Source organism: Aythya fuligula, chromosome 1, assembly GCF_009819795.1.
Source record: "Aythya fuligula isolate bAytFul2 chromosome 1, bAytFul2.pri, whole genome shotgun sequence".
Lineage (NCBI taxonomy): Eukaryota > Metazoa > Chordata > Aves > Anseriformes > Anatidae > Aythya > Aythya fuligula.
Genome location: NC_045559.1, coordinates 115,862,188 through 116,006,366, shown reverse-complemented (window position 1 = coordinate 116,006,366; position 144,179 = coordinate 115,862,188). Strand labels below are relative to the sequence as shown.

At 40.3% G+C, this 144,179-nt stretch overlaps 5 protein-coding genes across 7 annotated transcripts; 2 read left to right on the top strand and 3 right to left on the bottom strand.

Moving 5' to 3' along the window:
* The first annotated feature begins 10,144 nt into the window (after positions 1–10,144).
* ICOSLG (inducible T cell costimulator ligand) lies at positions 10,145–23,853 on the top strand. Its single transcript, XM_032207591.1, has 7 exons — positions 10,145–10,197; positions 13,037–13,077; positions 14,878–15,240; positions 15,775–16,056; positions 17,631–17,807; positions 18,960–18,995; positions 21,296–23,853. The coding sequence occupies exons 1-7, from the start codon at positions 10,184–10,186 to the stop codon at positions 21,304–21,306; spliced, it is 924 nt and encodes a 307-aa protein (XP_032063482.1). The 5' UTR covers positions 10,145–10,183; the 3' UTR covers positions 21,307–23,853.
* Positions 23,854–61,782: 37,929 nt separating this feature from the next.
* LOC116497090 (V-set domain-containing T-cell activation inhibitor 1-like) lies at positions 61,783–72,022 on the top strand. The gene is made up of 4 exons (XM_032200631.1): positions 61,783–61,832; positions 66,375–66,719; positions 67,879–67,914; positions 70,795–72,022. The coding sequence occupies exons 1-4, from the start codon at positions 61,796–61,798 to the stop codon at positions 70,893–70,895; spliced, it is 519 nt and encodes a 172-aa protein (XP_032056522.1). The 5' UTR covers positions 61,783–61,795; the 3' UTR covers positions 70,896–72,022.
* A 5,247-nt stretch (positions 72,023–77,269) lies between these two features.
* On the bottom strand, positions 77,270–83,669 carry GATD3A (glutamine amidotransferase like class 1 domain containing 3A). Of its 2 annotated transcripts, none has more exons than XM_032207463.1 (7): positions 83,459–83,669; positions 82,090–82,142; positions 81,189–81,302; positions 80,304–80,423; positions 79,370–79,462; positions 78,881–79,037; positions 77,270–78,263 (listed from the first exon to the last, which is right to left on the bottom strand). In XM_032207463.1, exons 1-7 carry the CDS (start codon positions 83,570–83,572, stop codon positions 78,135–78,137), a joined length of 780 nt encoding a protein of 259 aa, XP_032063354.1. In that variant the 5' UTR covers positions 83,573–83,669; the 3' UTR covers positions 77,270–78,134. The 2 variants fall into 2 exon arrangements, with proteins under 2 accessions (XP_032063354.1, XP_032063353.1); XM_032207462.1 differs by lacking the exon at positions 83,459–83,669 and adding an exon at positions 83,405–83,423.
* A 1,757-nt stretch (positions 83,670–85,426) lies between these two features.
* Positions 85,427–101,069, bottom strand: PWP2 (PWP2 small subunit processome component). 2 transcript variants are annotated; one of them, XM_032205607.1, is made up of 21 exons: positions 101,052–101,069; positions 100,815–100,927; positions 100,375–100,469; positions 99,950–100,049; positions 98,790–98,933; positions 98,195–98,330; positions 97,465–97,682; positions 96,714–96,857; positions 96,003–96,073; positions 95,318–95,454; positions 94,201–94,349; positions 93,415–93,562; positions 92,236–92,386; positions 91,691–91,871; positions 91,279–91,426; positions 90,058–90,166; positions 89,547–89,612; positions 88,968–89,186; positions 87,599–87,749; positions 86,555–86,629; positions 85,427–86,376 (listed from the first exon to the last, which is right to left on the bottom strand). In XM_032205607.1, exons 1-21 carry the CDS (start codon positions 101,067–101,069, stop codon positions 86,220–86,222), a joined length of 2,730 nt encoding a protein of 909 aa, XP_032061498.1. In that variant the 3' UTR covers positions 85,427–86,219. The 2 variants fall into 2 exon arrangements, with proteins under 2 accessions (XP_032061498.1, XP_032061505.1); XM_032205614.1 differs by lacking the exons at positions 100,375–100,469; positions 100,815–100,927; positions 101,052–101,069 and having other exon boundaries at positions 99,946–100,007.
* Positions 101,070–101,911: 842 nt separating this feature from the next.
* TRAPPC10 (trafficking protein particle complex 10) lies at positions 101,912–140,955 on the bottom strand. The gene is made up of 23 exons (XM_032187978.1): positions 140,673–140,955; positions 132,390–132,471; positions 131,589–131,724; positions 130,100–130,296; positions 128,395–128,590; positions 127,190–127,301; positions 125,951–126,198; positions 124,911–125,057; positions 122,788–122,902; positions 121,545–121,621; positions 118,860–118,951; positions 117,544–117,684; positions 116,725–116,837; positions 115,072–115,586; positions 112,128–112,269; positions 110,862–111,020; positions 109,536–109,765; positions 108,434–108,534; positions 107,841–107,967; positions 106,992–107,162; positions 105,517–105,694; positions 104,312–104,506; positions 101,912–103,492 (listed from the first exon to the last, which is right to left on the bottom strand). The coding sequence occupies exons 1-23, from the start codon at positions 140,764–140,766 to the stop codon at positions 103,254–103,256; spliced, it is 3,807 nt and encodes a 1,268-aa protein (XP_032043869.1). The 5' UTR covers positions 140,767–140,955; the 3' UTR covers positions 101,912–103,253.
* Positions 140,956–144,179: the final 3,224 nt, after the last annotated feature.

The following is a 144,179-nucleotide window of genomic DNA, read 5'->3' as shown; positions in this document are numbered from 1 at the left end:
TCCATTCTGTCACAGAGAAGCTACCACACCATTTTTGTCTGTGTTTGTCACAGCCTCTCTTCTGCTTTTGTGGTTGTGTGGGTGGAAAGGCATGGGCAGTATACGCGAGTCACAGTGAGGAACCTGTACGCATGTGAGCGCAGGCAGAGGAAGTTGCTGTGCATGCATGCTCCACTGAGACCCTTCCAACTGTGATTCCAGGAAAATCTTGCGTGACCCTGGGTGGAAGAACAGGTGTTCAGATGGTAAAGTTAGTGTGGAGAGGAAAGCCGGGCACTCTTACACATATTCTCTTACACTTTATTCCAGAAAATTAAAGTCTGACTGAAAATCTCTGTACAGAATACAGAAAACAATGTAAGAAATAAATTTCTACTGAATTTTATGTTGCCTCAGTGATGCATGTTGTGTGACCATTGTGTTCCTGTGGTTTTCATTTCCACTGCTTTCCTTTCTAACCTCCTATACTCATGTATGGAAGTTCCCATAAAGGAATGGACATGAGAAAGTTAGAGCATTCTAACAAAGTGACAGCTTTCCTTTCTTGTGAAGCCATGCTGGCCTTGTACATGTATGCATATGTGTGTTTCCCTTGCCATAGTCCTGCTATTTCGAAAGCAGAGAACAATTAGATTTGCATCTGCTGTGTAGATATATGAATGACGTGAGGGAGAACTAGGATCCCTTCCTTCCCCTAGAATATAATCAACACGCAACCTGCTACACGTTAAAATGAAAAAATTAGTACAACTTTTAAAAAAGAAAAGCCTCCAACCTTTCTCTGGACAGTCTTATATGCTGTCAGAACAATGTTTCTTCATACCAAGGATGACATATTAAACACCAAGTGGGGGGTGAAAACCACTAGGGAAAGAAAAAGAACCGCAACCTTTCTATTACTTTACAGAATAGTTGCCTTGTAATTCTCCCTGGACCTCCATGAACATCTGCTGTCTTCCCCACAGCCAAAACATGCTAAATCCTAGCAACAAACCTGAAACATATGCAAGGCTGCAGGAAGACATGCAACAGCACAAAACTAAGCTGTCTTACTTTCTGAAACGAAGTAAAACTATATCAGATCAGGGAAATGACCACTGCTGACAGGTGATGTGTCAGTCCCTTAAACAGTCAGTCGGAGAAGATCCAAATATTGCTTTGCTGCTCTTGCCTCCTACAGTTCTGAGAGAAAGGACGGAAGAGGGATGTGGCTGCAAACATATCAGCAGAGCCTTCCTTGTAGTCTTACTGTATGCCAAACACACATGCACACACAGATAGGCATTCATTTACGTTAGGGAGAAACGACTCTTAACAAGTGCTGTAGAAAACTCAATCTGAAATCTCTTACATATTTGGACAATGATCTTAAGTTCTTTCATACAAGTCATGTCATTTAGACAAGTCTCTATGATATGGAAAGTCTCTGTAGTCTGTATGGCCTTTTCCTTAAGTGTTTAATGCAACAATTTCTAAAAATTATCCAGTAAAATAATAGCCCGGCTCTAATTTAATGTGAACATTATGGTCCTGTGCATGTGTACACAAATATGCACATGTTTGTGTCTTCACAAATCAAAAGCTGAATGACTGCACAGTGCTCTCAACATTAAAATAAATATTTGCTTTTCAAAGGCAGTGTTTCCTTGCTTTTACTTGTGCTAACATTAACTATGTTACAAACTAGCACACAACAACAAATTCCTGTACAGCCAAGAATGTTTACAATGTACAAACTTAAGACACTTTTAAAAAAATGACCTACTCACAAAGAGAGCAAATTATCTGTATTTTTAAATAATAAAACCAGGAATATCATAAACACAGCTGTAGTAGGATTTTTTTCTGGGACATGGTACAAATATAAAGATGATGGAAGAGGAAAGGCATGAACTCCAGCCCCTCTTTATTTTCTTCTCAAAAGACAAATTCCTATAAACGTTTAACTTGGAGCTTATTTTTTTGCGAGTCTTAAAACTGGGCTTACCAGGGTTTTGTATGCCTGCCTGCCTTTCTGTTCTTTTTACATCTTCAACCTAACATTTTTGGGAAGATCCAGTCTGTTAACATCAGTGCAATGAAAATAGCATTTTGCATGTCCTGCTAAGAAGAGACAAGAGCATTGTTCACAGCCTTAAAAGCAGGCTGACGAAAAATGAAAGTTAGGTTCCTCTGATGAAAGAGCAGTAAAGGACCTGATTCTGCACCTTTAAAGTGTTTCAGTCTTTTTATTCAACGTAGTAATGTTAAATTGGGCTTCTATTCCACCATTAGGTGTAATGGTGTATAGCTGAGGTACAGTGTGTCATGTTAGTAGTTCATCAAACTGCAGAAGAGTAAGAAATGAAAGGTCAGTGTTCACAAGCAGCTGAAATACACTTCAAAGCAATGCTATGGCAAAAAGTCTAGAACATGGCTGACTAAGGAGGAGGAGTAGAGAGGATATAACCAGTCTAACAAGGCTCTTTAGCACAGAAATGAGAAGGGAAGACAAAGGCTAGAAGCAAATCCAGGCCATGGCCACGGGAGAGTGAGGAAGAAGTTCTTTAAGAATGATGAGCTCAGAGAACAAATCACTCGCTACCATAAAATACCATAAAATGGATCTGCTTCTCTTGAGGGTTGTATTTTAAACCAGGACATCTTTCTGCAGGCAATGCACTGGCCAAGCCTTTGCTGGAGAACCCAGGGCCCTCTGACTCCGGTGACCTACAAGAGTCAATATAATAGCTTTAATGGTCCTTTTGGCCTCTGCAAAGTCACCATATCAAATACAGATCCCTAAAAAGACAGGTGATGAGTGGAATACCCATGAAAGCAAATACAACATATTCTCCCTAGTGGCTGTTGCCTCTGCTACTGCCTTTAGGAATACAGTGACCATATCTAAAGGAGTCTGGGTGGAGGCAGCTGGGAACTATGTGAGCCCTGGAGACCAGCCAGTTTTCTTGTCTTTATGGTGCAGAGCATTCAGAAAGGAAATTCAGGGTGTTTTTTCTTTTTTTTTTTTTTTTTTTTTTTTGTTCTTTCCAGCAAAGGGAGTTTTGTGGCTGGAAGAAACAGCCCTAGGAGCAGTGGTTGGTTCGGGTTCCAGAGGCACTGATGTCTGAAGAAACTGAAGGGCTGGAGCCAAGCCACAGTGCAGGTGCAAATGTAGCCAGCCCTTTCCCGAGCAGAGTCACCTTGATCATCACAAAGTCAGGGATCAACGTTTGCTTTGCAGTCTGGCTGTGCAGCAAAACCAACCAAGTGTTGGTGTGTCGTCTCTTTGGCTCAAGACAGCACCCCACGTTCCTGCATTGCCCCAAACGGTGGGGTCCCGGTCTCCTCTGGAAACAGGCTCTAGTACAGATCAACACCAGGTTTGGATAGAGTCCCCATACTCAGAACTGCTCTGACCAGAAGACTACAGACCCATAAGATTGGGGACCCATTGGCCGCAAGAGCTTTTGGAGCGTGCAGCCCCTGCAAAAGTCCATGCACTCGGTCCCTTCACTGTCCCTGCTCAGCACGTGGTCCTGGGGCAACTGCCCCCCTCTGCTCCCACAAGGTCTGGGCAAATGAGAAAGTTACACTGGGATAAGCTGGCATAGGAACTTATGCACCAGCTGCATAAGAAGAACTACCCAACAGCGTGTTGTCCCATGACAAATCTCTTCTCTCTTTCACTGCTTTCCATGAGACTTCAGGGAAATACCATGAGAATGGGCCATGTCCACAGAGTAGCTGACAGTTCACATCCTGCTTTAGACCAGAGACAACAAATCATCTTCAATATCATCAAGGTATGACAAATCATGATTTCCTTTAGCAGAAAAGAGCAGGGTCTTCTAAATTTCTCCTTTAGAAATGAGTCAGGATGAATTCTCTCTGAGATATGGCTAGACAAAAATCACATTATTGTATTGACCCATCAGGGAAGCTCTTTTACCAGCTCTCTGCAATATAGTTCTTCTCTAAGTCTCTCTCTTTTTATTTCTTTCTCTCTCAATTTTTCCTACTAAACCTCCACTATTAAGCAACACATCATATGAAGCTATACTTGTAGGTCTGTACTCTTGACCTCAAAGGGAAAAATGAAGTTACTATCAATATTCTGCAAGACAAAACTGAGAAGTAAAAAGTCACTTGTCTTGATCCACGCTGCAACAGATATAGTAGCCTACATTGCTCCACCAAAGCTTGCCTGCATTACATCATACCAATACCAGTGCTGGGAAAAGAACAAGGAGACTGTATTGCAATATTAGAGACATATGTAAGGGAAAAAAATAATAATAATAAAAAAAATGGTCAGAAGTGCTGGATTTAAAATCTTACAAAAGATTGAATAAGTAGCGATGCAAGAAATTTCAGTATTTATTGCTGAAAGTTGACACTGGAAAAGCTGATTGTCGGTTGATGAGCCATGCATTATTGCTTCTTTTTTATTTTCTGGGGCGAGCATTGCCCTGCTGCAAATGGAAGAATGAGGACTGCGCTACCATGACTGTGTTTCTTGACAGCACATACAAAAACAGATAGTGTTCCCAGGTAGATCCACCACCTGGGAAACAGATGGCTAATGACGTGCATTTAATTGCAACACTATTCACTGTATTATACCAATTATGGAATCAGTCTTAATATTTTGACTGCTACATCTCCTAAAAGACTGGGCTTTTAGGGGAATTCAGCCAAACTGCTCATCTGTCCTACAAACATATTTTTAAAAGTCTGTATGCCACACTATACTTTCTCTATGCTTTGAATTGCAGGTGACATCCAAGGGAATTTTTTGAGTCACTTAAGCAGAACAACTTTTTACAACAAAATGGAACTACAGTTCTTATCAAACCAGCTTCGAGTAGTGGTAACATTTTTGATCAAATAATTAAATAAACAACATAAGACATATAGATTTCAGTTCCTGTTCTCAGCACTTGGCACTCATATCACATCCTGTTGTGTTACATGGTTTCCTATTTTACTGGGCTATGGGGAGAAATAAGCCTTTTTCTAAATTTTCTAATACTTGATTCTAAAGACAACATTAAAATGTTATTTTAGGAATGTGATGGATATTGTTTTGGTCTGGACAAATTCCTGGATAATACTACTGTACCCAGAATACAGAAATGTTTTTCTTGAAGGAGGAATATTTTCATATCAGTGAATATTTTGCAAAAATTGCTAGATTTTTGCACATAAAGGATACATGATATCCTTTAGATATGTGATGGGCATTGTTTTGGTCTGAACAAGTTTCATAATAATTTCTGGATGCCACTCTAGATGGAACCCAGGAGGTCAGGTTGATGATTGGACTCAGTGATCTTGAAGGTCTTTTCCAACCAATAAGATACTGTGATTATATTAGCATCTATTAGCATAGTTGGAAGACATCTAGCAGAAATGAAACTAACTAAAGGAGCCAGGTCAACTCAGTCAACAAGAGTACTCTTTTGCTTTGGATCACTCACAACACAGGAGGTCTACACAGGACAATGAACACTAAGCAGAAGAGGCTCAAGAGACATTTTAAGCAATTACATACTGTTCTCAATACTGTTTTTTTTCAAAGCACTCATACACAGTGAGTAGGTAAAACTATTCCCAAGTTATTTCCTTGCTTTTATTTAAACAGGAAATCAGCTATCCCATTACACATGACTAATAAAGATGTTAATACTATCACTCCTTTCTAACAACATAATTAGATATATTATGGTCCTTTCCATAAATAAATCAACTGTCATTGCTGCCATGCTGACAGAGTGCATCTTTCTCTGACACCAGTATTTTACAATGCAACCATTTTTGCCCAAGGCAGTGTTGAAATTTAGGGTGTTCAAAGCGATATTTTTGGCCAATGTTTTGAGTGACTAGTGTGACAACAAACTGTCAGACAGAGAACATAAAGAGAGGACAGATAGACTATTATTTTCTCTTAGTCCGTTCACTTTAACCAAATGTATTTCTTGGCAGTTCTTTTCCATAGTATCAGGCCAAGCTTGTCATCTCAATGTGTGTTCTTAGAATCATGCAACATTTTATACGGAATCACATTTTTCTTTCATTTCATCACCAGTCCGTTCTCAGCAGGCAGATTTGCTGTTTTATTCCAGATGTCTCCAGTAGCCAAGGAAACTATTTGCTTTTTTGCAAACTATGTTCACCTTGTCCTTTATCTTTTATGATACAGTGTCTCTCTTCCCCTGGCTACCTCTACTCATTTTTCTTTAGACATGGAAAAGCATTTGTCCTGGTTTGGTCTGTGATAGAGATATTTTTCTTCTTAGTGGCTTGTATGGTGTTATGTTTTGGATTTGTGATGAAAACAGTATTGATCACACACTGATGTTTTACCTGTAGCAGAGCAGTGCTTCACAGAGCCTAGGACTTTTCAGTTTCTCATACCGCCCTGCCAGCAAAGAGACTGGGGGTGCAACAGGAGCTGTGGGGAGACACAGCCAGGACAGGTGACCTAGGCTAGACAGAGGGATGTCCCATACCACATGGCATCCTGCTGAACAATAAAAGCTGGAGGAAAGAAGGAGGCTGGGGGGACATTCAAAGCTAGGTATCTGTCTTCCCAAGAAATCGTTATGTGTGATGAGCCCTGCTTTCCTGGAAGTGGCCGAGCACCTGCCTGCCAATGGCAAGCAGTGAATGAACTCCTTGCTGTTTTGCTTGCTTGTATGGCTTTTGCTTTACCCAGTAAACTGCCTTTATCTCAATTCACAAGTTCTCACACTTTTTCCTTTCCAGTTCTCTCCCACATCCGACTGTTGAAGGGAGCGAGTGAACAGCTGTGTGGGACTGAGATGCCTGCCAGGGTTAACCACAACAATGTTGTAATATGCTTTGTACTTTCTTTTGCTTTTTACTTGTACATAAAATTGAACAAGTAGCCAGTGCTACTGTAATTTTAATCCTGACTTTTTTCTCAGTTGCAAGTCATATTTTACTAGCTTTAATTTCAAGTACTGAAATCTCCACAGTACAAAAGCCAGAAATCTGTGGAGTCCATTCCACAAGGAATTGGTATATTTCAAATGTCACAGCACAGTAAAATATTTATGGATGAAAGAACAACAAGGACACAGGACCCCTATTCCATTTGAATATGTCTTTGCTTATCTGGCAGTGATCTTCTGCTTCAAGTGCTAATTTGTAATGTTTCCAAGAAGAAAGGAGAACTATGATCCTTAGTGTTCAATCCATTTTCTAATGCTACTCTTGATTGATTGTTCTACCCCTTTACATTATTTAGATTTTGCCTTTCACCCCTCTTTTCTGCTATCAAGTTAGCTCACTTGCTCTGCAATTTATTTTCTTCTGATTAAGCTCTACATTACATTCTCTGCAACTTAGCATTTGGACTGTTAGATTTTGGGTGTTTTCCTAGAGTGCTGATGTGCTTAAATAATCACTGATAGAGATAATTCTGTTAAATTCTGCTCCTTCTTCTGCCATCTATTCTGTGCAAATGGCATACCAAAAGGCAAATAAAGTGATATGTCGCTGTTTTTGACCAACAAGGTGTGTTTAGTGCACCAACCAAATGTGACACAGAACATACAAGCACCCTAACCCATGCTGGGTATACTGTAGTACTTTCAGTTGATTGTTTTATTTTGAAAATCAATGATCAACATTTGCTTTTTTTCCTGCAATCTCACTTCCAGGTTTTTTCTGCCCTTTTAATGATACTCTGATACTTGATGCACTGGCGTGCTTCTCTCCTTGTGAACCTCCTCCCAGCAGCTGTCTCATGTACGAGTAGCAATGCAGTCATGGAGAGTTTGGTTATATTTTTGGTAGAAAACCTCTCTACTAAAAAATATTATTAGAAAACAAATGCTAGACAATTTTTACATAATCCTCCACCAGTCAAATTTTTATCATGCCTTTAAAGCTTTCTATCCCAGAATTCATCTGCTGAAACAAATATTCCATGCCACTGAAAATTTGGATGCCTTTCCTGTACCTGAATTTAGCACTGACTTTTCCCCCTACAGTGGATGTCCAGCTAAGGTCAGTGAGTCAGTCGCTGTTAATATCAGGGTACTACCCGCTCTTTCTGACATAAGATCACTTTGGCTTGAGGTCAGCTGTCAGTTTTCCAGATACTTGTTTTTGTCCTGTGAAAATAGTTGCAGATTTTTGTTTTTCTGTATTCTCTGATAAGCATCCCAAACTTAATGTAAGCAATACCACTTCAATGTTTCTCTAGTTAGTATTATTCTGCAGTTGCATGCAGTGTATAAGCTGGATTGTTTTGCTCCTCTAGATGACATACCTGTTTAAAACAGTCTGCTACATAACAGTTCGAGTAGCTCCTACTCTAGGTACTCTTTTTTTTTATGATATTTTTGCAAAAATATTGCATAAATTTTGGAAAAAAAAATATTTTGACACAAAGCCAAATATCCTAATTGCGAGTAAGTAACACATTAACAAAACCGTATCTTATAAAATAAAAATGTATTTCTGTGTAAATATAACAAAGGAACCATGTGAACTACAATAGTTCCCCACTGCAATTCCTTCTTTTTTTTTGCTGTGTAATGAAAGAGAGGAGCATTCTCTAAAGAGCACCTTGCATCCCATGGCAGTGATTTGGGAGTGAGCCCACTTGTATTCATAACCACTGGGTGTTTCAGTGCATGCTATAGGAATGGAGTCACTGGCAGAAGAATATCCTCATGTTTCAGGACTGCTGGGGACTTCTGTGGGTAGACACAACTGAGTACCTGCCTAAAGCTGAGTGTTCATGAAACTCCATTTAGAAGGGAAATAGAAGAGAATATGAAGTTGCTCTATAGATGAAAAACTCCTCAGGGATTCAGGCAAAACAATTCAAAAGCCCGATGCAGGCAAAGAAGATGTTGGCACCTGACCTATCTAGATCCCAGAGAGTCTCCCACCTATTGAGCCACATTTGCCTTTCATGCATATTCCTTCTCTCTTTCTGAAATTCCTTTCTACCCAAACTGGCATGCGTGTGTAGCAATGGACTGTTTTTACCCATTATGTGTGAAAAAAAAGCATGGAAGATAGAAATTATTGCATCAAAAGAGTGCACTTAAACTATTCATTTTGGTAAGCGCAATTTTATATCTAGAAGTCTAAAACTCTGCCTATAAGGTTGAGCCACAAGCATTTCAATTCAGGAAACTTTTAGCCACAAAGAACTGATTCCATGTGCATCCCTGTTCACCGAGTGACTGTTCTTAATACCACCCATAAAATACCCAAGGAGTAGCTCTCAAACTAGGATACCCCATCAGGATACGTTCCAGTGAAAGACGTTAAGTTGGCTGCTGCCACCATGTTCTATATCACCTGTAATTCTTATCTTCCTTTAAGTTTGAGCCTACCCACCCAGGACCGGGTTACTAATTTGCAGCCTATCAGCAATACAGAGATAGGCTGAAGCAATGCTGGCTTAGGCACCCGAAGCCAAGAGTCCTCCTTCTTGACCCTGGCTGGCAACAGAAATAGCATTTAGACCTACGGGCCTTGCACAATCCTGGAATTTCCGCAGCAAAATTCTCGGTATGCCCAGGCTGACCAAGAAACCAAGACCAAGTTAAGGTGGCAATCCTTTTTTAGTGTCTATTTGTGCAGCTTTGCCTGTCATGACCTTGGTGGAGGAGTCCCAGCCGGCGGGGGTGCCCGATGCCAAACGCGGCCACCCATCGGGAGCCAGAAGCGAACCTGCTGGCAAGTGGGAACCATGGCTTTGAAACTCCCGGCTCCTGCAACAAGTCCCCTTATCGACACGGTTTTATGGCAGCTTTTTATCTTCTACGCCGCCGCCCACCGCGTCAAGCCGTGCTCGGGGCTATTGCCTAACCACGCAGCAGCAAGCCTAATTTCTGAAACGCGTTTCGAAACCCGATTTCAGTGGCAGAGCCCAGCCGGGTGGGCGCAACCCAAGTCGCCCCTCGCCTCGTAGCCTCGACCGGCCGACGGCTGCGGTGCCAGCCCCGAGGCGACGGTGAGGGGCGCCCACCGGCAGCCTCCCCCCCGGCGGGGCGCGGCCCCGGCCGAGCATTGCAGGCGGAAATCCCCAGCGGGAGGAGACGTGGGAGGGAAAGGGGAATGGCCTAAAGCCGGCCAGCAGCGGGCTCAACTCAATTCAGCTCAGCTCAGCTCGGCACAACACGGCTCGGCTCGGCACGGCGCGGCTGCGATGGAACCGCGGGGGTGAGCGGAGGGGCCCCGGGGTGGGAGGCATTGCGGGGCGCTTGGGTTAGGGGGCAGCGGCTGTGGGGCTTTGCTACCCTTCCCCGGGCAGCATGTTGTGCTGGGGGTGGGCTGGGAAAACGGGGGCAGGCTGGGCACCTCGGGGACCCGCAGCACGGGGGGCGCCGGGCTCCTCTGCTAGGACATGACCCGGGGCGGTGGTGGCAAAGCCCTGCCTGCGCGGGGCCGGCTGGCCCTTTTAGGAACATTTTTGCTCCTTGAAGGGGTTGTGGGGAGCAGTCGAGCTCGTGTTGCTTAAGTTGGTGCTGTCTTGAAGCGGGTGTTGGAAAAGCCGGGTGGCCAAGCCGCCGCTTGGGGCACCTGCTGTTGGATGCGAGAGGAGCTGTGCTGCTGCGAGGCTGGGCACGAAGCGAGTCTGTGGGGCAAAAGCCCCGAAGTTGTTACTACAAGGGTCAGGGCATCTTTTGTCTGGCTAGTTTGTGCCAGAACGGCAGCATCCCTTGGGTCTGAAATAAGCAGCGTGTGAAAACGTTGAGGTGGTAGTAAGAATAAGCTCACTGAGCAAGAATGTATGAAAGAGGAAGTGCAACTTTCTCCCGTTTCACATGACATCAAAAAAGAAAAATAGAAGGGGAAGGTGTGGGAAAGAATTGAAATTAAAAAAAAAAAAAAAAAAAAAAAAAACTTTAAAAAGTTTTTTAAAATGTTTTTAAAGCTTTTTTTTTTCAATGGAAATTAATGCAATTACACCTGAGGTTAGCGGAGTTCACTGACAGTGTGATGAACGCATGATCAGAGCCTACATACAGGACAAAAGACAGGTTTTTCTGCAGGCGAGAGTTTCTCCCCTTTTCTATTAGGAGCTCGGCATTAAAGCTACTCCATGGGAAGGTTTGGATGAGACAGCCCATAGACTATCACAGCTGCAAACTGCTAGTTGGAGGATGAACGTCTATAGATCTGTTCAATCTTGACTGTGACATTATCTATTAAAATAGCAAATCAAAACCTGCTTTGTTTACATACATCAAATAATCAGCGCTGGCTGACTAGATGAAAGTTCGTTGGCATCAGCAAATACCTAGCCTGGGAAATTCCCTGCAGAGTCCCCTAGAGAGTATCAATTGTTGTTCTGTATTTCATTCAAATGACTTACTATATCAATAGTTTCTAATTTAGGCAGGAAAGAGCAAAACAAACACAACCGCGGGATTAAGATTCCATTCAGGTGATCTTTTCAAGGCAGACATCCATGAGCCTGGCACAAAAAGTATATTAATCTTCCTGCACAGAATACAAACACGGCAAAACTACAATATAAAACCCCACGCACCAAAAGTTGCAGCCACAAAAAGGAGCAGAGCTGCCTCCTTGGGGTGTTTAGGTGTGTTTACTTGGGAGACTTTAGAGCTGATGGTAGATTTGCTAAAATAAGTGTTAGAGCAGTAATGTTGCACAGTAGACATCCACTTAAACTTTTTTAATCTCATCTATGAAACCAGTTTGGAGAACATAAAAAGGAAAATAAACATTTTTTTCCTCATATAAAAGTACACTGACTCTTTCTTAAACTCTGCCCATCTCATTTTCTGGATGTGGGGCTTCAAATGTAGGTTGATTTTTTATTTTTTTTTGTTAGGACGCCCTTTGCTTTCTTCGTGGGTAGCCAAATATGTTTGGGCAAATAATCATAATTTTCCTAGGGGTAAGGGTAAGTGTGAGACCCTTCTCCCCAGCAGAGGAGACTCAATTTTGGCCCTGCCAGCTGGTGGGAGCAGAGCTGGGAAGGAGCAAAGCTCTTGTGTGGGAGACCCTGGGGCTCACTCCTGGTGGGCATGGGGTGCTGGGAGCTCTCCCCCTCACTCCCAACCCTTGGTTCAGTGTTGGACCTGGCTGAGGGCTGAGAGGAAGCCATCAGTGTGAGCTCACACTCCAGCATAAGCCCCAGCTTGCAAAAACAAGTTGGGGAAACTGGAGATGAGCAGGTGTCCTGCTGCCCATTGGCTCGGGTTTGCAACCTGGGGCAACATCAAGGTGGGAAAACAGGCACGCAGCTCCATCCCCAGACCTTTCCAGCATCTTCCTTGCCACAGAAGTCTGGAGAGCATGACTTATAGCTAAGTATGGTCACTGAAGGGCTATTTTAAATTAACTTTTGGGAAAGTCCTGCACATTTATCTTTCTCAAAGCCCTGTGGGATGAGAGTTAAATCACTTGTGCTTTACAGATAAACTAGGTTTTCTTGTTGATTTATCCCTCTGGAGTAATAAAATGTGCCAAATTCTTTCCAACAAAACCTTCGGACAACTCTGTGCTATCACACATTTCCTGTTTATGTGATTTACTGAGCTCACAAATTGTGAGCAGCACAGTCAGCTGCTTGTTGTCCTTCAACAAAACAAAATTGTGACTCGTGTATTACCAGCACAACAGCGGGATGCGGGGCTTGACCTGGACCTAAGCCCATGCAGTTGCTCTCCCTCCCAGTGATCACAGTACCAGGCAGAGACTGCTGGATCTCCAGTCCATAGCTTGTTTGTAGCAAGAAAGATGGGCACAACACTGGTGTCAGGTCTGGTGCTCTGATTCCAATATTAGTGCATTTTGCTTCTATTTGTGGCCTTGACCACCCACCCACAATTAGGTTATTTGAACAAGAAGTTTTGCAGCTGTCAAAAAATGCAAATGCTTAATGGGAATTTGCATAATTGCCACTAGTACTTAATTTATCTACTTCTGCTACTATACTGAAACAATCAATATTATGTTTATCACTTATGTAAACAATAGGGAAGCTAACATCTGTTGTATAACATCTCTGGTTTTTATTTTTTTTTAGCTGTGGATTTCTGTTACTGTCCCTTCATATTCTGAGAGCTGGTAAGTTGAGAACACTTCATTTAAAATTAAGCTGTCCTCCTTACAAGAGTTTGGCAAATGAGCAGATTAGTCACAATATGTGTAATATAAGCATCTGCATGTTTTCAGCAAGACTCTTGAGAATTCCTCAATGTGAAATGTTCCTGTGACATGCATCAAGAAAAGAAAGAAAAAATCAATTTCTATGAGTTTTCATACAGAGACTAGCAAAGCATCATATGGATGCTCTTGTTCAGATTGCTGTGCTTGCTTCACAAATATCCCCCTGTACTTATTTCTGAGTGCGAGCCAGAGGCCGTAGAAATGGTTGTTGATAGACAGATCTAACATGCTTGCATAAAGTCAGTACTCACAATATGGCTAGGATTATACATTGTTGTATCTCAGTGCCCAGTATTAGTAAGTCTCTTACTACAGTTCCAAAAATCCCTTTCAGAACAAAGATAAGGTTAAAGGACATCACCTGGTGATACTTAAATATTTTTAGAGTCTGTTCTCCTCCATTCTTGCTTAATGACTGAGAAGAACCTCAACAAAGTCATCAAGAAAGCCCCCTGGTGCCAAAATCAGGACAAACTGTATAAGATTCAGTCCCAGTTGATGCTGGCTGGCCTGTCCTAAAGAAGACCAGTGAATGAGGTGCCCCCAGGCAAAGTTTTCTACAGCATCACTTTTCCTGCTGCTACATGGGGTTTCCCCAAGCCTGAGCTGCATCATTCCAGCTGCAGTTCAACCTTGTTGCTTCTTGTTGCACCCAGCAGAGGACGAGGGCCTGGAGAACAGATACAACCTTCCTCCCTGAAAGCAGTGAGCTCCCTTCAGTGGTGTTTTTAAACCAGAGTGCCCAACTCAGACTTGTGGGTGAGCTCCTTCAGAGTTCAGTGCATCAACACAAAGACATATTGCCCTTTACCTAACACGCTGTCACCTCCCACCACACCATGCTCTGATCTACACTTCTAAACCTTCACTGCCATCATCCTTCTTTCCATAGTTCACTCCCCAGCATGATTCTTTCTCTCACCCAGCACCATGCCTCACCCTCCTTTACCCAGTCCAGCATTTACACATACTGCTCTGGTCTCAGCAACCAGTATCAATGGAGGTTTTCCAGCTGCTATGGTGGAGGAGAGGTGAAAGGCTGCCTCTGTCCTCCTTGGAGATCAGGAAAACTGCTCTTTATTGTGCTGGCCTATATCAGCTGGTTCTCAGAGGCTGTACATGTCTAATAGATGTGTCACTATCTGTATCTGGGCATGCTAGTTTCCCATCTGAGTATGTTTGTTGAGAGGGTTACACCCTTGGTAATAATAAAAGGTTATTGCTATGACCTGCCCACTTTGAGACACGCTGTTTTGTGTTTTTCTTTACCTGCGTTTTTAATTACTTTCGTCTCAAAATAATGGAAGCACTCTTTCTTATCAGGGTTTCCAGTCTTCGTGATTTCTCTTTGGCATTTTTCTCATTAAAAAAAAAAAAAAAAAAAAGTGATTATTAATGCGTTAGGACTTGCATATGTGTCTGCAGTCAGTCCTAGTCAGTTTAGTCTGTCTGCCTTCCACCCATAGGGCAGGGAACACTTAGTTCCCTGAGTTGGTCCTCAAAAAGAAATAATCAGGAGGCTTGGTATTGTAAAAGGTCCCTTGGAAAGTACAGAGTAGAGAATTAGGTGCTGACGAAAAGGAGCAAGTCAGGACGTAAGAATGACCATGAAATGACCACGAAGTGAGAATGCTCTCCTGCCTGTTATAAATACTAATACTAACTCCCTTTGTTCTCCCTCTCTTTTTATCTTTATAGTTGCTGCACTGGAGGAGACGATTGTTATCAGTAAACTTGGAGATAATGCTACACTGAGTTGCATTTATCCAGGAAAAGAACTCAGCTTAAATAATCTACGGGTGTACTGGCAAATAGATGATGTTCAAGAGCAGTGTTCAGTAGTACATGCGCTGATCTCTGGTCAAGACAATGAAAGTGAACAATGTATTCACTTTAAAAACAGGACTCAGTTATTGTGGGACAGACTGGGAGAAGGCGATTTTTCTCTGCTCCTACTAAATGTCAGCCAGAGCGATGAGCGCAAGTACAAATGTGTAGTGCTGCAGACAAATGAATACACCCAAGTAGTTCACCAGGCACAAGTGGTTCTCAGCTTGGCAGGTAAGAACTCTTACCACTTGCATGTATTTGCCCAAAGTCTAACTCTGTTTTTTCCAGTTAGTGCCATTTCAATACTGTATGTAAATATACCCTTGAGTTAGAAACCTTCTTCAATACTTTGTTGAAATGAAATCTGCTTATTTTAAATGCTACAGATGGGGAATCTAAAACTGGGAGAGCAGCTGTAACAACTGTTTATCCAGTGTTGGGCTTTTTTTCAAGTTGACTTTCATTAATGTGGAATGCTTTTCATTAATGTGAAATGAAATTAATATTTCATTGATATGTTCTTGCACATGACTGGGTGACAGCGACTTAAGTTGCTCTGTTCCTTGGGGTTTGGCTTCAGCTTTCTGCTCTGCCAGCAGTTCTTTCAGATCTTTGGCTTATGAACCAAGCCTGTATATGTTTTCTTTTCAAGTTGCGAGGGTCTTGTGAAACCCAGAACTTCTGCTTCAGAAGCCATGTCAAAGTTCTGTCTTTTCAATACGTTTCAAAATCTTGACAAACATTTCTTTTTCTCTTTCTCTCTAGCTAGTTACAGCCAACCAATACTCAGCGGACCAGTAACAAACAGTAACAGTACTGGAGAAGTGACTTTCAGCTGTAGCTCTGACAACGGGTACCCAGAACCAAATGTTTACTGGATAAATAGGACGGACAACAGTCGCTTGCTTCCATCAGAGTTGAGCATCACCCTCCATGACGATGGCACTTACAGCGTTCTTAGCACACTGAAGGTTAAAGCAACTTCTGATATGCAAATAGAGTGCTTCATAGAAAATAAAAGACTGCAGGAAAATATATCAGCCAACTGTAAGTTCCCTCACGATACATCTTCATGTTTTCTAGATAGCGGATAGAGCCACACTGGTTGATATATCTGTAGTAGTTCTATCATGCTCTAATGAGGGGCATACTAAAATTCAGTGGTTCTAAAAAAACATGCTGAGAAAGCTCAGGTTTTTTTTTCCTCAAGCTAGGTCTGCTTTGCCATGGAATTAATGTTTACTTCTGACTTGATCCACATTGCCAAACACCCCATCAAGCACGTTGTGACGATGGCATTGAGCAGCTATTGCTCCCAAGGCAGTCACTAGGCTCTACCCTTGGGTTCCTTGCAAACATGACTGCTTGAGGTGAAGTCATTTTTCAAGTGTTGCCATGCAGTGGACGTGTGGTTCCTGACCCCCTGCCCCATGGCTTTGCATCACTCATATTTGCTTTGTACTCTGCTTGGTTTTGAAGTTCTGTTTTAACTTAATTAAAGTTAGTTTAACTTTAGTTCTAACTCAGCACACTGCTTAAAGTAGGCCTGTAACAAACAGGTAGTATTATCCCAATAGAACAACTCTCCTAATGTCACAAGTGTAATAAGATATATACTGATGATCTAAGTGACCAACAGCAAGAACAAGTATTTAGCCTCACAGCTCTTCACTAAACTGGAAAGCTATTAACAAAGAAAAGCTGTAAGAAGTTACATCTGTAGTACCAATAGTAAATGTCACAGTCCCTAACCTGCTGTGGAGAGAAGCTGTCTGGCATGGTCCTGCTTCCTTCCCAGGTTTCTGCATCTGCTGCAAGGAGGCTTGGCCATTTGTGTAACTGTTGGTGGATATCTGCAGTTAGTTTACCTAAGCAAGTGATTGCATATTCTGAATTTAACAAGACTGATCCCTCAAACATAGCCAAGCAATATAGATTATGCAGTTTCCATGAACAAAAATCATGTGCATGAGCAAAAATTGAACAATAGACTGTTTATGTGGTAGCATACCATTGCTGTCATCTCAAATTAAAGGAAAACTAAGTAGCATTGTCATTAGTTTTTTTATTGACATTGCCATATTGTATTCTGGGGGAAAAAAAAAAAAAACAAAAAAAAAAACTTCATCTTATTAGTTTTTATTTGTTTCTAAAGGCACTATCACACTTGAAAAAGAGTAAGAGATGTAATTTGAAACTCAGTTTTCAGCAGTCAGCGAGAATTCATGATTAACTTAAGAGAGATTTTCACCCAGTTTGATGATACTATCAGACTTGTATTATAGATTCTGTATAGATTTATCTCCCACTGAGTCGAGATACAAGCTCAAATATGCAGTCTCCCAAGTGGCAGGAAAGAAGAAAGAAAATGAAGGATCCACCTGTGTAGTGTGATGATAGAGAGGAATAAACTGGCACTGTATGATTATATTAACAAGCCATGTAAGATAGAAACATGCCTTGCTCAGAAAAAATACCACCATAATCACAGTGATATGAATAGCATAAATATTTAGTCCCTCAGAATTTTTATTTATTTACATAATGTGTGGTCAAATAATTGCCTGGTATGAAGTGTGCAAACTTATGCCTTATTACATCTTTTTTTCTATTTTTTCTAGACACACAGGAAAAGCAAAATAATGGTTCTAATACAGAAAGTCACAAAGACCTGGAAAAAGGTGGACAAGGTGCTCAAGCAGCTGGCATCATTTCTATTGTCATTCTGCTAGCTCTTCTAGCTGTGTTAATCTGCTGGCTGTGGAAACATCGGTCTTCCAAACTAGTGTCATACACAGGTAATGAGGACCTTAATTTGTGTGACCAAATCTGAAGGGTTATTTTTCATTTGCCAAAATATGCAACGTTATTCAATGCATGGAAGGAAATAAATTCCCTGCATACAACAGCAGGAAATCACACTGTTACAAAATACCTGAGGTGCCCTGGGGAGGACATATAATGCCCCACAGCATGTTACTGTGCATGATTTTCTGCTAATGCACCTGAACCTTACAGAAATTAACCACTGGATATAGGAGTAGCTCAGACTTTGTGCCAGCTCAGGCCATAGTTTCTCAGCTGCAATTCCTGCAGGCTGCTTCTGGACAGGTGGAAGGGATGTGCCTTCATGGAACAGGACTGGGGTTAGTAACTGGTTCTGCTTAGCCCAATCCCAAGCAAAAAATCAGGATAAGTCTGTCCAGAGAGCTTTAGAGTCACTGACTGGGCAACTGATGATTCAAGATCCCACTGGGAATTTCCTAAGTGGTTTCCTACAAGTTAGCTGTAAAGCACTGCTATAGCTGATGGCTGTAAGTTCTCACTGTCACTTCATGTTATACATGTGTCCACTTGTATATCTACGTTTGCCCATATGTAGGGCTCTTACTGTTTAGCAAGACAGAAAAGGTGGCTCTAAAAGATGTCTTGTGAACCAGACTGAGTCTGCTGATGTACATGAGTACTTAGTGTAAGCCACTTTACAGAGATATGAGAGCTAACATCTAAGAAAAAGGAGTGGGGCAGCCACACTTTTCACAAGCAAGAACAAGGTACACTTTCAAACCATGCCCTCTTCTTCCTGGCTAGCAAGTACAGTTGCTCCAGAGAAGACCTAGAGAAAGTGGGGTAACAATCTTGCCCAGCCTCCGTAGCAGTTGGCAGGGGCCATGTTCTCTCTTTAGGAACAACCCAAGAGTGGTGCAGGGGCACTCTGTCCCAAAACATGGAGCAGTGCTGTTGCTTTAAGCACAAAATGTATCCTTGCTGAAACAGTGACCTAGACTGTAAGCAAATAGAGGATGGACCCCATTTTGCTGTCCAAAAAGAATTTAGAAGAGTAAACCCTACAGCATTGGTGGATGTTGCTTAATATTAATGCCATTAGTGTTAAGACTTTGGTTATCTATGCTCCACACTTAACACGCTATATTTATTTATTTCAACAGATGTCCAACCAAATGAAGACAACAGAAAACTTAACTGTAAGTATTAAAAATATGTTACTGTATTTGTCTCAAAAATTGCTTAACTTTTCAGTACAATAACTTCAGTACTCATATTCACCACAAAGTCTTTGGGTTAGATTTACTGGATGTTATAAACACTTTCTGTTGATGAACCTCAGCCTGTGCATACCCAATTAAAAAAAGAAAAAAAAAAAAAAAAAAGAAAAAGAAGTACTCTCATTTCCAAGCAAAAAAAAATGAGAAAAGTTCAGACCTTCAATATTATTATAAGCAAGACTGCAATATTGCAGGCCAGTTGGTTTAGCAATTCATTTATCATCTATAGTGGAGTGAAAAAAAAAAAAAAAAAAAAAGGACAAAAAAACAGGACCTTTGGAAAAACAAGCTCAGCACAGGGCACTTGTGAAAGTACATAGAAGATGAAATACCTGCCTATTTTATGTTTCATTTGGTAGTTCTACTGAGGCAAATAACTATTATCTGGCTAGCTGTCTTTGCAGAACAGACAGAAAATACTGTGATTCTACCACAGCTTGTAGTAGTTAAAGCAACAGAAAATATAGTCTGCATTAAGAGATGCTGTGAATGAACCCAAGTGATAATATCAAGCAGAAGCAAAACAACCCTTAAAAATGCCTAAAACATTTGTGTCATAAAAACTGGATTAATGGTCAGTTGTTTTCCAGACCCGTCATGCAATTGCAATCTGACCCACAACAGTTTTGTTTGCTAAACAACAACAGACATTACACTGTTTCTGTAGAGGTTAATGTAGAAAGAATAGATTTTGTCCTTCAGATAAGGAAGTATTTTCTTTTTTTTTTCCTATGAGTTGCATTAACATAATCTTAGCTATTTACTAAATGTCAACTTCTTCCTCGCCTGACTTATACCAGGCCCTCTGTGATCAGACCTCTGGACTTATTCCTTAAGTAGTCTCTGGACTTATTCTTTAAGTAGAAAAACCTCTGTGGCATAAATAGGAGTAAATATTTATTTTATATTGAAGGCCACTATGGCACAATTTGTTCATTAAAAACAAAACAAAGACACTTCCCTTCCAGACACTATGTTTCCCTTTGCACATCTGCACCATTTGCGGAAGAGGAGGTGGGACAGCAGCATTGGTGGTTCGCTGCTGTCAGAAACTGACCTACTTCTGAGGGTTGTTGTCTGCCAACAGAGCCATGGGAGACATGGAGGCAATACAGTCCTAATTTACCCTTAAACTGGGTCACCCAAATAAGAGTCCAAAACCTGATGCAAGATTGTCTGTGTTTGTTTAGACTGGAAAAGGCAAGGCCATGCAGGGACAGAATAACAACCCTCTTTGGAGAGTCCTTATGAAAATGGAACAAGTTATTTATTGTACTAACCCCACAGAAACAACACTTAAGGCACAGGAGTCTTAAAAAAAGGAAGATTTAAACTGCATGTTAGGAAAGCATCTCTTCTATGGGTCATAGTAGTTCAGCACTAAGGTTCAGGGAGTCTGTGCAGGCTGTCAAGTCTCCATCAGTCCAGACTCATTGCTGGCCTGTTTTCTTTCACCAAAAGAAGAAAAGGGTATCTGTCAGAAATGGTCTCAAAATACCTGGTGCTGCCATGGGACAAGAAGATGGGCTCCTGGGGAAATTCTAGCTTGACTGAGTGATTACTGGAGATTTTCAAGTGAATTGTGTGTTGGTCAGGGAGTAAAGTACTGCAGAAGTTGCAGCCACAGGGAAGCTCTGCTGTGGCTTTCTGCTTTTCAACATTGATGTAAATAAGTTTGTACTTCTTGTGGTTTGACTTTATGAAGATAAGATTGTTTTGGGGGTTGGAATCCCAAATACTGAAAAAAACATGAAGAACCTATTGACACTAGCTTAGCTGTTACAAAGGGAAAGAAAAGGGAAAAAAAAAAAAAAAAAAAAGGAAACTGGGAGAAGGAAGGATGCAAAGAATAGCTTCATCTCAGTAGTGTTAGTCTCTCCAGATGCCCATTGCAGTTGGTGGGGCAGGATGCTTCCACTGAGAAGAAATGTGGAACTGGAGCTAATGATGCTTTTATAAATTGTTCTCTGGAGGGATCCCTCCACTGCCTGTACAGGAGCCTCAGGGAGGTGGTTTCACTTGACCACAAGTAGGCTTTGTGCATCTCTTTCTCTGAAGTAGCTTAAAAGAAACCAAAGGTGCTACTGACATCCATTAAAGCTTTGCAGCTCAATCCATTGGTTACATAGGATAAAACAACTCTAGGATGTGATTATTTCAGTGTTTGTTTGTTTGTTTTTCCTTATTCTTTTTCTTAAAATGTCGCTTTATTTTCACAGCACCTGTCTAAAGAAGTCTGCCAACAATTTGGGCAGCTGGAGGTGTGTCAAGAGGAGCATCACCCTCTATCTCAGCAGCAGCATTGCTTGTAATACAAGTGGCATATTTCTGCAGTGTGGGAAGATTGATGGCAAAAAGCTTCTCCAACAAAGAGAAAGCCAAATCTGTTGGATTTCTGTTCCAACCAGCTGAGCTAACCACTTTGGACAGTCTTCTGTGATAGTCTGTCAGCATTCTGAGCTCCTGAACTGGGGAAAGCAATAAGCCTAGGACTTAGGTACTCTTTGCCAGAGCACGGAAAGCTGATGAGCACCCATCCTGTCGTCATCACCATTGAGGAATTTGTTACAAGGAGAAGCAACCGTGTTTCAGGAGCATGGGAAGTTCTCTCTTCCCACAGAGCTTCCTTCTCCTTAACCTAACAAAGACTACTGAATGTGAAGAGAGGCAGCTAAAAATGAAAAAAAATAAAACTGAAGGACTTTCTGCAAATGGAAATTGTGACTTTTTCCACCTTTCACACTCTACAGTACATCCTTTCGTTGTTTGATTTCACCAGATGCATGTTATTGTGTACAGAAATAGCTATAGCATTTTGACCAAGTCCTACCAAAACGTGCCTTACTATGACAGGGTAACTGTATATGAATGTATTAACAGAAGGAAAGCTCCTTTAAATGCACTTGATATTAAAATTTTATTCTTTACCAAATATTCCACCAAAAAGGGGACTTCTGCTTTTGACAGAAGCTATTGCTTGCTGTGTGAAACAACGGTCTGTGGAAATGAGAATGGTTAAATATAGTGCTCTCCACTATGCTACTGTCAGGCTACCTGGACATAACCCTTTCTGGATGGAACAAAATCCATGGTCAACCTCTGTTCAGTTCAGCTGGTCTTTGTTTAAGACCAGCAGCTTCCAGAGAGTTCTTTTAAACTGAATTTTTCCATACCTCTCCTTGTTTCTCATCCCTCCACTGAAGAAACAGGAGCGTAGACTGTATCGCTGCGTTGTCCGTGAATGTTCTTGGTTTATCAATGGCTAAAGCAAGTGAAAGGGAAAGAAAGCCAAGAACTGCACTTGCTTTTGCCAGCAACTGTGCCTCACTGGTTCAGTATTGATTCATCCAGGAGCAAAATGGATGAAAATAGCAATGCAACTTTGTAGATTTTGAAGGAGGATGAATTTACATTAGTTCTTGTTTGGGTGGGGCACTTCTTGCCAGCTTGTTGGGGCAGGTGCTGATGATGATTTTAAAACCGAGTCCTGGATTCTCCTGTGCTGGTTGCTAGACTAAAATTCTACCATTTTTATGAGTATGTCACAGCCATGTTTGACCTAGCTCTGCATAGAGAAGTCCCTCCAGTGTCAACCATGAGTTAGGATGTTATTTTTGTATTAAGATCAGCTTTCAAATATGAGTGAAGTAAAGATAAATTTTGTTGTCTTGTTATCCCAACACACAAAATCCCAAGACATTTGGCAATAATTCCATTATCTTTTGTTGAAATAATACCCCCACGTAGGCTCAGGGTTTGGTAACTGCACATCACCATGTCGGTATTTGGTGGGAGTCTCACAGGCTCAGCCTCTATGGCATTTAAGGGAAGGGTCAGTTTAGCTCTCATTTGATGCAATCCAGGCTTATTTGCCAATTTAAATAGGATAAAGAAGTTAAAGAAAAGCCAAGCTACAACTGAATAATTAAGATCCTGTTTAGATTGCAAGTAGCCGTGTACAGAAGTGTTTTTAAAGATGTTTTCTCTGTTAATGTTAAAAAAATGTATTGTGTATTTGCTAACTTTGATTGTCTGTGAAACTACTTTGTTTTATTTATTAATTCCATTTTTGTCCTGTGTTATCTTCCAATCTACAAGTGTAACATATGCCATCAGTTACAGCATTTAGCTCACAGTATTTGTCAGATAAAGTAACTTACAACATCTCAGTAATCTTAAGTCTCAGCTTTTTCTCATCTCCTCCCTTTTCTATTAATCTGTTAGATATCTATTGAGTCCATATCTAGTCTTCAGTGAACTCTAAATGGAATTTGCCTGAAGAAAGAATGCAAGCTTGCAGACACCATAAAAATGTGACCGTCACCTATGCCGATGTTAAGGGTAGCCATTTCCTAGTGGTTCAGTGAGATAGTTCCTCGCTCTTTATCGTATAAAGTTGGTTTGTGCAGCCTCTTTGATGCTGTTAGAACTGACAGAAGCCTTTTCTAAAAATAGGTTTCCTTTTTATATTCTGCCTGGGCAAGAAGCTGAAGCTGTTCAGAGATGTTAGTGACCCCCGTATGTTATTGAGCTAATTAGACCAGAAGGGGTTCTTATTTCTGGATTACTTCATGGTGCATAGTGAACACATGTAAATGCAACAACTTGCTCTTGCAAAATCCATGCTTTAAATTGGTTTAGGTTTCCAGCTATTTTTGGAGGCAAGTAAATCCTAGATGACAGTTGTTTGTTAGCATTCAAAGGACTTGGAAATCCTGTAGTAACAGCTCTTTTCATCACATACCATGTTTAAGTTTTAAATAAAATCTGTTAATTCTCCTTTATGTCTGACTAAGTCTATCAGCATGTAAAGACAAGTCACTCCAAACTGTTGCCCCAGCTAAAGTGAGTTTTACTGTCAGCCGCATTCCTCATGGTGTATGAGTGCTCCTTTCCAAAGCCCTCAGATGAGGAGGGACTGATGCAACACAGAGGCTTGACAAGCTTTGCTCTGTACCTTGAACAAATGAAATGAAAGATATGCGGTAGCCCAAAGATAGTATAAAGCCTGGGTGGACACATCCTTTTCTTGCCCACCTCAACAACACCCTAGCAGAGCAAACATACAACAAACCCTCCCTCTCCCAGAACTGAAACCATTTTACTGCACTGACATGGGTCAGTGTTGCCCTTGGTCACCAGTATTACTCTGTTTCCTTTTTTGTTAAAAGGCATCAGCATGCATGAACTGCATGTGTCAAGCAACATAAACACCTTTCACAGGAAAGCACCGCTTGGTGTAGCGTTGTGGGAACGCTCTGAGAAACGGACTTTCACAGAAAAGTGAAAGGCTCTCATTGTGGGATGGCTGGTAAACCACAGGTGGAAAGCCCCCAAGAGAAACCATGTTGCTACTTAGTGATCTGAATCCATCCTTCCTATAGTCATGTTTATTATTTAAATCCTTTCACCTGTGTGAGCTAAAAACTCAAAAACACTTTCCCTTTTTCCACTTCAACAACTCTGACTCCAACCACTTTTCTCAGTAGCTGCTTGCACTACATCCAAGAAACTTTCGTACAAACTGCTTTTTGAAATTGCAAAGTTGATCCTTTTCATATAGGTGGCAAATACATATAAAAGTTCACATTACTCCCATAAGGGTAATCTCTAGCATCCCCCTCTTTTCCAGGGAAAAGAAAAAGTTCTCTAAAGTATTACTGACTTCAGCTCAACTTCAGAGGGAGGGGAACTCCCCCCCGACTCAATACATACAGATTAGATTTGTTAGGTCTTTGGAAATGTTCCTCTCAACATGTGATCTGGCATTAGGACCTTCACCACATCCATTGGGACATTCAGGATAAAATCTTTGCAAACTGGTGCCCATCACAGAATTATAAAAGGCACTTCACGTGCTCCATCTTCTCTACATCTAGCAGCCTGGGAAAGTGCAGGCTACAAACCAACAACCTCTTTCTCATTCATCTTTCAAGAGATAATTATATGACAGAGCATTGATTTGTACAAATGCCATCTAACACAAGTAAAATGCTTCCAACACTTCATGTGTTAATGGCACCACTAATAAGCATAAGCGGTGTAGCAGAACCAGTGCCCCATGCTGCAAAACACAATTCCCAGGAGCTACTCATGACCTCACCATTAATCACAGAATTAAGTACTTTGTTAGGAAAGAGCCTTAGCTTCTCCTTTTAGCCTGGCCTAGAAAATTCCTGCTTAAAGATACATGCTCTTTTATCAAGAGACTTACGCTGACCTTACAACTTGCCCAGAATAGTTCCTAATAGTTTATTAATAAAACACTGATTTGCTTTCCAGTCATTTCAAGTGCTGTTTGAGGCCTTTTCGTAATTGGAAAACTAGGACATGGAAGTCTTGTCCCCAGTGTCATATATTTGGCTGAAACATCCAGTACGCAGAGATATTTTTCTGTCCTCCTCTCACTTACTGGACTGGAAAGTCTACTTCCTTGCAGCATTCATCCCTGTAGACATCATAAATCAACAAAACCCATTGGCTGCTTTGAATAGGACTGCTCATAAATTGCCAGTCTACACTTTCATGTGTGTTGCGCAAAACAATAAAAATTATTAAAAAAAAAAAAAAAAAAAAAAAAAAACGCCCTTAACAAAGTCCTAAAGAGAAAGAAGATGAAAGGAAGTCTTTCATTAGAGACCGGAAAACCTTTAAGGACATGTTAGTAAGAAGTGACACTAATGCAGCCACAAGATGAACTGAGGGTGAGTACTAAAAGTTCCTTCTGCCAGGAGATCTATTCTATCACAGACAGCTTGTATGTGAGCCTTTTCACAAGGCTGAGTTTGTAGTTTTGAAACAAAATCATGTTTGCTTGCACAAACTTCTTTTCCACTGCATCATGCTGGCAATTGTATTCCTCTTGATTCACCTTTTTATTGGTCAAACTTAGCATTATAGGTTTACCCAACTTATTTCAGTCACAGTAACTACAAGGAGGTGAAGGAGCAGAGGCAAAAAGTGTCTCAATTATCTCCAAGGCATTGTTGCTCCCTTTATAATACAAGGCAAATAAAAAGCACCTTTATCACTGTATTGGAAACCTCATTAAACAGTCAGCTCAGATCAGTATGACGAAATGCCTGACATTAGGGCTCTGTGTCAGTGAAGTACTAGAAGTTCCATCATAAACATAGACTTTTAAAGGTTTTTCTTTGGTTATCCACATGTATGCTGATAGTGCCAGATACAGAAATATCTGCAGCACAGGGGGTTGCTCTCTAAGTTGACATATATTATTGAATACTGTCATCAGAATAATGAGGAAAATCCAGCCCTGTGGTGGCTCCTGATCAAACCACGCAACACAGGTGGCCATAAAATGACAGTCCCTTCCAGAAACATTTATCGACCCTTTCTGCATGGTGTGAGGCCCAAAGTCAGCACCCCAGGAAGGCCTCCTGGCATCAGCTCAGGCAAAGAGCATGCCCAGGAGCTGAGGGACTGGAGGAGCAGGACAGCTGTCTGTGGAGACATGCAAGTCCCCAGGGGTCTCCCTGACCAGAGTGACCCATGGTGTCAGGCCCCAGGTATGTGCTCAGGAGACAGGAGCCCCATCAAGAGTTATATCAAGTCAGGGCACAGCTCAGCTCTGAGGAACTAGTGTCCTCTAGCAGGAAAAAGCAGAATGATAAATGAAAAAACAACAACAACAACAACAACAAACAATAAATAAAAATGTAAATCTGTTTAACTTCAGGGCTTTGTTTGTTTGTTTTAAGCTTTTGGTTTGGAAGATTGCTTTTTTCAAGCCTACCATGAGGGAGACAGCTGCCTGTCAAGGTGGTGCTCACAGAAAAGATTTATCCAGCTGAGAGTAGGAAGAAGAAGAAAGAGAAGTGAAAAAAATAAAACAAAATTTAATCTGCTCCAGCCCAGTGAAACTTCACCAGTTCCCTGGAGGTGAAATTCTGTGTGGGAATTTTTATTATTGTATTTTTTTTTAAGTACAAACAGAGCTTAAAGTGAGCTCTTATTAACAAGCATATCCTCTTGACTGGCTGGAATCATTAACCACAAAAACCACAAGGCATGTACACAGCGAGCCAGTGCTTTTTCCAAGCATTTTTTGGCAAAGCAGAGACTGCTGACAGGCTTCATACAATGTGTTTTAACTTCACTTTTGAGCAATTCTTATCACGTCACAACATATCTGGATGGAAAATTATTTCTAAACAAACAAAGTCAAGCAGTTCCTCAGAAACAAAAATTTTGGCAAAAGAAAAGGTTGTCGACCAACAAGCCCTGTGGTCACATTTACTGTGTCAGCAGGCCTTCAGACCCTTGGGAAAGGAGAGTGGGTAGTCCATGTGTCACATACTTCTGGTAAGACCCAGTTTTTGCATTAAAAACTGCCTGTCCCAAGGGTGATAGGTACACTTAAGCCTGAGCAGCCGTGTGGGATCCCAGGCACAGATCCCATGCCCCACCTGCATGGTTTTCAGATGCCTTTTGGGTGGACTTGGAGGGAAGGATTTGTTTTGTTTGTTTTGGTCTGCAGGCAATGCTGCTCCACACAGCCTGGATGAGACCATCGAGATCATGCACCCAGACAGACACAAGACAATAATTTTGCTGTGTAGCCAGAAATAGACCCTAAGCTCCTCCAGTGAAGGTCTAACTTTAAAGCCCAGCTCTCTTACACGTTGCCAACTGTGTTTTATAAATACATTTTTAGTCATTGTGCACCCAGACGCTGGGATGGGATAGAGCACTCAGCCTGTAGATAAATAACTATATAACGTGTCTCTTGGCTGGAAATTCCATGAAAGCAGTCAGTGCAATTGCACAAAGGTAGACGCAATGGAGCAACGTACCAAATGAAGGTCAGAATTTGCAAGATGGATGAGAAAGGATATGGCTCCTGCAACAAACATCTAGCCTTGTCTGAGTGGCAGAACTGACACAGACAGAATGCAAACGTTATCCCAATGTCACTGCTTTGTTCAGACTTCTTACTTTTCAGGGAGGAAATATTTGTATTTTACTCCCATCCCACACCTCTTCCCTAGAACAAGTCAAAGGTGGTGTTGCTGTTCATTGCCAAGATCACACATTCTTTTCTGTCCTTTTTTGGATGCTGCTCCCTGTGTGTTGGCAGAATGCCAACAAATTAATTAAAGAGGTAGTTATCTGAGCCTGCCTGAACTTTCACACTAAGAAAAAAAATGTGCTTCCTCTCTTGAAAAGTAGCTAAAATTGACAGCACTCCTAGGCAAAGGCCAGGGCAAGCTCTGGACAAATATTACTTTAGGCTTCCCCAGTCACAAAGAGAGCTCACCCTGCTCTCTGTCTGGGTCACACTCACAGAGAGGATGCTGGGCTATAAGGGCCTTTGGACACTTGCAGCATAGCAGCTGCTGCTGAAGTGAGCAATTTCCCCACTGCTAGACCAATTTCTGATAGGTCAAGGGTAGAGGACTGCACATACCATCTGCAAAATTGGCCCTTCAATTGTTGTTAATATTTAGAGAGTATAGCCTTCTAGTAACAAAAAGCCCTCTGTAAAGATCAAGAACTGATGGAGCTGCAGCACTATATTCTGCAATGCTCAAGTTTCTCTGAGATCAGAAACCAGAGCTCCTTTGCTCCAGGGGCTGGTGCACCCTATGGAGAAGGGAAGCACTCCCATCATGGACACCTTAGTAGTTGCACTGAGCAAGGAGCAAAGTTAGACCACTTTGTCTCGCCACACACTAACGGTTCAGTCAATCCAGGGAGGTATCTCCACTCTAGAGAAGGTGTGAACCAAGCTGTCAGAGAGATCAAAGGAGAAAGACATGAGTGCTCCTTAAGAAAAGTACTGTGGTTCATTTCACCCTGCCTAGCACAAATAGAAGCAAGGCTGGGGAGCACTCAAGCCACTCTGGCTGTCAGCAGTTGCATAATTCAAGGGTGCCATGCAAGTCCTAGGGTCCATGTGCAGTCACAGACCATCAGGTATGGCAGAAAAAAGATGGAAGCTGACGTGTTCCTGGAAAGCAGCCTAAGACCTGAACAATAGGAACACCCCAGGTAGTTCCTCTTCCATGGTAAAAGTGTCAAACTGAATACATGCACACTACAGACCCAATAGGAAGAGTGTCATGTGCAGAGGGTTGTGTTATTGTGTGCAACCAGTTGCTTCTGATTAGAAACGTATGCTTTGGGTTGGGAAAACTCACACAAGACACCACGTGGCATACCTAGTGTTGCATAAACCAAGTAGCATGGGGCTTTGCTGTTGGATCTCATGGTTTCTCTGTCATATCTAAGTGAAAGACACTCCTCCAATTAACAATGAACTAACTGCCCATAAGGATTGCAAATGGCATTAATGTGACTACGCTGAATCTCCAAAGTACATTTCTCTCTCCTCTGATGGAGAGCACAGCATGGGCATTCAACGCTTGGCTTATACAGTTAGAAAGGCCAGAGAGAAATCCAGTTACATCCACAAAAGTGTTATTACACTTGTAAATTAGCTGGCTGGAATGTGATGCACACATCAGCGGGTGAGGCGTCACCGCCAGCCCACGCAGCCCCTGCCCTGCCCAGCCAGGCAGGCGAGGCCATGCCTCACTTGAGTGGGTAGGAGAGAGTAGATGCCTGGAGCAACATACGCCTTCAACACCTCCCTGTGCTTCCTGCTTTTCCCCAGGAAAGCCCACAGAAGCCTCGTGGCAAATAAAGCCGTGAAAACTCTTGCAGAAAAAGCATGAACTGATGAGTGTCTGAGATCCTGGGCACATGGGCAGACACCCACATCAAGGTTTTGTGATAAAAGAGAAGTGATCTCAGAGAGGAACAAGCGGCTTAGCAGTCAGCCTGGAAGCTTTGTCCCTTAGGGGATCAAACTGACAGAAGTAGCAAAATGTCAACTTTGCTCTCATTCTTTTCTCACAGTCGAGCTGATTTTTTTTGTTCCCATTTCTGCTTGCACATTCAGGTCATTAGGTCTCAGCCATGTATGTGTGCTTCTTGCCAAATGTCTGCAATTGCCAGGACTTAATGTTTCTCAACTTGGACAGCAGCGCTGCTGCCTGTCACCTCTTCTTTTGCAAGCAAACATGTTTCTTCAATTTGTGCTGCTCTAGTTGCACTATGAAAGTGGTTCAGCAGTTGATCAAATGATTCAAAAGCCAACACACGTGCTCATTTCTTCATACCCAAGTATTCTCTTACTCTAGATTAAGAGTCCTAGCCACACAGCATGAATGGACCATGTTACCTCAAAACAAGTAGAAACAAGTGAAACTCATTGCAACTAGGAATGCTTCTCACAGGATGGAAAGATTCAGTCTATAGCCAAACCCAAAATACCAGTTAAAGTACATAGATCTGTGCTCACCAGACTGATACAAATAGTCCACCTGGACTGAAGACAGAATAAATCTATACAGCCTCACCCAAAAAAATAACTTTGCTGTCTTCCACTTATATTGACAAAGTTTGTACTTTCCTTCTGGTGTGAGCCTGATTAAGACTGTTTGTATTATTTAGTTCATCTGATAAAAAAGGGGGGTGGGAGGAGGAAAAATCCATTTTATTGATAACACCAGGTAAGGTTATCAGTTTTAATGATTAGTTATGCATAACAGACAAAAATTTATGACTCATTTTTTGGGGGAGTTCTATGCCAGCAAGGTCACAAGCCATTCTGACTATAAAAAGAAGAGAAGGGGAAAAATAAAGTTAGAAGAGGAACATCAAAAGGTTACAACACGCTTACACAGAACTGAAAGAAACTTCCTTATCCAGACTAAAGCAATACATAGTTAAATCCAAGTTTATATTCCAAATACTGCAGATTAAGTGATATAAATTCTCACTTTTTCCACCCATTCACCTATAAGTGGTGAAAATAGTCTAGCTTTGACTTTGAAAAGCATTTGATTTACAGTGTTCAAAGTAACAGATGTGTTCATAAGTTTTTTTGTTTTTGTTTTGTTTTGTTTTTTTACAAAACAAAAAGTGGATTTCTGTATTCTATGGAATAGGAGACCATATTTCACTTCCACTGAAAGCCTTTTAGCAAACATAAAGAATACAGCAACTGGAGAAGAGAAGGAGAAAAAAAAAAGTTTATACAATCTAAAAGCAGCACAAAAAAGCTACTGACCAGATGAACATTTCTAGGCACTGAACTGAGCATCCCCAGAAACTGAAAACCAACAGAGCATTAGGCAGTGATCTTTAGTGCATGAATCAGCTTAAAGATTTGATGCCAGCTTCAAAACTTGTCTCATCATTACTGGGGCCTGGATTAGGGATGTGAAGAGAGAGCTTCCTTCCCTGGTTCAGCCCTCAGACTATTACCCGTTATTGATTTTTCAGGTAGGCGGTGATGAAGCTTCAAGACAAAGTCCAAGGGCTATCAAAAGAGACTTCAGGGCCTCAGGACAGCTAGTTAAGAGGTCAGGAATGCAGGTGGAATTTTCCTCTGTGCCTCCAGTTGCAGGGACTGGTGAGGTGAGGAACAGGAAGAGCCAACAAATCAGTATTTGGCTCCAAGCCTGGTGTCACAGGTAAAACTTTTTTTTTTTTAATCATGGGTTGTTTTACAAGACACCAGGCCTGCTGGCAATGGATGTGGTTCACCTGTCTCTAAGGGGGAAAGGGAATCTTTGCTCAGCAGTTAGCAGGGCTCATTGACAGGGCTTTAAACTAGATTTGAAGGGGAAAGGAATAAAAACAGACTTGACAGAGACAAGCCTGGGGGTGGTATAACAATAGTTACAGGATGGTGTGCTAGCAAAGTCCATCAGTCTACTGCTCCTGTAGAGGTAGGAAACGGAGAGTCATGTGGCAGCAAGGGCACAAGGGACATTGACTGGTTAGAAGTCACAAAACTGCCTGGTAACGGTCATGCATGAATTAGGGCTTCTCCCTGGGAAAAAAAAAAAAAAAAAAAAAAAAGTGGCAGGATCACTAGCCCAACTGAAGCACATCTACACCAATGCACGCAGTATGGGCAACATCTTAAATACTGTGTTCAGTTCTGTGCCCCTCACTACAAGAACATCAAGGTAATGGAGCATGTCCAAAGAAGGGTGAAGAAGATGGTGAAGGGTCTAGAAAACAAGTCTTACAAAGAGTGACTGAGGGTTCTTTGATTTGGAGAAAAAAAAGGTTCAATTGAGGTCTTACTGTTTTTTACAACTACCTTAAAGGAAGTTGTAGGGTGGTGGGGATTGGGCTCTTCTCCCAAGCACCTAAAGATAAGACAAGGGAAAATGGCCTCAAGTTGTGCCGGGGACATTTAGTTTGGATATTAGGATAAATTTCTTTACTTACAGGGTTGTGCAGCATTGGAATAGACTGCCCAGGGAAGTGGTTGAGTCACCATCACTGAAGGTCTTCAAAAAAACATGTAGATTTAGAACTTGGTAGCATGGTTTAGTGGTAGACTTTACTACTAGCTTAAAGGTTGGATTAGGTGATCCTAGATGTCTCTTCCAACCTGAATAATTCTATGACCGTACTTGTGTTCTGTACTTAGTCCATTCCAACAAAGTCAGGCAGAAAAGCCAGGAGGCCTGCATGGATGAACAAGGAGCCTCCTACAAGGAAGACAAGAAATTGTTCAAGTATGCAGGGATTAGTTAGAAAAAGTTAGAAAGGCCAAAAACTATCTGAAATTGAATCTAGAAACGGATACCAAAGACAACAGGAAGAGTTTCTGTAGGCACATCACTAACAACAGCAAGGGTAGGGAGAACATGGGCCCCACTGCTGAAGGAGATAGGAGACCTGGTTACACGGGACATGTAAAAGGCTGAGGTATTGAACATGCCTTTTTTTCCTCAACCTTTACTAGCAAGGCCAGCCTTCAAGAAACCCAGGTTCCAGATTCCACAGGAAAAAATTAGAGCAAGGAATATGTATCCTTGGTGGAAAAATATAATGTCATACCTAAGCAAAACATGGGCCCTGTGACACATGAGCGCTGACAGAGCTGTCTGATGTCATTACAAGGCCATTCTTAATAATCCTTGATTAGTCATAGTGGTTGGGAAAGTGGCCTAAGGACTGAAGAAAAGCAAATGTCATTTCTATCTTCAGGAAGGGCAAAAAGGGAACTACAGGCCAGTCAGTCTCACCTCCATCCTTTGGCAGGTGATGGAGCAGCTAATCCCAGGCATGTGAAGGACAGGAGTCACCTGTAGTAGTGAACAAGAATTCACCATGTGGCAGTGGAGCCTGACCAACCTGATAATGTTCTGCAACAAAACGACTGGTCTGGTGGAGAAGGGGAGAACAATGGAAAATATTTGCCTTGACTACAGTAGGAATTTAAACACTATTTCCCATAAGAACCTTATAGACAGGCTGTTCGTGTATGAACAAAATGAATAAAAAAATGAAGTGGACTGAAAACTATCTGATTAGCCAGGCCCCTGGGGTCATGATCAGTGGCATAAAGTCCAGTTGGAGGCCAGTGACAAGCAGAGTACCCCAGGGGTCAGTACTGTCTCCAGCCTTTTTCAACATTTACATTAATGATCTGGATAACGGGGCAGCATGCACCCTCAGCACGTTGGTTGAGGGAACTAAACTGGGAAGAATGGTGTGACCTCAACAAGCAGGAGAAATGGGCTGACAGGAATCTCATGAAGTTCAAAGTGAACTGCAAAGTCCTGCACCTGGGGAGGAACAACCCTAGGCACCAGTATATACAGAGGCTGCCAGCAGGTCAAGGGAAGTGATCCTTCTCCTCTACTCAGCCCTGGTGAGGCCATACCTGTAAAATTGCATCTAGTTCTGGGCCCTCCACAACAAGAAAGACATGGACATACTGGAGAGATGCCACCATGAAAATGACAAAGGGACTGGAGCGTGTCTCCTATTAAGAGAAGCTGAGAGCACTGGGACTGTTCAGGGTGGAAAAGATGAGGCTCAGCATAGGTCTCATTAATGTCCATAAACATGTGAAGGGAAAGTGCAATGAATGCAGAGCCAGGCTGTTTTCAGTGGTGCCCAGTGTTAGCACAAGAAGCAATGGGCACAAACTGAAACACGGGAGGCTCCACCTGAACATCAGGAAGCACTTCTTTACCATGCAGATGACTGAGTGCTAGCACAGGTTACCCAGATAGGTTGTGGAGTTTCCTTCCGCTAGATATATTCAAAAGCTGTCTAGACACGATACAACAGGTTGTAGGTGGTCCTCCCTGAGCAAGGAAGTTAGACCAGATGAACTACAGAGGTTCCTTTCAATATCATCAATCCTGGCATGTGTTGTTTTTTTTTTTTTGGAGAGAGAGTTACACTTGGCTTTTGAGAGAACATTAACAAATTTTATAATCACAGCAACAGGAATCTCCTTCCAGCGACTCAAATCCATGCAAAGTTTAACAGGAGTACATTGAAGAAAGAGGAAGGGAAGGTTAAAAACATTTATTTCAATATCCCCATCCTATATTTCAGTCTTTTCCCTATCAAGATAAATAATTATAAACCAGTTTTATGCTATTGCCCACTCCCCTTTTTGTTTCATACTAAACTACACTCAGTGTAGCACCAAACAATCACAGTACATCAATTCATTAATTTTGTCACAGGGATTAGTGTTCTTGAAAGAACATTGTATATTTTGGCATGGTTTAACCTGCTGCGCACTCATCACAGATCAGTATAATTTGTCTTAATCACTGAAAAACAAACTGAGTAATAGATGTGTCCACGCCCTCCCATGGGACCTTCGTTTCAAAGCACTGGAAGGTATCCATCTGTGACTCCTGTATTTTTATGCACTGAGCAGTTTTGGAAAAAAAAAGTATTAGTAATCCAGATCCACTGCCTGCTTATGCAAGACATGAACAGAGTAATAGAGTGAGAAAATGATGGAATAGAAGAGACGGAGGATACTGAGGAACAGTGCTGAAATACAGTAGCCTTTCAGTTCTTAGGACTTTTGTGCTAGAAGAGGCTTAATCACAACATCAGTGCATTTCTCCAAAGACCAAACCCAAGAAAAATTTGGAGTATTTATTGACATAGGACTCGATAGGATACATACTGCAAAAGACTATTCAGATCTCTAGATGCACTGAAGATTCGCTTCAGCTGATGTTTTAAAGTTATGTTCGGTTACCTAATACCTCAGAGAACTGTCCTAATCACATAAGACAGGAAACAATTTATGAAACACTATGGATACACCTTTGAAATCTTGAACTTAGTTTTGAAGTGATTTTCTTTTACTTGGAATTGGACTTCACACGCAAATTATTTCAATAGCTTTGTTAATGTAGACAAGATTTCTGCTTTGTTTGATATAAGAGCAGCTTTTGGAGTGTTTTCCTATGATGAAATAAGCCTTCAGAAGAACATGAAAAAAAAGTACATCTTTCTCGTGATGTTAGTGCAATCATAGATGCTTTTGTGCTTCATCAGGATTTTACTCTCAGAATTCTTCCAGTACTGTGCTTCAGTGCATAAGAGTAACTTGTATTGACTCAGAAGGATTTTCCGCTGTGCCCTCTTGGCTCTTTGCTACTGTGAGTTGCATCAGGCATTCAAAGTTTTTGAAAAGTGAAATGCCTTCAGCAATACTCAGAATCATCAGTATCTCAGGAGAGAATGAGCAATTCCACTACAACATAATTTGAGTGAGAAACATTATATTGCTGAAATATTATCACAAAGCTGACTTACTTATCAAGTGTTACTTCTCAGAACTCATACATAGTATGGCATTTTTTTGTTTGGTTGACTTTGTTTTTTATTTTGTTGTTTGGTTTTCTGGTATAATGAAGCATGACTTCCTATAATTTCTTCAATTAAATTCTGGCTTAACTGGAAAAAAAAAAATCAAACTTGTACAAAAAATTGCTTTGGAGGTTAGTGTCATATACCAATTTTTAAATTCATACAATATGACTAAATAGTTAACTCTTTTTGTAGTCCAAGCAATGGAGGATTTGAGAAGAAGGAGAGCAGTGTCTAGAATGCTAATCATTTTAAATCATCTGGTATGCCTCTTATGGCTTATTTCTCCAGTGTGAAGTTCAAGACTAGCAGTGCATTATAGGTATATGCACACACACAACCTTGTCATGCAAACGCTTTTTAAAACAAAGGGAGATGTCAGAAAGACTACATTCAATGCCAGAGGGACTACCCAGAAACTTGCAGAGAAGACAGCTGAACAGAACCTAATACACTTCAGAAATTAAAGCAAATAAGTGTTGAATTGCAGTTATGCAACAATGTGCAACAAAACCTCAGTGAAGTGATAGCTGTGCTAGCAAATGTACAGAAAGAAAAAATCCATTATGAAATAACATAGCAGAGCACACCAGCTACCCCCATCCAAGTTGACACCCCAGCAAGATGCGAGCAAGAGCTCTCTCAAAGAATAGATGGGATTCTACCAGGTTTGGCTGAAGCCAAAAAGAAAGAAAAAAAAAAAAAAAAAAACAGAAAAGTTTAAAAATGCTCTACTTCAGAGTAGGAGGCAGAGAGAGGGTGGTCTGTTTTTTTGTTTTTGTACTATAGAAATGAAAAAGACATGTTTGGAAACTGAGTGATAGCCTCCATGTTCAGGCGTACAGGGCACTAAATATATGGATGTCAGTTAAAATGCACTGTACGAAAACCTGTGTTTTTTTTTTGTTTTTTGTTTTTGTTTTTTTGTATGCTTTATTTTTAAAACACATACAAAATAAACAACAAATAACAATACAGGACATTTTCTTTTCCTAATGGAAAGAATCAAGCAAAGTCTCAAATGCCTGTTTGAGTTACAAGAGTTACAAGAGCTGCTGTTACAAGTTACAAGAGCTGCTTCTGAGGCATTACCAATAGCCTTACTTGAACATCTTCTGTTGACACATTCTTGCTAAGAAAGCCTTCTTGGTAGAGGTGTATTTTATAGGACAAGAGGTAGACAGCTCTTTCAGAAAGGACTGCAATACTAGAATATACCAGCATAAACACCTAAAGTTTGGGGATATTAACAAAAAAATAAATAATCACAAAACGTGTCATTAAACACAAACCACCCAGTGTTTTCCTATCATGCACTCCCTGTATTTTTAAGAAATAAATCCCAGGACAACTCCACACCACTAAAAGGCTGCAGGTTGACCTTCAGAAGATAAATCACTACATTTGAGATCCATGTCATATTTTACGGACCCTATGTCTGTGTAGTATCTTTAAGTTTATGATCTTCAGGAATGTTTTCTTCTTCTGGGGAGTACAAGGCTTGAGGTAAGCGAGGAAAAGACAAAATGTAAAACAATGCTCTTGAGCTTTTACTATGGGTAAAGTGGTAGCTAGCAAGTTTTACGTCATCTGGGGCATACCATAGTGAGTGCCCTCAGTAATTCCTTTTGCTCCTCAGCTAGTCAAGAAACACAGCCTTAGATATCTGAGTCATTGCTTCATATCCTGCCTCACTTCAGCACTTCCTCATTTAAAGCAGAGGCTCCTCGGAGCAATAGACTGTACTTTCTCGATATCCTGCCTGAATTTGTTGAAATTCTTCATAGGTAAGACATCAAGTTTTCTGTCTTGTATTAGAAAGTGCTAAAACTTCAGTATTTTGACTGTCTTTTTGGCTCATGACTTTTACAATTGCTTCAGATAATGTGGGTGTGGGAAAAGAGGAAAAGACAATTGCCTGTTGTTCTTGGTGGTGGCTTTTTTTTTGCTCCCCCATCCCCCCGTAAATGGCAGCTTGCAGGAAAGGAAGGATATAGATTGAAAGGCTCCTAGTTTAAACTTTCCTGCTCTGCAGTTCCATTCCCTTTAGCCGGTCAGGGTGCACTTACAGACTGCAGTGATGAAAAGTGAGTATAACGCTACTGGAAAAACAAAAGGCAGCTTTCATAGCTTTCACCTAACACTCCAAAAAGATCTTGAACTAATTTAGGCATGGAGTGCAGTTTTGCTTTTAATGGCATTCTTTGTCTTTTGGTGTTCTTTACTCATTGAAGTGGCATACCAGCAGAAGAGACTGAATGCTGAATTTCAGTTTAGTAAAGTTCAGAAAATGAACACATACACCACCTCAAAACGTGAGCCAAGAAAGAGAAAAGGCTCAGGCAAAAGTTTCAGCATATTAGTCACACCAAAAATGAAATCTCATGTAACTTTTCAGGTTCTGAATAGTCATTGTTTACACGCTGACAGCGTGTAATAGAACCTAAATAGCTTCATGTAAGGAGTGAAAGGAGTCCCATTACACCGAGGTGCACACACACAAGCATAAAGTCAATGCCACACAAATATGCAGCATAAGGTCTCTGTTTGCAGCTGGTGAAGAAATCACATATGAGAGCAAGAGGACAAGAAAGTGGGCAAGCCACTACTAGATAAAGGATTTGCCCAGGTCATAAGAGATTATATTTTTTGTGACAAGCATTTATAGGCTTTGGAAAAATATAAGATACTACAGTACGGGCAGGTTTCAGAACTTGTTGCAGTTGAGCTTTGATGAAAGCTTTATTAGATTAAATGAATAATAATAAAAAACCACAGGTGCACATCGCAGCCATACGGGAGGGCATTTTAAACATCTTTTTCCCCATTAAAATCTATTTCTACTCCTGATAACTTGTTCCTTCTCCAGAAGAAACTGTACTCCCCAAGGTAATGCAGGGAGAGAAGAAGGTAGAAGACACACACGGAAAAAATGCAAAGCAAGTAAAGTCATGAAGCCAAATTTTTCCTGTGTGAACATGGAATTCAGGCCCCTTAAGAGCCAGCTCATGACAGATAATTTTCTTCTTGTGAGGACTAAATTGACAGAAGTATTTCACCAGTTGACTGAAACTGAATCCTGAGGGCACAGTGAAACCACACAATGACAGATTTTAATCTGCACCAAGTCGAAAAGCTTGCTATTGTTTTGAGTTTAACTGGATAATAAAACTGTAAGTTATGTAAAGGCAAAGATCAGCACAGATTTTTCCTCTGCAGAAACTAATGAGCTATTTGTAAAAGGTGAGAAGAGGTGGTGGGAGTGTTTTATCTTAAAGCTCCATTGTTGTAATGCAAACAAGACCACCAGAATATTCAGCTGTATAACGCAGAGAACGGGAAAGCCTCCAACATGCTGTTTCCAATTATGAAGGCCCTAAATTAAAGTCACATGGATGTATAATACTGATCTAGTGGAAGCTACCTTCTTCTTGATGCTTCATCTGCCAGAGAAGCCACTACAGAGAGGTTGGGGGGAAGGGGAGGAGAAGAACGTTTTACTCCTACAGGAAGAAAAAGAAAACAGCCAGAGATGACTGGGGGGAAATAATAAAAATATAATTTTTTTTTTTAAAAAAAGGCAACCACTACAAACACCAACAACCGTACACACCAGCACAGCCAACTCTTTAGGATGCTTGTTGGCTTTTTCCCGTTGTAGAAGGTTTCTACAGCATACAGCTTTTCTGTTGTCTAAAATTCAACTCAGAATAACATGATTTTATTTTCTCTCCCACTAATTTCCCTTCCCTGCCATAAGTTTCCTCTTTTGATTCCTGCCTCCTCTTTGTTCCTCGACTCTTGATTTCCAAACCCTTGCTTGTTTGAGACAAGAAGGAAGCAGCAGAAAATCTTTGCTTTCTCCAGTTCACCAAGACTGCAACAGTACCCACTGTTTCTGAACCACCAATATCCAAAGCTTCAGTGAAGTTGGGGGGAGGAAGTATTAGCAATTTTAAGGAAGACTCCTATGCCAGTTGGTATTTAAGAATCCTTTGAAAAGGTCAAAATTGTTTCTGCCTCTCACCCACAATCTCATTCCTCTTCTGAAATGTTTTACAGCCTTCTCCTCCCGCTCAGCAAGAGGAGCCCATAGAGCCAGCTCTCCCCGCAGGGGCCAAACACTCCTACACATACATAGAAGGTGGCAGTCCAATTCAGACAGCTGGGACGCTGCAGTCATATATCAGCAGAGAGATCTTTCCTTTAACAGGTGAGAGAAACAAGGGGAGGAGGGGAAAAAATAGAAACTATCCACTGAACAATGAGGTACTTTTCTTATTCAGTCCACTAAATATATTCACTCATTTAACGAATACCTCGTCAGTGAAATATCTCATTGATCATCAACCGTTTTCTGAAGCATGTGCCTTGAGGCAGAGTGGCTCAAAAGCTGTGCAGAGGAAAATCACCTGGGGAGTGTTGGTCAATGCTTGCCTGAACATGAGCTGGCAGTGTGCCCAGGTGGCCAAGGAGGCCAATGGCATCCTGGCTTGTATCAGGAATAGTGTTGCCAGCAGGAGCAGGGAGATGATTGTGCCCCTGTACTCTGCTCTGGTGAGGCCGTACCTTGAGTACTGCGTTCAGTTTTGGGCCCCACAGTACAAGAATGACATCGAGGCCCTGGAGCGTGTCCAGAGAAGGGCTACAGAGCTGGTGAAGGGCCTGACACACAAGCGGCTGAGGTTGTTTAGTCTGGAGAAGAGGCGGCTCAGGGGAAACCTCATTGCTCTCTACAACTGCCTGAAATGAAGTTGTGGGGAGCTGGGGTCAGCCTCTTCTCACAGATAACTAGTGATAGGACTAGAGGGAATGGCCTGAGGTTGCACCATGGGAGATTCAGGTTGTAAATTAGGAGACACTTCTTCTCAGAAAGAGGGGTCAGGCATTGGAAGGGGTTGCTGTGGTGGTTTTACTCAGGTGATCAGCCAAGTTCCACCACAGCCACTCTCTCAAAGAGGAAGGGGGAGCAAATACGACACAAACAGCTCAAGGTTTGAGATCAGTATGATTTAATTAAAGGGAAAGGGAAGAACAAACAAAAACAAAAGGCCATGCAGAAGCACAGAGAGAAAGGGAAAAAAAAAAAAAGTCATTCTCTACTTCCCATCAACGAGTGATGTTTGGCCACGTCCTGGGAAGGAAGGCCTCAAAATGCATAAGGGTTGTTTGGGAGGACAGACCCCTTCCCCATGACAGCCCCCCTTTGTATTGCTGTGTGACCCCACATGGTATGGAATATCCCTTTGGTTGGTTTAGGTCAGCTGCCCTGGTGATGTCCCCTCCCCATCACTTGCCCACCCCCAGCCTGCTGGCTCTTGGGGGCTTAGAGGGAGTCCTGGTGCAGTGCCAGTATTGTGCAACAATAGACACAACACTGGAGTGATACCAGTGCTGTTCTAGCTACGAATGCAGGGAAAGGTGACTCCATTCCAGACAGACCCAGCGCAGTTGCCCAGGGAAGTGGTGGCATCACCATCCCTAGGGGTGTTCAAGGAAAGGTTGGACTTGGTGCTTAGGGACATGGTTTAGCAGGTGGCATTGGTGGTAGGGGGATGGTTGGACCAGAAGATCTTGGAGGTCTTTTCCAACCTTAATGATTCTATGATATAAGTATATGATGCAGAGGTACACACAGTCAGATTTTTTCAGAGCAATCTGATCCTTGGAGACTTTGATGATTTCAACTCATGTCTACCCCTAATCTCTCTATATCTAGTAAAGTAGCTCTGCATCTTCAGGTGCATCTTAATCATAACTGCAGCATCACTGAAGTGAGTCCTATTTTATGGCTGAAGCTAACTCCAGATTTGGTTGTTTTCTCATATTCCTTTCACTCGATTTTCTCTGCCTCTGCTTCTTTCTAAACTCTCTTAATTCCAACCACCAGACTTTTCTACCAGTCAGTTCCTATGCTAGTTACTAATCAAATGTAATAAAATTGCTGGTAGTAGGACACGGTCTTCAAGCAAGTGCCCTAGTAAGACTGAAGGAAGGAAGTATGTATCCCTGAGTCATTATCTGTTTCAGGATGCCGAATGAGTGAGAAAGAAAGGAAGGCAGAGAAAAAAAAAAATCACAATTTGAAACAGATTTAGTATGAACACCTATAAGCCTTAAACTGCAGAAGTGTCAGTGTGCCTTTCAATCCCCAGGAGCACAAATTGCTCAGAACAAACCTGCCTTTCTCCAGCACAAGCAATTTAAGAACAATACATGCATACATAGGTAGCTCAAGGACTCCAGGCTAGACAAGCTCCAGGCATGGAAGACTTGATTTGGTTTCACGCGTGTTAAGTTATGCAACTCCTTACAAGGGATGTGACCGCACTCTAATTTCAGTTAGGATTTCCTAACATCCCAGAACTAACCCTCTAAAAGCCATAGGGTTTTTTTATTCCCGTCTGTGGGTTACCACTCTTTGTTTTTGCTTTTGAAGCAACCACAGCAAAACATTCCCACATATACACCAGAAAAGCTCAACCTACTGCAGCTTCTCTAACTACATCTTAATGAGAGCTTTAGCAGCAGGTGCTGCTTCAGTTCAGCCACTGTCACAATGTCCATCTCCTAGCAGATATTAGGGGGAAGTCACCTATGCAGATCTAGAGGCCTTAAGAGCTAACATCAAAACTTGTAAATGCAGATCTAAATAGCAACTTGACTTCATGTCATTTGCAAGGATGTATTTCAAGTATTTTCATGTCAGTCACTGCAGTTTAACATAGTTCCACTCCAGATCCCCTTCTGTTTTATAAATGAAGAGTGAAGGGACTGCTGTAATTCACTTTTGCCTGGTGTAGTTGAAAGTGTCAGCTTTTATGAACGGAGGGGAGGATGCAGAACACTAGTAAGTTACTTCAACTAGAGGATACTATATTTTTTAAAACTTTAAATTATTTCTACAGCTTCAATTTGCATGAAGATTTTTTCCTCCCATGCCTCCTTGTACATATATAACGTTTCACTTTTCTGTATTATTTTGTTTCACTTCCCATTTCCCTGCAAAACTGTTAAAGAACTAGGCATAGTGAGATTCAGGAGACAGTTGTTTGCTTGATTGCCCCACCCCAGTTTATGAATAGAGTTTTTTAGTTTCAAAGTCCAAATCTATTACTCAACTGTGTTTGAAGGAGCAGTATAATCTCTTCACCTCTGGCTTCCCAGATGTCATTTCCTAACATCTGAGTTTCCTGTGTTATGTATTGCCATGTGCTTAAATTACGAACCAACGGTTTTCTGTAACAGCAAACTTGCTTTCAGCTCCTTTCTCAGCAGCCTTGCCAGAATAGCGTCAGTTGTAACCATGGCTTAGACATGGCTCATGTTATTAGAACTAGAGCCAAGCTGATTCTTGCCATCATATCTGAGAAGAGAGGATTATATTATTTTGACCTCAGGAAATGGAAGAGCATCCAGAACTCCCCAGATCTCCCTTGCTGAATCAGCCCAGGTTGAACTAAGTTTGTTCTCTTTAAAGACTAGATATTCAGGGTCTGTAGGAAATCAGAGCATGCAAATTGACTATTGTCTTGATCAGCAGAACCAGCATGTTTTTACTACTCAACTTTGCCAGAGTTGGCACTGTCATTTCCTTCCCTGTTACAGCAGACAGACAATGCAAACATTGAGCTGCACCCAGAACATACATATCTTGCAGTTACTGTGAACTCTTCCTTCCCAAGCAGTGACATTTTCCTATAACATCAATGCACTTCATTATCAAGGGAAGGGCATCTCTCTTAACTAGCCACGATGAAGGAATTTGCCTAACCTTCACATTTCCTCTCCCCGCATCCCCTGCCAGATACACACGTTTAGGGTAGGCAGGGCAAAGATGCCCAGAAGCATTTGTGAAATCCCAGAGGTGAGAGGAGATGGTGACAGGGAGTGTCGCTGCTCTTCCAGCTCTACCACATACCCAGAGCAAGGGCAAACCTCTGGCTATTTCACTCCCATGCACTCCTCTCAGCCACACATATTAATGTTTCCATCTACCTGGGCTGGAAGCTAAGTTTTCCTTGCAGCTGACATGATTACAGCTAGTTAGCAGTGTGCAGCCAGCTGCCCGGGGCAGCTCAGTGTTTGGCACAGTCTGAACACACACACACACACACACACACACACACACACTAACAATGTGCTGCCACACACTGATCTGTTACCAAAATGCACAGCAATGACAAACACTGGCTCAGACATCTGCACATCCCACAGCAAGTACATTGGAGTTGTATTTCCAAGAGATTTTAAAAGACAGTGTCATAAAGACATGACCCAGAAGGAATTAGAAGCCTCTTTGTGTTGTAATCTATAGAGTAGAAGCTGTTAGAGCTGCTACTGGCTCCTATAGCAAAATTTATATTCTTTTCCATAGATTGTTTGTTTGTTTTTTCCTTCCCTTGAGATGAGGAAAGACCCTTTCCTTACAGGACAGACTGCAACAACATGCAATTAAGAGGACAAGGATGAAAGCTCCCTGGGGGTACCCATATTGTCGTGCATCTCTTATTTTCCCAATTCCTCCACTGGGAGAGGCAAAACCAATAATTTTAAAGCTAGAAAGTTTCCCTGAAAAAGGTTCCCCTGCAAAACAGTCTGTGAAATAGGTGGGCCAAGCTAGAGAGTGAGAGGTCAACATTTAATAGGTGATTAAAACTCATGTAGGTCCCCTTACTGCAGGACTAATTGTACTGCCTTATCCCATGTTTCTTCCCTCCTCACTAAGAATGGAAGCAGCAAAGAGTAAATTAATTTATACTAGAACCATCCACCCAGTAAGCATATTCCGGGGAGATCTAACTATAGAAACTCTTGGGCCCACAGTTAGGGTCTGCTAAGTCCAAGGAGCGCAGCAATGCCTTGCTGAGTACACAGTCATTTTATGGCACTAGGATCTGGTTGTGCCACACCCTAGATGAAGTCCTAATGTTCTCAAATCAAGAGCAAAAACACCTAATTAAAATGCTAGAGGGTTGTATGGCCCATCAGTCTGAGGAAACCAATTTCCTCATGGGAAACACACTTTTGTCCTCAAAGACTATCCTCCACTCAGCCTCTACACAATTCATTTCACCCTTTGATGACCTCAGTACAGCCGCAAGTTTGATGACAGTCATGGTATGAAACCACCATGTGAATTTACAGGTATCTTCTGAACAGTGGTTTCACAGATGAAGTTGAACTTCTGGATTCAGATGCAAAAGTGACACGCAACTTGGCTGGCTCACACTGGCTGGCAGTGCGTACCTCACCCCAGCTACAGGTCCCTTCCACACTTCAGAGGGGAGAGAAGGATTTAAGTTAGGGTAGGCTCGATTTCAGTTTTATCATTTTGTTTCCCTTCTCCTTATTCCTCTTCCGCATTGAAAGAGGCATAAACCAGAAATTCTGTCTGTCAAGGGTCATCTCCATTGGATGTTATAGTGCTACTTCAGCTCCAACCCTCCATGTAGTTTGTGGTACAGGAGATTTTAGGAGGAGAGCAACTCCAAGGGCCCAGCTGAGGTAACGCAAGCCATTGCTGAATCCACCCGCAGCTCACTACCAGAAAGGTGCAGTTCAGAGGCACCTTATGACTTACCCCATTTAGGCCAGGACAAGTATTTCATCCCAGGTGGATAGTCAGGAAAGCTATAAGTCTGCAAGGTTGTACTCACACATTTTGCCTGCCCTGAACTACTGCTAGAAACGGTGTTTCCTCAGTTCCTATAAGCTCTGGCTTCTACTTTAGAGCTGCTTTAAAGAGTCCACAATCCTCTTCCAGCTGCCTCCTCAACTTCATCTCCCAAATGACTGTTTACAGCTTGAATGAAGGGTTACAAAGGACCAACATATAGCACTTAGTTCAGTCCTCTACATAAACAGTCCCAGATATGTCAAGGTCAGCTCTGAGATCCTCAAAATCTGGGGTATTGTAAGATACATAAATAATAAGCCTCTTCAGATCCCATCTGGTGGGACAGGGGTGCAAGGGCTTTGAACTGCAGGCATGAGATCAGCCCACTCGCATCCAAAGATACCCATGAGTGCTCAGAGGAAGTGCTTCAAAACTAGGGCATCTGAAGTTTACATACTTTGCTTTCTATGAATGATTTTTCCTGTTTAATCTCATAACCTTGCACTTTGTTTAACAGTTACTAGTTAAAGCAGAGGGCACAGTACTGATCAGACCTAACAACTGCTACTTTGCTCTTAACAAACACATTAACAAGGGGGATGAAGTGCTTGTTCCGAGACATTGTCACATATCACAAACATTTGTGTATACAAAAAGGGCAGCCGTAACATCTAGTGCTATTTTAAAGAGCTCTAAAGATCTGAACAAAGTATTTTATTTGCTAGCAACATAACCAGTCCTTTAGATGGATAGCAGTTGCCAGTAAACTGAGTACAATGTCTTATCTAATCAATCACAACTTTGTACTTTCATATCAAAGACCTCACATCCCCGTTCCTGTGAGAGTTAGGCATGTAGTAGGACTCACTGTGCAACCTATTAAACACTCTTCTCCCCACTTTCCCAGATTAAATTAAAGACCACACCTTGGGTAAGCAGTAGGCAGTTTCCACATTCTTCTCATCAGAGACTAATCAACTCAAGTTCTTGCTGAATGCTTCAGCTTTTTACTAGGAAGCAAATACAAATGGAACTTCTTTTCAAATCATTTTCTGTGAACTTCTGACTACAAGTTCAGTTATGTCTAGGAGTTATTTCATGCCTTACATTGCCAGGAATACCCAGAACTTTGGTTTTGGCCACCTCCATACAATGGATTTTTGTGAAGCAGCAAATGGCAGGATAGGTCATTTGCTCAGGAAGCCCAGCTGTGGCAAATGAGTGTTTCAGGAAGCACCTCTTTTCCCAGCAGAAGTAGGGAGACTCATTTAGTTGCTACATCTGTCGCTATTAAGCCAAGTAATATTTTAAAATAACAAAATTACTCTTGGCTACAGCTTTGTTAGACATCTCCCTAGAAGGGTCTACTGTCCTAAAATCTGATGACAAAACAGAAAAGCAGTTGTTTACCCTAGCAGTAGCAGCTGTACATTGAGTAGCACTGTATTTTAGGAGGATTTGACTGTAACCCCAAAACACTCACAAGTACTTTGAGATGTACAAGACTGGACAAGCCTTCAATCATATCAAAGTATTCACAGCTTACTACAAGGTGTCAGAGACCCTACCCAGCTATGGGCCTGCCTCTAGATTCTGGTTTCAGCATGTAGATAAACACTGTTATTATTTGGCCTATGATTTTAAATAAATAAATCTTTTGCAAGGAGCAAATAAAGGAATTTAGTCCTTTTCACAAGAGTAGCAGAAGCTTTTAGAGAAACCTGAAGACAACCAAGACAATCTCTTAGAAGAACAAGAGTCATCCTTTTGACCAGTATTTTACTTGTTTTGCTCTCACTTACAGAAAGCACGGCTGTTCATTGATGGTTGCCGTCCTCAGCACATATATTGTAAATATAAACAAAATATTTACATTTCAGTCATCTGATTTGGACACAACATTCACCTCATGAGAACACTGAGGCAGAGACTGTCAGAAAATCCTGAGCATGCACAACCTTTAAGAAATACCAGGGGTGTCCACTGTTGTTTTGTTTTGTTTTTAAAGTCATGGCTTTGGGATACACATGCAGAGAAACACTTGAGAAGGCTGGCCCTCAAACTACAAAATCATAGCTACCTGCTCAGTTTTGGGTTACATATACTTAATAATGTTTCCAGAATCTGTGGCGCAGACCTCGTAACCACTGTAATGCTCCAACCCACACATTCCTGGATTTCCAAAGCATAGTTATTATCTGGGTGATGCAAAGCCTCATTGCTTGTGCACAACTCCAGGCTAGAGCTTGAAGGGTGCCAAAACAGACATGCCACTGGCACCTGATACCGTACAGAAGAGCTTGTATCTTTGTTATGCTTCTGTAGGCACCAAACCTGCTCCTCTGGCTACCCAGAGCTTCTACATCACCACCCAGGGGAGTTACAGCCTGTTTAGCCCCTGCAAAAGAATCTACTGGGCCTGGATCATCCTAGGGGTGAGGGGGAAACCTGCTGTGAAACACCACCAGAAAGTATTTCACAGGGTGGTAGCCAGTGGAAGGGAAAGAGTAGGCATTCAAAGGAGATGTGTGTGCAGTGGGAGGCAGGGATGCCACACAAGGGATGCTTCAGCTAGAGCACTGTTAAGACTTCTCACCAATGTTAATGAAGCTAAATGCCACAGCTTCAGATACTGCTGTTTGCAGAACTGGGGGCTCATTAAGAGCCCTGTTACAAATATATATATATATTCCTACAAGATTTGAGATTATTATGCTTTAGATCAATTAATTGATTGCAAAGATATTTGTCTGTATCTGTAATTCTTGTCTGCTGAGGTTGATAATATAATCACAGAATTTACCTCTTCAGTGATGAAAGGTGAGGTCTAGAGATCAGAATGTAGGTCAGTGCTAATGCATAAGATTGCAGGCCTTGTTTGGGATGTGTTGTTTATACCCTCCGATTCCAGTATGGGGCTGGTTGGAAACATACTTTAAGTTTAACTTTACCTAAACTTTCACAGGGGGTTTCCCACAATGAAAGTGCAGAACCACAGAGAGGCCAGGCTGGTCTTTCACAGTATGAAAGCTTGTGGGTTTGCACCAACTGCCTCTTTCTTTACAAGTTACTACTTAACCTCACATTTAAAACTGCAAAAACACAGGATAGTTCTGTTCAGTATCTCTGACGCTGTGAAGAGTTAAGTTTGGTGGATGAAAGAGAGACCCTACAGCAGCTACCTGTGCACTGCTCTACAGCATAGGTCAAGCCTGGCTACCTGGCCAACGGGCTGCCTTTATTGCACAGTTGTATGAAATTAATCCTGTTACTCATTGCTAAGGCACTTTGTTTGGGTCCAGAGCCACATCTAAATTGCTCTCCACCACATCACTCAAGATAACCCAGTTGTGTTGTAATAGCATCTGATGGTAGCAGACAAGACATCTGGGTAGCGTTCATATATTTGACACCATCTCGTTGCTTTCAGCTGTGGCTTACTTTCAGATGACAAGTGTTATGCTCTGTAGTATTAAACACGGTAACTGGTGAAAGGGTTATATCACCACAACTGAAGTAAGTTCCTTTTGAGAAAATGAAACAATTTGCTAAAAGAGCTCCATTATCACTGAGCTATATTATCATAGAAGAGTAAACTGAAGACTGCTTTAAAAATATCTCTACCCTTACTTAGGAGCAACTTTCAGTTGCAAACCTATATTGGGGATATAAGCCCTGTAATTAATTTGCACATTGGATTCTCATCTTCTAATTAGTAAGTTCAAAGACTGACTTATTTTTTAGTCTCTTCTGCTCTCACAATCCAGAAAGATCAGTACCAGCTAATGGTTTGAAGATGCAATGAATAGTTCATAACTTATTTTCTCAACCTTGGTATGTTTTTCCTTATGCAATCAAGGAAAGTACCCTTCTAATTCTTTACCCTCCTCCCCAGCATCCTTTGTAGTCCATAGACAAGTCCAAAGCTAAACTATACCACTATCTCTGGCAGTTCAATCAACTCCATGCTACTGGGGAAGAAAAGAAACCATGAAGGCAAGTCCAGCAGTTGAGTGGTGGTTTCTTCAGAGCTTGGGATGCTGGTTTCTGTTGGCTTGTAACGGCTCCAAACTTGTCTGAGGCGTTACTTCTCCAAAGCACAGCAAAAGTTACTGCTTCAAAACGGAAACTGGATCTGACAGAGTTTGGGCCCAAAAGCCTGAAGCCTGATATCTCACTGCCTTAAATGTCATAGGGCTGTTTGTTAAGGTCACTGTTTAGGAGTACATGAATCTAACCTGTTATCAGTTACTGCATAAGCCAACAGCAAGATGTTCCATGGAGCAGAAAATTAAAGTTGGGGGTAGGGAGTTGTAGGGCAGGGAAGCTGGTAGGACAATTGTGCCCTGTGAATATCAGGGCTTACAGTATTGCCAGTGCTGATTTGCAATAGGGAAATGAAGTCACAGGTGTTGCAGTAGAAAACATGATGACACAAGAGACTATGACTTCTATCCTACTCTGCTCGTCTGTTTTCCCCAGAGGAAGAGACCCTTCCACTGCAAAGCAGTCTTCCTCCCCCCCCCCCCCCCCCGTGGTTTTGCATTATTGTTTTATTTGAAAACAAACAAAAAACATATATTCGAGAACAGTTCTCTCTCAATTCTAGAAAAGCAGCACTCCAGACAAGGTACAGCCCTCACCTAAAAATCACTCACAAGGAACTCAGGAACTCTGCTGAAGTCCTGCACAGTCTTTCGTAGGAATGTCAGAACACTGAGCCACCACAGAAAGAAGAAAACAGGCACACGCATACATCAGGACATACACATCGCTTATGAAAGTGAAACCACTTTCAGTAGGTTTCCCACATCTTCTTATAGAAGAGACCAGGCAACTTCTGAAAGTTGGTTGTACCCACACATGGCCATCGGACGAAAAGAGTGCTGTTATTAGAGAAGGAGGAGGATGCCACTTCCTTCCTGTATCAAGGATCTGAATAAAAATATCTGCAGGAAAGAAATATAAATGGTCTTTCAATGTGCTTTGAAAGGAAGGAGCTCCTCTTTCCTTCCAAACCCCAACCTTGCTTCTTAGGAAAGAACCCAGCACCTTCTTGTGTGGTCTTGATTAGGGATTTAGGGTGGGGAGAGGGGGGGGACTGTAATACTATTACATTGATGACTGACAAAAGGACTTTGAGGACAGGAATGAGACAATATCTGACGATGTTTACAATACTTGAGAGATGCTGGTTTTAGATTGTAAAAGGATTTGGCTGAACTAGATCTGAACCAAACATTAACAAAGTCTGAAAGCTTTAAAAAGATTGAGAAAAAATTCCAGAGTATATGGCTTGCACGAAGTGCTTATGACCCCATTGCACCTTTTCCCTAGTCACATAAACTGACTGTTAAGGATATTTCTTTCAGACACATATATACATATATATATATATATAATATACATCTACCTCAGTTCTCAAGCCAGTAGTCCACATTCCTCTCCAACATCTGGGCAAAATAACTTGGGAAGAACATACAATATACAACGTAGAATAATGTTGAGATGCCCATTAATTCATTATGGGATTGTTCTTCACTTGGAAAAATTACAGCTTAGCAAAACAAGCACAAAGTGTTCACAGGTATTTTTAAGGTCTCTTGTTTGAAACCTTATTTTTATTTCTCTCTGATGGACAGAAGTTAATCAGACATCAATATCCTTACATTTGTACCAGAACCATTTAACTAGAAACATTCAGCTTTGATACCAAAAAAAACTTGGTTCAAAAGGCTGTGTACATTTCTGCTTTGACTGAAAGTAAAATATTCATAAATATTGTCACAACAGGGGCAGGGTAGGTAATGCTGTTGGGTTTTTTTGTTGTTGTTGTTTTGTTTTTTTAAAGCCTGCAATATTTTGCAACTGTCAACTTAGTTTTTGTTGTTGGTTCAAGAGTCCTTGAATCACTAGAACTTAATGTTTTCATTAGAACAAAGTTTACACTCCACAAGTGCTTTGTGTATTTCACTGTGCAACTATGTAGAAGGTGGAGAATCTCCTAGAAAAGAGAATAGTTTTGTTTTTGTTTTAAGTTATTTGCTTTCACTGCACTTACCTGTTACACTTTGTGTAAGAAAAGTTGTCACCAGAACATGCAGGAATATCCAAGATACTTTCTTAAGATGAAGGTGGTACTGGGTACTTGGTGTAGAGTACTCTAAGGGAAATCTGTTCTATAAACAGTTTCTACCTCCCCAAAACAGTTTTCAAATAAATTGCAGCTGCAGGTCTATTGCCAACAATTAAGAAATAAAATAAAGTCAACAAATAAAACCCACACACTTTCTCTGTTGCTTTAACAGAGCAACGTTCTTGAAGGCAACAGCTCAGGCCAATATGAGCTCCCCTGGGTTCAGTGACTCTGATATCACTGAGTTAATTAACACCTTTGATTGATCCTGAAATTTGTTCTGGGACTATAAAAAAAATTATGATATTGAACAAACTTAGAAGCAACTATTCAAGTTGTACTTTGCAGTTCAGGAAAGTAATCCAGGATGCGATTCAGGTCGTTCCCACTGCTCAGAAGACCCCTTCTGAGACCACTATCATTGAGTTCACTCTCTGGGTTCTCAAACCCTCCAAGAGGTGCCCAGCACTGAGCTTTGCCAGTTCAGTTGCAAGTTAACGCCACGTTCTTGAGAAGGGCCACGAAGTGTTACAATGACCTTAGTTAACCTCAGTTTCTTTTTCTCCTCCCGTGGTGTTCTGAGATTTCATTTTTCAGAAGCACCATTTCCTATGCTTCCATGCCTAATGTGTGGATGCAATAGTTTCCAATTAGTCTCTTTTACCTCTGATGCTCACAGTTTTGCTGCAAAGATTTTTGAAGTTTTGCTATCTTCTGAACTTCTGTTCTACAACTTTCTTCCTCCTCTCACCGATTAGAAACTGGATCTAGTGTATGGTAGGCTCACAATTCAGGAAGGTGATACACTGTCTAGTAAGAGGTCTGACAGAAAAAGTTACCTACTGTATCTGTGTGGAATTGTGTGTGTGTATATATATTTATACACACGTATATATAAACTAATATCATCATGTCTTGAAGAAAGGTGGTTTCTCCAACACATGAATTAAAAACTGCCAAGAGGAGAGAGAACTCACTTCAGGAAACCAACTTGTAGCCTTCTTAAACCCTGTGCCTGTTGCTGGCAACAGCTGCCAACAAATATAAGCACTTAAAGGGCAGGATTTTCCCAGCTCTCACTGTACCAAATTGGAAAGTAGTTTAGGAGACTGGAAATTCTCTGGAGCTAAGTGTTGCACTTCCTCCTAGACAAGACATCAAACAAAGATTAAAGACATTCTATTGACTAGACCATTAGCACAAAGCAGACTCTCGAGCCTGAAATAGTTTCCCTTCTGCTTCCTAGGAAAGTCCCTCAGAATTTCCCTTTCTCCCTATGCCCTGTGACCAGGCTTTATCCACTATATGAATTTGAAAGTTAAAAGTGAGGGATTTTTCCTCTTTCCTTCTTTGGACTGATGACATTTACTGAGGGGGTTTTATAATCCTGTCTTGGTGTGAAAGATAATTGCTGACTGAAGAAGGGGAAAAAAAACTCGTAAATATATGATGTATTGAGCAAGACATAGCTAAGGCTAGCACCACAGATATCTATGAAATTAATACACTAAATGTTGACTGTTTAAAAAAAAGCTTTTTTGCAATAGTGCTTTACAGTATAAGAAGTTCAATATTGTTCTTTGGCAACTTGGCTCTTGTCAGGTTACATCCTCTCTAAGTTTTATGGCTCTTCAGTTGCACTCTGTCACAATGCCATGCAGAGGAGATGGAAAACAAAGATAAAATGAATTACATTCATGAGCTGTAAGAGACTTATCAGCTGGTAAGCAACGGAAGAAATTAAGGACTGATGAGACATGTCGTAGGCTAGGCAGAGTGCTGAGGTCAGACTATACGCCTGCATCAGTGCCTGCGCCTCAAGCTGTCCAAAACGTGATCTTGCTTAAATCACCAAGAACCCCACTGGTCCAGGGGGCTGGTGACTGGCTGGGAAGCAGCTGCTCCTCCAGCAGTGGCTGTCCCTCAGTAACAAAAGGCAGTGCCCTGCTTCCCATCTGTTTACAGGATGCTTGCCCTGCTTTGTCCTGTCCCTGATGTCCAGCAGCAGCACTCTCCTCCACCTGCTTTTCCAAGAAGCCTGCACCAGCTCTGTGCATGTGCATGTAGTGAGGCATCCCCAACCATCTACAGGGGCTTACTTAGAAAGGATGAGTTCAAACAATTCTGAGTTTTTCAGTATAGATGCAGAAAAAATGGAGCTCAGCCCATTGAGCGACGGAGCTGCAAACTGCAGAAATTTTTAACCTGATGTAGATACTTAAGAGTAGGAATATTTCTAAAAGTAACGGACTAACAGCAACATTAGATGACCACTCCTTTGATGAGAAAAATATTTCACATGGAAAGCCTCTAATCCAGGTTGCTCAAAGTCTTGTAAAAACAAATCAAAACTACAGTGGAAGGGGAAGACTGTGATGCAGACATTGAAGAGTGAGGAGAAATACCTGTCAGCCTCTCCCCCTCAGTGTGCAATAACCCCATATTTCAATATATCTTGGATCTTCTTGACTCTGTTTTATGAGGAGCTATATGGAGGGATTCATATCATTTGGCACACTGTCAAAAAAAAAAAAAAAAGCAATCAAGTACTTGATATGAACGGTAGGGAGATAAGCTGATTTCACCTCCTTCTCTCCTACTGCAACACAGCCTATAAATGTTTCTCCTCAGCTTATGACCAGCAAAAACTTGAAAACAGTAAGAGTTACTTTCGTAGAATTTGAGCTGTCAGGTCCTAAGCAGTGCTACTAATACAAATTGGATCATCTCTTTCTTCAAAAGGAAGTCTCACTTTCACAACTAGCTTCATATCATCCAGTCTGGAAATACCAGTATCAATCCATGTTGTATTAATCCAATTAATAGTTTTATTGACAACAGTTATCTTACTCATAACTTCATGACTTGTCATATAGGTGAATCTAAGCATCACCTTAGCTGTTTGGTCATTGAACAGTGATCCCGAATCAGGCAATGCCACTGTTATAAGGGTCAGTTTAAGCAGATGACAGAAAAAAAAAAAGAGTCACACAGTCAAAAATAAAGAATTAAGATTCTTATTCTGTGTTGACATTGTATTCCACAATACCTCTATCTTTCAAGTAAATTAAAAAAAAAAAAAAAAAAAAAAGTAAAATAAGACATCAGCCAGAGAGTACTAGAACAAGATATTTGGACAGGAACTGTCTTCAAAACAATAAAAAATACACAATATTTAGTCAGCTGAAGGAACATTCACCTCTGTGCATCATCACTTCTGATGTAGCTCTTAAAAGCTAAGGTTTTCGAAAACACAAAGTAAACAAAAAACCACACACCTCAGCCTCTCTTGAGTAACTGCAATCTCTTGGAAGAACAGTTCTTTATTCTTCCTAAGAATAATTTATTCATCAAAAGAGAAAATCATTTTGTTGGAACTGTTAAATAAAGAGCAGTGGAAACTCTCAGAAGAGCAAAAAGGAATTGAGAGAAAGAGGAACTTTGGGGGGAGCTGTCAGAAAAGCATTACAAAAAGGAACAATAACTTTTTGGTTTCTCTTCAGAAGTTTCATAAAAGGGCATGAGACCACCACACATCACCAGTCACAGGGATTAAGTCTCACCCAGCGAGCACAAGGCCAGGCAAAGGGTGGGACACACCACATGCTGCTTAGGCTGTGCTTCCTGACCTTTCAGATTCAAACCTGCAGCATTCAGAATCCCAGCGGGGCTTACAGTGTGCAAAACAGGGACAGGCAGGGCTGGGAACACTTCTTCAGGGGCTGGAGCACAGAAATGACTCCCCCTAAGTCAAGAGCCTTTGCCCGGAAAAGACAAATGAAAGGTGGTGCCTTGCCATTCAGCAGAGCACTGGTGTTCTCTTGCAAAACTCATTGCTAAATCTAGCACAAAAGTTATGTTACATAAAGGACAAAACAGGTTTTAAGAGAACAGGATGCATGCCTACTACTAAACGTCACCAACAATTACCTTGCAAAACTACATACAGGACCACACAGCCAGTGATATAAAATGCCTCATAGATCCCTGTACAGACATCCTTCTGGTCCCTAGATTGACCTTCACCCCAGGGAAGCAAGCAGATGGCAGACACAAAATTCCCCAGAAATGAGTGCTGGAAATACGGATTACATGGATCTTAATTCCCTGAGAATTCAGTCAGGCCAAACATAACCTGAAAGTCCCCAATAACCGCAAAGCTGTAGCATCATTTGATCAGTGTTGATATCTACTGACTTGCATACCAGGAGCGTGCTTCCTTCCTTCCGAAACTTGAAATGAAACATGCCACATTTAGCATCAGTCCCACTGGGTCACCTGAACCCTTCCCATTTTGCAAAGCCGCAAACAACTTTAGTCTGAGAGCTATTAGAAACATTATTCTGAAATTAAAACTAAAGTCTAGAAATTGGAATACTCAGACAAAGTGTGCTAACTTGTAAGTGATCTTTTTTTGGCCAGGCACACCCAGAGTTTTGTTATTTTCTTTCAAAATTTTGGTAATGTGTTTGAAAGTTTCAATCCCGCACACTTAGATCAGATGTAAACTTTATCTCCTGTTTCCCCCCACATTTTATTTTGTATACATGGACATACATATACACACATGTTTAAATATGTGCACCATAACTATTTATACAAAGTTGGAAGAAGAGATGGAAGCTTCTGCTGTAAGGTTCTGTATGGGGTACAGCTCTCTACTTGGAATGAATCATACACAGTCACTCTTTTATTCTTTAAGCCTGAGAAGGAATAACATTTCAGAGTACATAATAAAATTGACAACAATCTTCCAGCCTCCAGAGCCTGACTGTTGCTCACGATAATCGTTAAAACAGGCAATGGGAAATTCCAGCAGCACAGGAAAACGTAGGCAAGCCCAAAGCCAGCTCCCCACCCACCACGTGCCACCTCTGCAAATAGGTGGCGTGACTGGGGCACAGGCAGGGAAAAGAAAGGAAGCAGGGACAGAGTACACTATGCTTTAGAGAGAAGCAGATAAGGACAAGTTTGGATAGCTGTAACAGCCATAAACCTTACAAAAGCAAACTAACTTTAAAACCAGGCCAGCCTTCAGTCTTATAAGCGCACAAAGTTTCCTATGGTGCACCTGAAGACCGAGATCTTCCTCCAGAACTTGGCTGCCACCACAGCACATTTTATAGCATGAAGGTCAGGACGTTCCCCCAGGTAGCAAAGGCCACTTTTTTCCCCCCACTGCCTCGAGCAGAGAGGGTGAATTACACCAACAGTAAATCACATAAATGCTACTTGCCATTGTTCACAAATCCCTAGAAAATTACTTCTAAATCAAGGTAATTTACTTCAACAGCTAACACCTTAAAGTAGAAAGCTATGGTCATATTTTGATGCACGCTATCATGTCCCTGAACTCTTTCCTTGGACTAATTATCGGACAGCTGTCTAAACGATGCCTCATTTTGTTTATAGGTTTCTTTCAGATAAGATCAGAAATAATCACGCAGTTTCAGTACAGGCTGTTGCATCACAAGAACTTTATTCAAGAGGACAGATCACGATTTCTGCTCGTAAACTCACTCATCAGCTTTCTACTAGCAAAGGTAAAAGGACCGCATGGTTACATAGATAGAACGTTTAAAGAAGCGACAGAAGATTGCCTGGGTGTGTATGAGGAACAGCAAGGTGACATTTCTCAGCTCAGCGTGCTCTCAGGATTTCTCAAAGACAGGGAGAATGATGTCCCGCCCCCCCCCCCCCCCCCCCCCCGCCAACCATGAGTAGCAGCAGCCAGTTAGCATAGGTTTATTTTTGAAAGCCAAAGGCACATAGGATAAAAACCAGAAGAAACCATCAGTGACTAAGCTGCAAAAACTTTGCCAGATGCATAAGGAGATATTTCCTTCTTGGCAGAGTGGCTTCCATTCATCTGCTAAGTGCTTTTGGCCAACTATTCCAGAACTGCTGGCATCTCCTCTATCTGGCGCCCGCCCCAGCCTGTACCACCATTTATTCCATGCCCAGCAGAATTACCTGTGCTACTCAGCCAGCACTAGGTGTTCAAGAACCAAGTGGAAAAGATGCCAAACAGACTGGTCCCTTTAATATAACATGCAAATGTTGCACCCACATAGCCCACAGAAGCTTTTAAACTGGTGTCATACCCAGCAAGCACCGCAGAGGTACCTCCTCAGCGTGGGAAGGGTTCCAGCATCTTCCTCAGCCAGCCCTCTCTCCCAGGTCAAACATCCTTTCTGCTCTAGATCCCAAACTGGCCACTCTCTGCAGCAGGATCTTTCACAGCCAAAGCCAGCTGCTTTTTTTTTTTTTTTTCTTGGTAGCATAGCCTGACTGCTCAGCCACCAGAGCTGCTGCCCCATGGTACGATCACAGGTGGGTCACACTCCAGCTGTGTCACTCATCACTGCTGGTCTCTGATGAAACAGCTGCCCACAGAATCCACGGAAAGACTTGAGGCAATAGAGAAAAGGAAAGCCATCTGCACACAGCACAGGCCCTTGACTCACGCACAGATTTTCTACCCAAGGCATTTTCCCCTCCTGCTCTCCCAGCTGTCCTGACTAGCAGAGTTGTTCACAGAGGAGCATCCCTAACACACTGCAGCAATGCTATTTCCAGGGTTAACAGAGCACTCCTGCAAAATATAATTTCCTTATTTTACAGGGAGTTTAAATGTTACTCTCCCCCCCCCCCCCCCCCCCCCGCAGCACTGAGTATCCTTCCCCTCCTCCTGGTGGAGGAAAACAGCTTGAATCAGTTTTCTTTGTGACAAAGCCGTACTAGTCTGTGGGCACATGGAACATTTTATTTTCCTATTTGGTTGATTTAATTTTATTGCAGGCTGAGAGAACATGTTCAGTAAATGGCCTCACACCCATCTAACGTTTACGTCATGACAAAGATGGTGCCAAGAAGTTCCAAGTTTTGCAATTTAATCATATGCTTTAATCACTTCACATGCCTTAGTTACTTCAGGCAAGTTAGGATGTTAAAAAGAGGTATTCATTCTCCTGGAAATTATTTTTCATTGAAAAGTCTTACTCAGTTAACTGTTTTAGCCTCTCAAAAGAAACATGCCTAAATAATTCCTTTGTCAGATTAAAATAAATAGTAAATGGATTGCCTTAAATCTGAAAAGAGAGTCATAAAACAAATATATATATATATTAGTTTATTATACCTCCATTTGATATAAGCCCGTGCTTAAAAATAAAACAAATAGATATGAAAGAGCAAACAAACTAATCACTTCAGATGCTGCTCCATACAGTAACTGAAACACCTTACACCAGCTGAACTGCACTGACTGGATCTCCTCTTTAGCATACCAAGAACAATCCTGGTGAAGGTTCAGCATAGACATTTCCATTTCAAGCAGCTTCAGCTCAATCCAGAAATAAATATTATTTCAAATAAACAGCAGTATATTGAGGTAAATTAAGGGTCAGGTGCTTCAGCAGGACCAGTCTGAAACATTCCTGTAGTTAGAGACAAGAAGCCAGATACACAGAACAAGACCTTCCTTGCTCCTTCTTTATGCACAAGCCTAAACTTCAATAGGGAAGTAACAAAAGCACGTGGGTGAAAAGAAAGACCAACATTCACATGCAAGCCCAATGTAGTTTGGTATTTCAGGTCTGATCCCACTTCTCTTTCAACCAAGGCTTTTGTACAGACATTTGTGGGAAGCAGAAACCCCACGGGGACTCTGTGTGAGTAAAGCAGCCAAAGCCAGTGAAGCAAAACAAGCTGGCTTGGCTGGAACAATAGTCTTCATTTGGCTCTTGAATCAGAATCAAAACTGTTAGAAAAGGGCTAATTAAAAAAAAAATAAAAATAAAAATAAATAAAAAAAGCCTACATCAATTCTAGTGAAACTACATCACTTCCAGGGGCTCTGACTTTAGGGTCATTCCCGTCTGCTGCTGCCATACCTTTACACAGACCTCCTAGCTGGCCACATATACTAAGTTTTGCCCTCTTTTTATATAAGAGATATCATAAGGACACCCTGTTGCCAACTGAGAGCAAGGGCACAGCTGCAGGACCACTGCAGAGCACAGCTGCAAAGCATCAGCCACCCAGCTGTCCTCCTTCAGCCCAGCAAGAGACCTTGCTGCTGCAGAGCAGCAAATTGGCATGGAGCCCTGGTCCCTGCATGATCACCTTGTTCTCGTCCTGGGCACAGGATAAGTTTGCTGATCATATTTTTTTGGGCAGCCTTATGTAGAACAGAACATCCTTACAAAGCTGAGAGGGAGGATACCATCAGTGTATCAGTTTAATTTTCTAAAGGAAGGAAACACATATGGAATAAGCTCACTTTGCATAAATGCATATCCTTGCTTGAAATAATAACCAGTACAATGGAGATGGAGGCAACCACAGGAAAAGTCCATCAAAAGCATGCAAGGCACATTTTTTTTAATCGTTGAAGAAAAAGTCATACAGCCAAGTGTTTCATGGTGAAACTTCTGAACAAAATCCTTCTCTGCACCAGTTGTGTCAGCCAATACACATCACCTGCTTGCTCTTCTCAAACCACCACGGAGCAGTGCACCAGCAGCCTTGTGCCAGCTCTCAAACATCAGTTGTGCACACTGAGCTTAACTCTAAGCTAACCTCCAATACAACAAGAGTTGTATTGACCTGCCTGGGAGATGCCTTGAGCTTTCCAGAATATAAGACTTCCATCAGAATGTCACAGCCCAAGCTCAGCCCTTCATAGTTCAGGATCTAGGGCCAGGGAAGGAATCCCAGCTGATGCTCATCTTCAGCTCTCTACAAGAAGGTGCCAGATGGGTTGTGCTGTGTATCAGGAAACAGCTGGTAAATGAAACCAGAGCTTTGTCATGACAAATGAGAGAGAAGCACATAAATCCAGCTCTTGAGATTAGATTTTAGAGCATGATCACACACATTTCAGCCTTTGTGGGACTAGTGGGTTCCCTCAGGGTTGCATTTGGGATCTTGCTTACCCCAAGAAGCACCACTTCATAGTCACAGAATGGTTTGGGTTGGAAGGGACCTTGCAGATCATCTAACTCCAACCCTCCTGCCTTGGGTATGGACACTTTCCACTAGAAGATTCACTAGATTTCACCAGAAGTAACAGGCACAAGAACAGCTCTGTCACCATTCCCTCACAGAGCTGACTCAGTGAAAAGGGAAAAGAACCTTGGCCAAGCCACTACTTTCACCATATTATCTCTGGAGTAAACACTAGGGAGGAAACATCAATCAGATATTCGTATTCCTTAAACTACAAGGTGCTGAGAAGATGGGGAGAGGAAGCCAAAAATGACACTCCTTTTCTTCCTTGCCTTTTTTTTTCCCCCTTCTTTGAGAAAGTACCTGATTTAACAGCCTCCTCAAAGAAGAAGTTCTTTTAATCAGTATTTCCCCTACAGGCTTATCGGGTACAACTGCGTTTTGTTGGTAGATATGCTGCTTGGGCTGTATTTGATAGAGTCTGATGTACAGCATTTAGTGCTCTTGATCATTACGATACCCACTAGGTTTCACCATCTTCTTTGATCTCCCCGGCTACAGAACAAGAATCCTATACAGTGGGCTGAAAGCTCAGGGCAGGTCACTGCATGGTTTATGACTCATATCCACCCTACATGTGAAAATAAATTCCTAGTATTGTCTACACAGAGTGAAAGAAGAAAAGAATGAACCACAGAAAACCAAGCACTACTAAATATCCTATTCCCTTCTAGAGAAATGCTTATGGCAACAAAAATTAGAGCATGTTTCACTCTTTTGCTTTTGTAGAGACAAAAGGAGCAGCTGGTGAGCTTGGTGAAGTTAGTGACGTGGAAAGGTTCCTAAGAGGTGGGAAGCCACAAAAATGAAATGGTAAGCTATGTTTTTTCTCATATTGCAAAGCAGCTGAAGTTTGTAGGCAGAGAGAATTTTGCCTAATTACCAATAGAGAATAATCTAAGGAGTAAACTATGGCTATGTATATCCAGTTAACTTTGCCCACATGAGAGGGTGCTGTGGTTCTTGTGCTTATGACTGAAGCCCCATCCCATTATGACCACTGAGAAAGCTCAGATCTGCAGGCAGGATTTACAACATATACCAAAACGAGACAACAAAGCAAGACAGGGATTTTAAGCCATCCAGTTCTGCATCTAAATTTTCTTCGCAGATGAGGAATTTGTGAAACAGAGCATAAATTATGCCAAAGGAAAAAAAAAAAAAAAAAAAAAAAAAAAAAAAAAAGTCATTGATCTCTTAGCATTCCAACAAAGTTTTCAGCATTTCTATTTCTCTCATTTTATTAGGAAGACTCTCTGGATGGTTGCCTGCTTGCTGTTTGCATCTCTACCCAGAGGTAAATACACTATAATACATCTCTAAGAGTTGTGGAAATATTTACACATAAATACTCAAACTGCAATTATGCTAATGATCCACTGGGAATCTTTGAGCAGAACAAGTATGTGCTATGGTTTACTTTGGATTTATTTCATCACAGTGCAAGGTTTACTAGTGCAGGCAATAACTCTGAGATACGGTTTATCTGAAATAGGTGTTTATGAGGTTTAGGTGTTTCAGGCTCACAAATCTCCACCTATAAAGTTCATCCTGACCACATCCTTAGAGCACTCCACCATTTCTGTAATATTAAGGATGGCTTGGAATCTCCTTCTTCACAATCCCAGATGTCTTGTATCATTTTTATTCCTCATCCAAGCTCATAAATGGCTTTCTACAGGGATATCCAGTTAAATAAAAGGACTGGAGCCAACCAACCGTTTCTCCCCTTGAATCTTTGCATATGCACTGCCAAATTCTAGCACAGTTGGGCTTCTGACATTATATATCATGACCTTCCCTATTAAAGAGATATGCTAGTATGTGCTGGTAAGGGAGTCTTCCACAAGCTACAGGGGCAACTCCCTGTAATTTCTGTATTTGAAGCTTAAGTTTAGCAACATTAAGACCTCTGTGCAGGGTCAAGACTCCTTCATTTGTTCAGAAATGTCCCACTTTTACCAGGTGTTGTAGTGGCCCAGAAGGTTACACGTCATCTGGAAGTGGTCTCTCCCTCTCTTCTACAAGCACAGCTAGCATTTTTAGGGGAAAAACTTTCATATGTTTCTGTAGAACTGTGTGAAAGTCTATTGCAACTCAGGATGGTCTTTCAGTAGATGAGTGCACCTGTAAACACTTTGAGCCATTGAAGTGCTTAACTTTTGACTCATTTTTCCCCTTTAAATAAGGAAGTTCAAATTTAGTGTTTCTGAGCAAGCAATTAGGATTGCAAACAGCCCCCTACCCTTCTTCAAATAATTTGGCATATAGGTGAGACATTATCCTGTAAGGAATCATACAGGATTACCTTGTCAGGCTAACACCTTTCAGTTTGAACCCATAAATACTCACTAAACAAAACACAGAAGTTTTCTCATTGCCACACTTCTAACACCAGAACATTTTTCTGCTTATCACTTTACTTCTGTGACTTTCTTTGTCTAGCATCAAAACTACACTAGCATTACCAGAGTGAACTTGGAGGTGGGTAGGGAAGAGAGAGAGAGAGATTCAAGAGCCTTCCACTCCCAGGCCCTTTTCCACAAGGCATAAACCCTGGATCTCCTCCTGGCATCTCACATTCCTCTGGTGCAACCAATACACAATTGAGAAAGCTTTTTTTTTTTTTTTTTGAGGAAAAAAAAAAAAAGAGATTGTTGCCACAGATCACCTTCAGGAGGGGGGGAAGAGAGAACAACAAAAAAGCCATATCTTTAGGAGCTTTCCTGTACCACACTTTGAATATCAAGGCAGCAGTATTTGTTCATCATGGAAATCCTAAGAATTGGCCAAGTTACCACTCTTAATTTCACCTTGATAATCTTGAATCTTGTGCCAGCAAGTTTAAAACTACAAGTTGCTTTTAAAACAACAAAAACATGAAATAAAACCAAGTCTCACCTTATGTTCAAGTCCCACATCTGCAAGCGCAAGCTGTGTGCTGACACACATTTTTGCCAGTGTAGAGACTGCACAAGGCCACACGCACCGAGCTTTCCAGGTAGATAGATGAGTGCTGCTCACCCTGCTCCACACATCCCAGCAGCAAGCTGCCACCATTCCTGGGGCTCACTGAATGACTGCTTCAGTCTCCTGGTCAGGAAAATTTACTTCCACGCCTTCTGCTGTATCAAGGACTGTGTCAGAAGCTTAGCAAAACATCACCTCATCAGCCTCAAGCATAACTTCAGCCTCCTTCTCAAGGCTGGCTTTCATATTCAGCTTGTGTTCAGAAGTCTGCCCATCTATGAAAGGCCTCATGAGCCTGGAGGCTCTGTTAATTAACTCATTACAGCCAGATTTCAATCACCTGTTCTTGCTCCAGGCAACTCCACCAGAGCCTCCTCTTAGGGCAGGGTGGGTTGGACCCCATGGGTGTTTACAGACTCATCCCTAGTGTTAAGAAACCTGTATAACACCTCATGCAGGAAAGGAAGAGTTATGCTAGGCTTAGGTGTGCTGAACACTGCTGTCCTCAGTTTTCAGAAAAAGATTTCAGAGACAAAAAGAAAACTGATGCACTTCCAAAGCCACTATCAAGTTTAGAAGTGAGCACAATCCAGAGATAGGACAGGCACTCTTTTCTCCTCTTTCCCTCGTTAAAAAAGGCTTGTCTGTTTTCCCAAATAGAGCAACAAGTTTCACTAACTTTGGGATTGTCTTTTCTTCACCTACGTGCAACTAAGTACACTACTATCACTCCTAGTAGCATCCTGTGGATGGGATTCACCCCACCAGAAAGCCCCTCAGGAGGTTTGCTTTTTCCTGGGCTTACAAAACACCTGCAGCAGCTCCAGACGCACTCATCCTCCCTCTGTAGCCAACCACGGCCAGCAATAACCCTCTTTCAGACCTGGCTTTGCCTTGGAGAGACCATCGAGCACAGCCTTGCTCAGCCCCCTGGGGCCCCAAGTGCTGAGGGATGGGGCTCAGGCTGCTCCCTCCCCTCCTCACCCTTCCTCACCTGGTGGTGGCCCTCCAGCTGTGCCAGGGTACAGCACTAATTGCTAATTGCAGGGCTGAGGTGGCCTCCTTGGGGCATGCAGGGTCATAAATCCTCTAGCAGTAAGCATGCAATGCAGCGGGTGCTGGACTTGATTATAAACAAAATAATAAGACAATGATTTGGATGTTGCTGAAATTCTGGTCCCTATGTTGTTGTTTTTTTTAGCTAAAGTTTTATATGTAAACTGTGGGGCAGGTTTGAACTGGGATTTTCAGCTGAAAAATCTGCAAACCTAAGGAAAGCAGATGTATGTTGAAAAAATTTTAATAGAAGACACTCAGCACAGTGATTTAGTGATCCGTACGATACTTTTCCTTCTGCTTTTATGTCTGTCTGGAAGGACACAATGTGAGAATAAACAAGCCTCAAACCAGACACTGATAAATATGGAAACGTAGCCCTCAGCATGCAACCAGCTGAACCCTGGCCGGTATCAGAGACCTCAAGAGGGAACTGGGGCTCTCTTTGGTCTTTAGCCCAATACATGCACAGATCTGGCGGGCTTACAGGCCTACAACACTGAAATGGCTACGGTGCCACCAAGAACATTTTATTTCTATATTTAGTCTGAATAATTGCCCCTTATGCTTCTCAGAATTTTGGCCATGAAAACAGATTGAGCTGTTTCACAGTGAAATGTAGTTTTTCTCTCTGGCGCAATCCCAAACTCATGCTGCTTTTGTTTTTGCTCCCTGCTGGGGATGAAAGTTTCCCATCCAAATTAATTCATCTGTGTTTTAATTTATAACATCGTTTTGTGAAACAGGTTTGGTCAAAGCGTTAATTTCATTCTGTGCTGAAAATACCTAGTTGTCCACGCTTTAACTCTTTCCTTTATTCTTTAAAAACAAACAAACAAGAAACAAATCAATAAACCAGGTAGAAATGCATAGAAACCTGGCCTCCCGCTCTCCCTGCCCGTTTGCTCACCAGCAGGATATGTTCACAGCGGTTTTTGCATTTGCTGGAATTGATCGGTAACGTTTCTGCCAGACACACACAGGCCACATGTATAGAGCATACCCAGGGACTAATAGTCCATTTCCTTGAGGCCTTGGAAAAGGAGCTAGAGGGAGAATGGCAGGCCTTTTGGGGCTGCTGGGAGAATATCCCAAAGAGTACGAGAAGCCCAGACACAAGCATTAGCAGGAGCCTTGAGTGCACCCAGACGCAGTTGCACAAAGGAGCCCTGTTCTGTCAGGCCATCTTCACGAGGTCAGGCTCCTTCCAGGGGGACTCTCCACCTTATTTACGAGTCTGGAGCCATGACGGGATAGGCGGCAAGGGGAGCTGGGGGAGATCCAACTCCTCCAGGACTTTTCTCTTGACAACAGCAACACCTTTTTCATGCTTCTCTTTTTTCTTCAGCCAGACTTCCTCCAAAACCAAAAGTTGTTTAATCACATCTGTCTTCACATCCCCACATCCCTTCCTGCCCTTTTGAACTGACTGCTTAATTTATCTGATTATTCAATATGGAAAATTATAGTATATAAAATATATATATTTTTATAATATAAAATATTATAAAATATTCATAGACGCTGAGGAGAAAAATCACCAGCTGAGGAGACAAGTTCAAGCAGCTGATGAAGTGGGTGCAATTTGCATGCAGCATCATCTGTCCTGCTGGGCACTGAGCACACATAGCCCCCAGTCCCTACATAGCACGTGCTGCCTCCTGCCCAGCTGGGAGCAGGAGGACACTGGCAGAAGAAAAGGGAGGAAAAGGCTGGGAAAAGAGGCAATAACAATGTGAGGAAGGCAAAGTATAGGAAAGTTGGTGTCCCTAGCTTTGCTGTGTGCTGAGGAAGTTGTCTGTTTTTATTCCAGGTCAACCAGACACAACGTGCCATGCGTTTGTTGGAGAAAGTGTCATTTTGCCTTGCGCCACCACCTCTCCCAGTGAACTGGATGTTTCCCATTTGATGCTCTACTGGCAGATAGAGTCTACCATAGTGCATTTTTTTCACAATGGGGAAGATAAGCCAACGTTCCAGAATGCAAATTACAGTGGCAGAACCAGTCTGTTTTTGGATCAGGTGAAGCACGGCAACTTTTCCCTTAAGCTCTCCAATGTCCAGCTAGAGGATGCAGCTGTATATTCCTGCATCTCTAAGCAGTCTGGGAATCATCCCACGCCAACACAGAAATCTAGAATTCATCTCAATGTATCGGGTAAGATTTTTGTTTAGTTCACAGTGAAGTTGTTGAGGGAAACATTTCTTGCAGACAAGCCACACATAATGGCCATTGTTAGATGAGTTCAATTTTTAAACCAAATCTTCATGCAGTTTCACGCTGTTCCTTGCTTTATCTGGAAGAATATGACTGGAGAAGAATAAATGCATCTTTGCTTCAGTACAGCATATCCACAGAATTAGCAGGACTCCTGAGGGCAAGCCACCTGGCTCTTCCCCCTCCCTTTCCAGGAGATATTAATGAGGTCTCTAGACTTTTAAGCATTTGGCTACTTGGGGTGCTGTACTGTTCTGGATCCACCTTGTTCCCAGGGGGATGGGGGAGTTCATTTCGTTGTTTGTACTTGGGTCCGTGAAGCAGGATTAGCTTCACCACTGGCAATTCAAAGTCCAGGCCAATACCCTTTCAGATGACAGGAAGCCAGTTGCTAATTGCCTTTTGCCTTGCCTTTGCAAGGCTGAACTCATGAAGTGAGAATATTATTTTTCTTCCCTAGGAAAATGACCAAGACCATAACCCCCACTCGAATAATGCCAAACAGCTGAGCTAACATGTTTGAATCACTTATGAGCATGGCTAGTGGAATGCTCGGCTATTTGGTTTGACCAGTTGACTGACTGAAAAAAATAAAATAAAAAGGGGATAAAAGTCAAAAGAAATCATAATTTGTTCAGGTTGTTTGTACAAATTGGCTGGAAATTTTCATTATAGTCAATGACACACATTTCATTCAGCTTAAAACAGAAAAGATTTGTTTTTCAAGACATTTACACCCTCTTTATCTTTGTTTTAAATCACATAATTCTCAAGAGACAAATGCTTTTGAAATGTAAAGTGATATACTTTTGTTCAGCAAATCTAAAAGTGAAATGTTATGCAGTTTTCAAAATTGATTTTTTTTTTCTTTTTTGAAAATGCAGAACCAAAGTGTTTTCATTATCTCGTTTTTTGGGAGCAGTAAAACATCTTTTCTTCTGATTTATTTCTGTAATCACACTTAAACTTTCAATTTATTTGTTAAATATATTCTTCTCAGAAAAACTGCTAACCCTCAGATCAATTATTGACGACCTTTTTCCTAAGGTTAAACAAATAACTAATTTTTGTGTTTTGTTTTGTTTTGTTTTTTCCCCAGATCGATCTAGCACTGTGGAGACACATTCCCCTCATGGTAAGGCAACAGTCCTTAATGTGCTAAGTGTCTGAGTGATTATCTTTGATTAAATTAATTAAATTTATTAGTTTGAATTCGAATTTGGTAGATTGATAAACTGTGTTGAATAGAGAAAGTCCAAGATGCTTCTAGCAAAACACAAACTTAGATCCAGCTGTTCAGACAGGGAAAAATTACCTTTACCACCAACACAGACCTAGACCACAGAAAAAGGAATACTGAAGTGCCAGTGGTCCCCAGTCCATAAAGCTAGCCACCATTAAGAGCATCATAAAATCAATAAAACACAAGTAACATAGAAGCCACTCCATGCTGGGAGATAAGACCTTTGTAAATTACCTTGGTATAAATGAACTACTAGATCTGGGGGAATTTTTCAGTAAACAGAGTAATAAGTATGCTAAAAATACAAGAATGATGACTACATAATGTCCTTCAGGAAAATTTAAGTAGACGTCATCTGACAGCAATTCTAAAATACAAGGCATATGCTAAAGTCTAGGTTTAATCATTACAGAGAAGTAACAATAGTAAGGTCAATTACAAACACTTCTTGAGTACGTACAATACAGAAGTGCCATCCAGCCCTGACTTGCCATGGTCAAGGAAATCTCCCATAAAAAATCCTGCTTGTAAGTCAAATTATTCATACCAGCTCTCAAAGTCTTAAATTGGTGTCATCAAACCTGTAACGCTTTCTCATATAAAAATTAACGGCTGTAATTTGTATTTTGCTTAGCGTAGCTGAAAGATATAACCAATTACATGGCAATCATTATATTAAAGTTAATGTAGTATGTTCAGTCACAGTAAGATGTTGCAACAAGATTGGGTGGCAATAAACTCAAATGGAAACTGAGGAAGAGAACTGTTGAAGTGTTTCATCATTATCATGCAGAAACTTTCAGCTTTATACCTCATGGGCCATAAACAATTTTAAAAGTTAGAGGAAATGTCTTTTTTAGACCTAATGTAACTCCTCTCAATGGCTTAGAGGCCTTCATAGAACACGAAGTTACATATAAGATGGTGGCGTATGCCTTCAGTGACACAACACTACGTGAGAACATCGTAAGAGCAAATAGAACAGGAGCTAGAATGCCTCTAGCTGTTACCTTCCACGAGAAATATCAGATTGTCAAGGGTCAAAATTTTTAATGAAACCTTTTCAAAATTAAATGCAAATCAGGTGAGCATAAATATGCCTATATTTAAAGGAGATAATTTTATATATATTTGGCTTCATTGAAAACTCTCTGACAACTTTTCCGCAATGGAAATAATTGCTCACCATGAAAACTTATTTCTATAAATGAATAAATAAAAAGATTAGGAGAAGGGAGAGTGTTTCAGCTTTGCTATAGTAAGATAAACTGAATCACAAACCTTACACATCTGAAGGCTTTTTTACTGCTGGATTTTTTTTTTTTTGCGGGGGGGAAGGGGGTGGATGGCAGAAAGAACAAAAGCCTAACTTTCAAAACATACGTTTTTGCAAAAAGAAAAAAATATTTCCTGTTGTCAACATTATTTTTTAAAGCTAAAAAAAAAAAAAAAAAAAAAAAGGCATAGCACCATAGCACACAGGCTTTTTTTTTATTTTTGGCAATTTCTTAAGAAAGGCAGGAAAATAATTTGTTCTATATTAGTTGCTATTTTGGAAGAGAGTTAGAAAAGTTAAAAGACCTGCTGAGAGCAAAAAGGCTGCTCTGTGCAGAAATAGTTCTCACGCTGTGCAGTTATTATAACCAGATCAGCAGATATTTAATTTTTTTATATAAAACTGGAATAATTTTGATCTGTTTCACCTTTGCTCCATTTCTATTCATTTATTTGCTGGGTTGATTTTTTTTCTCCTATTTATCTTAAAGAGACTGATTTTACTGTCACTTTACTGTCACCGTGTTGTGGGAGATTCCCTCTGGGCTAATAGAAACCTGGTTTTAAGTTTATTTCCGGGACAAAGGGAAGTGCATAGGCCTGGCAGAGGTCAAGACACACCAGGAGACTTGCTATCACCTGATAGTTACTTCAAAGCATTACTGAGGACTCCAAACATTAACTTGTTCTTTACACATTAATACATCATACTCCTTCCAGAGGGAGGGGGAGGAGAAACTCACACTGGTGACAAGAGTTCAACACTTTGAAAGCCACTGCCTGCAGGTCCAGAGATACCACAGCAATTGGAGTAGCCTAAAAACTGGTATAGAAAAAAACATCTTCTCAGAGAAGGACTTTGACCTGAACAGCTATGGGGAAAAAAAACCCTGTACTGCTTAAGTCAGGGGTTTAAAATCTTTTTCTTTTTGCCTTTGTACTACCTTCCTCATGGGTTGCAGGTACCAGCTTTGGCAAGGCTATTCTGTGGTTCATGCCAATCCACACTACAAAGAGTGTTACACAGTGCTACTGCCATCTGAGTCTCTGTGGCCTGGGCTTTTTTATATTTATATAAATATAAAATATTCATATTTTATATTTTTATATTGTTATATAGATAATCGAACACCTACCTCAGGCTCACTGTATGGAATTATAATTTATTTTTATTTTTTGGTTGTTGTTCTATCAGACTTTTGAACAAATATTCTCAGCCATTCAGAAATGGAAGTTGTATTAATTGTTGCTCAGTGTCTGTGCCTCCTCTACACAAGGCAAAAAATAATTTATCACAGTACCTCAAAGCTGGATTTTCTGTATGGTACAAACACATATATGCACAAAAAGAAGGATTTTGAAAATGGGCCAAAATCTATGATTTTATAAGCAATCTTCCAGGAGGGCATTCATATAAAAATCTCTGACACAAATTTCAAACACATTTCTTGTCAAGCCACTGGTTCCATGCAGACTTTCTGTTTTTCCATTTTCCAGGACACAGCCAGATTTCCTCAAGAAGCCCTGGCAATGTACCACATCTGGACATACTCCTCTCTTTTCATCTCCTGGTCACACTGGCGGGTTGGCGCTTGTAAATGGGGAAGCTTACCTCCCCTTTGGAGCTGTCCTCAACAGGAGCACCTTGCTGGAGAGAAGAGCTCTGCAAGGTCATCGTGACAAGTGCTCCTGAAAGAGACACCAACATCTGAAAACAGAGCCAGCAGTAGGTGTCTGTGTCTCGTGTTCCGGAAAACCAAAGGCAGCAAAACTCACAGGAGGCAAGCCTGCTTTTTCTTCTGGATCTTGGAGACCAGTATTGGTGCTACAGTATTAACATTTTACCCTGAATTTTATGGTTCTGTTTTAATGACTGACAGAGCTACAAGGACACACGGTCAACCTAGTGAGATCTTTTGCCTAAGAACTCGTCTCCTTCAGGAGAGGGGGCAATTACTCCGTTAGATAAAAACTGGAAGTAGGAAAAGGCTCGCTTTGTGAAACATAAGGATGGAAACCATATGAAACTCGAGGCTGTGGAACTTCAGCTTCTATTTTTAGCGCCGAGCGTCACGGACAAGCGGAAGCAATATTTTTTTTCCTAAAAAAATGAACTACTTCTTCATCAGAAGGTTGAAGCTGACAGAGGAAGATGATGAAAGTTCAGAAAACATCAGCACAGCGGAAGGAAGTGATGGATTATTACAAAACCCACTTCTAACTAAGCCAAAGTCCTCAGAAGGCTGAATTCAGCATTTTCTCTATTTGCTGTGAGTTGCACCCGCCAGGTGAGAGCAACACAGCCCTTGTGGCTGAGCCCCCAGCTGGGGCAAAGTGGCTCCTAAGGACACCCAGAGGGTCATTTGGATTCGGAACAGTTCCACCCTCTTTCCAAAGGAAAGATAGGATTGTTTTTGCAAGGAAAGGAACAGAAGAAAGCAGTGCTTAAAATGGTATCCATTGAGGTAAAGGAGACTGTTACCTTTGACTTTCTTTAGTTAAGGGCCCTTCCCCGTGGGAGGGGAAGAGGGAAAATTCCCACAGGCAGCCTGTGCTGCTGCTGCAGGGCTCTCAGCTGGTAACTTCGTCTGCCCTGGGTATAGAGCAGCTTAGTATAGCTGCTGGGGTCCCATTTCATGAAAAGATTTTAATATGAGAATTGTACATACTGTGATCGTCTCTCTGTGTCCACTGTTTGTCTCAGATTCCATATATTTAAACAAAACACAACAAACAAAATAAAAATAAAACAATTGGTGAAAGCAATGGCTTGGTATCATGTCAGAGTTCTTCATTTGTATTCCAGCTGCTCCTACAGTTTGCTAAGCTCCCTGAGCAGTCAGAAAGTTCAAAGGGTGAGATCCATACAGGTCCACCAGTCCCAGACGTCTGAACTGCTCGCCCTCATCTCCAGGGCTGAATGACTTTTAAAATCGAGTAGCCACTTCAGCAGCCACCCACTTTTCAAAATGTGCTTCAGGCAAAATGAAAGTGCACCTCCAATCACAAATGTATGCTGTGTGAGATGCAAAAGTTTCCTGGTCGAGCAAAGAAATAATTACTTGAATAAATAGATGTGGGCATGCAGGGCTAGAGCAGCCTCACTGCTGTGGAGAAGGACAGCCCAGCTGTACGTTCAGGAGCTGGCACTGTGCTGGCTGATGCTCACGAGGAAGCCCCAAGTTCCCTAACTCCTCGGCTTCTTTCGCCCCCAGAAGCAATTCTCCCTGCCCATGCAAACTAGCATGAATCACAGTAAGCACACAGGCAGATGATGGCAGGAGGAACAAAGGGTGGGGGGACAAAGACTGGATGACCTCCAGCTGTCCCTGTAACCCTATTTTTTTATGACTCAGATTTGCAACGGCGCTTGGGATGTTTAGCACCCCTGTTTATCATATTTTCCCACAGCTGTAGTTAACGCCATTCCCAGTGGCAATATACTACCACCATTCAGCTTTCCTGTGAGACTGCAAGGGAAGGCTTGAAATGACTGGCAGACCTTGATTTGTCCTTCCCTGACTGGGCGATGACACGACAAGCAAATGTCTTAAAGTTCAGCGTGCAGACCACGAGCAGCATGTACTACTTCTGTTTTCCAGTTTCACTGTGAACTAGAGGGATAGCTTTGAAAACAAAGGAGCACAAAAATAACTCATACATTTAAGGTGGAATTTTGCCTTCTCTCACTTGCAATACCTTGCACATACCCATTTCATGTGGTAAGAGCACAGGCTGAAAATCTGCTACCATAAAACTTACTTAATAGACCACTTGTGAATTATTCTTGCAAACAAAAGGCTGTTAAAGCAAGTTTATTTATTTTTTTCCGTGTGTGTCAGTGACACTGGTAAAACGGAAATGAAAAGGAGTTTCTTTGCTCCTCTTGTAGTCTAACTGTACAGTAAGGTTAGTGGTTAATGCTTTTCACTGACTTCCTTCCAGTTCCATATGATACAAGAGAAATGGCCCATAAAGATCATCAGCAAGACATGAATGTCATACTTTCAGCGCAGAATTTTCACTGCTATTTCTGCTAAGTCTGAGGGCACTCATTCACATAGCATGCTGCTCTGCAGTTGAATGAACTGAAAAAAAATATTGAAAATATGCATGGAAGGCAATTATTTTTTAAACATGTAGCTGGAAATTATGTTGCTTTGGGTAATGTACTTGTTGTTGCAACTTCTGTTTCAGCTTCTGGGACTGTCCAAGTTCAGGCCCTTCTTTTCCCCTCTCTCACTCTCTCTTCCCCCAGAGATCCTGGCCACCACTGAAATCACCTTGGAAAAGATAGCCAAATATCAGTTCCTTATTTCTTCCAAGGACTTAGGCTGACCCACGCAGCAGAAAAGCCTTCTCTCTGCCACTGAAAGCCATGTGAAGGAGGAAAAAAGACAGGTCAAAACAATCACTCCAGCCTTGGAATGCTGAAAACTCTCAATTATTTGCAGATGGAGGATTATCTAAGCTGCCACTCTTAAATATATAGAAATATATATATATATATATAAATATATATATATACACACATACACATACACACATGTAAGATAATGCTAGCTTGCAAACATACAGACCCTTGAAAGAACAGGAAGTTTCCTTCCAGGAGCATTACTTGGCCTGATAAAACTCCCTCCAAAACCTCCAACAAACCTTGGGTTTAGGTCACCTTCCTATAAAAGCATTATTATAGAAAACAAACACACACCACCACCACATTATGTATTTTTATCACTTTATCCACTTTTTCTCGTTTTTCAATGCTGATTATGTCACAGGAAAGTTTCGTGGCTTCATACGGGTGTGTTTGATATTATCCTTTCACGGAGATAAACGAGAAGGCGCGGTATCGAAGAAACGAGTCTTTGCAAGACAGCTGGACAAACACATTATGATGGAACTGGACTTCCATTTGTTTGTGTTAAACAAGCAGGAAGCAGTAATTGTCTGATTCCCTTTATGGGTCCAAAACGTTAACATAAAAATGCCATTAGGAAGCAGCAGCTGGAGTATGGTGCCTGCCGGCTAAGTGCTGCTGTTCCCAAGGTGCCCCCTGCTGGCGCTGTGTGCGTTCACCAAACCGCCTCCTGCAGCCACAAACCACGGCGTAAAAACGAAAAGAACGTCTCAATCCCTATTCTCATTTCTGCTTTTAGAAGAAAAAAAAAAAAAAAAAAAAAAAAAAGGCATGGTTATCAAATTTGTGAGCATTGCAGCAATCCACAGGGGAACGTTTCCTAAAATGGTTCTTGTGCATAAGCACGGTAAAATCGGGCAGGCAGAAACACCACTGATGGGTAACATCTCCTCACCCCACAAGCTAACCCCATCACGGCACTCGAAAACTAGTGCAAGCTGGTGGGGCAACTCCCACTGTATTTCAGTGAGACAAAATTATTAAACACTTCCTGCAGATCAAAGATCGCAAGATCCGTAAGCCAGATAGCGCATGCCTCCTTGTGGGGGCCCAAAGAATGCACATTTTTTGACATATTTCTGAAAGCATTTAACAAAAACACATCAATCACAAACTTCCACCCATTTGGTTCAACTAGCAAGCCCCTGAGTAGATCCAAAGAGCCCTACAGAAGGAAAGGAAAAACCCAACTCGACAGACAAATGTCTCTGTAAGTCTCTAAACCCACAAGGAATTTCCCTCCGAATTTACACTGGCCGAAAGCCAAGAGAACAATCTTACATCTTCCATCAAAGTTTAAAAATCTTGTATTAATACAAAACCTTAAAAAAAAAACAAACAGTGGGTATCAAAGGTTAGTACTCTGCACAACATTGTGGAATTACAGCAACTCGCCAATGAAGAGGAGGCAGGAATGGGTCCTGAATCTTTCACATTTAAAAATATTTTCTCTGGAAGAAGAAGGATAGGAAGATATTCTGAAATGTGATTATATCTGGAAAATAATATTTTGTCTTTGATTTCCCCAATGCACGTCATCATGTCCTGTCCCCAGCAAATGCCCAAGCTTCCAGCACCGACAGCACCATACGGGTAGCTCACTTTTTCTAATTGCCTGGTGAAATGGTACAGGCACTGAGGAGGAGCTGGTTCCTTAGGTGCTCTCATCAGAACTCACAACCCTGGCCCTCCAACAGTAACCAGAATTGAAATCACCATTTTGGAGAACAGTTTGATCTTGTGTTGCTTCTATTCAGCAGATGAATGAGATGGTATGTCAAATTAGGTGAGCTTTTCAGCCAACACACCTGATTCTGAGCATAAAGGACTGTGATAATCCAACGTGGAAGTCACCAAGTCAGTGGTCAACGTGACCAACACTTTATCTGCTTCAAACAGCATACAGTGGATTATTAGCAGTCTTCATTATTTGAGTAACATTGTTCAAGAAAGAACCTCAGAGGCAGGAAGAGATCTTGCCAATCCCTGGTCTCTGGGGAGAACAACAGGACCCAAGGGGACAGCATGGAGCTGGGACTGGGGGTTAGGGAAAGGTTCTGGACCCAGAGGGGGGTCAGGCACTGGGACAGGCTCCCCAGGACAGTGGTCATGGCACCGAGCCTGATGGAGTTCAAGAAGCGTTTGAACAGTGCTCTCAGACATAGAGGCTGATTTTTGGGTGGTCCTGTGTGGAGCCAGGAGTTGGATTCAGCCATCCTGGTGGGTCCCTTCCAGCTGAGGATATTTTGTGATTCTAGAAAGAGGCAAAAAGCAGCACTATCTGGTGCAACTTGCAACTACATATGCTAGTAGCAGTTTCTTCAAAATACCTGCTTTTTCTCAGCACACCTGAATCTAATAAAGGAAAGTTTATGCCACTACAGCTGCATTTACCAGGAACTGCTGACATGAGAAACCCTAGATACATACGTGCAACCCCAATAATGGCAAGTGTTGCTTATAAGATTTAACTCAGTCCTCAACAGAAAAAGTTGAGCTTGATTTAGATCACTCTGAACAGCAGATGACAGTACGCAGGCAGCAGCTGTTCTCCCCATACTCTGGGGGTTCCAACACCACCCCTGTTTTGTGATACTTTCTGATGTTACCAAATTTAAAACTCCTACAGATGCAGCTAAGGTAATGGCTTTTTGAAACATCATTAAATTTTATGTGAGCAATTCTTCAGGCTCTTTGATTCAAACAAAGCCTGAGGATTTTCTGTGACATTCAGACCTTCTCGCATGCTCCGCTAAGCCTCTCCAAGTTGATATTATAGATAACCTTTTGTGTACCAAAAAAGTTCATGGAAGAAATATCCTAACTCTTAAGTACCTGATACTGAAGATTTCCTACAGAATTTGACGTACAAGCAAAACACCATTTCAGTGTATGTCCAAAATCCATTTTCTGAACCACCTTTGCTATCATGACGACTGTGCACGACTTCTTTGTAACCACGCTGGACTTTGTGGTCTGCACAAAGGATCTCCATGCAGTCCTCCAAGAAAAAAGCGCCTCTGAAGGGCAACTTCAGTTCTTCGAAATCCCAACACAATTTTTATTGACAAAATACACGCTAAAAGGCTCCAGAAGCAAACACGTTTTCCACAAACACTCACCGAACAAACCGAGAATGCCCACTCGGTGTTTCATTCCTTTCTTCTCCCACAAGCTGCCATTCCACATCCCTAGTGAGTCTTCAGCCACAGACAGTACTTAATACACTCCAATCTAAGGCTTGTAGATTTAATTCATGAAACACCCAATCCTCCCTGAAAGATATGGGCTCCCTTCAGCATGCCTGTCATGCAGCAGAAACTGTAGTGCAAGGTAAGGGGTGTCTTTTCATTTGCGTTGAGAAATGTTGCTTTCTGATGAATAGAAAGGTGACAAGTAGTGTGGAAGGGAAGGAAGGAGACTCAGCTGGATTCTATACGTAAAAAATGTCCCATAGATGTAAAGGGAACTGAAAAACTGAAAAACTTCTAGAATGTATGAACCAGTGTAACTTATCAGAGGCAGTTATCAAGCAAAAATGAGGAACAAGGATGACATAAAGGCAGAAATTAATTTATTTATACATCATTATTTCAGACATTCAGCAGTACTTCTTTGGAGAAAGCTTTATTACCCTTAAGCAAGGGAAGTGAGGATAACTTGAGATTTGTTCCTCTACCTGTTTGCTAGTCATGCAACTACTTCATTAAAAGGTATTATCCTTAAAAATTGTGCGTCACATCAGCGGATATTTTCTCCTTCAAGACCTTTCTAGCTATGATGGACCAATGGAGGAATTTTTCAAAGTGCTAGTACCGTGACAGCTAAGATGCTGATATTCAGAATGGCTCCTCAGTGGTAACAGGCTTCTTTAAAAAGATGAATGTTTTATTCTTCCATTTAATTAACACGAAGCTGACACTAGCATGTGGAAGATGTCAGTTCCCTTGCCAGCTGCCCTTGGCTTTTAGTTCAGAGTTAATTCCTCTCGACTCCCATTCTTTGTCCACTAGATATACCGCCACCACATCTGCTATGTCCCTACAACACATCTGCCCTCAGTTTCTGAAAGTGCCTTCAGTCGGGTTTTGTGCTCATGGGAAGGGTTTTACAAGGGTGCAGTGATGGCTGGTGTCCAAACACATCTGCACAGCTCTCTCCAGCTGAAAAAGCTCAAGACAATGCTCAGCGCCTTGGGACAGACTGCCTGTTCTCTGCAAGCCCTTCTGCAGCCCTTCTCTCAGGAAGCACATGGGCAACCCCATGGTGCTGCTGGGAATCAATCAGCTTCACATAACCAACTATTAGAGTACGAACAGGACAAGCAGGTGAAAATACTTCCATTGGTCCACATTATTTTGGATACTACACCCTATATTTAAACATTCCTGAAGTTTTCATGTTAAAAACAGACACTTTATTTGCCAGTTAATTTTAACACATTCTTTACCATGGCCCCAATGCCGTCGAAGATATGATGTAATTCTGTTTCACACATAAATGCTGGGGTGGTCACCACCTTGTTTTTTGTATCCACATGAGCTTCGTGAAAGGAAGTTAAGGAAAACACAGCCTACGTCTCACTTAGATATGCTGTCTGCAAAATAAACCATCGCTGACCAAACCATACAACTCTACTACTCCGTAAATAAACACCTCCAAATACATTATACTGCCCAGCTGTAAAGACAGCTGCAACCTACAATGTGAGACATTAGGAATTATTTTGCCAGAAATACACACACTACAAGAGCAATGGCACTCAGAAACACAAGAAAACCTATGAAACTTACCAACTGCAGTAAAATCCCTCTGAATACAGTCTGAACACAGCTTTAGCCTCCATGAAAAGAAGAAAGATCTCACAGAAAAGTGGCTAATTGTAACTCGTGCCAGTCTTATGTGCAATTTCTGGCCTGACTGCATTACCAGGTGTCCAAGGGAGTTCTGTGGCAACAACTGAGAACTACTCCAAACTATGCAGCTGTGTACAGAAGACACTGTTGTCTAATCATGCACCATATTAAATGCTACCCGCTACACACCATGCATTCCCACTAAGCTACAGTGTTAGCAGAAAAGCCCAGATCCTGCAGGTATTCATTTCTGTAAGGACACATTAGAAAACTGTCTCTCAACATGGAAATGGACAGGAAAGGATATAGTCACTTCCTTCACACAGTGCTTTCCTCCCAGCTCTTTAATGGCTCCCGCAGTTCCAGCGTAAGGCCACTTGCCACCTTCCTCTTCTTCGTGGCCCACAGTTACTTCAGCACCAGAAAGAACCTTTGCTGCCAAGACCGGTGAAATGCAGCAAAGACTGCAACAAAAGGAATTACAAGAATGATTCTGTGATGGCACTCCTTCAAAACATGCTCATAATTGACAAGATTCAAATGGACAGAGTCTTACAGATCTGAAAGGCATCACAGGGCAACTTCCACTCAACATTTGTTAGCCTCTTCTTTCACAAACACCTACACCCACACATGCACCTTGAAAAACACGTTTTAAAAATAAGCTACCACTGATAGAAAGCCAAAGATGTTTTTTTCTAGTTACAACAGTAACAGCTGCACATTTCCACAAGACAAAGTAGGTCTCCACACTCACGCTATCATACAAATGCCCCTCTCCAGTTAACATACATACCCAATAGGTTTGCCTGCTTTGTGGAAGTCTTTCAAGACACGTTCAACTTCTCTATTCACCTTGCAATCTTTCCCATCAACAGCAAAGGTAGATCTGCCACAATAAGAAATTTATGTATATATATACTGCATTACAAACCTACAAATAGGGATGCCTATCTGCCCTGGATCTGGCTCTCGAGGGTTAGCACAAAACTTAAATACTTTCTAAAAAGACTGAACGATGCTGCAGTTGGCCAGCAGTGCTTTGGCCAAAATGACTCACTTCTAAAGCTTTGGCATGTCAGAAAGCTCCTTACTTTAAATAAATATCAGGAAATAAGAATTACTGTATCAGCTCTGTAGGATTACTGAGAAGCAAAACAGCAAAGTTACCAAGGAACAAAAACCCGTAAGTAAAAAAACAAAACAAAACAAAACAAAAATAAACAGACAAAAAACAGATTTCTCAAAGCCAATAAAATGACAGGTCAATAACAAGACTGTTTGAGCTCCACATGGAAAACAAATGACTTTTTTTTTTTGAGTTAGTCATTGTTCTATTGTTGTTAATGCACGAGAGAACTTTTGGGTAGGCTGTCACAAAGACAAAGAAGGATAATGCTAGCAAGCACCTGGAACTAATTAAGTTTTACCTTCATTTGCCTCAGTCAACCTCAAAGGGTCACACCAGGGTTTAGGAAAAAGAACTTCTTGTGCATTAGCTCAACTCTAGAACTCTCATTAATATTGTTGGGAAAATTTAGGATGTAATAGTGCCAATAAAAATTATGAGTGGAAACCACCACAAATAGCACTAAGCACATAATTTCAACTCTTTGAAAGAACTTTTCCTTATTAAGTAGCAGTTACCTATGTAGTAAATAAGGCCATTTATCATTTCTTGATTTTACTGTGTGCATCAAAGAGGAGTCTAATATTTATCTGGCACTCACAAGTTCTTAGCAGCTCCAAATCCACCAGGGAATATCACAGCATCATGGTCTGCTGTAGTAAGTTTAGCCAGGCTTGTGATTTTACCACGAGCAATCCTTGCAGATTCCACTAAAACATTCCTTGAAGAAGTGGAAATAAAATGAGACAAATTAAGCACATGTGCACAAGAGACCTTTCAACAGCCTTCCAGTACCTAAAGGGGGCCTACAGATAAGCTGGGGAGGGACTCTGTCAGGGAGTGTAGCGATAGGACAAGGGGTAATGGCTTTAAACTGAAAGAGGGTAGGTTTAGATTAGATGTATGGAAGAAATTCTTCTGTGAGGGTGTTGGGGCGCTGGCACAGGGTGCCCAGAGAAGCTGTGGCTGCCCCATCCCTGGAGGTGCTCAAGGCCAGGCTGGATGGGGCTTTGGGCAACCTGGGCTGGTGGGAGGTGTCCCTGCCCATGGCAGGGGGGTGGAACCAGGTGGTCTTTAAGGTCCCTTCCAACCCAAACCAGTCTGTGGTTCTATCATTCTATGAAAAGAACATAAAGAAAGTTTTGGCAGAAGAAGAGGAAAGAAGAAAGAAAAACAGTAGCACTCAATACTGAAGCTATAGATGCTTGTAAAATAGCACCACTGGGAAAACACAGCCATGTAGAGACTATATAATAATCTCCACACCAGAGGTCCAGAGACTATATAATAACCTACCCCGCCCCCAACTTTTTTTTTTTTTTTTAAATAAAAAAATGTCTCCAACAAAACACCAGCTAGCATAAAGCTATTAAAGCCAGCCAGTAGTGTTCCATGTTCAGTTACATGCTGCTACACCTGAAAATCACTTAAGTTTGTATCAGGCCAAGACCCAGCACACACAGAAAACTCATTAAACAAACTTTACCTTGACTCAGCTTCGGCTGGTTGCCCTTTACTGTGGTCAACAACATGCATTTGAGGAACATCTGGAGCATACATCTGAACCTCAGCTCCCCCACGACTAAGGTGTACCAGTATGCTACAAAAACAGAGATAAAACATGCTGAAAACCTTAGCAGAGAGGGAGAGGCTTTATCTGGCTCTTAAGTCTTGCTGCAAATATCCCATCTGATTTTGACACACATCCCACCAACGCATACAGAATATGAAGCAGCAAAATCCCTCCACAGAACTGTACCAAAGTTCAGACCCGAAAGTCAGTCTGGAGGCAGTTAGGCAAGCTAGAGACAAGATATTTGTTCAGTGCTCCTGTGCAAGCAACCAGGTACAGTATGAACTTTTTCCTCATTCCAAGTCCCCAGCTGTTACAGTAGAGTCCCACCATTAACATATTTATGAATAAACTTAATCCAAGTCTAGGTGAAGCTTCTCTTAGTAACGAATACTAAGAGTTAGTAATTTAACTTGAGTAATAATAATTAACAGTATTAAATTTAGCCCCAGGAATGAAAACTCATGTTGATTATGAAATGAAGCCTTTAATTATCTCTATTGAAATTGATTCTGGAACTCTGAATTTCTGTTTCTGAGGGAAAAACAGTGTCTCTCAAATTCACTTCTCTGTCATTATATGCACTGTTCTGCGTCTGGACAGTCACTGAGTACTGCAAGAATGCAGCCTGAGCTCCCAGTTATGCTGTGACAAAACCGCAGCTCCACACACCCGTGACAGGACTCTGAAGGAAAACTATCATACATCTTTCTGTGCAAGTCTGACTGCAGAGAGCAGAACTGAATTCAACAGTGCTCTAATGAAAAGCAGACTTTTTTTTTTTTTGGGCCTACAGTTTTGTAAAGCAACTTACGCTGAGGCCTCATGGATTTCTGTGCCATCGTAGACACCACAACCAGACAGGACCTGCAATAAGAAAATCAAGTAGGTATTTCAAGTGATACCAAAGTTTCTATAGGACCTTTCACAGGCCTTGTAGAATTTAAAAAGTGTAAAACCACCCTAAACAAAAACCCAACAACTTAGCAACAAGCTCTTTATTAAGCCAGTCAACATCACACTACTAGCCCCGGCATTGCCACTTGACATACAGCAGAGCTGGCATTCCCTATTTATAGCTACCGACCGCAGACAGGGCTCAGAGATAACTAATATGTATGTGTGTTTGTTCCTCAGAGTTTATAAACTTGCATGATATCCTCAGATGTGTTTTTATCATGCATACAATGGGCAGTTTTCAGTGTTATATGTCTACTTATGAAGTGTCCTTATTGGTGTGAAACACATCCTCATCCAGATGCACATCGAATACAAGTGTTAGAGAAGAACACTTCAAGTGGTACTTACGATAAGCTATTTTACTTGCTGCATTTTGTCTGAGGATCCACATTATAGCTAAATCATTTTAAATCTACTTATGCTACGTTATTAACCATACCTTTTTACTATGCTAATCATTCAGTTTGTTTAGAGACACTGAAGAATAAAAAGCACAAAGCAATGAGCCATTATCCTACAGGTGGAAGGAGTCTTTCAGACAGTAAAGAAGGGGAGGAAAACAAACAAAACAAAAAAAAGTGATTGCAAGAACAAAAAATCCAAATGGTTCTCCAGTTCCTGAAAACACACATATGAACACTTGCAGGTTTTGGTTTTGCTTTTTTTAAGGGAAAAAAAAAAATCCAACTGAAAAGTATTCGTTTCCTCTCTTCCCTCCTGGCTTTATCTCGGTTTTTAGAAACTTGAGAGTTTCTAATAACAGATACGCGAACAGAAACCCAACTGACACTGTCTTATTTAGAGACATGGGACTTGAAGGGGCTTTCAGAGCACCGCGCCCAGCAGATCACCCTGCTGCCACAGAGCCCTGACATCCCAGCGTGAACCAGATCACTCCGTCAGTGGTTTTGTGTCCGTGAAACTACAATTTCACCGCTCTAACACTGACAAGTGCCCTTCCGCTTTCCGATTTTTGATTCTGTTTTCCATTTAGGGGAAATAAATAAACCTAACACCCTCCGGGGAGTTTTACACCCCCCCACCCGTACCCGACCACCCCAACCTCCTCCCACCCCCCAGCCCCTCTCCGCAGCCGCCATCCCACCCCCACCAGCCCTGACACCCCCCACCCCAAGCCCTCCGGGCCGCCTCCCCGCTGCACAACCCACCTTTCACCCCCGGGGCCGGCATCTCCCGAGGCCTGCCGCCCCCCCGGTACTCACCACGGCGACTCGGGCACCTCGGGGGCGCCGGGAGGAGCTGTGGAAGGCGGCGATGCCGGGGGGAGCCGCCCGGCGCAGCGCGGCGCGGAATGGCGGCCCGCAGGCGGCCAACATGGCCGCGGGTGCGGGCAGCGGGCGGGCTGCGTGAGGCGAGCCGGGGCTGCGGAGCCCTCGGTAGTGGTGGTGGTGGTGATGGCGGTGGTGGTGGCTCCCTCTGGAGGAGAGGAAGGGCCGTCCTGAGGGGACGGAAGGAAAAAGGCACTTTAGGTTTAACCCTCGGTGCCGTGAGGCTCTGTCGCCGTCTCGCGGTTTCTCTCCTCCATGCCCGTCTTGGGAGCCCGGGTGGTCCTTGCCGCTGGAATAAAAAGGGGTGAAAGCTGAAGCACAACCGCCTCAGCACGCTGAAAGTTAAACAAGCATAGAAGTAACAGCTCGAGGCTTGTTTTGAGCACATTGATCCTTCAGGTGAAAACTGGCTGCAAGGTGTGCACAGCCCAAACACGCCAGTACAACGGCAGTAACAGGCTATCGAGACTGCAAACCTTATTAAAAATATCATTAACGAACCAACACGGAGACATTTCTTCTCAGAAAGAGCAGTCAGGCATTGGAATGAGGTGCCCAGGGAGGTGGTGGAGTCACCATCCCTGGGGGTGTTCAAGGAAACGTTGGACGTGGTGCTTAGGGACAGGGTTTAGTGGGTGACAGTGGTGGCAGGGGGATGGTTGGACCAGGTGATCTCAAAGGTCTTTCCCCACCTTAATGATTCTGTGATATAGAGCCAGCCTAATTTATTTCTAGGAGCTTCTAAAAGCTATACGCGATTTCATCTGAGAAGTAAAGTTGTATCACCAGCTCTAGGTATTCTTCTTTGACCATAAAAGAAACATTTAACAAGCCAAGTTTCACCACTGCTCTCCACTCCTCCCCAGTTTCTTGTCCTGGTAAACTACAACCAGTATTTTATAAAGCCTTTATTTTATTTTTTATGGGTGATGGTTGTTTTTCTCTTTTATTAAAGAAACCACACTACATACAAGAACAACATTCCTGTTGAAACACACAATATAAAATCAGCTGTAATTAAACCAAGATGCAAGTTTGCTAATGTGGTCACAACTGGCAACAGAAGGTAAGAAAAAGGCACTTCTCCAATGCCCAGCCCCACTCCACAGGGGCAAATTGGACAAAATCTGACCTACTTGCAAGTTGTGCTGACAGGCACAAGAGTATGCCAAACTTTGGACCTGCCAGACATGAAGTTTCCGTTATTTTCCCTATTGATATGGAAGAACATATTGTGAAAATTTATTCTGTGATATGCTTCATAGAGTTTGTCTGGAGACAAACACAAGTTTTGTGTTTCATAATGCTTAGGAAGAACTGTTATGGACTTTAAAGATTGTCTAATTCCACCCCCCCTGCCATAGGCATGGACACCACCCACCAGAGCAGGTTGGCCGAGACCCCATCCAGCCTGGCCTTGAGCACCTCCAGAGATGGGACATCCACTTCTCTTGGCAACCTGCACCAGTGCCTCACTACCCTTATAATGAAGACTTTCCACCTAACATCTAGTTTAAATCTATCCTCTTTTAGTTTAAGGTCATTCCCCTATTATCTACCCCACTAGAGTGGCCTTCTCCACCTTCTTTGTAAAGCCCCTTTAGGTAAAGGTCACAGTGAGGTCTCCCTGGAGTCTTCTCTGCTCCAGGCTGAACAACCCCAGCTCTCAGCCTTCCTTCACAGGAGAGGTGCCTCAGCCCTCTGAGCATCTTTGTAGCCCACCTCTGGGCTTGCTCTAACAGGTCCACATCTTTCTCGTGCAGTGTGTTCACCAACAAAGTCCTGTCAGTATATGGCTTGAAAGCAACACAAAAATGGATATGGTTCTTTGCATTCAGAACTTCAACATCATCATTGAGCAATTCCTGTGCCAATTCACAGACAGAAAATTGAAGTTTCAGATTTTTATGTTAATAAACTTTTATATATTAAAAAAAGACAAGAAAGGGCTTTTATGAGAAACATTTGTAACATTCTCTTACAATTTAAGTTACACTGAGTTGACAATTTCTAACCATATTTTTACTACAGTATAACAGATTAAACTCCTGCAGAAGTTGTACAGCACAGTAACTTTGTTGCCATAATCATTATTAGGGGATATATCATTTATCCTTATTCTTGGAACTGCATCAGGTTTGTAAGTTACAGAAACAAGAAAAATGGGTACACTTAACACTGATCAAACAACACCACATACATGTATTAAAAACCTTTTTTTTTTTTTTAATGAAACAAGTTGGGTGCCATGTAGCCTTCCAGTTAAAAATGATATAAAAACCATGGTCAAGAAAAGAGTCCACCTCAAAGTCTGAGGAGACTTCATGACAAATAATGCATGATACTTGATTTATATACAATGTGTTTTTAATAAAGAATCCATTCCTTGAAGCCATTCTTCTAACTTCACTGATAAGACAAAAATGTGTTTGTATCTGAAACCAGGAACAAAAAAAAAAAAACTTAAACCAATGCAGTCAAGCACATCATTGGTGTTATGGCCAAAGGCTACACAAAGTATACCATGGATGGCATTTCATCCTAAATTTTCCCCATTTCTGTAACTCACATGTAAACTCCATTCACACTGTTTAAAAAGAGTTAAATTATGCCACTATGAGGGCCACTCAGTCTCAGTGAATACCACTGCATAAATTCTCTTTGTCTTCAGTTTTCTCCCTCCCATGAAGAGTCACTAGGAACTTAAACTGTCTTTATGACCTTCTTGCATAAGATAATCACTGTCAGACTCCGACTCTTCTTCATCTACTGATGTTTCTGCCAGACGTTTCATGCCTCGCTGTTGTGAAATGGCCAGTGCATATTTGATATTGTAGATATTCCATTCACAGCTGTAAAAATAAACAGGAACATGTTAGAAACCAGATTCCTTTTTCTCCTAAAGTATACCAATAAAGAAGACATGTTTGAGAGAAGACAGTCTTGAAACTTCAAATACTGAACTATCATCCTGCAGATTACCCCACACTGCAGGATTTGATTTAAGCTGTTAAATTTAGCAATACGTACAGCTTGGAAACATCTTCAAAGTGACGCTGGATACTTTTCTGAAGGAACTGTATCACGGGCAGCAGCTTCTGTGACCTTAAAGGCAGAAAATACACAACTTGCAGTGCGATCTATAGTTCCATGTGGCAATCTGTAACTGTTCTATATTCTCAAAATTTTAACAAGCATGCATGTTACCCTAAAATGTTTGTATTTAAAAGTCAACATGAAACAAACAAAAGCTTTTTGCTTTTGATTGTGCCAATGATTATACTCAAAATTTATTGCCAATTTTTTTTCTAATGTCCAGCTGCAACATGAAGAACTAGTTGTACTTCCTGTAATGACCACAGTTTCTTCCAAGTACTACAGTACTTTCCAAACAATTAGGAGTTTGTTTTAAATACTCTGCTTCTACAGACACAAAAGCATGAAGTTTGTTCTCATCATTTCAGTCACTCAACCAGTACCACTGCTGAGGCAAAGATAAGAGTTAGACATTGCACTGTTATTTAAACCTGCAGGACTCTGTCTCAAATAACTCCCTACCTCTCACTTGCTACCAACCTCCTCATTTGCCTAGTTTTGTTCCAAGATGTCCATAAACTCTGGAGTAAAGGTAGGCTGAACATAATTCACAGGGCAGGCACACATAGTTATGAGGAATAATGTAGGAAGGCAAAGCACAAATAAGCCACAGTACATGCCTGAATTACAAGCTAGTCTGTAAAATGCAGTCAGTACCTGCTCATTATCTTTCAGTTACATTTAACATTTATAGGAGTTTTAAAACACAGTTCAGAAGATCCTACTAACATTCTTCAAATCTTTATGCATATACAGGCTAAGAAAGCTGTGGGAAGTTTTACCTTCAATGTTCGAAAAACATAATTTATCCTTACAAACCCTATCATGCGTTCCAAATCTCATATACACTGGTTGGTAAAGTAGTTTCAAATATCGTGTATGCATCTATCCAGAATGCTAGTAATTGTCAATGGAAAGCCCTAAACTGACAAGTATTTTATAATGCTTGTCAGCTTTTTGACTTTCACAAGAGCTCACCTTGTTTTTAACTTCTGTCCATGCAGCATGAGCAACTTATGAGCCCAAATAAGATAGAATTCTAAGTGACAAGATATCTCAAAGGCAGAGGCCAGGAACTCCAACACCTTCTCCACGTACAGATCTGGGAGTGATGAGCAGACAACCTCAACTGTGCAAATAAGAAAACAAAAAGTGAACAAAACGAAACAAATATACACATACACATTAGTGTTGAATTACTATTTAGAATAACATGACAGAAACTAGAAGAAAGAATAAGGAGAAGAGAGCAGTGTCTGGGCAACTGTTTGATATTTAATATTGTATTTCAGGGCACAGCCTCTCGGGAAGCACGTTGCTCCTCCTTTGGCCTTCCAACCACTATTGTATTTAAAAGAAAGAAATCGGTTAACTTAAAATCTCTTTGGTTTGCATGATCACAGTCCTTGATAACGTGTGTATTTACATTAGTTTATGCTTTTCTCATATCATTGTGCACCTCTACATCTGGCTCTGCCTTTTAACATCCTGTTAGGCACTTTAAGACAGTAAAAATATCCTCCCTTGGCCTCCTCTCTTCCGAAGACTACACGAATGCAGTTCTCTCAGCTTCCCCTCAGCTGTCATGTACTCTGACTCTCTAGTAACATCCCAAGCCCACCTCTGGATGCTCCAGAACATCAATATCTGTCTTGTACTGGAGAGCTCAGAACTGGACACCATAACATGGTCTCACAGAAGAGACCAATCACTTCCCTCAAGATGCCGACTCCTTTCTTGATGCTACAGTCCAGTGTCCAATTGACCGTCTTCATCACACAGGCATACTTGCTAAGCCCCTCTAACATCAAGCACATTCTGAGAAGTGACGTCCAAAAACATTATATGAATTATACATTTATACATTATACATTATACATTTGGACCTGATCAAATTCCATGTTCAAAAGTCCCTAGGCGACCACGCAGTAGATTTGTTTTAAAACAAAATAACAAAAACAAAATAACAAAAACAAAATAACAAAAACAAAATAACAAAAACAAAATAACAAAAACAAAATAACAAAAACAAAATAACAAAAACAAAATAACAAAAACAAAATAACAAAAACAAAATAACAAAAACAAAATAACAAAAACAAAATAACAAAAACAAAAACAAACCACACAGACCTTTTGGTGTTAACTTATGTTACAGTTTTACCAAAGATCATCCTTTCCTCTCTCACTGTCTTCAGCTACAGTAAAAAGACTCAAGTCCTGGAATATTTTAACTTCTTTATTTCTTCCTTAGAGATTAACTTTGCCCTTTACACTTCACCTTATTTGGCTTACACATCTCTGCTCACGATTAGCTCAAGTCAAATTTTATGGAAGACCCACTTACCTTCATCACTAGGTACAGCCTCTATAACCTCTTGAATTAACTTCTTTTCATTCAGCTTGAGGGCCATGATGATGGCCATAGCGTATTCCTTCTGATGCAGTGTTTTGCGTATATTGCTGGGTGTGACATCAATGTCTAGCTCAAAAGGATCAAAAATCATCCCAGAGTCCAGTGAATAGATAAGAAGACCCTCTGTGGTGGTGGCTGCCCAGCTTCGTCCTAGAAAAGAAGCAACAGTTTTTAAGAACAAAGCTGAGTCTTCTAGGACAGAAGCACAAGAGTAATGAATGACAAACAAATGACTCTTCATTGCTTACCAGATCTAAGACAGAAAATAGCGCATCACTGATGAACCTGTCAGCAATGACGATGCTTGTGAAAAATACCAGTTCAAAGTAGTATGTGCTTAAGTTTCCTAATTACCCACTGCACAAGAGACAACACTTCTAACTCATCAACATTGCAGAATATCTGAACAAACTATCTCCAAAGGCATTTGCACTTCACTGTTACTCTTCCTTTGTTCTACTCTTTTGCTTGTTTTATATGGAAGAAAAAAAAATCACCATCAATGCTCACCTGTCGGAGAGAATCGCAGGCAAGTCACTCTTATTTCTGGCTTAAAGCGTCGGTAACTCATGTCACCTACAAGAAAAGTTGAGAAGTGGTTTAATACCTCCACCAAATGTTCATAGCCTACCTATCAACTCCAACTGTGCTGTCATCATTACGCCAAAAAATGTGGAACATGTCAAAACTTGGCATTGTTAGAAGACATGGTAAGTAACAGATAGTCCCTGTCCAAGAGATCTTACAAGTTAGAATACGCTAAACGAAGTGGTAGGACTGAATTTTGCTGTGATTAGAGATCAGAGGAAAAGCAAGCAACTGAAAAATAAAATTGGGCCTCATGGGTTCCACGTTCAGCAGAATCTGGAATTCACGTTAACAAGTCTCTGTAGCCACAGAACATTCAAGTTAACCACAACACTGAGCTGGACAATCCAAAGCCTTCACAGCTGGTATCTACTCTAGAGTCAAACTGATCCACACAAGACTAGTAACAAGACAGCGAGGCCAAAAGCCATACCTCTTTTTACTCCAGGAAGAGGAATAGCAACACCATCTTCATCTCCAGCCCCTTCATCAATCAGAGCCATGCTGCCGAATTCCGTCATTTTTCTCCGATCTAGGTATTCCTGGAAAAACACACAAGTTCCATTCACTGCACTCCATCTCCTCCCAAACACCTGTTAATCCCACAAATGCTCCATAACATTCAGGAATCATTTAGTGATTATTTCTTTGTAATTTATTCCACAAGTTCTTACAAACTCATGGAGAAGTGCAATCATTTCACAATAGCAGGCCAACCACAGGTAAGAATCAGGCTGCTTCATTCTTATGGCCTCACAACAACAAAACTTGGTTCAGACTGTGGCTTGACATTATTAAATACCATTTTACGTAAGGGGGCACCACTTCCTCAAATGCAGTCCTGCTTTTCCCCCCCTTCAGCTTCTATAATCTTACTGTGCTAATATTAATGGTCATGTAATCAGCCTGTTAGAAAAAATTATGCTTAGAATGCCTCCCACCCCCCAATTTTTAAACACCTTCTCCTCCAGGATTCTTTTCCAGCTGTTTCACTCCTGGTATCCTTTTAAGCTATGCTGGCACAATAAGGAGCAGCACAGAAACGAAGGCTGTTTCGTAAGCCATTGTTGTCAAAGAAACAAGTTTGGAACCACAGTCAAATATAACCTGACATGAACATTAGAGCTTTCATCATTCTTCCAGTTGAGGAGACGTTAACAAGTCTTACTGGATTTTTTTTTTCTCCCGTTGTTTTTCATCATTCATTTTACTTTTAAAGGAACTTAATTTTGAGTTGAGCACTGTTCAGGAACAGCATTTGGTAAATTGCAGTGATATTTTCCCGTTCTCAACTCCTTCTCTTTGCCAGCACAAGCAACTGACCCACAGGGAAAGTGAGCTTAGCACAAAACGTCAGTCACTTGAATTTTCATATTATCTCATTAATTTTAAGTTAACTGCCAGTTGACTTAATTATGCTTAAAAATTCTGCTGATTTAATACAGACACACTGCCGTCTGGCAAGGTTTTAGTTAAATTTAAAGAATTATTTTTGTTTTCTAAGAAATAACTTCTCCTTACAGACCTCTGCACAAAACAAAATGAACCCATGATTAACAAAATGTTCATGAATGGCATTTAAATTAGATGTCACACCAAAATCCAAGTTTTGGGAGTGGGATGGGGGGGGACACCGACTCCTATAATCACATACCTCCATTGCATCTAGAGATAAGTTGCATGAGATCTCAAATTTTTTCATAAGAATCTGTTCTTTGACATTATATATACAGACAAATTTTGACAATCCACCTGCCAGAATAGACTGACCATCCGCTGAGTAACACAGAGTAGTAAAAGATCTGGTAAAGAAAAATAGAAAGTAGTTAATTTCATTGCCACATCTGAGCCAAAAGACAACTACAGCGTCAAGACAGAAAAATAAAGAATTCCATTGAAAAAGTGGAATCTTCATTCACATATAAAACCATTTTACTACAATCAACTACTTTTGGTACATTACAATGTATGAACAATAAACAATTTAAAACTCCAATGACTTTTCGAAATACTTCCATAACTTTTTACGCAGTTGCAACCCAGCAACTGTTATCTCATTTACTTACTTCCCCTTGGCTGACTGTTTGGCAGTTATTTTATCAAGCTCTTTCCTTCCCATCTGAAGATCATGTCTTCCCTCAATTGAACCAACTTGCACTGCATTTTCGTGATCCCAAAATGTTATCTGTCCATTCAGAGAAGCAACCGCAAGCTCTTTGCCATCAGGACGGAAAGCAACAACAAGAACTGCAAAGAATTAAACTAATCGTTAAAAACATGGTCCGATTTTTTTTCTAAAGAAAAAGACTGTTTTTCCAGGAAAAACATACCCTATATTTTTCTAGCATTTCAGCAACTACTAGAAAAAGCTAAAGATTAACAAGCGTGACAGTACTTCTCTGAACAAAATACAAATGTTTAGCTAATTATAAAACTGGAGGTGGTTATATAGAAGGATTTCTTGCACTGTTAAAGTGCTATAGAGAACTACCTCAACTTTTTGTTTTCATTAAGAAAAAGACTTCTGTATTTGACATGTTCTGCTTTTTATTGTTGTTGCATCATTTCTGATAATATTTTTATATTTGATAAAAGATGAAATTAAAATTACCGTCTGAGTTCAACATTAGTGTCTCCTTAGTTCTCCAGCTGTCCAACATATCCCATAACTTGACCGTTTTATCCCAAGAGCCACTAGCTAGAACACACTTCACTGGGTTAAAGGCCAAACTGCTGATAGGGCCCTCATGACCTGCTAACACCTAATAAAAGAAAAGATAACGTGGAATTAGGTAAGAGAAACTGAAGTTCATACAGTCTGCATTCATCAAACCCTAAATGTAGCAACTGAACTACACCTAAGTTGTCCACGCATGCTTGTGGTAAGTTTTGGATGTGTGGAATGATCCATACCAATGACTCTCAACTTTTTATTTTCAGAAGTTAAAAAACTGAATTCACTGCAGTGCTACCATTGCACAGGCATCTATAACCACTCTTATTACTCAAATAGTGCACAGACTCTAGAGAGATTAAGACATAGGGAGCATTTATTTTCTCTTTTCCCTTCTTATCAGTAGGAGAGCAACTGTGAAAAATCAAGTCATTGAACTGAGAATTCAAGATGCCCTCCAACTGAAAACATTTAAGAAAACACACTAACAAAAACTGTGAATAAGAGTAACACAATTTTTTCAATCATGGAGCTCCTACTTCTCTCAACAGAAATCATGCAAAGGAACTAAACCCAAAACTCTGAAAATCCACTCAAGTATATGGAGAGATAGCATCAATGCTCTGCATTCGCCACCTGCACCAAATTAAATGTAAAAATTGCTGAGTTCATCTACTTGGCTGTCAGATATACAATAATGCTTAAGCATTAAATAGCAAATGAAATAGAAAATAGCAAAACCGTCCATTGAATCTGCATTGATCTTAGGATAGCACCTACAATTTCTTCATGTCTATGAAACATCTCTAAACAACTAGTAATGACGCTGTTACCGTGTCACAGCACGGTAATACCTCAGCAATACTTGTGTTACTTCAGCAGCTAGAAAGAGCTCATGACTCAAAAATTCTGAGGAATATTTCCCACAAAAATACAGGATAAGCTCAATGAAATAACTCAAACATTTCAGGAAATCGTGTTGCTTTGTTCCAGTTCTTAAATACAAACAGAAAACACTTCATTAAAGCGTATTAAAGTCCTCCAACTAATAGCAAAGTTACTTAGTATCACCATGACGTATTCTGTGTTAACTTCAAGTACATTGTGAGTCCTTACATCTAACAACCTTCCACTCTGCATCGACCAGATGTATATTTCAAAGGAATCCTGGGAACCAGCTGACACAATCTCACCACTGGAGTCCACAGCTAAACAAGAGAACTGACTTGGTCGTGGAGAAGTAAAGGTACGGAAATTACGGTATCTGTTGTAAAAATGAAAATAAATTACAAAAAAACATTTCAGGTAGTTTTAAACATGCATTTTACACATTTTTTTAAACATAAAATTAAATTCTTTAAGTCTTTTAAGCAACCTACGGGAAAAAAATGTTTGTATAAAATGAGACCCAAACACCTCAGCATGATTCCAAGACTCAAAAAATTATTACTAATTCTGCAGAAATTACAGCCCAAAATACTCAAAACAGAAGAGCTGTCTTCTGTTACATAGTGTATTTCTATTCTTCAGATAACACAGGCTTGTTTACACATCCAGTCACGTACACAGTTGTATTTTAATGGCTCAACCACTGTAACTATGGCAAACATTGTTAGACAGGTGCCTTCCTCCTGTTTGAACAGCAAAGGCAAAGAATGATCTTACTGGATTTCCAGCTTCTCTGAGTAAAGTCCTTCCAGAATTTTGTTCATAGGAACTGGATGGAATGGCAGGATTCCTTAGTTACTATCCAAGTCAGAATCAAAGACTGAACCAAGAATCAATAAAGCACCACTCACATTTGTGTAACCTGATCTTGAAACCAGCAATCAGTAGTTTGCTGCATTTTGGGATGTGAGGGCTGAAGACCAAATGCTAAACAAAAGCTTTATGGTAAGTTACCTGTGCAGATCAAAGGCCCGCACTGTTCCATCCAGGGAAGCGCTCAAAATGACATAGCCACTGGAAGTAAAAGTCACAGCAGTTACGCCGCTCGTATGGTCTGTAAAAGTGACGAAACAAAAACTGCTTGAAGTGTTCCACACTTTCACCTGCAAGAGAGACGAGAGAAGCCTTCCTATAATCTCTATTCTTCATGCAGAAAGAAAGGATTAGGCAGCAGAAGAATAAAGAAAAGTTAGCCCTGCTATTCTGCAACAGCATAAGGGACTTTCAATCCAGTTGGAAGAAATTGTATGCAAGTGAGGCATATAGAGCCACACAGCTTATCATTAGACCCCTAAAGGCAAATATACAACAAGGAAATCTAAGTGAAGACAATCAAAACATTTTTGAAACAAAGTTGATTTCAAATTAAAACTAGGAACTAGCAGGTCTCTTTTTCCCCCCATCAAAGCTCCTGATTGTGACAAGATACTAACTTTGTCACTTTAATGTTTTGGGGACTGATCTTCAAAATCCCATGTCATTTTTGGATTAATCTACAAAACACTCTTCAACAAAACAAAAACCAACCAACCAAAAAAAAAAAAAAAACAAGTACCTGTATCTTGTACACCTAGCCTTCCATTTCAATACTATGAGATCATTTTTCTTTTAAATAGCAAGCTTCTCTAATGGTACATTGCAGAAAAATCTGTTTGGGAATTGCACTTTTAGAAGTAAGTTGAAGTAAATTTCCCATTAAAATCAATTAATAAAAGGGCATGACGTTGGGTGACCGAAAATTTATTCATCTCCATGTACCACAGAACTACCACAAATGGACATACATTAACATTTGATGAATAAGTTTTTTTTCCTCTTACTGCAACTATATGAAAGAATAGCTGCTAAAAAACCTAAGTGATGCAATCTGCAGAGGATACCAATAATAACACATCAAAATGCATATGCTGTGCAAAGGAAAATCAAAACATAAAATGAGGTCATACTTTTTGTCTCCTTGCCTTTTTTTCTTTAAGAAAGAAATATGTACTAATTATGGTTACAGAGCTTGAATTTCCATTCTATCTTTTTAAAACTGAAAATCGTATTTCAATACTACTGTCTCACTTACTTTTCCATCCTCCCCTCCAGTTACTATGTATTGTCCATCTGGAGAATATGCTAATGAAACCATGCTGTTGAAGTGGCCCTGCTGCTTCAGCACGTAGGACTCACTTTGCCATTCCCATACCAGGAGCTGACCCAAACCTGTAGACACAGAAGAATTAACCAGGATTATAAATCCAATGATGACAACATGCAAATGCACGACAAAAATCACATACTTGCACCTAACAACTGAAGAAAAAAAAAATTGTTGATGCAAACAGGTTCCATTATGCATAGATCAGTCCTAATAGAAGTCATTTTTCTTTTAAAAATTTGAGGTTACTTGGCTTAACATCCTCCATACTACAACCACAATGCTATTAACTCACTTTTGGTAATAAACGGATAGATGCATGCTGATAAACAGCCAAAAATCTGAAATATGCTAGGATGGAACTCTGTCTTCATGTTTACGTCAAGTCAGTTCATTTTGCATTTTTTATCTTTGATACTGTAGTTATCCCAGAATCAAAAGAACTCTGAGGACAACCTGATTAGGGATATGTGCCAGACACTATGGAAATGAGACTATGAATTATTAGCAAAGTTTTAACATTTGGTTTCAAGGACAGGCAGACTTTGGACTTGTATGCCCACGATATTCCTCATTTTTCATGACCACAGACCAAAAAAAAAAATTTACAAACCTGAACATCCAAAGGCAATCCAGTCACCAGTACAGTTGATAGAAATAGAAGCTATCCTTTGATCTGAAATACTAAAGAAAATTACCCATTATTTACATTTTCAAGCCTTATGTAATAAAATTTAAAATCTGAGAAACTAGAGGTTTTTTTCTTTTCAGGCATGATCTTGGATTACTGAATTTTCTGTATCACTGTAACATCAGAAGCAGCATATACACTGTCTCTTTTGTTATACTCAGTAACATTAAACGGGCAATACTGCCTTATTGGTAATAAAGACAGAATATCAATATCCCAAACAAAGACATACTTGCTAGTAACAGAGTAAAACTGAATTCAAGAAAGTAAACCTGTTTTTTGGTGTTTGCTTTTTGTTTCTTTTATACACAGAAATAATGCATTCTTTAGCTAGCATCATACAGCAATGGAAAAATATTGTTATTTTTCAAACTAGAGACAATTTATAGATCATTTTCAATATGTAGAACTTTCTTCTTTTCCAGGTATCAACTGTATTTGCTACGCATATTCTTCTATTCTGATGCTCCTCCTTCACTACTAAAGACGGTGTTTTCTCAACCAAAGAAAGAAACAAGGAACCACACCAAACCAACCAAAAACAAACAAAACAAAACAAAAACAAACAAACAAAAAAAAACACAGACCTTATTCCCAAACCAAATCAACCAACCACAACCCCGTTCACCTCACCTCAAGGAATGGATTAGATTGAAATCTGGAAGCTCATGGAGGTGAAAGACTCCCGAAGCAAAACCGGTGACCAAGAGGTGTGTTTTCTTGTGATAAGCTGCAGATGTCAGGTTATTAAAATCTCCCTCTTTATTGAAAAAATACCTGGGCATCAAAGAAATAAGAGAAGCAAACTGAATACAAAATAAAAGTATGACGTTATAGTTGCATTGCAATGTAGGTCAAGTATTTTGAAAATATCCTATAATAAAACTCAAGAGCACTATTTCTAGAATTTTTATGTATATATTTATATACTACAAAAAACGTACTTTATATAGTTCGTAAAAAGCTAATTCTCTTCCCTTCCTTTTTCTGAATGTTTACAACTGCTACAGTAATCTTGTAAGAAGTGACACCACAGTGATACCACATACAATAAAAGAGAAGAATGTTAACATATGAACTGATGATCTCCTTACTTTTTTTTTTTTTTTTTTTTTTCGGGGGGGGGGGATTTCAAACATTAAAACATATGCCATATTTCTTACACTAATCAAATAATACTGACCTGTTATTCTGAAGGTATCACCTTTCATGCAGTCAAGGTAAGGCAACGAACATTCTACTGAAACTATTTATTATGGGATTTAAAGTAAATTGCTAAATCCTGAGCAGAGTTTTACATTACTGAGTGAATAAATGGTGAAAAAAGACCAATGTGGTAGACTCCCAGAAAAATTCTGCCTTTGGAAAACTGAAAATCACTTACTTTGCAACACGTGAATATTTAACTTTCTCTCTAATCTCCTGTTCATTTGGATGGGCTTTTCCATGAATTTCTTCACCCTTAGATTCCTCAAGAAACTCTTCATCTTCTTTTATTCTGTTCTTTTTCCTATCTTCTTTAGGAGGCATGGGCTTCAAACCATCAAGCTCTGTATCACACTGCCACACACAAAGAGCTCCATCCTGGCTAACTGTGTACAGCTAGAATAAATAAACGTATGATTATTATTTAACAGATGTTTTGAAATCTGCTACCCTGTTAGAATTGACTACAGAATTGCAGAAGGGATAACAAGTCTGCACTCCATCACTGGAATTATATTTTACTTAGCCCTCTAGCAATCCAGATGATTAGGTTTGGAAAATTCAATTGTCCTGAGAAAGCGGTGATTTACTCTACACTGCCTTCAGAATATTGTGGAAAAGACCAAAGGCAATTTTATTACCAGTTCGAGTTACAGCTGATTATTCTCTTCATATTTAAAATTGTAACTTCTGGGGGGAGCGATTTTAAATAACTTACTCTCCTTTTACCATTTACTTCCTGAAACATTCAATGAATTGTAAACTCATGGCTGATGAGCTGAGGCACTACCCACATATTTTAAAAATTCTGAGCTATCAAAAAAGTCAGCATCTTTATCTACAGCTAAGACTCTACCTCAGCTTTTTTAATATTAAAATTCAACAATGTAGTGTCATTATGTACATACATCTAGACTGTTCTCTTCAAAAAAGCAGGCTACTATTACATCCTTATGTCCTCCAAGTGAGTAATAGATCAGGTTTGCCCATCGTTCTGCTCCAAACACCCACGTAGACATGTCCTTGCTTCCCACTGCAAAACATCTACAAAAGAAAAGGCAATTTGAGCTAGTTAGCAAGACTAGTCAGTGGGCGGAGAAAATTCTGCATGGCAAGACAACAGTCACCACTTAAACAGCAATTTTAGATATGAGGGTTGCAAACTTAAGTTAGTAACTCTAGCAAAGATATATGAGATTAAATATATTCAAAAGCTCAACAGTGTTCATACTTGCAAGACGCATTTCTTTTATGGATAACTAGGCATTTTCAAGCAAGAATGAATTGCTATTCCCTAATGCACGTCTATTTCGTACTTTCTAGTCTGCTTAGCTACAGTATTTATAGCATATATATTATGCTATATATGTATATAGCGTTCAGTTAAAGTATAAATAAAATTTTAAAGCTAGTAAATACTTCAGAGCAAAGAAAGTAGACTGTTACATGCATACAGTGTTAACAACGGAAGCAGGCGAACAGTGCTTTAGCTTAACAACTCACTTGGAATCATCAGTCCAGTCAATACAAGTTGTTTCATCATATGGACCATAATATGTTTTGTCCAGAACAAATGCATTAAATTCTCGTTTCTTTCCAGGAGCATGGTACATAAGAGCAACATTGTCTTTTGTAATCACAAATTTTCTGTCATACAGGGGAAAAAAAAAAGCAGAATTGCACACAAAGCTGTTAAAGTACATGATTTTTTCAGTACAGACTGCAATGTAACAGAACACTATAATGTTAAAAAGGTTTCCATGTTACTCAAGTGATAAATACAGAGCACTTCGGAATCAAAACCAAAAAAAAAAAAATAAAATTATTTCTACGTAGCTATTATCCCTCAACTTCGAGAACAGGTATGTTAAGAGACAGAGAACATTTGGAAAAAAAAACAGTCAAGTTGAATAATGAAACTTTTATTCATTAGTTCTCACACAGGAAGGTAAAGTTCAAACATCCAAAATAAGATGTTTTATTTCAACCTCTCTTCACCTCCATATGTTGGTCACTTTCACAAACACAATGCATCTGTATCCCTGTTACACATTTCTTTTAATGTTGCCCTGTAGCCAGTGTAACAGCCAGAACTGTGACTGCAACTTCCAAGCAAAAACTCATTCACAATCACATTAAGTTAATCAAACTGAGAAATGACACCAAAAGGGAAGCCTGTACTTTTTTTTTTCTCTCTCCCTTCTGACAACTCTCACATTCATGTCACAATTTGGCTCAGTAACCGTAGAGTTAAAATGAGATATGAAAAAAAGCACTATGTTACCAAAGGAGACAACAAACCCAAGTTAGCACCAGAACTGCACCATGAGTGCCCTGGTGTGACTCTGCAGCACTGACCGTTCCCCATGTGGGCTCTTTAACCCTCCCTAAAATATGGAAGGACAGCAAGATTCACAGAGAAATTTCTGTTTCTAAAAGTTCCACCATAGACAACATCTGTTACGGGCACCTTCCCAAGCTTTGCTTTTCCTTTTCTTTTTCCAGTTCAACTTTATCAGTAAAGTGGTCCTGGTACAGCTCAAAATCTTTTCTGTGTTAACTAACAAGTATCATTTCCTGATTGATCAGAATGTTTTAATAATTACAAGTACTGCATGGAGTAATTCTGTTATTTAATTCTGAAGTACATGCATTTTACTTACTTGCCATCAGGAGAAAAGGAGACACTGTGCACTGGCTTGTGAAAATGGAACTGATGTATCACAGATTTACCAACCAAACTGACAAGCAAGGCAGCTCCCTCTGTGAGGGCAGAAAAAGAAGAAACATAGAAATTATCCAATCACCAAAGAAAACATAACCCTAGAACACTTAGGGTTTTCTTCCTATTCAAAAAAAGTACTTCAGAAACTTTTGAAGACAGCAAGTACAATGATGTATAAAGAAAAATAAAACTTAATAGCTACTTTTAAAAACGCTAAGTTCTGTAAATTAAGTTACCTTCTGCCAAAATTCTGATTTAATTTTTAATGCAGAGCACTTCTGATTTAAGGTTGAATGCCTACTTTTCAGAGAGTATTTTTACTTCATTTTTTTAATGAAAGAAATAACTTGTTTGTGCAAGTACCTTCATCAACCAGTATGGCAAGACTTCCATCTGGAGACAGCCCCACACACACGATGTTGTGCCGTGTAGCTAACGGGAGCGTTTCACATTTATTACTGCAATAAAATGACAAAACAGCGAACTGAGTGCAAGAATGGGGAAATGTCAGTCATCACTGGTATCAATGAAATATGGTTTGATGCCTGCATTATTCCTGCTGAAACAACTTTGATGCAAACCCCTCCGGATTTTAATTAGTTGCTGCAGTTACTTGATAAGACACCAAGGATGCAAGAGGCTCCTGACCAGACTCCCAGTTTAACAAGCACCAGCCCCAACTCTGCCCCATAGGAAAATGCTGGTGATGTTCTAGGCCGTGTTATGTGTTTATAGACGGTACAAGACAGAAGCCCTGAGGAAAGCTAAGCCCCTGAAGCGGAGGCAAACCGCGGCTGGCTCACTTCTTCAGGTCGAAGAGGGAGATCCTGTTCCCCACGGGGCTGACGAGGCTGCTGCCATCGCGGGTGAAGCTGAGGTTGCCGCGGCGGTAGACGGTGCCCAGCAGGCCGGAGAACTGCGAGGAGGAGGGAAAAAGAAGAAGCCGGAGAGGGCAGCGGTTAGAGCCGAGGCACGCAGCGGCCGGAGGGAAGGAGGGAGGGAGGGAAAGAAGGAGGGGGGCGGCCGCTGCGGGCACTCACCCGGTAGGCGAACTTCATGGCGGGCTCCGCGTGTAATGGCCGGCGGCCCGCGCATGCGGCCGAGGGGGCGGGCGGGCCACAAGATGGAGGCGGGTCCACAAGATGGAGGCGGGCCCGCAGCCCGCACCTCCCTTTTCTCCTCCCCGATATCCCCGTCAGGGAGCACAGCCCCAAGGCTGAAGGGTTGGGAGCCCACGCGAGTTTGGTTTCCTCGCGTGTAAACTAGCGCCAGGCTGGCTGAACCCCACAGAGCAGCAGCCCTAAAGGGGAGCCCTGCCCGTGCCTGACGCAAGGCTCGCGAATCTCCCTATTTATTTAACTATTTTGTCGTCGGCTGAACTAAAAGGAGGCACAGCGGCAGAGAAGGTGGATTTCTTTTTAAAACATGTATATTTAGAACTGTAACGCTTACAATTTCATTAAACAATCTTAGTACAATGTGTTTAATCTAACAGTATATTACAGAACAATGTGAAAAATGATTTTAATAGCAAACCATGAAAATGGAATTAATTATAATACCTGCAGTGTCAAAGTCACTAACTTGTTACCTTTTCCAGTCAAAGAATCCCAGCAGTCATTCACACTAAATGATGCTTTGGGTTTTATCCAGAATTAAAGGGTATGATTTCCACAGAGAAAGGGCATTCCTTCACAGAAAGAAGATGCATAACAATAACGTCTTCAGCTAGCAGGTCTACCTTATACATCTATTTAGACATCATTTAAAAAAAAAAATAGGCCAATGCAGGGTTCTTATACATTCTTCAACTTAATTGCAATTTCTTTTGGAAAGAGGGATTTTTTCTTCCTCTTTATAATTTTGCAGAACCTGAGTTTAGAACAAACAAAAAGTCGCCTAATGAGCAGTTCCTCTTTATTATTATTTATGTTTCGCTTTACTGACAAATATTTGATATGGGACAGTTTTCCTCTGTGGATTCTGATCACAATGCACCATTATAGAACTGCAAGTAGAAAAGGTCATTCTCACGTTAAATGCACAAGTTTCAATATCAGAAGCAGGACATCAGAAGGAGTTGTAATTTTTCCAGTCACAGGTGAATTTGCAACATTCACAAAAATTACACTTTCTTTTTTAAACACTTTTTGTATTTACACTTCAAGATATAAATAATGAAATTCTTTAAGTTACATGTTTTAACTTTGCTTCACAATTATTCTACATCTGCAAGCTTTCCTATATCAAACCAACCTCTTTCTTCCCTCATGAATGCAGAAGTCTGGCCTCTGATCAGTAATAATTACACTAAGCCTTCGTGATGAAAGTTTGACTGTTCAAGTATCACATCATACTGAAATTTTTGCCCCAATTTAAAAATTGGGGCAGAAAACCAAGCCACTTAGAAATGCTAATAAAAGAAATTAATCTGGGAACTCAATAAGCCAAATAATTTATTATTAAATTCTATCAGTATCTTTCTTTGGTAAGAACTATGCAAGAGGATGTCCCACCTCCCACCCCCCAAAAAAATAAAATCATATAATATGTGACATCACAGTGTCTACTCTGTGAAGGAGAAAGCCTCAAAAAATTAAGGAATTTTGTTCAGTTAAGATTGTTTATAGCAGTAGCTCTTCCATGCATTTAAGTATGCAAACGATGGAAGTTTAATATAAGATTGCAATGACAGGAATTAACAATGAGAAAAAAGAAAGAAAAACAAAACAAAACAAAACAGAATATCAACTGTTAAGTCAATGAACAAGTTGTGGTATGCTTTGTTGTACTTCTGGCACGTGTGGAAAAGCCTGTAAATTACATAAAAATCCAAGATTTGGATAATTGTGTCATCCAACCCTAAATTCTAAAATATGTAGGAAGCATGAAACAAAGCTATCAGCTGCTAGACAAAAATAAAAAAAAAAAGTGGTCCAAATATTTGGATTTTTTGTTTTTGTTGCCCTGTGTTGAGATGCAGGATGTGACTGAAGGGAGAAAACCCAATAGCTTACACAAAACATACTGAAGTGGCAATATAAACTAGCTGACACAAGCTTCACTGTACATTTAAATTGATACAATTGTCTGGTGCTTCCATGGCCGGTAAATGTTGAGTGCCATAGGTCTCCTTAGCGTTAAAATGTTGCAACAAAGACTAATCAGGTCATAATCCTTTAAAGTGCTTTCATATCCAGTTTCTAATGGTTTTTGTTTTTCCTTGTTTTCATACCAAGTTGTCACGTGATATTGACTTCCAGAACATGGTCGTCCTTGCTGGGAATGACAAGTATTTGCATACCCGTGCTGCAGTTGAAGACCTGACCAGATGAAAAAGATTGCAGACGGGGCATTGGCAAACCTTTGTGTTCCCCGCTAGCTGCAGAATGCAAGCTGCCTCTGCTTCTTATGCTGCTGCTGTCAGCTTGATCATCCACATTCTTGTCCACAGATAGGTTATCATTTTCGATCCAGCTATCTGTGTAAAACAAAAACCCACAATTTCATTCTATTAAGCGATTAAATAAAACAAAACCCCACAATTTCATTCTATTAAGCGATTAAATAACTCAAAATTATTCCAGAGCTGAGACACACAGTCAACTTACCACATGTCAAGTTACTGAACTTCTCTGCTCTACACGCTTTTGGTTAGCAGCAGACTCAACAGTATGAATTATGTTGGTTTACACAGAAAATTTAAGTAGCATTACCTCACATCTGTCACAGGCTAGAAGAGTGCACATGAGCAGTTCCTGGAGCTCTGCTGACATATGGTAAATTACTTGCACGAATGAGTTCTAACTACAGCTCTGGGGCTACTCAGCAGTACAAACAAAGACTCAAGGTCACTGCTGTAATTTAAACTCTTGATCTAATCTGGTTTACATGCCACACATTTTCAGCACTTCTATTTCCTACTTAGTCCTTACAAAAACTGGGTTTATTTTTCAAATCTAAAGATGCAGTAGATGTGCAGTAAACAGACAACCCTCTAATCTTGAGCTTTCATTATCAAATGCATTTTCACTTGACTATAAACTGATAACTAATTTGCATAGTTATATTTAAAGGAAGTAAGAAAAGAATGCATTTTTTATTTCTCCTTAAAGATTACAGTTGGAACCTGAATTAAAAATTCCTGTTAGAGCAGCATCTTATAAATTCAAATCAGAACTGTGAATTAAGGTAAGAACAACACCTAAGGCTACTTGCTCAATACATTTCTTTGCTTTCCTCTTTACTGGAAGAAGCAGAACCACTTCTGTAAGGAGCCATGTATTCAGGATAACTTTACCAGCATCAAGTTGCATGGAGTGAGCAGAATGATGAGGGAGGTATTTAAATAATCTGACATCAGGAAAGGGTAGATATCCAGCAAACAGAGGCATCACTTCCATGTGGACTTTGTGAGTTGCTCGAGCTGCTACAGGCATAGATATCACTCCAGAACTTTTTCCACAGACCGCCCAGTTACTACTGTTGTCAACAACTGCAAAAATAAAAGAGAAAACACTACAAAGATCATCTTTGAAAAAAAAAAAAAAAAAAAAAAAAAAGAGAGAATCCTTAATATAGTTTAGAGCACTTTAAAGTCAGTATTTTTGTAATACCTTAAAAAACTCATAGGCTTGTGTGTGTGAAGAGCTGTGCAAAGTCAGAAAACAGCCCTATGCGAAAAGGATCATAGCTGGGCCTCAAATAACTATCTATCCAGTCTGAACAACATTTAATTTGTCTTCAAGTGGAATATAAAGAGGAAAACAAAATATTCTTAATGTCCTGATGTTGGCTCTGTTAATTTTCTTCATAGTAGCTAACATGGTGCTATGTTCTTGGATTTGTGATTGTAGTAGTGTTGATAACACACCAATGTTTTAGGTGTTGGTGAGCAGTGCTCTGAAAGAGTCAAGGACTCTTCAGCCTCTCACGCTGCCCTGCTAGTGAGGAGGCTGGGGGCACAAAAGAAGCTGGGAGGGGCACAGCCAGGACAGCTGACCCAGACTGACAAGGGATATCACATGCCACGTGGTGTCATGCTCAGCAATAAAAGCTGGGGAAAGAAAGAAAACGGGGGGGTATATTCAGAGTTAAGTCACTTGTCTTCCCAAGTAACCATGACACATGATGAAGTCCTGCTTTCCTGCACGTCTCTATGCAGATGGCAAATAGTGAACAGATTCCTTATTTTGTTTTGCTTGTGTGAAGCTTTTGCTTTACCTATTAAACTGTCTTTATCTCAGAACATGAGCTTTCTCACTTTTACCTTTCTGTTTCTCTCCCTTATTCCGCTGTGGGGGGAGCGAGCAAACAGCTGTGTGTTACTCAGCAGCCTAGCAGGGTTAAACCACAACAATCAGCCTAATTAAATGAAAACTGCTTCACGCAGGGGAGCCATGCCCACAAAACCTGAATATATGTCATAGAAACTCTAGCAGATTACATTATTGAAACAAAACTACTGGAGAATTTTGTCAATATACCTCAGAAAAATATCCTTACCTTCATACATAAGTTTTGTTGTGCAATACCCATCTGATTCTGTTAACGCTTCATCTCTGTCAACCTCTGAGAGGTCAACAAGTCGGGTGATGGACACCTCTAAAGAGCAGAGGGAGCCCGTTTTACAATACTCTGTCCCCAGTGGTGGAAAAATCTCGGTTTTCACATGGTACAATGTCTGTAAGGAAAAAAAAATAGTGTTATCAAGAAAAAAAAGGCATTTTACATGTATTTAAACAAAACTGGACAACTGAAGCAGTATGAACTTAACTTTGCATTTAACATCCATGTCCCATTACATCTCCTTAATGCAAGATTCAGCTATAAATAATATTCACTCCATTATATTGCTCAGTAAAATTGATGCAAACTATTTTTGATACCAGCAGCAAGTAAAAACTTCCATGTTTTAACTCTTCACACCTTCAATGTTCCTAAATGTGTACCAACCTTATAATTGAAGCAAGCTTTTATTGGATTCTTGACTTCTCACTTTCTAGACACATCACACAAAATTCCAAGTAACAGAGAGGAACTGTTCCATCATTTTTACCAGCATAATCCCCGGAATAAAAGTGTTTATTCAAAGAACTAATTAAATTACTACAAAATTAAATTTCTACCAACAAAAAAATAAGGAAAAAAAAACCATTGCTTAACACATTTATTTCCCTTAAAAAAGATCCAGGGAAGGATGCTGATAAAAGTGCCAAAAATGCTAGTGATATGTTGGTAGGTAAACAAATACTCTGTTCCTCGGTGCCAGTTTGTCATAAGCAGGTAGAAAACGTACTAGCACTAAAAACAGACCAAAGGATTTAACCCAATGAAAGATTTCTCATTTTGCTACTTTTTACCCAAACATCAAACAGGATAAAACAAGAGTGAATTTAGAGATGAGATTAAATAACGTTGATAGAATTCCTTTAATGGGAAGTAATACCTGGCTTAAGCTTCCTAGCTGATCAAAGGAGTAAGAAATTTGTCCACAAGGGAAAAGAAGAAACATTTAAGATAATGGCCTAGCAAACCCTAAATATTTCATTAGAGGAGCTCATCTCAAGTGAAACAAAAACAATTCAGATGCTTACAATAGCAAAGATCTTTGAAAATGGCTATTTGTTTTAGAGATGGCTGTTTGAAGTCACCAGGGAAAAAGTAGCTCAGTCATCTAGGGACATTCTCCAGGCGCAAGCCCAGGGAGGGGAAAACAAAAACACAGAATAAAACCAAAACAAGGAACAAGATCAGAGAAACTCACAAAAGTGTTGCTCTCCCCCTCCCCCATGTTAGGGGTAACCATAAGGTTTTACCTTCTCTTCAGTTTTGCAATTCAACTATCTAGATTTCCAATGGCTCTACGTAGGTATCAATCATTATGTTTTAAAACTTCTCTTTACACATTTCTTAACTTACCTTTGCGTGTATTAGGAAACCATATTCAGTTAACATATGATATACTTACAAGTACTTACAAAAAAATTTTCCACTTGGAACTCGTAAGTGAACGGCTTCAGGGTAAGAGACTGTTTTTCAGAGGTAGCTGGACAAAAGCTGACTGAAAACAGGCACTGCAAGGAGAGAGGGAGCTCTTTTGTCCACTTCAATTCCCATACAAAGAATATTGATTGCTTACTATATATGACCTGCAAGAGAAATTGTTTATAGTATTAGCTCTTTCCTTTCTCTGGGAAAGAAATGGAAATACACATGCACATACACACATTTGTACGTTCTGGCATTAATACAGATTATAAAAACAAGGTTACCTGTTTAGTATACAGTAAAACAGAAAATATATGCAACCAAAATAACTACTAATGAAATCTTTTAATTATATGTGCATTGTTAAAAGCAGAGAAATGTTTCACTGTCAGAATCAACGTTTCAAGAGGGAACACTAATATAGTATTTTTCACACTTACTTAAGTCATATTTAATAAAGATATTAAGCACGTCTGCACATCCTTTTCCTAGTCAACAACAATGAGCAATTTAGCCATGTTCATACAGGGATGAAAAATTTCAAAGAGATATTTGCTTTTGTAAGAAGCAAATGGACTAGTCTGAAAACTTACCTAAAAATCTCTTTTATCTTTTACAATTCAATCTGACAGATCTAAGATGTGTGATTCAATCTGGCAGATCTAAGTGCCTCCCAAAGCAACTTTAAGTATCAGAATTACTTATACGACCACAAAGATCTGACCAAACATCAATTATCAGCCTTACTAGAAAAACTGTGTTTAGAAGCACTAGTATTACTAGCAAGAAGTTTCATCTAACCCTCCTGCCACAAGCTCACAAACGAAGAGAATCCATACCTGTTGAGAATCAGGGTTCAGAGGTACCAGCTGCAAATCTGTACAGTCAGCAGAATTTTTTAGGCCGTTGTCTGAAAGCTGGAAACTGAGTTCTGACAAATTCTGTATGCAGACTTGAACATACTTCCTGAAAAACATGTCAGTTTGTTCAATTTGCTACCATATTTAAATATTTACACTTAAAAGAGTACTTGTCCATAAAATTGCTGTCGAAGTGCACAGTTCATACAAAAACATAAATGCAGGTATATTTCTTTCTTGCAGTCTTTTTTCAGTATTTATTAACCTGTAGAAATGAGGCTGTAAAACACCCTCTGTCTTATTAAATAAAACCAGATAACTACACAGAATTTAGCTAGCTTGGTTTTTCTTTTGGTCTTATTTCCAGAGTAACTGAAACCATACAACTGAAATAACTGAAAACTGATTAAATTGTTATGACAGAGCACTAGAGAAAATATGCAAACATTCGGTGCAAAGCTGTGCAGAACAGAAGCCCAATTAAAAAAAAAAAAGACCAGCTATAAATATTACTTATGAAACTCAACTCTGTTTTCTAAGAAGAAACAATAAATATTTAATGAGTACATTACCGTTTGCCAGCTGACAATAAGGAATGCTTGGCATTAAAAGGTATGCAGAATGTTAATGCAATAATAGTGGAGTAAATTGACCAAGGACAATCAATGGTTACCTAAAGGAAAAAGGGAACAAAGTTTTTATTTGTAATGGTCTTTGATAAAACGATTTGATGTTTCTCCTCATTTCAAAACAAATCTTTGCTCAGCAAGTGTCTACATCTAATGCATTCAGAAGGGAAAAAATAAAAAAATCAGCATGTTAAGACCTAATCTGAGAAAAACTGTCTTTTGCTTTTTTTTTTCCCCTGACCAGGGTATGAAATCTTGAAGAAGCTTTTCCTGTGGAAACTCATATATTCAGTAGATATATAGCATAGATATAGCATAGAAGAAAGAAAAGATAAAGAACAGAGACAATATTAATAGCATCTTAATACAATAATCTGGTAAAAGGTCAATATTAATTATATTGCTGTAAGAACTATAAGTGAAATATCTTTATAGTACTTTATTAAAATATAAGCTTAAAATATTTGAAAATGTATTAAATGAGTATGTTTCAACTTTAAGCAGCATACTTAACTAATGAGTTTGTCTTGAAGTTAGGCTGCCATTCTTCCAACTCTAAAGCATGTACTTTTAGGAACGTATTTGTATATGCAGGGAAGGAGAGGGCAAAAAAGTATCTTTTGTCACATTACGTTTTAGTAATGCTAGTCTGTAGCTATTCCTTTTTACCCTGCTATTCACATACACGGATATACGATTTGCAAGTGGAAGAATATCTTTTCCGTGAGCCAGAAGGGAGGATTTAAAGACCACCATGGTACCTTTCCTGAAGACCCAAGTATCATTCTTCCTATGAAAACTGAGACTATCAGAATATTAAAACTCAAACAATTGCAACAGCTGGGCACACAGTAAACAGGGTCTATTTCTGCTTACATATTCTTTACATTTATAATGTAAATACAAAAATCATTCTAAATGTTATAAGGGAAAGTTAGTTAAATGCAGGCAGTTTTTCCTGCCGCTACCACCACTCATATTTTGTGGAGTTCATGCCCCTGTGATCAAGAAGATTTCATAATGAAAGTGCTAAATGTCATCTTACTTTTTGATCAACAGTAGCCATACAGTTGTCCTGTTTCTGCTTCTCTTTGTTTTTTCTGTGAACTTCTTTATTCGTAGCATTTTCTCTCTCCACTGCAGATTCTGTGGCTGATGGTAAATACATGACTTCTAGTTCAAATTCGATCACATGATATGCAGGAGCCACTGGCAAACTGATGCTTGTAATCTTTTCAGAAGACTGAATCTTTAATGAAGATTCTGAGATCTTCTCTGTAGTTGTGTAGAATGGGGAGAAAAGTGATTTTAAGACATTCATCCCTTCCTGACTTTCATTTTAAGTTGTAATTAAGAAAAGTTAGCTTTGTAGGCTGGTTTCTGTTAATAAAAATACATGGTACCACAACCATTTACTAGCAAAACCTTCATGTTTTCAGAAACAAGGAGAAACTATGTTATGTAGCTCCCTAGTACCCTTCTCATATTAACTATAATCCACACATCTTAAATGCCACTGCTCTTCACAACTTATCAATTGCAATGCCGTATCCTTCTCAAACTGCAGGACAGTAACCACCACTTGCTGTGTGTCAGTCCCTTCCAATGCTCAAGAAAGAACTAAGAGGACGGCTTGGTAACAAGCTTCCAATTAGCTAAAGAGCTACCTGAGTCTATCATATGACACACACTTAAGTTTTCACACAGTACTGCACCTCCTTAGTCTCATAATCCATTTTTATCTCAAACAAACTTACAATTTACTGAAAACACATCAGTATTCTTAGTCAGCAGTCATCATGGATGTTTAACACTACACACAGGGTGCATCTGTCTAGCCTATTTTCACCTTAATTTTGTTATGTCTCTTAAGACCATTCTCCTCATTCACGTAAAAGTTATTTGTATTTGAGCAACCAAGGAGACAAAACAGCATCCAAGTTCAGGAGAGAAAAACAAAACCTTTGATGTCGTGTGTTTAAATGTACACTGGCTAAAGAAAATGTTTCGTTTACACAGAGCACTAAGTAAAAACTTAGATTACTTCCCAATAAAAATGTGATGTCTGCACAGCCTACATAGTATAAGCTCACCACAACACATTTGGAAATCATAAAGGATGCAGCTATTTCTCTATGCCTACTGAATTTCATCTATGAAAGAAAAAGTTATCCAGCTATACTTGCTGAAAAGTTCATAGTACTACTTTGAGGGTGGAAGTTTAAGACATTTCTGCACTGAAATACTGAGTTGCAAGTCACTATAATCGATCTTAATAACACATACTGAAAATCAGTGTAATTGTTCTTAAAGCTTTACTTCAGGGTATCTAAATTTTCCGCTATTTAAAGATTTTTACTTTATCACTTACCCCTGGTGTTGGAATAGATCACTGCCTTGCTCTCGGGATGGTACAGAATAGGCATGGCATCAGCGTTACTGAGCTGCAGAGCATCCCCATTCTTCATGCTGTAATGACCAGTAGTCACTGTGAATTTCACCTTCTGTGGAATACCAGCCAAAAGGCTATCTGAAGAAGAAAGCAGAAATTGTTAATAGATTCCAGAACTCATTAGGAGATGGTTACAATGCACTCGTAACATTTGCTAGTAACATATCCAAGCAATTTGTCACACATTTTTGGGTAATTTAAAAGTTTGGGGTTTTGTGTTATACAGTGTTAAGCCATCCAAAACAGAGTGGGTTTGGTCACTCAAATTGAAACCACCTGTTTCTCCATGCTGCTGGCCTAGGTTTTGATTAGCTGACTTATATAACACTTAGCTATGGCAGCACAGAATTCAGTAAAAGATACAATCCCAAAGAATGTACTAAGCTTTTTGCAAAGTTCTCCAGGTTGTAAACAGCTTTATATTTTTGCATCTATGGTGCCAGTCATACACACAGGCTACATTTAAATAATCAAGATAAAAATGCCAGCACACCCACAGACTCAAATATCTGAATCAGAACTATCAAATTTCATCAGTAGCTAATTTCAGTAATTCCCATCTCCCCAATATGCCTGTCCTTCCCTCACCACATATCGCAACCCCTGTAACTGAGATGATAGTGCAAATGCATATTAACTCAATTGCCTCAGTTAATAGCCTGAAAATAAAATCACTATTAACTTCAGCTTATAAACTAATATAAAGTCTACAACAAGTAATGCTCAGCCATCCATGAAACCAATGGATGAAATTCAGTATTAATTCTAATAACTTTATATTGTCTCCAGCAGAGAAACCCAATTCTTACGATGTACTTCTTAAATACCAGAGGCTGCAGCGTCACAGAACTAACCGATCTGTTCAGTCAATTAAAAAAATTAACTATTCAGTTTTCCTAATCCACATGGGAACTCAAATCAAACCTAATATCTACGTGACACTACGTGTTCAAATTTGAGCCAAGTTCTGAAATTAGTTGTTGAGAAACTAGCCATCACTGACATCATACTTGATCAATAGTTTGAAAAATGAGATTTAATTTCAGACTGCTAGCTCAGAACTAAGAGTAAAGCAATATAATTCTGAAAATAAAATAAAAAAATCAAGACAAAACACTTAGTCTAGTTCCAATGAGAGTATACCAGAATTTAATGAAACAACTGCAGCGTAACACTTGTACCTACCAGTCAATGGTTCCACTTTTAGCTGGGGCTCCTGAGAATATACATCATACTGCACAATTGGATAAATGTGAAGAAGGACAAACTGTACTTTTCCCACTGAAGTGCACAGTTGCCTGAGCGTGTACGTACCGGGTTCCTTGGCCTTTGAAGAAAACATATGATTGGCATTTTCAGCTTAGGAAGCACTTCTAGAACAAACTTGTCCTCTACTAAGGACAAGTATTTTTTGAGCTCATTTCTATCAGCATTTGTAAATTACAAACAAACCAACAGAATCACTCTCCAAGTGCCAAGATTTTCACAAAAGGTGCACCTTTTCCCTCATGAAGATATAAGTTGCAGAATGCTGGCTGAGTCAAGAGAAAACATAACATGTACCAGGAATCAGAACAGCTAACACAGTAGCTACGTTGTCAAATTGTTATTTGGGAATGGTTTTTGCTCCTCTCCTTACTCCCCTCCCCATGCCACATACATTAAAATTCATTTAAGCACTGAAATGATATTTACCAAGTAGTAAAGCACTTACTTGGCTAACATTCATAAAATCCTACACCATTTATACAAGCCTTCAGTGTAAGCTATTGACTTCACCCACCCACACCCAGCTCATGAATGCTTACAGAAAAGTAATACGTATTTAATTTCAAACTCTTCCCTTGCCCTGTATAATGTGACTCTACATGTTTTTACATAACGTTATAAAAAGCAAAGCTGTAGCACTATTATCTGCAAGTATATTTATTCTTGATTGTGTTTGCTCTCAGCTACTACCACTAGGGAATAGGAGATGTTTCCATGTGCCATTTTACGAAGTGTAACTCATAAAATGCATATTGATGCCGGGTAGAATTAAATCTAAAGAGTAGGATTACGAATTATGCGGATAAGCTGCAGTGACTTAACATTCAAACCTCATTTACACAGTTATCTACAAAGCAAATCCTGGCTGAAAATCAGTACTATGCATTTAGACAATACAGTCACTAAATTTTATCCCTTCATTATTTTACAAACGGAGAAGCATGATTGAAGTCTTTTGTAATACATGCATACTTAAAACCTCTACATGGGATGAACGCACTGGTCTGAGGAACTTTAATAATGCTTTCTGATCTCTTAAAGCTGGAGGAAATACACTGAAAGGGATCGTGTGGAAGATTACTATCAATTGACATAACATTAATAAGTTTGAAATTTAAAGAAAGAATAATTCTCCCTTTGCATCTTAGGAGTAGTGTCATTCCTCGTTCTGCAAAAGTAGTGCAATTAAGCACTACTGTACTAACAAAAATTAGAAACAAAAAATGTCACAGGGATTTAAAAAAAAAAAACATGGTAAATACTACAGCTCAAATCTAGAGAAGCAGGCATATATACCATGTATGACTGCAAAACTCCTTTCTTCAGAGCATCCATACCCTTTCCAGTATGCAGATCAGATACTGTTCAGAAAGCCAAGCAGCTATGGAGCAGCTGTTCCATTCCTCATTCTCTTTCCCTATCTCGCATTAATCATGCAGGTGCTACGCTGAATTTCTGTGTTTTCTGACACAAACTTTCTCTACACTGGTGTTCATTACTGTAGCATTGAACTCTACTAAATATTTCCCTGTGAAGAATTACAGAGGTGAGGGAGATGGTATTTAGAGATAAACCAAGGAACAGAATGAGGCCAGAGGCTCCTACCTCGGGAACTTCAAACAGATGGTGAAGCCTTGGTTTTGAGAAGGCTTAGCATTTTGCTGGCTAGAGCTAAGCTGGGAGGGAAATGCCTTTCCTCGTTTCATTAAGCAACAACAGTAAAGAAACCAGTGAACCACAGAGCAGAAAAGTAAGAGGTCACAAAATGAATTAAGCGTTTAAAAACAAATTAACAGAACACACAGAAAACCAGCACCCCACCACAGAGATGCACGCACCACAAAAAAATTACCCATCCCCACCCCATCAAAAAAAATAAATAATAAACAAACAAAACACCAAAACCACCAGGATTACTAGGTAGAAATCAGCAGGCCTTGGGTACCATGCCATCTAGCGCTAGTAGTAACTAAACGTGAAGAGATGATGAGCGCTACTATCCTTAAATACTTCAGCAATTACTCTGACTACTTAGCTTGATGGAGGAAAATAAGGAGGGAAAAATGGATTGCTCCACGTATGAATCTGGCTTAGAAGGATGTGTAAGTGAGGAACTGGAGGAGTTCCACAGACAATGCTCTACGGCAGAAACAGGACTGCGAGCCAGTTTCTGAGGGTGGCATTTAGATAGGGATCCTATTTTCGCAGGTGCTACAAGAAACTAGATTTGCAGGAGTAAACAGAGACTCCTGATGTTCTTTATGTTGTGTCCTTTCTCATTTATTGCATGATTAAGATAAATAATGGGGCAATTTTAATTCTGACATCTTCTAAATTCCAATATTTGAAGCTGAGCTTAACTTTGTCATACTTTTTGCAAGTAGGATGTTTACTATATCCACTAAATGAAAAAATATTCTACCACCTTCTATACTGAAGGACAGGCTAGCAAACAAATTTAACCACACAGTCACTTATTGAAAGCTAGAAAATGCAGTCCCATCAAAATATTTTTAACGTTATTCTGAATAAGCTTATCGGCAAAGGCAGACTGGATGAACAGCACATTATCCTGCATAGGAATTCCTCAGTTTAATTTTTGGCAGCAATAATCAAGATGTTTAAGTTTTGGAAGGCTGACTCACGATTACTAATAGGAGAGTCACCAGTACATTTTGGCACAAAACCAACAGCCCTCTTTAAAGGGAAATTATGGTCTAGAGCAATGAAAAGGCAGCCACAAGGGGGATGGCAAACTGTAACAGGAATACAGGTACCACTTGCCAGCACTCTGCTCTTCCTCAAACACTGCTTTTAGTTCTTCCATGAGCGTTATGTTCACTCAACCATAAAAGCATACCTGAGTACTGAACGTTATTTTGTTGACCCCTGGTTCCAGTATCAAGTTGTGACACTTTAACATGTGAGCTCCATCTTCCAAAGTCACCCCTGAGGGCATATCCAGAGAACTGCTGCTCTCTTGCCTTCGTAGTAGCATGTGCACGTTTTTGCAGATGATTCCCGCTGTGTTCAAAGAGTTATCCGAGGGACTTCGTTCATACATTTCATAGAGCTCGAGTGCTGGCAAGTTGTTTCTTGACAAAGGAAATCCTACCACCTCATTTGGAAAGCTGATAACACCATTGGAGGTTTTGTGCTTAGTGAGCCACTCAGCTGTTTTCCTGTAATTATTCTTCTCAATGCTGAAGTGAACATGAATAGCAATCTGATCCACTTGGACAGGGATGGGCATTTGGCTCAGCAAAGTCAACTCAATAGACAACTTCCCACCCACATGGACAACAGCATTCGGAGGGTCAAAATGCAGAGTTTTTAACTGTGCAAAGGAGTGCATAGGCAATATAATCTTCTGACCTGAAAAGGCACAAAACAAACAAAAAAAATCAGGAATTGTATTATTTTCGTATGTTGCTGGAGATCAACAGATTCTCCCCCCCTCAAAAATTTAAATCCCAAGAATCAAATTGATCAACTTTTCACAATGAAATCCTTCTCATTTCATTCAGTATTTCACAAACCAATACATTCATATTTTATCTTGCATAGAAATAAGATTTAACATGCTGGGATTTATTTTCTAATAATTCATCTACTACAATTTTACTACTCCTTAAGCTATTGAGACAACTAAGTGAAGAGATAATATCTAAGAGGAAGTTTAACATTTCAATACTACATAAATTGTCATAGATGAGCACAGTAACAAAGTGGCAAAATTCCCAGAGCGCATAAATAAAGAGCAAACACAAGCCTAATAAACTAACAAATCAGATTAATGCCTTGAGCCATCAGCTTTATCAGATAAGGGTCTTTTACTTTTTTAGATTAAAAGAAAAAAAAAAAAGACACTGAAGGCAGTACCAAAACTTAATTAAGAAGCATGTCTATAATAGCATATGATATATCCATTCATCAAGAAAAACTTCTGCATAAAAATGAAGTCTTAGATCTACAGAAAGCGTGGATTTTGACCAATTTCAGAGATAAGACATTAATGAAGCAAAGGAATGTATAAAAATAGAAGGTGGTATGGTCAAAATACTGCAAGTATGGTCAAAATACTGCAAGTGGGTGGCAACAAATCTAACATCAGAAAACAAAGTATCATCACAGAGCTGTCATCTGCATGCCAGCAATGCAGAGTCAAAGTTAAGTAGCAATTGAAAAAAACAATACAAGGGAAATTATGAGCTGCCAAAGCAGACAAATAGGTAAGGTGAAATAAAAGCAAAGCAGACAAACAGATGGGCAAGGTGAAACAAAAGTGGCATCAAAATGAAATGAAAACTTTAATTACCCTTTCATCACTGAATAGCCTTAATTATTTCAAAAGTTTTATAAACGTTCTGAAGATTACAGGAAAAAGAGCCATGTTGCTTCTGAAGTCATACACAAGGTAATGAACCCAAACAGAAAAAGTATTTTAGTCTACTTTTAGGGAAAGACTAGATTAGAGCAGCTTAAGTTTTATGTATTTAAAAACCAGACTTACCTTGATTCTCTTCTTGCTGATTGGCAAAATCTAGTATTTCTTGGCAAAAGCTTTTGCGTTCGTCTTCTGTTAAGTGGTTATCACTAGCTAAAAGACTGCTTGTTTGAAGATAACTAACAAAGTTAAGGAAACAGGAGGTAGTATATTTCATTACATTCTCAAATTTGACTGAAAATAACAGTTCAAGTACTGCCTTTCTACCCTTTTAGTATAAGACCTGCCTTCATCATCACCACATGTTTCCATTAGAAAAGAAACAATGGAAGATGTACTGTCATCTGAGATCATTGCAGAATCTCTAGTTTTTACAGATCTATAAACTTGTGCAAACCTCCCCCCAAATTCCTACCTAAAAAGATCAATGAGCATTAAAAGTTCATTATTTGACAACAGATAAATGAAGCATGAAAGTTAAAGACCCAGCTTGTTGCATTACACTGCACATTTAGAATTAAACAACCAGAGTATTTTTGTTTACTTTCCAATCTACTCTGTCGAGAAGCTGCTAGCTGTTACAGCCCCACTTACCATACTAAGTTACATTATAAGGCATTCCTTGCACTTCTGAGTGCTGAGGACACACAAATGCTCATGTAAGTGCAGAAGACTGCAATATTCCTAGCTCAGGTTTTCTGAATGCCACATGCAGAGAAGCAGAAAAGAAAATAAGACTGTTTAAAAGTGATTTAACAATTTTCAAAAAAGGACAGACATTTATGTTGTTTAAGTCTAGTTCAAAAAGAAAGGTCCAAAACCAGAAAGATAAGAAATACAATTTTATCCAGTCTTAATTTTTTTGCTCCGTCTTTTAGAGGATACTTTTCTATTTGTCCGAGGTGTTTCTGACATTCTGCTAACTGTTTTCTCGTATGCGTGACAAGCAGTGCCCAGCCCTCAGACAGGTAAGTTTTCAGTGCTCCTTGAAGATAGACCTCTGCCTTCTGTGGACCTTTCTTCCTCCTTTAAAAATAAACAAATGAATACAGAGTGATACAAGTGTCTTTGTGGCCACTGTCTAAACATTTTTTTTTAAAAAGTGGTCATGGGGAATACACTATACGCATGCAGAACAAAATGCAGCAGAACTATTCATTTTGCTAGTACCAGCTCAATGTCTTGCCCTACCTTTCATTTAAGCATGCAGAACTGCAATGAGTCTAAACATAAAATGTCAATGAGACCTCATACACAAATCTATCACAAATCAGAGTAAGTGAGGCAAACGTAACTCCCATAAATGTATTTTCATGATAAAGCCATTTCAGACTTCTGACGGGTAACTAAAATTATGCTTGCTCAACAATTTTAGAGCAGGAAAATGCCTTAATGGAAGTATCATTTTATCACTGCATAACAGTTCCATGGTAGTCTTTAAATCTGATGCTATCCCCTCAGGTGAAAATTAATTAACTTAGGAAATTTAATTTAAGAGAATCTGTTGTTGGCAAGAAGTTCAGACTGGTTTACTGAACCTGGATGAGAAGCATGCCCAAAGATAAAAGCACCCGAGAAACAAAGAAACAAACAAAAAAAAAAACCAATCAGTACTCCCAAATTCTTTAAGATTAAAGACAGAAAACCAACACAGAAGGGTCTTCTAGTGAAGAGCCAGAGATAAACACAGAAAATATATTTAGAAACTAGGAATGAAATCATAAAGTTTCATAGAGGGGGAAACTAAACATTTTGTAATGAAAACCTTCAAATACAAAACTGGTAACTCTTGAAAGAACATATTTTCTGGCTTTTAAGTATATATGTACATAAGTGTGTCTGTGTATGTTTAAGAACGTAAATTTTGAAGCAAATCAGAAATCATGTTAGAAAGTAGGCTACAGTAATTGCAAGGTTATGTCTTCCTCCTAACCCTTTCCTCCTTAGCAGAAGATCAAGATAAAGAACAGAGGAAAGTTAAGGTACGAGTACTAAAATGAGGTGAGAATTAGGGTCCAAAATAAAAAGATTGCCAGCGTTCTCATCTTTCCCCTGCCTTCCCCTGTTCCTTCCCCCCCCCCCAAAAAAAAAAACATAAACAGGGCAAAATTTAGGGTATGTTTGCAATAAAAATACTTTTTAAAATTCCTTTTGAAATACAGGTTATTTTCCTCAAGTATTATATTCAAGCTTTCATTTACATATAAAACTCTGCCAAGTCCTTTCCAACAAGCTTAGCTGAGCGAATTCGTCCAATATTGGTGTACATTTCAATGGTGGCATGGGACAGATCCTGTTTAAAAGACAAGAAGATATTATAAGCTGTGTATTTTTAGCAGCTACCTGATATTTCACATAAAGTCATAACCAGTAACTAAGTTACTACAACAAAATTACCAGAACAAGTCGCTTTTTAGATTTCTTATTGCCCCCAAGACACACTTTTGAGAGGTTTGCAACATACCCATGTTATAAGTTGCAGAAGAAAATAAGCATATTAAAAATAAGATGAGACAATTCAAAAACAGAGAAAATACTCAAGAAAATGCACATGTATCCTCCTGTGTTTTTTGAAAGCACCTGTTTCTTGGGGACTGTAGCCCATTTTGCTCTTATTACATGAGAGCATAGTGTATGCATCATTCCAGGATACATCACGGTGTAACATTTAGCAAAATATTAGAGTTTATTCTAAAGACTCACAACTAATACTTCAAAAATAAATAAAGCTACGTACAATACGTGATTCTTTCACTAAAGCTGCAGATAATGCCATCAAGTTAAATGCAAAATACTAACCTACAATTGGAATAGTTACTTTCCCAAGCATGCCTTAAAGGAACTCTGCTTGAAGCTACACAATCCTGACTTGAGGTTTCTCAGTCATCTTTAAGCTTAATTTTAATGCAGCCACAACGTCTGCAGGCCACTTTCCTTAACTTGCCCTAAGCTTGTAATAACTGCAAATTTTGTGAGAAAGGTCTTTCCCTGTATCAAAACATGCTGTATAGCACCATCAAAATTATTTCTCCAATATCTAATCATCACTGGACATAAAGACATTTCCTACCACATTTACAAACCAGCAGCCTCTTCTACAGCAACTCATTGTCCTTCAGTTAGCATATTAAGATCTACTTTGGTCATCAAAAGAGATAACTTAAGAACTTTCAAATACCTGTTTTGTTTTTTTTTTTTGTTTTAAATAGAGTATCTGCAGGAAAGTGTCTATTCTATGGGGCAGAAAAACAACCTAAAATGGACTTCCCAAAACTTTTCTTAACCTGTTTGTGATGTTTCTTAACCAGAGCCCAAAGAGAGAAAAAAAAAATCACCCATGCATTCTCTTGGTCTCATTAAAGAACACAAAACAGCACATTACAATAAACTTGATCGGTTCACTCCTTAACCAACCAGTGTGAACTGAGAGGTTTTGGACACCAAACTAAATAAATGAAAAGTAACATTCACCCAAAATTAAGGTACAGGACAACATGTTTGTAGAAGACCTGCCAGTCTTACAAAAGATTCCAAAGTTGTCACGTAAGACTAGACATTGAATGAAACAAAACCATCCTTTTCTGGTAATAAAAGCTCATCATTTCTTGCTTTCAACATTTCTGAAGAGCTGCGTTTTACTTTCCAAACTCATTAAAATTTTAAATGCAAATAAGTCATCTTAGTTGTGTATGGAAATTTTAATTAATTCCGCGTTCTCCACTGAATACATGGACAAAACAAAGTTACATGTAAATTGTATGTATTTATGCAACAAACACTGCAAAAGATTTTCTATGTAGATCTGATCTCTACTAATCTGAATTTCTGATGTGTAAAAGCACAGTCAGAAATACAAACAGGATAAGCAGTTCTTTCACTTGCAACCTCTGCAGACCCCTCTTGGTTTCTTAAAATTAGGAAGATACTGCTTAATATAGCAGAGATCTTAGGGTGCAAGTTGGAACTGAAAAGATAAGCACAGCCATCAATTCTGAGAAATCTTTGTTTTGGTCCACCTATCCAACAAGACGCAAAGAAACAAGGCATGTATGTGAAATCTGGCATCTTCAGAACAAATTGGTTAAGACTTGCTTTAAATAACAACTTTGTAAAAAATGGAGTAGCATTTCACATTAAAAAAATGATTAATTTTCATCCAGCTTTGTCCCAGAGAACTTTAAAGGCAGTACTGTAATTATAAAATCATTTTCCTCTGAAATTTCTAAGGAAAACAAACAAGCAAAAAACCCACAAACACTCTTGTGACAGTCAGGTGTTTGGGGTTTTATTTAATAACCTTTTATAAAAAAAGATCCAAAATATCATTACAATGGCTCCTCCATAAGGGAGCTGTCAGAAAATAAATGTACAAATTAACGTGCAATGAGAACTGTAATGTTTCAAACTGTGTCAACTCTAACTGAAATATCTGCAGATGTCCCATACTTTATATAAGAAATTCAACAACAACTTAATTCATGTAACACTCATTCCAAGATGCAAGCCTAAAACATTTGAAGGAAAGTTGGATTCACGCAGTAATATTCTTCTGGGGAAGATTCAAATAATTCTAGACAGCAGAGTAGGATAGCCATGACGTTGGCTTTTTCTGATAGCTAAGTATACATAGCCACAAATAACCTCCAGCCTCATAACTGTAAATATTAATCTACATAATTAAAACCTGGGTCCCATACAGGGCTCCAGTTGTAAAACAAATCAGCGTTGGTGTGTTCAGAGTGTAAGCAATGACTTCTGATGCCAAAAATACAGAAATACAGATCCAAGTTCCTAACACCATCATCTCAGGTTTAAAACTTTGGGCCCTATTCAGTTTATAATGTAAATATCCCAACCTAATATAAATAAGCAAAGACTGTACTTACTAAGTAGTGTTTTTCAAAAGCTTCTACAGATGATAAGGCCTCTTTAAGTTTCTTATAAGGGCTCTGTGATGCATTGGCTTTAGGAAAAAAAGAATAGGAAACATCACTTACAAATACATGCCTATTTTAATATCCACCAACAACACTTAAAGACAGATCATAAGTTTCTTCCCAGAGACTCTTATTTTAGAGTCTAGGGACTTTAGAGTCTCTAAATTCTAAAACAAGATCAAGAAAGGATGTCTCACAAAAATGAGTGCTGCACACACTAACACGAGTGATGTTTAGTGTAGCTTGGTGAAGACAAGCAGCAATACAGTAACTATGCTAACTTCTCCACACAGTATTTCATGCCATTTATTCAACCTTGCAACACGCACAGTTGTATTTCAATACCACTGTATTTTGCCAAAACTAATATTCTCTCAACTTTCCAATGCTGGATTTATAAAATGTATGACAGAAGTATACTGTAATTTAAAGACATTTTTATACCTTAAGCATTGGTCTTGGTAACCATTTTCCTTTGAAGTACAATTTTCTTTTTCTGAAGTAGCTTGCTCAATTTAAAAGTTCTTGCCAGACCGAATACGTCCCAACATTTCCAGAAGAATAAAGCCCCCATTTAAAATAAACACAACAGGTACTACAGTGCTGAATTAAGAAACATATATTGTGACTGTAAGAGCAAGTAACGTGCCAGCCTGACAGCTAATACTTCAAAGGTACTAATTGTTCTAGCATTTTTTGACTTCTGAAAGCTTCTTCCCTTTAGAAATAGCTTTGTGAGGGAAAAGTAGTCCACAACCAGTAAATAAATTTCATTGTTGAGCCACTCAAATAATATCACTTCAACTCCCATAATACCACCCTGTAGTTCAGGTTGCAGGTTATCTATTTGCATTAGATCAAGAATCTTCCACTTCTTTTTCAAGTATTTTTAATGCTTGTGTGAAAGTATTAAAAACTTTATCCAAAACTAGTACTGTTCCAGAATATTTACCTAAATGCTGATAAATGAACCATTAATGGAAAAAACTTACATTTGCAACAGCAAGAAGATGCACTGTTAATTTCAAGTACTAGACACAGTAAAATAAATCCTTGTAAGATATAATAGGGTTCTATCAATGTTTATATAAACATAGGGATACCCAGAAGTTATTCTTATCGATATATTTATATGCCATGCATTAAAGACAATGTCCGTTATTAGAAAACACATGCATATTCCTGGTAATACCTGTTTCAGGGCGTTCTGCTCCCAATCCTGCTAACAGATCAACAGTTCTGTTAAGATCTTCTGAATTGGGTCCCTTCTCTGACACGAGCCCACACAGGTAACCCAGAGATTTTAACTGTAAGAGAATCCAGATGCTTGTTTTCAGTGGGTTATAAAACCAATACAAAAAGCCTTTTATTCTATCACACCATTCCAACAACACAAGACATTTCCAAGGAAAATACTGCTGCCGTATTACACCGCTTATAAAATCTATAATAAAGTTGCTTCATAGGAAGAAAATAGAGAACCTTTAACAAGGTAACTGTGATCCTCACTTAAGGTAGAAATTAATTTTTATGAAGAACTGAGTTGTATATAACATAAGTTGCAGACTCAGCATTGGAACACATGCATAGACATGCACAGCCCTGCTCGCAGAGAACCAAATCAGAATAAATCCTCTTTTTCCCTACAAGCATGAAAAAAGCTTGAGATGTTTGGCAGTTACTGCCAAATCTGTATTTCAGTACAGAAGTTTGAAAACTATACAATCAAGAAATGCACAGTTTCCAATACACTGATAGATGAGCTTGCAAATTCACCCCAAGTATTGTATTCAAAAAGAAAACCTTCTTGAAAATGGAGATTAGCACAACTAATCTGTTTTAAAACAGTGTGACAAAACTACCATAAAAATTCCTTCCAGACAGCAGCTGGCATGCGTGACAACCAGAAGCCAGGAGAGGATCCTGTGATAAAGAAGTTTACCGTTGGCCATTTGGTATCTCATTTAGTGTAACTCAACCAGCTACCAAAATAACCGCTTTCCCCCCAGGCGAAAAGTTCTCAGCTTGTTATATTGCTGTAAAACATTTTGAATGGGGATGGTCATTAAAGGGAAAACCAAAAGCATTAAATTCCACTTTATTTTCCTCACTAGTTGCTGAACTTCATTCAGTCTGTTCCACTTTACCACTATTTGTTATTCTATAATTTCTCCCTTTACCTTTTGGGTTAGAAGAGCTATGAATGGCACCAACATTTCCAACCCAGGTACAAATCTTCTTTAGAAACGCAGCAACATGTGAAGTGTCTGATACACCCAACACCACTTTAAACGACTGTTTATTTCCTTCATTCTGAGATTCCTCCCCATTCCCTTTTTTAAGCACCACATTTTAAGGTAAGATTTTCTTTCTGTGGTTTAGTAATACTTCAGACAAGGACATCCTATGATCAGCAGCAGATTCTTAAGTTTACTAAAACATACACAAACTATGATCACACCAAATTGAGAACATCCTACAGGCTATAGAAACAAGGATAAGCTTACACTCATCCTCAAAAACATCCACCGAGATCACAGTACAGTATTTTATTAGTTTCTGGAGTTTCCTGACAACTTTTTAAACTGTTTTAGACGTTAACTCTTTTAGAGAAATGGAGTAAGTGGAACTTGAAAAGGCATTCATGTGATTAGGGAAGGGGCTTAACAGCACTGAAACTGACGTTTTACAACTTTCGGACTTTCCCCTGTCTATGACAAGGGCTGCTCAACTGAAAAACTTCAAGTTATTATTTATTTGCCTCTTTCCCAAGTCACCAAAGCTAACACCTTCAGTAAAGTTCAAGGGCTATTAGTGTCTTAGTCACATACTGAAGAAATAATGAACTATGTAAACAGATCGCTGTAATCTCAATTTAGAACAGTAATGGTATCTGGATCCGGTCAGCATCTCCTGTTGTAACTGAAAAACACGTTCCTTCTCTTAGTCAAGAAGGACTGAGCTCATTTTGGAGTTCAATTAGCCAATCATTATCAAACTTCTGGCAGGGGAGGGGAGAATTGGTGGGGAGGAGAGATGGGTAAGTGCCAGACCAAGTTTAATGACATGAAATATTCTTCCTTTCCATCCCTTCTCCAAAGAGGTGAACATGTTCAGTACTTCCCAGGCCTCATCCACCTGTGGTGCAACTGGGTGATAAACCTGGATGTCTCATCCAGAACATTCCCAAGAGAATAGACCAATATGCAGACCCACACGTTAAAGTTCCAAGCTAAATATTTATTTATGTTCCACAGAAACAAATGGCTTATTTCAAAACTGAAATGCCGTAAGAACAACACATTGTTTGCTCACCTTCTCAGTAGCATAGCTCCATAAACCAACTGTATGGGAAACATTTGCATCTATTTGAGCCCTATCACAGCAGCCTTCTATTCTTTGTAAGACTTCCAAACAACTCAAAAATACCCAACAGTCCAAAGCTCCAGGAGGAACAGAGACCTGAAGATGAACAAAAAAATTGACTGAGAAATAAATATCACTTAGGTAAGAATATATGTCAACAAAATACTTTTCTTGATACAACATAGGAGCCTCTTTGAAGAATTAACTCTAAAAAACACGCAAAAAGAGGCCAACTCTTTACTAGCTCCCAAATAACACGCACACAAAAATCAGTTCATGAAGCCAAAATGACTAAACTTAACAGTGATTATGTTAATTGGATTGGATGTAGTCACCAGGATGAAAGAGAAGCAAGAGAGGATTAACAGGTACTAGTACTCTGAAGTTTCCAACTTTCTGGAAATTTAAGTCTAAGGAAAACAGTTAGGAAAATGTTCTGTAGATAAAATACTACTTCTCCAAAGGCATCAAATCTCATTAACATCGAAATTATCCTTCTGGAATTTAGAAGGCTGGTTGTATTTATTAATTGTATAATACAATAATTGTATAATACAATACATTGTATTTAGTATTATTAAGAAAAAAAGTAAACAAACAAAAACAAACAAACAAAAACACGACAACACACAAAGCACATTATATATGGGAATTTTAAGTTAGTTTTACAACATGTGAAGTTGTCATTTTAAAGGGCAACATTTCTGAAGTAGATTTTCTGTTTTTAAATGCAGCATGATAACTTATGGAACTTGCTATCACAGTATCAGGCCCGCGAAAGCAAAGTTACTCTTCTAATACAACAGAAAACCGCGTCATGAAGCATTAAGTTCTAGCACTGTTATACAATCTGGTATTACAGCATCATTTTGATACCTCACAGCCCGTGCTTACTGTATTCCGGTGACCAATACCTAAACTTCAGCAATCTCGTTAGATCATCATTGGATAAAATCATTTGTGTAAAGGAATATATTACACAGACTCACTTCTAATAGCTTGAGCTCTTGCACACAGTTGTGAAGAAGCTCCAGTGCTCTCTGGGAAACCTCCCATGGCCTCTGCAGGAAGATTAACAACGTGCACTGGCGAGAAAATAAGTAACTACGCAAGTCCAGTAGAGTAGCTTCTTGATTCTGAATTAGCTCTCTCTTCTCCATGTCTATAGGTTTTCGGAGGATTAGACCATTCCAGCTCCTCACTGGCTGGCAAAAAAATGTCAGCCAGTTTGCACCATCTAAGTAAATAAAATTAACATCCGAGAATCAATCACTGCTGTTAAGCCTTTTTCCACCCTCCCACTTCGAGGTCACAAGCTTGCTTACTCTTTCTTAAATTACTTATCCATGATAAATACGATGCCTTAACGTTAAAAAATAAATCAGAACAACAGAAATTCCATAGCTAAGTCAACAACTGAATTTTAGAGCATTCAAACCCCATGTGCATTTTGTTTCAATTACATATTTGCTATTAGTATAGTGGCAATAAATTTGTAATCTATTTCTCAGCGATTAATCCTACTTGAAGTTCAAAACAAACAAGCTTTATCCACCTAAGCATTTCTTACTCAGCCGTCATTGATGGATGTGCCCTCACTTTCAGGTTTAGCCAGAACAAATATATTTCACTGCAATTACTCCTGCACCACACTTTCACCAGATTCGTAACACACACCTGTTTAAAGATGTTATATAACAACACGCACTCTGGCTAATTAAAACAGTAACAAGTTGATATTTCTTGCACAGTAATTTTTTGTGAAGAGACGGTCGTCTTCCACAGTGCAGATTAAGCACATAATTGTTAATCACTACAAAACTGAATAGAAAAGTCTCATGTAATTTGAAGCAAAACTGGATGCATTTGTTCTAGAAGCTCTTTATTAAGTAACTCAGCAGTGAACTGTGAGAACGGTAACTGCATCCCAGCTAGATCGATACTTAGGTAATTACAGAGCTTCAGAGCTCTGTTTATAACGATAATAGAATAAAAGCAAAATGCAGGTTTTCATTAAAAACTGTTTTTAATCTCTGAGGCCCGAAAGCAAAAAGCTGTTTGCATACAACACAAAACAGGGGCATAAACTGCCCAGTGAATCTTCACTGCAACATACCATCTCCATCTCCCTTGTACACACGTGGCACCAAGGCATTGTGCTGTTTTAGCAGAGGCATAGCAAAGAAATAAATACGGTTAACACATATTTACTGCTTTAAGACACTTACCACCAGCCCCAAAGTTGACAACGTACTGAGAAAACAAGGCATCCAGTTCATCATACTGCACTAGCGCATCCTCAAACTGCTGCAGCATCTCAAAGACAAAGGCCAGTTCTTCCTTTTGACACACAAACAAGACAATGAGCCTGTTACTGAAATTAGTTGTGTACAGCATTACAAGCTATCCATCTGCATCTTCAAGTAGCACTTTTTCCAACATTCTTCCCCTTCCAGTAATCACAAACAAAAGAAAATCTGCCACTGTAGTGGATGCACCATTTCCTCTTCACACAATGAGGTTCACAAAGAAAGCTACAGTCATCCAGCTATGCCAGTTAATTCAGTTCTATCCAGATCGTGATTCACTACAAGATACTGTTTATACATCTACTGAAAGTTCAAGTTTCAAAAAAAAAAAAAGTTGCTGATCGCTCATCTCCCATAATAACTTCTCCTTTGTTTGCACTGAGAAAACACCACTGCAGTATCAATAAAGGCTCAGCTGTACACAGAAAAGGGAACCAAAGCTGTAGGTAGAAAAAGTCTGAGAAGTAGATGTACCACGTGCAAGTGGCAGCACATGAAATCAGAGGAGACATGAACACGTGGTAGAATTAGTGTAGGAAAAGAAACTGTTCAGGGACTAGAAAATTCAAAGTAATCGAGACTTTCAGTTCTATTGAATTAGAGTTTCTTGCTTTTCTCTACATCAGCTTAAGCAGACATATTTAGAAATAAAAAAAAAAATAATAATTTCAAGGGCATTCTCTATTTGGGATTACTATAAAATAGACACTTCTCTACAAAAAATCACGTCAGTGCATACCGATCATGAACTAAGCAAAGAAAGCACAGCAATATTCACATTTAAAACCAATTACAAGATTGTCTTTTCACAATCACAGTAATAGGACGCTTATCCAAAATTCAAGAGGAGCTACAGCAACTAGAAAGAGTTTTAATTTGTATCTGCTACTGTTGAGGTTCATAAAAGTTTGTTTGCAGCAGGTTTGTGTTACCTATAACACAGCACACCATCTTTTCAGGCATGCCAATATGAAAAATCTTGCTTTAATACCAGTCTTCATCTTCCCTGCTCTCCTAACTCAAAGAACGAGCAGAACATTAAAAATACCAGAAGGACAACAACAAGCCATTATTAGAACTAGGACTCAAGCACTTTTTTTTTTCCCATAAAAAGGGACTCTTACCTGGACCATGAAATACTCGCAGAAACTCCATCCTGGCTCAGTCCTTTTCTCTCTCAAAGTCCTCATGTCATCTTCAAACTTGCCTAGGTTTTTGGTAAAAGACATGAGAAGCAATGTCCTGAGTTTGGTCAGGAAGGCATTCCAAGATTCCTGAGAGCGGGAAGAGTCTTTCAAAGGGTCAGAAAGTACCACACATCTGTAAAGAGATTGATGAAAATTATTTTGAGGGAGGTATAAAACATTCTTTAAAAAGCACACATAAATGCAGTTAAATACTGTGCACATCTGACAGATTCGCAATGAATAAAATTGAGCTTTTAATTCAGCCTTAATCAATGGAAAAAAATAAATTGGGAGGGGTAGGGAGGCAGAGTGGTCTGCTTTTTTGTTCGTTTCTTAAACTTTCCCATGTATGTTTAAGGTTGTGCTATATTTTATGGAAAAGAGTTAAGTGTTTTCCATGCAATGAGTATTGTAAAGCTTTACTTTTTTTTTTTTTTTTTTCTTTTTTTAAAGCAAATAATGGATACATTATTCCAATTACTTAAACATAAGTAATGCTGTAGCTAGCAAAGGAAAAAAAAAAAAGCCTACTGAGAAATACAATTGGCAGAACAATAATTATGTTTACTCCTGGCAAGGATTATGCAAGGCAGAAATCAAGGTCCATTAGACCATATATAGTCAGCCTTTCCCAAGCCCTCAAGCCCTTTAAAATGTAACTCTATGGTGTATTCTTGCAGGTTGTCAATTTGTTTCGCATATACTATGTGTAAGAACTTCCATTGCCTTTTTTTTTTTTTTTTTTTAAATAAGCACTTAACAGATGACAGTAACTCACAAATAAATAAGCCTTATTTGGAGCATTTCTTTACTCAGTTTTAATAATAATGATCAGAAAAGGAAAAGACATCTTGAAAGGCAGGAAAAGTCTCCCATCCAAACAGAACACCATTTCTGGTTAGAAAAGTAACATCCTATGGCAAAATGATTAAACCGAGCCAACCAAGTAGACAGAAAACAATAAATTGATTCAGAGTTTTTGAACTATTTGCCCAAATAACTTGTAATATGCCAAATACTGTCTAGGTACAACAAAAATACTGCCAATGTACAGCGTGTTATAACGTGCTGACATGCCATCGCTGCCAGCTCACACGAAGGTACAGTGAGTGCTTTCATCTACCCTTTTAAGCCATTCCCCATTATTAGGGGAAAGATCTCCTACTTAAAGTTAACTCTTGAGATTAAAACAAAATGAAAATATAGAATATATTCAGTGCAGTGTTTCAAAATAAGGAAGGAATTATGTATCAAAGTTAGTTTCACATTCACATTTGTTTATCTTTGTTAACTTTAATGAAGGCAAGAAACAGTTTTCTATATTATATTGATCATTATTTTCCTTAGAATAAATCCAGTTTCTTCGGATGTTTTAAGTTGATTATTTCTGAAGGTGCAGTTCTGAAATCTTAGCACACTGCTAAGGAGATCTCAGTATTCTCAAAAGGTTTTTGAAACCAATTACAAACCACCACTAATCCATGAGGAACTGAAAATAAAGTCCTCCCTTTATTGCTTTAAATGATGGAAACAGAGAAGATCCTTAAATGAGCAAGGAAACTATTACATAGGGAATCACACTAGCGATTCAATCAAGGCACTAGTTAAAGGTTAAGTAGACTGCCAGTAACAGAATCCTTACCTGTCACTTTGCTTGTTGCAGAAGTCATTTCTTATTTTATCTACTATAGAGGTTCGGGGAAGGATATTTGTTTTGTTCTTTTTCTTGGCATCACTCTCAACTACTACAATTAGCCAGTCCACTGAGTTGTGAGCTTTGAGAACATTCTGCCACTTGGTGATGTCATCCTTGACTGTAGTTTTGTACACTTCCGTGTCCTGGGATGAGAAGTGGTGAATCACCAGATCAAACAGCAAATTTTGTTCCAACAAAAGAAAAAGCATAATGATATAGCTAACAGAATCAGAACTGCAGAGAAACAGAATTAAGGCTTACAAAATCCTGCCCAGTTGAGGTGATTTCACACTAATGGGCAGCTAAACTCTACCTCTTTGCTCTCTCACTCCCCCAAGGGGAGAAAATATGAAGAAAAGGGGCTCACCAATTAGTTCCAGGCAAAACAGACTCAGCATAGGGAGATTAATATAATTTATTGCTTGTCACTAGCAGACTAGAATAGTGAGAAACTAAAAGCAAATAAAAAACTCCTTCCTTCTTCCCCTCACACAGCACAGGGGAATGGGCAGTGGTGGCTGTGGTCAGTCTCTAGCATTTTGTCTCCACCACTCCCTCAGGGTCCCTCCCTGCCCCTGCTCCCCATGGGGTCCCTCCCACGGGATGCCGTCCTTCCCCAGCTGAGCCTTCGGGGGCTGCCCACAGGCAGCAGCTCCTCAAGCTTCATCCCCCAGGAGCAAACTGCCCACAGGCTGCAGCTCCGGCCCGGGGCCTGCTCCTGTGGGGGCTCTCCATGGGCCGCAGCCTCCTCCAGGCCACATCCACCTGCTCCACCGGGGGCTCCTCCACCCATGGGGGGGCTGCAGCGTGGAGATCTGCTCCATGTGGGACCCATGGGCTGCAGGGGGACAGCCTGCTCCACCAGGGGCCTCTCCACAGGCTGCAGGGGAACTGCTGCTGCCTGCCTGGAGCACCTCCTGCCCTCCTGCCGCACTCACCTGGGGGGCTGTTTGTCTCACATGTTCTCACTCCTCTTTCCCAGCTGCTGTCTCACAGCAGATATTTTTCCCCTTCCACAAATAATGAAGTAAAATAGAGATTTATATTTTTTAAGACTTAATCTCATGAACAGATGATAGCCACCACAAACAAATGTAAATCGGGCCACATTTGTTCATTATGTGGCAAGTGTGCTGTGCTACTGCAATAATGCTGTTAGACCTTGGGTTTTTTCATGCCAAAGTACTGAACACAGGTCATTCAAAAGCCTTTCCTCTTCGCACAAAGCAACGCTACAAATACAGGTTATGGTAAAAAGTACTGAAGTTTACAAGGCTTCCAATATATCAGGTATGCATGCTTAAGCAATGCAAACTTAATTGTTTAAATATCATGAAGATTAACTGAAAAATAACAGAGAGGACAGGTAGAAAGCCAAACAATTTCACTTTAAGTCTGAGGATCCAATTTTTCATTTTGCTTTCCTAATACTTACACAACATTCTGTCCAATAAATATGAAGAAAGGGAAAAGTCAGAAGAGCCTTATTCCCCTCTTTGGGTAGTAGCTCCTCTTTAAACTGCACAAAGTTAGATTCTAGATGAATCATCTTCGGAGCACGGCCATACGACCTGCAAAGTTTAAAAACTGAAATTAGGAAACGCGACCTAAGTTGCAGAACATTTTCAAAAATAAAAATTTATTTTGTGGAAGAGGAATGAACTGAAACATTCTGGTATTGGAAACCCCAAAACTGTGCTTACTGCAGTTTGTTAACTGAAATGTGGTATCACTTGAAATGTTACAGATGCTCCGTTTTGCAAGAAGAGGAGCTAGAAGCTTTTCAGCTTTCATTAAGAGATTTCTTCTATCTAAAAGTTTCTAAAAGTAGAAAATTCCAAATAGGAAAATTCCCAAAATATTTTTCTCCCACCAGAACAGTGTGCCACACCAGTCTGTTTTGCATGAAGTTTCATCAAGTTCCACTTAAACTTTACCTATATCCTCATGAAAAAGAGCAGCACATCCCTTTCAAAACACCCAAAGCATATCAAGGCACATACCAAAACAAACCAATGACAACAAAAAGAAACACAGCGCTATTATTATTTTTCTTCAGGGGAAGTTCAACATAGCTGAAGTGCTGAAATGATCATCCTAAGGTGCATGTTTACCTCGTCTTTCCAAGGCAGTTGCCACATTTGATTCAGTTTACAGTAAGAGCTTCTCAGAGCACACACGCACACCTTCCCAAGTCTAGTAACACACTGAAATAGTACAACAAATGTAAATTTACCTCCTCCATTCCATGGGTTCTCTCGGAAGCTGCTGAGAAAGCGTAGGATACAGGGAAGTAAATAAATTCTGATCTCCAGCACCTAAACACGAAAGAGATAAGTTTATCATCACGTGCAAATTACACAAAAGATTAATAAACTATGCTATCAATAGCTTGTTTGAATAAGGAGATGTAATTCTTTCTGCTATGAGGAAACCAGAGTCCAACACTACGTTGTGTTTTTTTTTTTTTTTCCTTTTTTTCTTTAAATCATGTTTTCCCAACGTAGTACAACACTTTAACATGGCAGATAATACCTATGCTGTTATACCTTCCTATTACAGTTTTCCACATACCAATGAGAAAACCGCTCTCTTAGGAAGACAGTATCACCCATATTTTAAAGCTGGTCCAGCTTTAAAAAAAATAAACAAGCAACTCCTTAGCCAGAGTTAGTGCTTTACTGGGTTCGATTCCTCTCCCCCATTACCCTGAGGCTGCTGCCAGTAGGAAGCAGCCCACTGCTGTTGCTGCCCTCAGAAACACTATGTCTGTTAACCCAAGGCTGTTAACCCCTGGAGCTGACCCTACACGGACACGCAGATCTGGGGCCAGGCTTTAATCCCTTGGGCTTTGGACAACTGCATTAAATGCCAACACCGCTGGAGCAGCTGCTTATACACAAGGTGGAACAAAACACAGGACCCAGCATAATACACTGTTAGCAGCCCACAAATACCAATTCTTAAATTCTGTCCTGTTGCATAATAAAAAGAAGCCTGATTAAGTGACAAAATCAGCCAAGCCAGGTCTTCTAACATCTGACCAAAATAGCTGTTATTCAGTGATACAATTTCCTAGAATAGCTTAAAAATAAATAAACAAATAAACACTCTATTATTAGTGCTCCAGCCTTAAGTCTCTGGAAAGTTTCTAAACAAGCACTTTACTCTTCCCTTCCATCTCGCTTTGTCTGAATTAAGCGTACCACACTAAATCTTTAATATAATACCATAAACAAAGGTCTAAAATGAATACCGAAACAAGTATTAGTCATATTGCTAATGCTGTCTCATACCCAGTTACACCATCTCTATGAGCTAGGCCGTGGAGAACTGTTTATTGATTTGCAACTCATTACTGCCCATAGGAAGTGAAATATGGCTCCGTGATTTAGCAGCAGCACGCTGACCAAATTAAAGTGATAGTCCATGAAGCTTCCAGCCTGACGACGAGAAAACAGCGTAGCACAGCTCCTGTGCTCTTTCTGTATGCACTTAAACATCTAATATGTGCCCCAAAATGTTGGGGAATGCAACATCTGGAGTAAAAATATTTTTCTGTAACACACAGAAGCTACAAAAGGGATAATATTGAGGCGCCCTCCTATTACAGAGGACTCCATCGTATTATCAGCTGAAGAAAAGTTAAATTGGATTCCAAGCCAGCTTTTCCTCCTGTATTGGTTTGGAGGGAATGAAGAATATATGTAAGAATGCATTTTATCATCAGTGCAAGATTACCCTGTCTCTGCTGTCCTCAGCACATTTGAGCCCTCCATCAAACCCTACAAATGAGGTTAGCAGCGGGCAACTCCAGCACAGTACTGACACAGGGCAAACACCAGGACTGGTTGGTAGGATCAGCTTGGAAAGGACCATAATTGTTGGCAAGATGCACAGTAATTTGTGAACTGCCTGCTTCTGGGGAAAAGGGAAGAAGATCACAATAAGCAGGCAACACAAGCACAACCTTCCTGAGTAACAGAACAAAAGTCCTGCAAGATCAGGATTATTTTGGAGGGTTGTTGTGCCAAGTGACCGAGGCTCAAGGGACGTGAAGCACTGCAGAGGTCTCATTCTGTTCTGGGTACATCTCTGAAGCATTAGTAGTTGCTGCAAAAATGTTAAATGTTAAAAAAAAACACTCACACCAAAACCAAACAAAACCCACACGCATGAATTTTCCCTTCCATCTCACTGAATTTTGAATGAAACACTCCAAAACCGTAAGAGCTCCCTGGAATCCAAAATTACAGCAGCCACCACAAGTCTGGAGAACAAAAAGCTGGAGAATTGCTTTCAAGATTGGTGTTGTTGCTGTTGTTCTTTAAACAAGCAAGCAAAAAAATCACACGCACTGAATACAGAGCCGCGTGGCTGGATGCCTCAGCACCGTTTTAGCACAGCGAGCTCGCTCCAGCGGATGGGTCTTGACACAAAGCTCTCACCCCAAGGACTGTCAGTAATGGGGGGAAAGTACTCCCAGCCAGAGCACAGAGTGTGATTAGGTACAGCTGAAAAGGAGAAGGAAGGATGGGTAGGAATGGGAAACAAAAGTAATTTTGGGATCCTACCATGAGGAAAATGCAGCAGCTTTTTAGAGGATTTTCTTCTCTGAGCACTGCCAGAATTAAACAAGACCTAAATATCCCAATAGAGATGGTGACTTGGGAATAAAATCCTTTATCACTTAAGATAATTATATGAGGGCATCTTTAGTTTTATTATGTTCTTTGAGTTTGTCTCATAAATATCTTCTAGAAAGAAATCGAATTAGGTTTAATAGATTTATATTGATAATTACACATTTATACACAATTTTAAAATATACTCTGTAACTTCTCCGTTTTTTAAGTAAATCTAATAAGTCTTTGACTGTTTTATTTGAATACGGGATTTTTATTTTATTTTATTGATTAGAGTAGGAAGTCCTGCTAATCCATACCCTCTGGAGTACCCATGTCAGCTTTTCTAGTACGTGTATCTCAATTAATCCACTCTCCATCTGGATGTTAAAAAAGAAAAAAGCACATGTGTAGCCTCTTCTCTCTGTCTCTCCTCACCCCCAAAATACAGAAAAAAAGCACAGGAACTCCTGATGCTACTCCCAGTATGGGATGGTTCTGTATGTGAAGCAGCAACGTTTATTTTAACTAACAAGATAACAGAAAGCACTGAGGCTCCAATGATATGCCTTTGCCAGAAACACTCCTGGAGAAAGGGAAGAAAGGAGACAGCATGTATGTGTCCCCTCTTGCCACCCCACAAAACCGAGAAGGCATGCCCTTTGCCTCTTAGCTCAACAGCTCACAAACAAATCTAGACAGACAGGTATCTGTCCAGAAATCACATGCAAATAAAGCACTGCAAAGGCTGAAAAGGGTTTTACCATAAGCCTAAATCAAACAATGAGGCAGAGAGCATAATTTTAAAAGAATTTTTATGACCCAGAAGCACTTGACGTCCCCCAAACAGAGCTCCAAGGTGTTTTGCTCAGATGGCCAGGCCAGGCACGAGAGGAACCAAACTAACTCAGACAAGTCTGGATTGTGAAGCTGGCTGGAAAACCTCGTTACACAACTAAGTAAAGAACACACACTGGTTTTATATATCCAGGGACAGGCCGTATCCCTGCAGTGCACATCACAGCCATACACCTAAGCCTTTGGAAAACCTTTGAAGGTGACATCAAGCAAGAACAGAGAGGGGCAACTAGCACCAGAACGCCCTTTGTTTGGGTGGCAGCGTAATGCAAAGCTGACCGAGTGCCCCACTCCAAGACCACACGAAGTTATGCATGGAAACGTCATGTTATTGGGCCCATGTTTGAAGTTTTCTCCATTCCTTCCTCCTCGTCTTTCTCCCTGGCATTCTGGCACATGAATTCAGTGCAGCCATCCCCCTTCCCTCTGCCCCCACAGTCCTGCCAACCACACCAAGACTCCCCGGAGAAGCTCTGTGTGACAGCTCTCTGACACTGAAACCTCAAAAACATCAATATTTTAGTTGATGCCTGCCCCAAACCCACCCAAATCCCCAATATTATTTTTTTTTCTAACACATCCCAAACTTTTTTAGCTGCTGAGTGGCTTTGTGACTGCAATATCTGAACATCCCACAGCCGATGTTTTCCTCTGGAGGAAATTACCCCAACCCACTAACTACACAGGCAGCGTAAAAAGAAAACTCCTGAGGTCAGATGACTGAAGCAGACAAATATTTTTCTTTGATACCGATGCAAAACCCAGTCAGCCGAGACAAAAGGCTCCGAATACCTACAAGAGAGCTCAGTGCCAAGACTACACTTTAGTGGGTTTGTTTAGTTTTTATTCCCAACTATTGTTCAAAGCTAATCTTTCTGATCCCGCTTTTCCACTGGTTAAAAGCTCTGCTATGAATCTTTTTTTCATAATTCATTAGCCTATTATAACTGTATCCATCCAAAGTTTTGAAAGATTTTGTTGGTGGGTTTGGTTTTTGAAAGGTCATCCCGCTCCCCGGCCTGGCTTCATTTTCAGAAGAGGGCTAAAAGCTGAAACACAAAGACAAAAATCTAAAAATTCTACCTCATTCACTAGTAGCCTGCAGAAGAAATTCCTTTTAGTAAAACGTTGTGTCTTTACTTTCTGCTGCCCCACTAAGTTTATTAAATAGGGGTTTAGGCTAACAAGACTACGCTGCCTCTTCCAGTCTTCCAAGCTCTTCCAGTCCAGAACAGTATCTTTACCTGTAAGCATTTGCTCACACTCCAAAGAGATGTGAAATTCCCCCCGCATCCCCTTCCCTTGTATTAGTCTTTCCTTTTATGCTGTTCTTGTAGATATTTACAAACACTTTCCACTGGCAGGCCTGCAATGGCTTTGCTGATGGTTTTGCTTTTGTGCGCATCTGCCTTGAATGTGCACAGTCTGCACATGGATCAGATGAAATCCATGCACCCTATTCTCTCCGGAGAGATATATCAAGTCCTTTCAACCAGCAGTATTGACAGCTGAGAACAAATACACACACATGCTATATATAAATATATATATAAAAAAAACAGATGCTACAAGCTGATAAGGAATGCTCAGCAACTACATGGCAATAATTGCAAAAGAACAGCTTGGTAAGAAAGCTGGGAAAATCCTATTAAATTCTTTCATTTAGCAGGATTGTCTTCAGCCTTCAACTTGCTCTTTATATGGAAAATGACAAAGTGCAAGAACTTAAGTGCAAGCCAGGTACATAACAACAAGTTCTCCCATCAGAACACTTGGCTGGTATATATTTGCATGAACACTGTGCAAATGTTCCAAAGACTTTTTCGAATTAAATTTAAAATATGACCAAAGAGAAGGAAGCAGCACTGCTTATGTTTCCTAGGAAAGCACTCTGCGTCGTCTTAAAGATTACACCAAGTCAATATTGCAAAGAAGGCACCTCAGTTCAAGATGTCAGAGGCAAACAATCAACTTGCCTCTTCAGATAAAAAACAATTAACGATGGTAAAAACAGTATTTCTACGGCAGTGAGAAAGCTAAAAGCTGACTCGTCAGAGTTTGCAAGGTTATGTGCCACGGTGAGAACAAGGAGCCTTTGTGGTACTCAGATCTAACTGACAGGAACGACCTGGCACTACAAGGGATGCTGCCACTTGGAGAAAATGGGGAAAAAAACAGAGGAACTGCGTCTTTCTGTGAACATACTACTTTCTCCACACTTAGAAAATGAGGTTGTCTGCTTGTTTAGAGAAAACGCCTTCAGGAGCTGTTGGTTTGCAGAACTGACTTCTATTAATCTAAATTCTCCGGCAATACAAATACCCTTAAATATAAGACCAACGCAGCTACATACGTATCCCAAAGGAAAAAAAAATGTAATTATTATGGAAAGAGTAGTGTCAAAAACTGCATTTGCTATTGTCATGAATTATACAAGCCACAGGGAAGCTACCTTTTTTTTTTTTTTCTACAGGCCAGAGCCCATATATATTTATATAGGTTGCTGTGTTCAGGACTGTACCAGTGCAGCAAATTATTTCTTTTACAACACAGACAAACTCTCAGGCTGGAAAGCACAACTCTTGGCCTGTTTGTTCCTCGCAGAAGCATGCTTTTCAGAGTACTCTCAAACTTATTCCAAGTAGATAAAAACAGTTGTTTACAAAACATCACTGTATGCACAGCATTGAAAACAACTTTCATTCAAAAAAAAACAAACAAACAAACAAACAAAAAAACCACAAATCTTTCTCTTCATATCTCCATTACTGAGAAACCCTGAAAGTTCATAGGAGCATTTCATGATACAAATGTTTACCTGACAGAGATTAACCTACGTTTTGTAGCAAAAGGAAGTATTTATGTTCCTAGACACAACCTCACTTAACCTTCACTCCTCCTTTATACGGTCTTTTGACCATTTTTAATTATGGCTAGTTTTAACTAAGGGGGGAGCAATTACACTGGACAACTTCAACTGCCTGAAACCAGGGCAACAAAACAAGTTGTATTGGCTGAGCAGCTTCTAATATTGTAGCTTTGAATGTATTTTCCAGCAAACCAAATCTGAGTCAACAATCCCCTTCCTGAAAGGCCACACTTCATCTCCTCATAAATCACCAGCGCTGTAATGGTCAGAAAAGCTTTCCCTCAAGTAAATCGTTTATGTTGAATGCATTTGCTCGAAATTCCATAGTCTCCAAGCAGTCATCTTCGCTGGACAGAGAAGAAAGGAAATTAAAGCAGCTAAAGCAAAATGCACTCCCACCATTAAAAGCAAATGTTTTAGTTTAAAAATGATAGCAAGTCACCCTTACTACATTCGCCAGAGAGGTCATCTCTGAGCACTTTTACCCAATTAGCTTTATTTCCTGAATTCAGTTGACTAGGACCAATCCATTGCAATCCACATCAGTAAAGACACTACTGTCACGGTTGTTCACAGCCCCAGGAATGATGCCTGTAGTCCAGCAGCAAGGTGCACACGTGATATATAACATTCACCTTACATCTGATTTGCAGATATGTTGCCATCATAATGTTTGATGATGAGTGCATAATATTTTGCAACCTCAAAATACAGTCATATGTTAAAGTCATAATTATTTTTAAAAGCAGATCATTGGGTTTGACTGAAACTGAAGAAATCTAATGTTTGGAATTTTCAAAATTTCCTTGTGCAAAGAGACCAGAGCTCTTTCCTGCATTTAACACCCAAAAAAAAGCAACCCTGAGGTAAAACTACATGTACTTCAACAGGCCGAATGGCATTTTACATATTCCAATCATACAGGATCAGTAAGGACTGATACGCATCTCATCTCCTCTCCAACAAAAGACACACACAAGCCAATTCCAATTCTGGATACAATATAAAACCAGCAAACCTACAACACTCTCCACTACAGCCTGAGCAGTACCATAACACCAACAAGGATGGCAAAGCTATCCGTTACGTTTCCAGTATGCACATTTTTCCATCTTTCACCTGAAGTGAAATGGCTTTCAAAGGTGTCTTGAAGTAGATGAGTACTGCACATTCAGCAGAGGTATCACTGACTTCAGATTAGGAACTGCATCCAAAATCAGTGAGAAAGTTTAAGAAGAGCACGTTTATGAAACAGAGTCTGAGGAAAACAGTGTGTATACAGACACGGAGTTCTGTACATTTTGGATATATCTGGATATTTTTCTAAATACCGATATTGAAGACGTTAATCGTCGGTCACAAAAAATAATGTTTACTCTGCGCTAAGCCAACACACAACTGTGAAACAAGTGTCTGTTGCACCAGTGCAGGCTTTGCTGATAACACGCAAACATCTGGTTTCTTGTGCCACCGACAGCGTTACTTCTGACCAGCGCAGAGTTCTCCGGCCGATCCCGCTCGCCGTCCCGTGGCGTTTGCAGCCTTGCAGCCGTGGTTCACGTGCTGTTTTGGCGTGAACTTTGTGTGCCACCCTGCACGCCTGTGGGAGTGCAGGGGCTCACGTTTTCCATCAGGACCGAGGTCCAGGCGTCCCGGCTGCCTACCTGCGACACCTGGAAGGGCTAATTCACCGCTGCGGTGTGCTGAATAAACTGAGCTTAAACTAAAGCGTGGTATTTACAGATTAAATTTAACATCAGCAGAGGAAGCCTCGTTCCCTCTGACACCCTAAGCACTGTCACACCTGCCTGAAGACCAGGGCTGGGGTCCGACCGTCCTACTACCTCCACATCCCTCCCTCACGGCCATGCCCCTCAGCGCCCAACGCCCCTCACCACTTCTTCTTACCGACCACCGCCCCGCCGCACCGGGGAGCGACCCCCACTTCCAGACGACCCCCTCGTGTGCCACCAGCCCCCTTTGAGTGCCACCAGCCCCCCTTGAAAGCCACCACCCCCCCGGTTGCCCACAGCCCCCTCCCCGCTGCCATTTTCCTCACGGGGCGGGAGAGGGGGGGGGGGGGAGAAAGGAAGGCGCCACCGACAGCCGCCCCCCCGCCGCCGCCGCCCCAAACCACCCCCCACACCACCACCGCCGGTGCCCTCACAGGTGACGATGGGCTTGTTCTCCATGGTGTAGATCACCGGCGGCTTCTCCCCGCCCTCCTCCTCCTCGGCGGCCGCCGCCGCGCCGGGGTCCATGAGCGGGCGGCGTCCTCAGCCGCGGCTCCCCCGCCCGCCCGCCGCCATGGAGACGCCGCCGCCGGGGAGGGAGGGGGGGGGGGGCTGCCGCCGGGGCTCCCCCCCGGTGCTCTCCGTCCCCTTCTTTCGCCTCCTTTTCCCTTCCCTTCGTTCCCCGCCGCTCCGGAGGGGCAGGCGCAGGGCCCATCCGCTTCCTGGAGCAGCGAGGAGCATTACCGCTTCCGGGGAGCGCCGCCGCCGCCGCCCGGCCGGCAGGGAGCGGGGCGGTGGGCGGCGAGAAGGGGGGGAGGCTGCTCCGTGCGACCCCGGGTGGGGGGTTTTTTCTCTGGATAATGGGGTCTGAGGTTCATGAGGGGGTTAGGTTGGAAATGAGGGGGTGTTTCTGCTCGGAAAGAGCAGTCAGGCATTGGAATGGGTTGCCCAGGGAGGTGGTGGAGTCACCGTCCCTGGGGGTGTTCAAGGAGAGGATGGATGTGGTGCTTGGGGACATGGTTTAGTGGGTGACATTGGTGGTACGGGGTGGTTGGACCATTCACATGCGGCCCTTAAAGCATAAGTATTTACAATGTAGGTTTTTGCATGTGTAGGGTTAACATCCTAGTGCCCCTCCATTGGGTCTCATTCTTTGTGTTCGACTTCAGCACTCATAAAGTTGACTTTCTGTACCGCACGCTGAGATCCAGCTCTTCTGATTTGTTTCTAATAAAGCCACTGTTCACCTCCGAAGCGTGCAAGTTCTTCAGAATCAGGAACCCTAAGCTTAAAGAATTTACACCTTCCAATCTTTAACAGAAGCAATTTCGATACAGAAGACCACGCTACGAAGTAGCCTGCCATAAAGGGTAAAAAAATGAAAAACACTCCATACACGTGTAAAGCTAAACGTAATGCTAAGGTAGTGCTATAAATACCAGTGTATTACTCATAAGTGTGTACTGCACAGTGACATTGTGCAAAGGTGCTTTGAGTATGTACAGAAGGCACATTGTTTAGGTTTTTCTTTCAGCACAACCTTAACTCTGTTTGCTTGGCTAGTAATGTTGTTTTAAAAGTAATTACAGCATCCATGTAACAGGTTTTGTCCCATACAGCAGGTGTATACGGTCAGTTTTATCTCTAGTACACTGTCTTGTTAATGATCATTTCCAAATCTTTGAATATTTTTATCAGCTTTTGCCCAGAACTTCTGTTTCACTTGAGTTATAACAAGACTTGTTTCCTTCATGCAGTCAAATACAAAATTATTTATAAGTCCAAAATTTTAAAAATCTTGTACAGCATAATAAAATGTTATATCTGATCTTCATGTTTAAGTGAGCAGCTGGACATAAATATTTTGTAATTACCTTGTGTGTGCATGTACTGAGAATCAAGCTGTATCATGGCACCATAACCCAACAATCTTCTTTAAAAAATGACAGCATTTATGTATCATTTTGCAGAATCACTAATAAATACATGGCAAATATGTGATTCACTGAAACAGAAAAGAAACAATTATATGCACATTTAGAAAATGATGAATTCATTCCAATCAACTTTAACTCACTTCATGTATCTGTCAAATTGGCGATCCTGCACAGACATAATGTAGGTATGAAAACAGGCAAATTTTGGTTAAATAAGTAGGAATCTCTTCCAACAACCGCCCATCAGTGTAGAGTGCTCATCCCCTTTCTCAGAAATTAGAGCTGAATTCGGTTGGTCAGTGGGATTACAGGTTTAATCACCACAAAAATTCACAGATAATAAAGCTCCTCTTTAGTTTTTGTAGTTGCAGTATAGATGCTTCCATTAAACCAAAGGAAATGTCTGAGCCTTGCTAGATGTTTTTGATAAGTGAAGTGAAATACAGCTGCACTTGTGGTTTATTCCCACAACTTTGTCTCTTCCCTTCTCTTGCACTCCATTAAAAAAAAAAAAAAAAAAAAAAGAGACACAAGAATAGAAAAGAAGATCTAGAAGACTACAGAAAATAACTGTTGACTCTAATCTCAAATGTTAATCACCAAAAAAAACGTTTGAAGAGTAAATTTGACTGATCTGTGATGGGGAAAAAATACATCTTTTACAGCAAAGTGTACAGAGAAAAAGCATTTGGAAATTGAAATTTCAACAACATTGTGCTTTTACCTTACATTTTGAAATGAATGGATGGGATTTTGCTTTTCAGAAAGGGAAAGAGAGGTCACTTGAATCGCAATTTTTTTTTTCCTTTTCCACTTTCCTTTATATCAACAGCATCCAAAATGCTGTCTCTACTGGAAATCATGCATGTTTCAAGTGAATATTGGTTTTGTGCCCCCGAAAAAATCATACCAGGCCATCACGACGCTACAGTCCTCTCCAATTTTTCAACCTTGCTTGGCAAGAAAGAATTATATTCACATACAAAAACATTCTTTGGTGTGGTCTTTAGCAAAGCAGTCAGCAAATTCTCTTCATCGTCTCAGGTTGTTGGGCATCAGGTGCCTGAAACTTTCCCTAATCAAATTAGTGGAGCTGAATTATATCAGCCCTTTAAATGATGAATCCGTGAGAGGAGAAGCTGAACTTGGGGCAGTTTGTAGCCAGCCAGGGTTTTTGTGAATGCTTCTCCTAAGTATGAGTATTATCATGTCTGTTACAGCAATAGGCTCAGTGACCAAGGAGGTCACTACTGTGAAGGATTTGATGTTGAGGTGTGTTGTAATGGAATAGATTAATCTAGGAGACATCTGTCTGAATGGATGAAAAAGCTCCACACGTTTCCAGACCAAGAAGAGACTTCTGTTTTCCAAACCTGTGTGCATCTCAGCTTGGTCTGTATTTTAGGCTGGTGCAAGCAGCAATGTGCACCATCTCTTCCTTCCCTCCTTACTCAACAGCCAGCTTTCTACACAAGGGCACCTGCAGTGTGTGGTCTGAAGGGGGGCCGTGACTCCCTTAGATGGATGCTTATAGGACCAGGGCTCAGGGTGCCTGAGAACACACCAGCAGGATCAAGTAAACTTGGAAAAATGAGTTCCCTCTCCCTCTCCAAACAAAGGACTCACCTGTCATTTTGAAAAATGCATTTTGTGCTCTTCATGCTAACTTTCCTTTACTGCAGTTAAAGTATTAACTGTTTCAAAAGCAATAGCTGATGTTGATTTTTTCTACTTTTACTTTGTATATCTGTGCTGATCTTGAAGCCAGGTCACTTTCCCCTGATTTCTCTTCACTCTGAGCGGTATTTATAGGGTGCTATACAGAATTTAAAATTGTCTTCATCAAAAGTTTTCATGGCTGCAATCGTTAGTGTTCCGCTGTAATATTTGCTCTTACTGATGAGTAAAAGATTTATACAGCCGAGAGTCACTGCCATCAGGCAGTCCCGTCAGTATAACATGACTCATGCTGTATGGCTTGTGTCAGGCTCGATGTTTCACGGG

Excerpts from the sequence above, each read along its gene's own strand:
- ICOSLG (XM_032207591.1), top strand. Across the intron at positions 13,078-14,877 it reads CCTTCATATTCTGAGAGCTG|TTGCTGCACTGGAGGAGACG; the intron begins GTAAGTTGAGAA and ends TTATCTTTATAG. Across the intron at positions 17,808-18,959 it reads CAAACTAGTGTCATACACAG|ATGTCCAACCAAATGAAGAC; the intron begins GTAATGAGGACC and ends TTATTTCAACAG.
- LOC116497090 (XM_032200631.1), top strand. The coding sequence starts at position 61,796 with ATGGTTGCCTGCTTGCTGTTTGCATCTCTACCCAGAG. Across the intron at positions 66,720-67,878 it reads AATTCATCTCAATGTATCGG|ATCGATCTAGCACTGTGGAG; the intron begins GTAAGATTTTTG and ends TTTTTTCCCCAG. Across the intron at positions 67,915-70,794 it reads GGAGACACATTCCCCTCATG|GACACAGCCAGATTTCCTCA; the intron begins GTAAGGCAACAG and ends TCCATTTTCCAG.
- GATD3A (XM_032207463.1), bottom strand. The coding sequence starts at position 83,572 with ATGTTGGCCGCCTGCGGGCCGCCATTCCGCGCCGCGCTGCGCCGGGCG. Across the intron at positions 82,143-83,458 it reads GAGGTGCCCGAGTCGCCGTG|GTCCTGTCTGGTTGTGGTGT; the intron begins GTGAGTACCGGG and ends TTCTTATTGCAG. Across the intron at positions 81,303-82,089 it reads GAAATCCATGAGGCCTCAGC|CATACTGGTACACCTTAGTC; the intron begins GTAAGTTGCTTT and ends CTGTTTTTGTAG.
- PWP2 (XM_032205607.1), bottom strand. Across the intron at positions 86,630-87,598 it reads GGACAGAAGTTAAAAACAAG|GTCACAGAAGCTGCTGCCCG; the intron begins GTGAGCTCTTGT and ends TCTGCCTTTAAG. Across the intron at positions 86,377-86,554 it reads TTTGAAGATGTTTCCAAGCT|CTGTGAATGGAATATCTACA; the intron begins GTACGTATTGCT and ends TTATTTTTACAG.
- TRAPPC10 (XM_032187978.1), bottom strand. The coding sequence starts at position 140,766 with ATGGACCCCGGCGCGGCGGCGGCCGCCGAGGAGGAGGAGGGCGGGGAG. Across the intron at positions 125,058-125,950 it reads AAGAGCTCAAGCTATTAGAA|GTCTCTGTTCCTCCTGGAGC; the intron begins GTGAGTCTGTGT and ends GTTCATCTTCAG. Across the intron at positions 117,685-118,859 it reads GACTTGGCAGAGTTTTATAT|GAGGAAGAAAGGTCCACAGA; the intron begins GTAAATGAAAGC and ends TTATTTTTAAAG.